General features: G+C 32.8%; 1 protein-coding gene across 1 annotated transcript; it reads left to right on the top strand.

Annotated features, from left to right (window-relative positions):
* The first annotated feature begins 15,527 nt into the window (after positions 1–15,527).
* DOC2B (Double C2-like domain-containing protein beta) lies at positions 15,528–102,162 on the top strand. The gene is made up of 13 exons (XM_051215685.1): positions 15,528–16,396; positions 44,201–44,352; positions 54,917–55,057; positions 57,026–57,547; positions 59,601–59,820; positions 66,726–66,806; positions 74,077–74,520; positions 76,859–76,938; positions 80,099–80,283; positions 88,418–88,541; positions 89,671–89,831; positions 97,357–97,438; positions 100,394–102,162. Exons 4-13 carry the CDS (start codon positions 57,422–57,424, stop codon positions 100,643–100,645), a joined length of 1,755 nt encoding a protein of 584 aa, XP_051066214.1. The 5' UTR covers positions 15,528–16,396; positions 44,201–44,352; positions 54,917–55,057; positions 57,026–57,421; the 3' UTR covers positions 100,646–102,162.
* Positions 102,163–113,257: the final 11,095 nt, after the last annotated feature.

Genomic DNA, 113,257 nt, shown 5'->3' with positions numbered 1-113,257 from the left:
CGTCTCTCCTATCCAGATATTTCCAAATGCAATCATTCTTTGAATGTCCTGTTAGGGAAAAGCTGACACCTTGTCTAGACTGATTGGTTTATGAGTGGAACGTGAAGAAGATACTTTGGTGGCAGCAATTGAGACGGAAACAGAGGTACACCGTATGTTGGAATACACAGTCGATGGTCTACCAGTTACTTTTAAAACTATCAAAGAAGCTATGGGAGATGAGAAGACATTAAGAAAAGTAAGTTCTCATTAAGTGGACGAACCTTCGTTCTCAAGGAAAACCACTACAATATTTTAGCCGGCGGGATTCTCTAATGATTGTTGATTCATGTATTTTGTTTGGTGACAGAATTGTAGTTCCAAAGACATTACGCAAAAAAGGTTTTGAAGCGACTCTACAGCGGCAATCTAGGCATCAATAAGATGAAATCGTTTTCTCGAAGCTATGCTTACAGGCATACAATGGATCAAGATATAGAAACTAGATGCCACAATTATTCGTCGTGCTTGCAAGCAGCCAAGAGTTCAATGAAATGTGAAAGGCAATAATGGAAAAAGCTTAATAGCCTTTGGGAGAGGCTAGATGAAGTTTTGCTGGCCCAGTAAGAAGAAAAGTGTTTTTGTTTATAGTAGATACACTCATAAAGTGGCCACAAATCTATGCTATAGCAAATTGCACAGCCAGTGAAACAATCAGCAAGTTATCGGTCTGGAATATGGCATCTGTTCTTGAAGTTCTAATGACAGGAACTTCAACGAACACTCATAGTCGCTGGACACCAAGTCGGAACACCTCTGGAGACCAGACATCGGGCAGCACGTAGATTCGAAGAAGTCTTATTTCTTGAAAGGGAGAAGGTGTTGAAGAGACCTAGAAAATTCCTCGAAAAAAGCTCAAAAGGGCCCTGAAAACGATGGGAAACATATCCAATGAGCATTGAGCAGAAGTATTCCAGAAACATCTAGAAAATGAGGAGTCACGTGCCACATTTCTGATTAAATGATTACCTATTCTTCTACTATGTTTAGAAGGTTTCCAGAACTTTCAAGAAGCCCAAAGTTATATGAGTTGCAGTAAATACCCTCAAGTTTCTGTACATGAACTAACCTTAAAGTTAAGCGTCCTTCCCACATTTCGCGCCTTTTCACTCGTGTTCAAGTTGCCGTGTAGATTTAAACTGGGGGTTACTAGACGACCTTAGGAAGTCGAATCAAGTGTTCAATTAGAAGATTTATCATGTCTGCCTCCTGTTCCCAGAGCATTTCATTCCTTGGTCTTGTTACGTCCTTGATCTGTCTACCTAATAACAAACAGTAGACCTTGACACGATAGGCTAACTGGTTTGACCTTGACGCTCGAAAGGTATGAGTTCGAATTGAGATTAACAGCCTTAAGCGAAGAGATGGAAACTAATCTATCACTTGATTGGTTAACAAGCGAGAGAACAAGAGAGAAGACGAGTCAGAGAATAAATATCAATGGAAAATAAAAAAGATTCATTAGAAATGACCTACTGTTCAATATTCATGTTAATATTTGTAAAATATGTAAGAAACAGTGATTTAAACGGAAAATATTTGAATGTACTTTTAGTTACATCATCTATTTGAATAAATAAATTGAAATTATATAAGTAAATCTATATGTTACATTTTTCATCAGTATAGGGGTTGTGGAGATTATCAAGTTTTTAATTGAGATCATGAACCGATTGGTGTTAGACCACCAGTAGGTTAAACGTTCACACGCGAGAGTGAAGGCCCTGTGTTGGAATTCCACGAGCGGGATCATGGATGCGCACTGCTGATGTGTTACATATTTATTTGAGATCAAGGAGATTGTGACAAAAAAGGAATGAATCTATATTTCGATTCCTATATTTTCTATACTACTCGAATGAATAGGGTGTATAATGTTGATGATACTTATTAGATTGTATTTTTTTGTCATTTTATCTCTGAATTGTTCTTGATTCAAAATGATTTATTTTATAAATCTACACTTCAGTTTCAGTTTTAGTTTGGAAAGGACAGGAGGCTTGATAGCCTGTGTTAATTCTGGCAATGATAGTCTCTTAATTGATAAGAATAGATGAAAACATTTTAATCTTTACTGTTTTCTTCTCTCCCATTATCAAGAATCAGTGTGTGTTTTTTAAAAAACAAATGTAATTGAATTGATTCTCTTTTCAATTTCCAATATAGGAACTTTCGTCTCAGTTTGACCGAATAGTTTCACAGTATTTGGGCATCGAGTTGATGTGAAACATTAAAGAGGAAGAATATATTTGTAAAATCTCTATGAATGAATTTGAAGTAAATTCAACGTTTTGGACTGATAATCTAGTTCAAACTTTTTCAAGGAAATATAATCAAACATCGAAATGATTGAATATAAATAGGTACATGGTTCTCCGGTTTACTGTATACTGAATAAGTCATCTAATCAACATTAACAATGTTTAGAGTAGCTATTTACATTAGTATGTAAGAGACATGTGATGAGAAACGAAAAGTGTTAAGATAACAGATTGTGTGTATACATAAGTAGTGTAAGAAGAAATTTCATTCAACTATATATTGTCTTTAGTCGGTGAATATTAAGAAAACATATCATTTTTATATATCATATTCATCAAAAATGTCAGAGCATACATTAAATGTAGATAAATAAACAAGATAAAAGACGAAACGGCCATCCAGTACTTCCAGGTTTTCCATGATGGTCTAGCTTCAATTGACTCATGATTTCAATCAAGAATGAAAAAGCTTGAATCAGATTGTCAATCGAAACGTTAGATTTACTTTCAATTCATTCGCTGAGATTTTAACAAATACATTCATCCTCTTTCATATTGTTCTTATAGTTAAGATGAACAATTAGTAAAAGATTCAATGTTTATTCATTTTATCTCACATTCATTATGTGAATGGTTTAGTCAATATGGTTTACATTTCAATTAATATAAATTAGAATGAAATTCTTTTGAAGTATGCGCTACAACAAACATATTAATACATATATTTCTTTGATCGATAACATATAGGGATTTTGTAAACAATGAAGACTTGGTTTCTTAATGGACTATTGTCATGGTTATGAATATTGCTAATTAGATTGCATTTATTATTATTATGATAGTGATGTTGTGTTATCGGGGCTGGAAATCAATATTTATCACTTCATAATGATTATTATTGTTTATTTAGTTTGACTAAAATTATTTTTATGTTCACTAAACCATTTATTCCTTTAAAGCATAAATTTTATCACAGATTTTTAGCTTTCAGTGGAGAATTTCTCTACAAGAAAAGATAAAGATTGAAACATCAGACAGTATACTTTTATTTACATTGTTTATTACTATTTCCATAGATTTTTATTAATGTTAACATCTTTTCTATATGTTAAATAAGTCTATAAATGCAAAGATGGATAGTGGCTAGTAGCGAATCCAGGAAGCACTTTTCGTCCTATTTGGGGCTCGTCAGCTGGATGTACCTACACCTCAGAGTTGATGTTCACTCTGAGGCTTGAACTCATTACCGTTTACTTTAAACGTCATCGAGCTATCCACTTAGCTGCTGAGTCCTGAAAGCCAATTGCTATCATCCAGCTACGTCTAGCTGATGATTCCTAAATAGGACAAAACACGCGTCCTGGATTCCACTACCAACCACTATCCATTTTTGCACATAATGCTTGTGAATTAAGGCTATATCAAGGTAATATGCAAAGTGTACATTCATGAGACTGATCATTTACAGTCGTAAACATCAATAGGAAGATTCAAGCAAACGATACTAAGTGAATTTAAGTCTATAAATGGTTTAATTAGTAAAATTATTTGTGAACATTACTATTATTATTATTGACTTTATTCAAAATTATATTCTTGGTACAATATAAAATTCTCAACACAGAGTACCTCAACGAATTTCTTTTTCTCATTTCCTTATTGATCTTAATGATAAATATTAAGTGATCACCAGTTGGATGTTAGCAATTCAGGAGTCCACATCTGAATATTCTTTTCGATATATATTGCCTGGAACCACGATGTTACTGACTGGGCTCTTTTGTAACTTGTACAGGGAAATGTCGTAAACTTTTCACAAACACACCTGAATAGATTATGAGACTAATAGGCATAATGATGTATTAAAACAAACAAGAAAATAGATAACTTACTGAAATATTCAGATGGCAAGAACAGGTAGCCGAAATATTCAAGAAGATCGCCTTGGTTAACGAAAATGATAGTAATTGGATGATTTATCGAGAGAAAAAAATCCAGTAAAATATGATTTAATACATTTTTATCATTAAAAAAATCGTTGGAAATTATAATTTAGGTCATTTTCAGAGTCGATTCTCCATAACAGAAGTTAAATTAGTTGAACATTTTTTTACATGAATGAAATTACGACATAATTTGACTCCATTATCATGTTCCTTTAAAAGGAATACTAATTGGTTAAGCTTTACTGAATTACAAGTTTGTTCTTGAGTCAACATAATGATTAAAATTGAGTTGAAATTGATATCATGAAGAGGATCAATGTTTGACCACCATTGAAAACGTGAAAGCATTGGACGGTCTTTTTGGATAAATATATAAAATTTGTGAGGGAAAGTTACAGAATATTGAAATAGTGATTAGATTTCATAGAGTTGATCAACATTAGATGATTGTGTAATGAAGTAACTGAAAACAGATTGATAGTAATAAAGATAATGAATTGAGATCACTCAGTTATGAATTAAAAAAGAATGACAATGATGTAATCAAACTTAAGAAAGAGTTGAAATAAGGAATGATGCAATAAAAAGATGTAATGTTACCAGGGAAAAGAAAGATTTGTTACCGCTTATTTTTGGATACATAGATCTGGTTTTAGATGTGTGATCACCATAGCTTCAGAAGATTGGAGTTTGATTGTTTATTAATCACCTTGAAAGACTTCAATGTACCCACTTGATTTACTATATCTAGGAGATGTATTAAGATGGTACTACTGAATGTTTTTAATCCACTTGACCTTAGACTTTTTGGAATATATTCTTTGAATCGTACGTAGGCTCTTCTTTCTGTTCCACCAATGTAATTGCTTTGGTAGATACTCTATTGGAAGTATATCGTTCATATCTAATCACCCTGGTAACTAAAATTATGTCAATATCTTTAATAACTTTGATTTTAAATGTGATAAGTTATAATCCGCCGATGAGAAACTAACGCAATAAAATGAATTCACATTATTCTACATTAAACTGTTTTAAAAAAATCACTCTAAAAAAGGTAGTCAAATGATAGTTGCTCATTTAAAACGGTTTCCAGTACTAGAGAAAAAAACGCATTAGATAGTTGTATTTATTGACATTATTCACTTCTGTTTAATTAATGAATAATAACAATTAAATGTAGAAATGAAATAGTTTATGTAAAAAATTGATACATTTAACTCCGCCTGGAGCCCCTCTAGGGCTACTGCCGGTCCAAAACCTGGATAAAGGAGGAGTGTTGTTCATGGGGTTAGTGACTTCATCCCGGTAGAAAACTAACTCGTTAAAAAAACACTAACCAGAAATTATATCTATACATTTGTATTATCGGTTATATTCTAAATACTTCTATTATGATATATACATAAATGTTTATGTAATCAATAGAAATAATAAATGGATGAACTAAAAAAACACTCAAGGGTAAGTAAATGAATTGGTAATAGAACAAAAACAAACAAACAACTGGTTTCATTTCAGCATATAAATTAACTAACAAGTTAATGAATAATTTTCACTATAGAATTATATGGACATTTATATATGATAACCTGTAGTTAATTCTCAATATTCAATAATATGTGAGTTATCATTACCATTATTAACAATGACAGTTTGTCCTTAATTCACTTGAAACAAACCGAGTTTATACATCACTTAATGTACTTCTCCCTCTCTCCCTCTCTCTCTCTCTCTCTCTATATATATATATATATATATATATATATATCAATCCATCCTTATGTATACATATCTAAGTGTGTATATATGCCTGTATAGTTACATTAAAATAAACATGAAAAATGAATTGCAGGTGAATATACAAGAATTCCTATTGAATCTCATATAGAATCATATTATTGTTTAACATTATTTTATGAATAAATAATTTCCGGGTGTATTATTTCGTTTTATTATTCCATTCAAATAGTTTCATTATTATCATTGTAATCAAAGTGTAATATTAGAATTCAAATGTTATATTGATTTTTGTTCAGTTTTATTTCCTAAGTTAGAATCTTCAATATGAACATCAAGATACTCACTTGGTATTGTTTGGCTTGTATCTTCCCGTTAAGGTTTAAGACTGCAATTGATCAGTCTGTTATTGGCATATGTGTATACTGTGCGTATGCCTCGATATTACCTTAATTCACAAGATATTTGTAAGCAATGACGGATAGTGGCTAGCAGTGGAATCCAAGAAGCCCGTTTCGTCCTATTTGGGACTCGTCAGCTGGATGTACCTGCATCTCAGAGAGTTGATATTCACTCTGGGACTCGAACCCAGTGCCATTCGCCTTAAACGCCATCACGTTATCCACTCAGCTACTGAGTCCTGATAGCCACTTCCTTGTGTAATGGTACATCCAGCTGACGAGTCCCAAATAGGACGAAACGGGCGTCCTGGATTTCACCGCTAGCCACTATCCGAACATCAAGGTAGTTCTATTGTACAAAGTCGAATCTTCAAGAATGACTACAACCAACATCAAAAAGGTACGAGTATTTATAAACAATTTTCTACGTCAGATACACAATATCCATTGACCGGATACTACCAGTAACAGTCGACTATGGGAGAGAACAAACTAACTTCCAGATAAGGAGGAAATTAGGAAAAGACGTTAGAGGTGAATAGGACACATATAGACGAAATCATCAAACTGCATCACGTGGTAAACACTAACTTGAAATCATGAAGGGAAACGGAGAATAGGAAGACCAAAGAACACACTACGTCGGAAATCGGAAGCACACGTGAAAAGGATGAATAGCAACTGGAAACAACTCGAAAGGATCGTCCAGGAAATCGTTCGAAGGAGAATACTGTTGAGTGGCCTATGCTCCTTTACGAGGGGTAACAGACGTAAATAAGTCGTTCTCTAAGCAGTTTAGTCGTGATTCTTTCGTTGCTTATCTGGGTCACTTCAGTTAGTACTAGAAGTAAGCTATACGGATTTCTCTATATATGAGTAACAGTTTGTTCCATCGATCCTTGATAAGAGGTGAATATAGTCAAGATAAATATGTAGGGAATAATAGGACTTATCCAAATAAAATTAATGGAGGCTGACTGGAAAAGCTGCCAGTCATATATTGAGAAATTTGAATAGTCAACTTTTGTCTGATATAAGTGCTAATTGAAGTTACCCAAACAGGGAATGAAAAATACACGATCAAACTGCATGTTTAAAAGAATGCAACTCCGTCGACATCATTCTCTCGAGATGTAACGTTTCCCCATCAGCAATAATAATTACTGGTTGTCATTTCAAACATACTCATTAAAGTTATCTGATATGATTAGTACAACATTATTAAGTGGTGATTACCTTAGTGATGTCAAACGTGCAAGAATCATAAAAGTTTCAGTACTAGAATGAACACAAAACACTATTTATAACAAAAGACTAACTGTTGAATATAATGAATAGATGATGCTTTCAGACATGCATTTTTCCATAAAAAACAGTTACGGGACAGCTATCATACTCATTTACGTCTTTCTGTATATATTTTTTAACGGCAAATGAGGGGGTTTATTCTAAAAGTTAACGTACTTGAATATGAAGGAAGAACAACACGGGAAACCTTATGAGAGAAATAGATACCGAGAAAAATAGATGACAGTAAAGAAAAATGAAAAAGGTACGAGAAAATTGTTTATCACTAACAGACAAAAACATTTAAGTCTTATGAATAAATATACTTTTTGTTATATCCCAATGAGTAGAAAAATAATATTTCTGACGTTTCGTGACTTAATGTAAGTCACTTCTTCAGAGTAAATAAAAAAATTAGCTTTACTCTGAAGAAGTGGCTTACGTTAAGTCACGAAATGTCAGAAATACAATTTTTCTACCCATCGGAATATAACAAAAATATATTTATTATTAACTCTCGACCGAATGCTCAATTTATTTGGAACTATCAAGTTTAACCTTGACGCTAATACCTATAAATTTTAAATCTTATGCTCTATGTAATTCTTAAATTTCTAGTAACAATATACACTAAGAATGTTGGTAATTTATTTTCCTGGTTCTTATTACCTACGATTGTTTTAACATGGAGTGTACTTCCGATTAACTCGGAACTGTTCTTTGTTTATTGATCAGTTCATCTTTCCCTATAGTGTCAGTTGAATGAACGAAACCCCTATAATTTGATTATTGTCTCCTTAAACACTGAAAATTGTGACTAGATTTATGTAAGGGTAAATAAATCCGTTAAATAAGTAGCTTTGTATTATGTCTTATGGCCTATCATAATACCAATTTCTATGACTTTGCCCATATATTAAATCAACAATGTATCATAGAACTAGCACCCTTGAGTCAACTCTGAGTCCTTATTGATCTTCTGTATTGTAGTATAGGTCAACCTGTTCAGTCCAGAATACAAATATCAACATCTGCTATATACTTGGGCGATATACAAGAAGATCAGACTGCATTACACCATAAAATGAAAAACAATAATGATACAAGATGAAGTCAGAGTTGGCTGTGAGTGTGGGATACTCTAACTGATAAATTGTGAATGAGTTAAGAATGGTAAATCATATTGCAGTAGCCAGTAAGTCAAATGAAAGCTTATAATTAAAAGAATATATATATATATATATATATATATATATATATTTGATAATTATCGAATAAGAACGTGTGTATACAGGTATAACATCCTGTAATTCTCTGGCATTAGTGTTTATCTCATCAATACTACTGGATACATCTCTGGCTGACGATGCTTGATCAAGCATTATTATTAGATCACGTTTGACATCCCGAGATGTGCATATTTCATGATAATCAGTCAGCTTTGATTGTATAAACTTCCAAAAGTTCACCAATATTCAAATATATCTTCGCATCCATTCAATCTCAACTTCTGGTTTGAACGAGTTTGAGATCCTTGTTGAAGATATTTCGAGAGGTAGCGTCGACAAACACTGCGTATCATACATTTAGGTTCACTGGAAAATTAGTATTATTGAAGTTAGTGGTTGCATGTCATAAGATAGATAACGGCTCGTAACATGCAGAGTATTACTGAAGCTTTTAATGTTTATATTACTGTGATTACTAAGCATTACGACAAACATAGATAGTCATTCAAGTTTTCTCATACAAAAGTTAATTTTCTTGTTCACTTTCCCCCATAATCTTTACCAACTATTGGATGAAAGCAATACTTATTTTAAGCTATCTTTATTCTGATTACTGCGATAATTAGTCTCATTTGACTGATATATTTTAACACTATTTTTACTGCTTCACACTACTTTACTGTACTACTAAAAAATGATTTTAAAATGCAGCACAACAATCAATTTTCATAACTGAATAGTCGTGATAGAAGTGTATCGATAAAGATCAAAACAGTATTCGATAGGCATTTTATCATAATTTTGAATTTATCAACAGAGAATATAATATTGCACTGGTTATTATGTTTAAGTGTAGCAGCAGTCTCAGCATCAGTAGGCCTCAGCATACACAAAGGGAAAAGCAAGGTCCTCAAATAAAACACGGAGAACACCAATCTAATCACACTTGATGGCGAAACTCTGTAAGATGTGGAATCCTTCACGTACCTGGGAAGCATCGTCAATGAGCAAGGAGGATCAGATGTAGACATAAAGGCGAGGATTGGCAAAGCAGGGACCGCATTCCTACAATTGAAGAACATATGGAACTCAAAACAATTGTCAACCAATATCAAAGTCAGAATCTTCAATACGAATGTCAAGACAGTTCTACTGTACGGAGCTGAAACATGGAGAACTACAACAACCACCACCAAGAAGCTACAGATATTTATAAATAGCTGTCTACGCAGGATACTCAACATCAATTGGACGGATACCATCATTAACAGCCTACTGCGAGAGAGAACAAACCAGCTTCCAGTTGAAGAGGAAACTAGGAAACGATGATGAAAATGGATAGGACATACATTGCGCAAATAATCAAACTGCGTCACGAGGCAAGACCTAACTTAGAATCCTGAAGGGAAGCAGAAAGGAGGAAAGCCAAAGAACACATTACATCGGGAAATAGAAGCGAATATGGAAAGGATGAATAACAACTGGAAAGAGCTGGAAAGAATTGCCCAGGACAAGGTTGGATGGAGAACGCTGGTGAGCGGCCTATGCCCCTCAACGAGGAGTAACAGGTGTAAGTAAGTATTATTTTTAGTTTAAACTGATTTATCATATGGTATGATACTGATTTACAGACATCACCAGACTGCATCACGATGCAAACGCTAAATTGCAATCCTGAAGAGAGAAGAACAAGAGGAAGACCAAAAAACACACTGTGCCGGGAATTGGACACAGAAATCAAAATAATGAATAGCAACTGGAAACAACTGGAAATGATTGCTCAGTACGTAGTTTGATGGAGAATGGTTGTGGGCGGCCTATTCTCCTCTGTGAGGAGTAACGGTGTAAATAAGTAATGATACCGTCTCAATACATTGTGGGTGAGTTATTGACTCGGATTAAATTTTGATTGACTTCTCAAATTATGATCACATATTAGAATATCAGGATATCTAGCTAGAAATTAATATGCAGTAATTATTTTATGAAACTCACTTGGCACATCCAGCTGACGAGCCCCAAATAGGACGAAACGGGCGTCCTGGACTCCACTGCTAGCCACTATCCATCATTATTTTATGATACGTTTAGATAGTTAAAAAAGTAATATATTTTCACATAGTAGGTTATTACTAAACTGATATGAAATACTATCCAGTTCAGTTTACGTGAATCTAAATGTTAATCGAACTGGAAATGAATCATGTCAAAATTAGTGTATTCATGAACCATTTTAATTCATTTTGAAAGTCAAATAAATCCTTATATATTTGTCATTGTATTCTTGCTTTCGTTGTCGGATTCAAGCTTCTAATACAAAGTACCATGACAATTAAGCAATCTGTTGATATAATAATATCGTTGAAGATTTCTAAACTATAACAGATCAACTGTTTCTATTGTTGTCACCGGTGTCTCATATTGATTAATCATTGGAAGTAAGGATTTTTAATAATTTAAATTTACAGTTTACTAACTGTATAAGCATTTTGTGTGATTGTTGGCTTAATTTTTTATTGTATGAAAGAACTCTAAAAATGTCAACTTAATTTATTAAGACTATCCCTTATTACTTAACTTGGGTCGTTTTTATTCTAAGTGGTTTGATGTATAACTTGTGGATACAACTGCATTACCGCTGATTTTTTAAAATTAATTATGAATTCAGTCAATGTAACTTGATGTCAGAAGGGATTTGTGGAGATTTTAGAAATTTCACAAATTGAAATCATAAGTCAGTTGAAGCTAGACCACCATGGAAAACCTGGAAGCACTGGACGGCCGTTTCGTCCTAGCATGGGACTCCTCAGCAGCGCCCACCCACGATCCCGCACCCCGCGGGATTCGAACCCAGGGCCTACTGGTTCCGCGCGCGAGCACTTAACCATTAGACCACTGAGCCGACATCCAGCGGTGTTAATGTCTAATTTCAACTGACTCATGATTTAAATCTGTGAAATTTCTAAAATCTCCACAAACCCCTTCTGATAATAATCATCTGCTCACTAGTGACTGACTTCAAGAGATACTCCTGGAGTTCTAGCGGGAAGCCGTTACCAATGGAGTTCAACCAGGTCTGTTGTGAGATATCAGCTCACTGAAGACAATGGTATACGGTGGCGCAACTTCGTGGATTGGTTGAAGTTAGACACTAACGCCGTTGGTTGACGGCTCAGTGGTCTAGTTGGTTAGGCGCCTGGTGCGAGACCGATAGGTTCTGAGCTCGAGTCTCGCGGGGTGCGGGGTCGTGGATGCGCCCTGCTGGGAGTCTCATAGTAGGACGAAACGGCCGTCCAGTGCTTCTAGGTTTTTGATGGTGGTCTAACTTCGACAGACTTATGATTGTAACTTGATGTAATTAGAATCATTATAATAGTTGAATTCATTTGTCGATCTAAGCTAGGCCACCACTGAAAACCTGGAATCATTGGACGGCTATTTCATTTTGGTTTTGTACTCTTCAGCAGTGCGCATCCACGATCCCGTGCGCGGGACTCGAACCCAGAATTTTCGGTCTGATTGAAACAATGGATTTTACAATTCATCAACCAATGTACACGATAATCAATTTTGAAAGTTAAAGGTATCTCATATCAATAATATATATTAATGCAGAAGACTGAAACATTTTAAATGTTCAAATTCATTAAAACATTTAATACATTACTAATATGAATAAAGTTGGGATGAAAACATTTTCAGAATACGATGAATTTTACTATAAATTATAAGTCAATTACCAACAAAATGTTAATAAATTGGAAATAACTCAACCAAATTAGTTTATAGCTGAAAACTGAAGGCAGCAAATTACACTAAACTCATTGTGTTCTGCAAATATTGTCGTTCTTGTTTTTGTTTTTAAATTTATGAATTTAATGTAGTGGATGAAACTGTTAGTTTGATCAGTAATTAAGAAAACATTGAGGTGTGAAAGAATTATTACACAACTTCTTTCGGTCACATTTCATCGATAGTAGTCATGCCTTAGATAAAAATAAACCATTTAACGTCATTTATGATATACTTACTCCGTTTTCCACATACAGCAGAAGTCATAGGTTTTGAGTCAATAATAAGAAATTTATAGCACATCTCGTTTCTTTGCCGGATGTGTCGTAATAAATAGTTTTAGTTATTATTACCTTTCATACTCTTAGTCTGTTTATTTTACTTCCCATCTTCCTCACAAATATGCTTTACTGTCTAAATATCTGAACACGTATTGTATACTTTTACTGATTCTTAATGAATATTATTTTAGCGTCTATTTTTCCAAATTGTTTACCTACTTTCTATCATAAACACTGATTCAAGCCTTTATTATTCTTATCACAAGTAGTACACCTGCCAACAAACTATGAATTTGTACTTTTAATTTATACTGTTCATTTATGTAATGTATTCCACTGTTGTCAGCATATTCACAACTGAGGAACATCTGGAACTTAAAGCAACTGTCAATCAACACCAAGGTCAGGATTTTCAATACAATTGTCATGACAGTTCTACTGTATGTGTCGGAAACCTGGAGAATTACGAAAGCCATCACCCAGAAAATACAGGTGTTTATTAACAGTTGTCTACGCAAAATAACTTCTGATCCGTTGCCCGGACACTAATAGCAACAACCTATTGTGGGAGAGAACAAACCAGATCCCAGCGGAGGAAGAAATCAAGAAGACTGGCTGGAAGGGGATAGGACACACATTGAGGGAAGCACCCAACTGCGTCACATTACAAGCCCTCACGTGGAATCCTGAAGGTCAAAGGAAAAGAGGAAGACCAAAGAACACTTTACGCCGGGAAATGGAAATAGGTATGAGAAAAATGAACAAGAATTGGATGGAACTAGAAGGAAAGGCCCAGGACAGAGTGGGTTGGAGAATGTTGGTCGGCGGTCTATGCTCCATTGGGAGTCACAGGCGTAAGTAAGTAGGTAAGTATTCCACTGTTGTCACTGTCTCATAAACTGCCTTGAATGGTTTAATATTTTTATATATGCCTATAAGTATTATTATATATTAAAGGCTGATAACGACTGAATTGACAACAATATTGTTCACTTATGTATTGTTTTAACTCACTAATATGGGAACTTCTGGTATATAAATCATATCAGTTTAAATTATACTATGCTTGTCTCATCAAAGCGGCTGAGAAATATGCTAATCACATGATTACAAATTGTTACTCATTAGTTATTTAATTTCACTGAAAAAAATCTGTTTGATTAGAAAGTATGAAATGGTAATTTCATAAGTACACTATCTGACTATTTGCAGAAGATATTTCGGTGAGACTGTAATTTATGGACGACCTTTGAGCAACGCTGAAGTGACATTGAGAGTGGTCACCTAGTGATTAGAATTAAATGAGGCTTATAAAGCAGTTAAAATTCTCAGTTACAGTTGATGATCAGGGTTAAGAATTAGATTTAGGGTTTTCATCACGAAGTGACACCAGCTATAATGCCAAAACTTAATTAGCCAAATGTATGGACAAATTTCGCTCCAAAATTCGTGACCCATTATCGTATATCTGATTGGTTCGTCCATAGATTCTATTCTTGCCGGTATTTCAACAATGAAAGGGATGCACATCTACTTTATAATGATATCGTGTTTTCTGAGATGAATAATTAAATTATGAAGGTTTACTTATTGGTCTGAAAAAAATCATCTGCGGTCGGATTCATTTTATTCATCTATGAATCAACCTTCTGTTTTTTTGTTCTAGCACCTACATATCATTAACATTTTTGAAAAATTCCTTCAAAAATAATTGTCTTATTTACTTAGAAATTTGTCTATATCATGTACATTAATGAACTTTACTAATGATTAATTCAACAGTATCATTCAATTTGTATTCATGAATTAGAATGAATTTTACCGGAAAAGATATTATTTCATGTTTATTTTCAGAAGGTGTTTTGTGGAGATTTTAGTCATTTCAATAGTTGAAATCATGAGTCAATTGAAGCTAGATCACCATCAAAAACCTAGAAGTACCGGACGGCCGTCTCGTCCTTGTATGGGACTTCTCAGCAGTGCGCATCCACCATCCCGCCTCTCGAGATTCGAACCCAGGACCTATTAGTCTTACAGGTGAATACAGCCTCTAGACCATTGATCCGACATCTGACAGTGTTTATGTCTAACTTCAATCAATCCACGAAATTGCGCAACAGCTCACCATTGTTTTCAGTAAGTTACTATCTGAAAAACAGACCTTGTTGAACTCTACTGGTCACGGCTTTTCACTAGGACTCTAAGAAATGCCTCTTGAAGTCAGTCACTAGTGAGCAGATGATTTATTTATTTATTTAAGATTTATCCTAAAAACAATTTGCTTATAATTAATGATCATTATTATTACATTATAAATCATAAATGGTTACATTTTAACCATATTTACAGACATATCTATCTATCTATGAAGGCAGATTCAATTGTTAGAATTGTGATCATTTTAATTGGTCAATTTGAGTAGTGAATTGCTTATGCATGTTGGTCGATAATTGACCACTAATATATGTATTCATACACAGACTCATACATATATATATATAGGCATAGAGAGCAAGACATTTATTTCTTCTACTCTCTTACCCATTTGCCTATTCACTTCCATATATATGGAATATGAAAAATCATAATACACGTGAACATAGATGTTTATATAGATATAGAAATGTGTGAATAAAAACAAATAGAAAAACAATTTTTGTTGTTGTTATGGTTGTTGTTGCTAATTTACAAATCAATTTTAATTGGATTATGAGAAATGAACTTGTAAGATAATAAGAATAATCATACTGACCAATTTCTTTTTTTATTTTTTGGGAAAAAAATCTCTCTTTCATTCTTTCTTCCTTTAGATTTTTATTGTTCTCATCTATTTTTCAATGATTATGAAATGATGTATCATGATTATATAACTGTGTATATGTAGATTACATAATCATCATAAATAACAACAACAACAACAGAAAAACAAAAAAAACAATCAAGGTTTCCAATTTTTAATATTGAAAAAAATCAGAACAAAAAAAAGAAGAACAAAATTGATAACATGAAATTTATTCAAATACATTATTAGTTACCAAGTAATTCGATTGGATATGCCAAAAAGTCAATAAACAAATAATAAAGGAGTTACATAATAATTTTTTCGCGGGGGGGTGATACTAATAAAAGTGTTTCAATATAACAATCATAAAACATTACAATATCTAGTGATTATACAAAAAAATATTGATCATATTTATATTCATGATATGACATGATATTGTTGAATAGATTTCATTGAACATTCAAAGTATCTATGATTAATTAAATAATCATGAAGTCAGAAACAAAGAAACAAACAAACAAGTGAACAAACAAACAATCACAATGTTTTAAATGTTAAAAATTTCACGGAAAAACTATTCAGATTTCATTTTCTAGCATTTTGGATAATTAATAAGTAAATACTTTTAAAAAAAGGTAAGTCATTAATGAATAGTTGTTCTCCTTTTTTTTCTTTTGAAAAAAACAACAACACTAATAATGATAACACCAGAAAGTGAGCTTTTTAATTGTATGATATTGAATATTGAATTTAATGTTGTCATGACAACTAGTACCTGGAAAATTAAGGTGTAATAATGTTAGACTGATAAAATTAAATGATTGTTTTGTTTCGATTCATTAGATCTAGTTGTTTTAATAAGAGAAATTCATTTTCAATAAAATATCCTCTTTATATAATAAATGAAAATGATTAATATATATTTTTTTCTTTTTTAAGACAAGTCAAATGATATTGTGAATTGAATCTAATGTAGAAAGGAAACATAGAACTGATTATTAAAATTTAGAACAAGAGTTTTGTCTTATTTAAGACTCTTCAGTATGTAAACATGAAATAAAATTCATCAGCTATTTACTATTCATTTTTAAATGTAAAAACAACTTTAAAACATACATCATAGTAGACAATGTTGATAAACTTTAAAATGTACATTATAGTCATTTATTGCTAATTAGAGTAGAAGTTAAACAAATGTCAATTGTAGGTATCATTACCAAGGTTTGATTTGATAATTTCGAATAAATTAGGAATTGGGTAGATTTTTATAAATAAATAAAATAATATATTCGTAGTATCCCAATGAGTTAGAAAAAACTAGACTTTCTGACGTTTCGTGACTTATCGTAAGCCACTTCTTTAGAGAATAAATAACCAAATTCTCTGAAGAAGTAGCTTACACTGAGTCACGAAACGTCAGTATATTTAATTTTTCTACTCATTGGGACATTACAAAAAATATTATTTATTTAGAATGTCAATCGTTTTCAACTTTTCTATTAATCGATACTTTATTTCAGTACATGGTGAAAGTATTATTTTACCGTTTTGTTCTTAGAAATAATTATTACTTTAAATTAATCAACCGAATCAAAATGGCTGAGAGAAATTCATCTGGTTTCAGAGTAGACTTATATTACTGAATACTTTATATTGTCTAATGTAATTTTCAGTAGTATTCAGTATAAAAGATGGTTAGAAAAAACCTAAGGCCAAGATCGGTCAAACTAAAATATAACATGAAGTTTATGAAGTCATTCTCAAGTGATTTATGGTACGTTGACAGGTGAAACCCTAATGATTTGAGGTCTTATCATAATTCTAATTACTGGTTAAATACTTTATGTAATATGATTTAGAGTCAGCCATTGTAGTAAAGATATAAGTAGTAATAATCTATCTATTAAACTTTAGCCTTTAATTTTCTTTCTTAGTTCATATTTACTGACTTTATTTCCTTTTACTGGACTATGTTCACAATGTTTATTTCTCTTGTATTATTGATGATATTCATATTTCTCCGTGTTGTACTGGTGAGTATTATGATAGTTTAGACTGATACACATTTATATCACATTCTAAATGTTTCGTAACCAACTAATTGTAAGTTTAAATTGGTTGATTGGGTATCTTGTCAATAAATCTTAAATTTCTTTATCTCTTAGAGTGTTATTACCGCAGATTTTCCTTGCTAATAATAAGTAAACGAAAATGATTTCTGTTTCTATAAGCATTGTTACCAAATACTACCTTTGAACATTATCAAGTACTTCTTGGTACTCAATTCTTTTACTCTTCAACTCGTACACACAGACGGATGGATTATAGTAAGATACAAGAGATAGTAGGAAAAGACATCAGAGGAGTATTTATTTCATCATCCATACTATAGATTCTAATTAATACCTCAATGCATTCAATTATATATTTTGTATTGGTCAGTGGTGAAATCTAAGTTAATGTGATTTGGACGAACGTCCAATTATAATTAATATTTCTCACAGATTGAACTCAGGTAAGATACTATTAGGAACTAGGAAACAATTGACAACCATTTCTTTCTGCTATGAGACACTTCAGCAGTGAGCAAACATTACCTCATAAGGTAAGTAATACTCAATACATAACCAATTTCAAATCAGATTATCCACTACAAAAGTTATTTCCAAAAAAAAGTTTTTCATAACTCCACTAATAAATCATTAAATGGATCTGTTCTGACAATCAATTCCTAATACTCATTTCCGTGATCTACTCAATTTACTAAATGTCCTATCAACAATCCATTTCATTATCATAAAATTTGTTGTTTTTTTTCCCACAAGTAATAATTTTTCTTTCGTTCTCCCAATTGAATAAAAAGAAGAATGAATAAATGAATAGATGAGAGTAATCTTTCTTTGACGATCAATATAACAAAAATCAATATTTTTATGAGATAAGAATGAATATAGCATAAGCAATAAGCGTGTGTGTGTGCGAGAGAGAGAGAGAGAGAAAGCGAGAACGAGAGAGTGAGACTTCGACAGAGTAAAAGAATAAAAAAATGATGAATGATCGAAAAAGGAACAATATTTCTTATAGTTTTAAAAAAGGAGAACAGAATAATAATAATAATAATAATAATAGTCATGGTAATAAGGTTAATAGTTTTGTCATTAAGTCATCTAGAAAAATGAATATCAAATGTAATAGATTTTGCTTACATTAAATTATTTTAAATTTTCAGAAGAGGTTTTGTGGAGATTTTAGTCATTTCAATAGTTAAAGTCATGAGTCAATTGAAGTTAGACCACCATCGAAAACCTGGAAGTACTGGATGGCCGTTTCGTCCTTGTATGGGACTTCTCAGCAGTGCGCATCTACGATCCTGCCTCTAGAGATTCGAACCCGGGACCTATCAGTTTCTCGCGCGAGTGCTTATCTATCAGACCACTGAGCCTGTCGACATCCAACTGTGTCAATGTCTAACTTCAACCAATCCACGAAATTGCGCCGCCCTCCACCATCGTCTCCAGTGAGCTGATATCTCACAAAAGACCTGGTTGAAGTTAAACGTTCACACTGTTGGATTTCGGCTCAGTGGTCGAATGGTTAAGCGCTCGTGCGCGAGACTGATAGGTCCTGGGTTCAAATCTCGCAGGGGGGCGAGATCGTAGATGCGCACTGCTGAGAAGTCCCACAATAGGACGAGACGGCTGTTCAGTGCTTCTAGGTTTTTGATGGTGGTCTAGCTTCGATTGAATCAACTATTGAAATTACTAAAATCTCCACAAAACCCCTTCTGATTATTTGCATATATTAACTAAGTTAGAAGGATTTTGAAGATGATTTTCAGAAATGAAAGAAACTTATTATATTGTCTAGAAAAAATCAAATCAACACTGACTTATTTTTATTTTTAATTCAATATGGTTTAAAATAGTAGGAATTCTTTTGAAATAAAAAAATAATTGACAAACATTACAAATGAAACTCAATGTACCGTTAATTAAAATATAGAACAATGCAGACAAGATACTATTTATTGTAGTATTAGTTACTATGTTAAGCCCACACAATGTATTCTAGCTTTTGGACAGACCAGTTTATTCATTTTTCTTGAGTCACATTTTGATCTTGTTAATTATTCACTTATCAATTTTGACTGTTCTTATATGAGTATATATGTGTACATTTCTTATACTACTCATAACATGTCTGTAACCTATTTTTATCTGGCTCTAAATATTGATTAACGCTCGATTAAATGGAGTTAACTTACATGCCTTCTCCATCGCGTGCCATTTCTCTTTGATCTCATTTCTTCGTTTTGTTCGTCGGATTGTTTGTCCAGATCAATGATTGTGCAAAATATATGTATTTGAAATTCTTTTCTCATATTTGAGTCATCTAATTCCGTTGTTCACTAATGACAATTAAGACGATATAAGACGACATGTGTACTTCAATAACATTCATACGATCAAATTGGATTCAGATCCCGAGTCACTAGATCCTTACGGTGTTTATTGTTAATGCTATACCATCGTAGTTATAATATTTTACTGTGTAGTTTGTACTGAATTAGAATACTGCTTATCTGATAAAAAGGTTACTAAAAACCAAGAGTAAACTGTCAATGTGCATTCTTCAGTTTATTCGCCCCTATAAAACATGTTTTATTGATTGCAGAAAATTTGTACTTTCTAAACACATACCTGAGAATTAAACGAATTGGTTATTTGAAAATGAATGAGAACCAGTCAGTAGTCACACTGTTAAAATTCTGGTCTACTTTGGTCATCTACCTTCATCAAGACCTTTAATCAAATTATTTACAAAATTAAACAGACTTTTTCTGAAGAAAAGTGAATAGGTAATATGTGTATTAATGAGTCTTCAGTAATTCATTGCTTTAAACCTCTTCTTTATGTTCAGTTCCTTAATTTACCATCGTTCTAAATTATTTTCTAATCTTGTGAATTGTTTTGATATGTGTTTTTCTCTCTTTTATCTTGTTTGTATTCTTATGATTTCAACCACTGGTTGATCTTAGCTAGACCACCATTGAAAGTTTGGAAGTACTAGATGAACGTTTTGTCGTAGTATGGAACTCGTTCATTGTGCACATCTATGACCCGGCACACTAGAATCGAACTCATGAATTACAGTTTAGCACGCAAATGCTTGATCATAAAACATTTGAGCCGAAATTCCAATGTATAAATATCCAACTTTAATCGGTTTATGATATTTCCATTATTTATGTCGATCTTACACATCTCTCTTCCATATATGTTTCCTTTATCTCGTTCATAAAATGTTTCCATGATTGCGTAATTTATACTTAAGAGTTGTAAATATTTTTAAACAATTTTCGATAAGCTTGTTACAGACTTAATAACTTGTTGTTTTATTATGATCTACTTTCTGTGAAATAATGAGAAATGCGTTTGAACAACGTTCGTAATTGACATTTTCGAAAAGACAATTATTTAGATAAAGCGAACTTGCATCTCAGAGTTGATGTTCACACAGGGACTCGAACCCAGTACCATTCGCTTCAAACGCCATCGCAAGTACATCCAGCTGACGAGTCCCAAATGGGACGAAACGCGCGTTTTGGATTCCACTGCTAGCCACTATCCATCATTGCTTAAAAAAATATATTCTTCCAAATATTCAGAAGTTAAGTAGCTGTAAAACGAGGATTTCGAAAACTTTGCGCTGAGAATTCTCTTCTGTACTCAAACGTATACTAGTGAATAAAATGAGTATTCCGCATATTATTTTAACTATTTAAGCACTCTAACTATTCATCTCAACTGAAGTGGGCTAAAAACAATCGTTCTGAGCAGAAAAAAATACTAGCTTACATGGTTGATAAAAGGTCATTAATACGAAAGTTTGATTAGTCGTGGTTTTGTAATGACTAGTGTTATATCTCTACTTAGCATTTACGCCTGTAGAAAAAACAACTCACAGTTGTCACAGACGTTGAATCTCTGTTACTACAGTTACTAAAGTGATAGGTTCTGTTCACTGTACTTCATCATTAAAATACGATACAGGGAATTACAATTTTCAGTGATCTAACTTTAGAAGTCTATCCTACGCTGCTTAAATAGAATTCATTTCATGGTAAGACCTAAAACGTCAAATGCTAATTACCCTTCATACATTGAAATTTAGATTAAAATGTTTTCAAACCAACAGGAATCATTTATTGATAATATAAAGTAAGAAATAATTGTTTAACGAAGAACTTGTTTTCGGCCAATTCGTTCTGAAAGTTGAGCAATCAACGAAGTACCCCTTTTTCCTAACGATAATGTTCAATAATAATAACAATTATTTACTGAACATAATAACTCAAGTGAAAAACAAAAAGAAGCATGAAAGTTGTTATTGTTAATGAGAAACTGAAAATTTAGTTATTGAGGCCTTGAATATTCATTAAGAATATCATAGAATGTTAGATAATGATTCCAGATTTCCGAATGGCTTGTGTAGTGCAATTACAAGAAACTGCTTTTTCTTCTCACAAAAGAAATGTATTCACTTAAGATTACATGATAATATCCAATTATTCAATAATTTCACGAATATAATAACAATCATACATTATTAATACGTAACTGTAACCATTAATTTCAATTCGATATATATTTTCATAGTTGAATTCATGAGTTAATCTAATCTAGACCACTATTTAAAACATAGAAACACTGGATCTTAGAACGGGATTGTGGATTCTCACTGATGGGAACGAAACGGCAGTCCAGTGCCTTCACTTCTTTCAAATGTGATCTAGCTTAGATCAACTCATGAATTCAACTTTGAAAATGTTACAATCACAACAAATCAAAATTCAATAACAATAAGGTTTTATTTGGTTAAACTCTTTTTAAAACAATTAGTACCTTTGATAAATTTTGATAATAATAATTAACATAATCCATGAATAGAATGGACTGAATTATTCCTAAAACACTTAGCTAATTCATTACTTTATGAATAGTTATGTTTGTTTTCTAATTAATGATATAATTTACATTCTTGTACAATCATCCATAACATTATTTTTACTAAGTTAGTTCCATTAGTCAATAGTAATATCATAAACAAAACTGAAGTTGATTTCTTTTTCTTAATATATGAATAAATACTGTCGTTTAAATCATTCAATAGCCGCATGTTTGATTGTACATTTCAATACTCTTGTTAAGCAATAATTTTCTATTTGTATCGTACATTCACTAGAAAGGAATGCTTAGGACAGAGTGGGTTGGAGAGTGCTGGTTGGCGGCCTATGTTCCATTGGGAGTAACAGTAAGTAATCGTAGATGCACTGGTGACTAGCATTGTTGAACAATGAATATATATATATATATATATATATATATATTGATAAGAAAGGTATGTATCATTTAAAAAGCACTTAATGTAACAAATTAGTTAAGTGGAAGCCTTTGGAAATATTGTTTAATTTATTCCAAAAATTGAAAATTGAATAACATTCAATGATCAATAAGTGTTATTTACCATAAATGTTATTTTGAAATGGAAATTCAACTAGTTTTATTTTATATGTGACTATATGTATGATAATAGATTATGTAAATAAATTGAAGGTTTTTCATATAAATTATTCTTTCATGTGATTAGTAGTGAAACTGATGGAGTTCAGCCATATCAGAAGTAGCATATATATATATATAGTGGACAGAACAACACTATGGAAGCTTCTTCGACACTACGGCGTGCCTCAGAAGATAGTCAATATCATACGGAATTCCTATGGTCGGTTAAACTGTAAAATTGTGCATGGAGGACAGTTGACAAACTCATCCGAAGTAAAGACCGGTGTCAGGCAAGGTTGCTTACTCTCACCCTTTCTCTTTCTCCTGGTGATCGAATGGATCATGAAAACGTCAACATCTGAAGGGAAGCATGGGATACAGTGGACAGCTAGGTTACAGCTTGACCATCTAAACTTTGCAGATGATCTGGTTCTTCTATCGCACACGCAACAACAAATTCAGTAGAAGACGACCAATGTAGCAGAAGCCTCAGCAGCAGTAGGTTCCAACATACACAAAGGGAAAAGCAAGGTTCTCCGATACAACAAAGCATGCACCAATCCAGTCACAATTGACGGAGAAGATTTGGAAGGTGTAAAAACCTTTACATATCTGGGCAGCATCATTGATGAACATGGTGGATCTGATGCATATGTGAAGGCGCGGATCGGAAAAGCAAGAGTAGTATATTCACAATTGAAGAATATCTGGAACCCAAAACAATTGGCAACCAACACCAAGGTCAGGATTTTCAGTACAAATGTATTGGGCAGAAACCTATAGAACTACGAAAGCCATCATCCAGAAGATACAAGTGTTTATTAACAGTTGTCTACGCAAAATACTTCTGATCCGTTGCCCGGACACTATTAGCAACAACGTACTGTGGGAGAGAACAAACCAGATCCCAGCGGAGGAAGAAATCGGGAAGAAGCGCTGAGAATAGATAGGACACACAATGAGGAAGGCATCTAACTGCGTTACAAGACAAGTCCGCACTCAGAATCCTGAAGGCCAAAGGAAAAGAGGAAGACCAAAGAACACTTTACGCCGGGAAATGGAGACAGACATGAGAAGAATGAACAACAATTGGATAGAACTGGAAAGGATGGCCCAGGACAGAGTGGGCAGGAGAATGCTGGTCGGCGGCCTATGTTCCATTGGGAGTAACAGGCGTAAGTAAGTAATATATATATATCGCTAAACGGAATAAATTTCTATATTCAAACCATTTGGATATTAATTCACTCGTTATTACAAGAAATCTCAATCTTATGAGGCTTAAACCTGGAAACGTCTTGAAACGATGTCAAAATCTACTGAGATTTGTGTATGTTTGACAAATCATGTTTAAGAAAATAACATAAATACAATGAATATTGATATTTACCGAAAAACACTTATTAAGTGAACGTGTTGTGAATATCTGTTGATGTGTTTTAGATATTTAGCAATGATAATGGACTCCTTCTAAGACATATTTGAAGAATTAAAATACTTTGTTTCATTGTACCGACTAACGTAAAATGCCAGTTGACATCTACGACAAATATTCAATTTAATAGTTGAGTTCATGAGTCAATTGGAGCTAGACCATCAACGAAAATCTAGAAGCTTCAACTGACTCATAATCTCAACTATTGAAATTACTGTCATATCTACAAAAACCCCTATCTGATTATAAATATTCAATTGTCTGTCAACCAGTAAAATAGTTTTAAAGTGTTGTAATCTTGATATACTATTAATTCATGAAACATTGGACATTCTTATGTATTATTGACATTTTAATAACTATTTGTAGCGAAAAGCTCGCTTGGCTTATGCCAACTTACGTCACCTATGGCGAAAGCGAGATATCCGTCTATCAATAAAAGGACGAGTATACTGCGCAGCAGTCCGTTCTGTTTTAATTTACGGTAGCGAAACATGGCCATTAAAAGTAGAAGACACTCGTAATCTACTAGTATTCGACCACAGATGCCTTAGAAATATTGTTGGAGTCTTCTGGGATCACTGCGTAAGTGATAGTGAGGTTAGACGCAGGGTATTAGTTATGATAGTAAATCAGTTGATGAGGTTGTAAATCTTCATCGACTAAGATGGTTGGGCCACGTGTTACGTATGCCTGAACACCGATTACCACGACGTGCAATGCTAACCGGTGCTGGAGATGGTTGGTAGAAAGTTAGGGGCGGCCAAACCAAAACGTGACATCAGTGTTTGAAGTCACTAACTTCTAGTCTTAGGCATGTTGGTAGATGCAGACTACTTGGTTGGGGTCCGTGTGACTATCGTAACCAATGGTTGGAGACTCTTGGTGACATGGCTCAAAATCGATCACAATGGCGTCGGTGTATACACTATTTGTCTTCCCTTAAACTAAGAGATTGAAATCGCTTCATATCTTTCTTTCTATGAACTAATTCTTTCTTCCTGTACTATATCCTTATATGCAATCTTTGTTTTATATATTACCACCTCTGAATTAACTACTTTTATGAATCCGGTGTCCATCTTGTTGTGTTAATGAGGTATGGCAACTTGGACCGATGCATATATGTGCCTGGTCCTACGTTGTAGAATGATATCAGATATTTGAACATTCAAAAATTCCTATTTTCCCTTATCTATTCACCTCTACGGACATGTTTTTTTTCTTCCCATTAAATGTGATTGAATGCTGGAGATTTAAATACTCATGAATTTCATGAATCCATAGTATTTTCCACGTTTATATACAAACATTATTAAAGCTTTGATTGAACATATGACATAATTTAAAAGAAGAAAAACATTGCTACCTAATAGATATTAAACTTATTTAAACAACTGTTTAGTCACGAAATCAAACATACTGCATAAATGCTTATCAGTAGTATTTATCTTTTGTTTTCATTATTTTTATCATTTCTAACATTAAAATATCAAATAAGAAAGGAATAAATAAGTACATATGAGTAGTAAATTCATTCTATTGACAAATATATCCATTTGTAAATTACAAATTTTCATAATAAACTTAGATAATCCCTTAAACAAGATAGTACCTATACATTAATCTAGTTAAGTGATTAAATGTGTATATTTTTAGTGTAGAATTGTTGAGAAGTTCTGTTGAATTGTTCATCTTTACATTGATCATAGATTTATTTTATTTTAAAACATAGATATTGGTACAAGGAGGCACCAAATACATATGCGCCACACAGATCTCATCTGATATGTGTGAGGGCTGTGATACTGCACGGGTGCCCGAGCCTTTGACCTAAAGGTCTGATCCATAGGGCAGTGGAGCATCGTAAGGAGATGCAGTCCCATGGTGCCTGGTGACCAACGATTGATTGATACGCCATTTGTTCCTTTAGGATACTGGAGCCCATGTGCACCACTGGTTTGGAATCCGGTTAAAGCGCCAGAAATTCGCTTTTCGTCCTCTCAATTTCGTAAACAACAGTAGTGGCACGAGAAGGTAGTGAGTATGACTTCCCTGGCAGAGGTTGTATACGCATGGCCATGTGAGAGCATTTCGAGAGGGAGGGCGGGCCCACCCCACTGTCGGCCATACCAGGGCATTTGGGGGCACATTGATCATAGACAAAGACTGAAACCTAAAGAAGGCCTTAACAGTTGTTTCATCTTTGTGAGGGACTTTTCAACGGTGAAGATATACGAGCTTACAAAGGGTAAAACACAAAAACTTAAAGCCATCTATCTAAAGTTTAGATAATTGAGACATTATCTTGTGATATGAGTGTCTAACTTTATTCATTTCGTCATATTGTGCAATGGTTATTCCTACGTAAATCATCTCGAGCGTTGTTAATTCCCTTTTAAAATCATACTTTGTCGTCAAGTATTCATAGTCAGAACATTTATTTAGAATAGAAGAGGTTAATCTCCCATAAACATGTCTTCTATCTTAAATTGCTATACAACCATAAATATACACTTAGGTATTCAAGTGTATGATATTTTTATGTTGCCTTTTCTTGAGTCCTAAAAAATTATCCTGAAATTTCTGTCTTCTATCTAAACACTTGGGTTTAGTTATTCTTGTTGAAGTTATCTATGTTCTAGGCGTCCTGTCTTTGTAGTCGTCTTAGATTCTACTATACTTATTTTGAATTCAACACAATACAAGTCATAAGATTGTCATACTGTACTCTTTAACTCATACTAACAAATGATGTCACGAATATATATCTACGCATCACGTAAATCATAAAGGATATCATTTAGTAGGTTATATCGAAATAGTCAACAAGAGTATATACGTTTACGGAATGACAAAGAAAAAAATTAATGCCGCCAGTTTATCGAATAAAACTTTAGTGAAGTGGTTTATTCTTACTTGATAAATGTATAAATTGAGATAGCGTTTATCAAATAATATAATGTCCCATGCAACTTGTACACAAACGGATTATTAAAAGCTTAATTTGAACTGTCTCCAAAGTGTAATCTAATCAACAGGATTCAGTAAGCATTACAATTTAAATGAACATAATATTAGTTATAACTCAACAATTAATTAGTATGAATATTTCGAACCCTCATAAGGTTGGTTGATCTGCGAACACACCAACGGTAACATCTTATACTGTACAGCTGGCTTATGCGCGTTTTAACTGTACCGGGAAATCACTTCCATAATGCATAAACATGCGCGTTACTAACAAGTGTTAAATAGGTTCATGGTGTCCAATAAATAGTTATAACTACCTTATATCTAAACATACTACGTGCGATTGCAAATCACTGAAACTACTAGGTATATTGATTAAGACTTCAATCTGCAGTAAGATTTTAAAAAAACGCCACATCAAATATTACTTAACAGTTAAGCAGTGTAAAGATCTCAGTCATACAGGAGATTAGGAATATAACGTAGTCATCATTCACTACCACTTTCGATTAAAGTGACGAAACATTTTATAGTATCTGTAGGACTCTAGATTTTCGAATTTGCTTTTAATCAGAGAAGGGTTTTGTGGATATTATAATAATTTAACTGTTGAGTTCATGAGTCAACCTCTAGATCACTGATCCGGTATCCAACGGTGTTAATGTCTAACTTCAACCAATCAACGAAATTTGAACCTAGGCCACCATGGAGAAAATGGGAGCACTGGACGGCCGTTTCGTCCTACTATGGGACTACTCAGCAGTACTCAATCGTTTAATGTTTCCAGGTTTTCCATGGTGGTCTAGCTTTGATTGACCCATGATCTCAACTATTGAAATTACTATAATATTCACAAAAACCCCTGCTAATATTAATTTATGTGTTTAGTTTTTCAATTTATTGATTTAAAGTTTAGACATTCATGAATGAGATCAAAGGTTATGAGTTAAAATTCTTGGTCACAAGGTAGTGGATGTGAACTGTTGACGAGTGAAAAGATGAAAAGATCATTCACAGTTTCTAAGTTTACATTAGTTATCTAACTTTGATTGATTGGTGATTTTAATGAATTTCAACAACAGTCGGATCATTGATATGAATAGAATTATTGGCTTTCAGAAAACAATTTGGCCTTTGCATGCATTTGCCGATTATCCTAGTTGAGTAGACTCAAACTGTGGTTTTTAGTGAGTAATATGCTAAAATAATAATAAGTGGCATTCTGAAATTCGAGGAGGAGCTGTTTTACGATAACTGTGTTAGTTTTCATTAGTGTTGAATACTTCATGATTTAGTAAGCCAATTAATGTCAAACTTCAAACATTGAAGGAGTGACACAACTTTATTACATGTTTTTGATAAAAGTATAGAATAAATTACTATGCTATTTTCTGCTTCCCATCATCTGGTGACTGAAAAAACAGATTTTCATTATGAGCAAAGATGGATAGTAGCTAGCAGTGGAGTCCAGGATGCGCGTTTCGTCCTATTTGGGACTCGTCAGCTGGATGCAACTACATCCCAGCATTGACGTTCACTCTGGGACTCGAACCCAGTACCGTTCACCTCAAACACTATCGCGTTTTTCATTTAGCTACTGAGTCCTGATAGCCACTTGCTTGTGCAATGAGGTGAAAGTTAAATTAATTTTTCGTTATTTTACTTGTATCTTCCTACTGTTATTTAGGACTGTAACTGATCAGTCTCATGTTGGCATATGTATATCCTGTGTTGATTGCCTCGATGTAGCCTTACGCCACAAGCTTTTTAAGCAAAGTACAACAACACCAATCGGATTAAGATTTTCTTTATGTTTTTATGTCAAGCATATCTGTAATTTGACTAACGTTCTTAATGAAATAACATTCATTTGATTCATTTAATGATAATCATCTTAAGAACTAATGTTTTCTCGTTGAGGATTAGATAGTGATCTTTTTCCAACTTAAGACTCCTTACCACTTAGCGTCTATAAATCTACCTACTATTCAGCTCGGTATTTTCAGATCATGAGTGTCAACAATCACCTTAGCTTCTTCAACTACCCTCTCCCATATTATATTATCCATATAGAACTTTAAGAGATTCTTCCGAAAACTGCTCAAAACGCAAAAACGCGATAATTACTAGAAAAGTACTACTTTGGTTAGTTCTTCATGAATGTTAAATGACTGTATCAATTAAATTCCCCTCAAAGAAATAATCTAATCCTTTCCGTTTTCATTATATACACAATTTGTGTTTTTTTTAAAAGTGAAAATCTATTTTTAGCTAAAAATCCATCATCCATTAAGGAATTTTTTTATTATTCCATGAGTATTTTTATCCATAGATTTATTTGTCAATTATGTCTTATTCTAATATTTTTATTCTATTTTAAGTGAATGAAACAGAATTATTTCATGGACTATGGTTCTAAGAGAATCATTTAAAAGGGTTGATTTTATGATGCTTACATTGTGTTTAACATATTTTATTTACTTACGCCTGTTGCCTCTCGTGGAGGAGCATAGGCCGCCCACCAGCACTCTCCATACAACTCTGTCTTGGGTAATCCTTTCCAGTTCTTTCCAGTTGCTATTCATTTTTTTTTTCATGTCTGCTTTCCATTCTCGGCCCTAACCTAATACATATCAATCAAATAATTATAAGTATAGATCATTAGTTCAGTGTTATGATGGTTAAGCGCATACTATAAGATCTACAGCTCCACAGTTTTCTCTGTCTCGGTTGTAGATATGAACCACTGAAACCTTGATTACTATTTGATTTTGATTGTTTGACCAGATGAAAATCAATCTGTGACTTGGATTATATTCTCGTGGTTATCTGAATTGATTAAATACAACTGATGTGTTTGTTCTTATTTTACTGTTTAAATACTCATTTGACAGTGTGTTTCAATGGGATGACATCGAATAACCAATATGACTGAAATAAAATAAGGTATACTTGGACAAATAGTTTAAACATGTCATCTTGGTTCATACTGATAGTTTAGAGACATACAAGTAATATGAATAAAATGTAGTCAACTATACGATTCAAATTATTTATTAAATAAAATACAAATTTAAAACAAACTAGTGATTGTTAAGCTGAGGTAGGTAGTAGCTAGCAGGGAAATCCAGGACACGTATTAAGTCCTGTTTGGAAATTTCCAGATAGATGTCTTGGATCCAAATGTCAGCTACCATCCAAGTCTGCTTAAAAATGTTTGTGACTTAGTGGAAATATTGAGGCAATCCTTAAAGAATCCACGTACTCGTATGCGGTCAAAGCATCAATGGGAAGATTTAAACAACCAATAAGTATAAATTAAAATGATGTTTGGTTTCATAACACTTACACAGAGAGAAAAATAATTTTCAAAACTCAATATTGCTCTTCATTCAAACGTCTTTGTTTAAGAATGTATAAAAGTAGTATTATTCAGTTTCTGTTCCTCACTAATTGATCCAGCCTCCACTATTAAGATTGATTATGAATGCTCTTAGAGGTATAAGGACGGTTATCACTTCCCAGTTGCCCACACCATGTAAGAGTTCTTCTGGAGTTACCTGAAAAGGAAACTAGGATAGAGGTGGTCTTAATGACCTGAGAGTGTGACGGCAGTGCCAAAGGGACAATTGTATGGGACCGGTCACCCACGATCATTTTGTGAGTAGTTTTTGTGTCAGCTTCGTAATTGTTGTGAAACAGAAATCCATGGGATAAGGTTAGGTGTAAATTTGTAGTGCCGATCTTTTGTAACCCCACCCTTCCTTGCGGGAAGGCAGCATCGCTGTTAGGCTGGTTATCTGAAGGAAAGATTTGAATTGACACTTGTATCTCTGTGCTAATGTGTTATGGCAACTCGAAATGATGTACGTACGTACGAAGTTCTGACTGACTGATTGCTGAAGGGAGCACCTTACTGCAGTTACACGTTTGTACAGTCAGCAGTACGACTTCGTCCCCGGATCTTAGGTTTGCTGTTTCTAGTCTTACTGCTCTTCAGTCAACTTGTCTGGCTTGGCAGAACCTTGAGAAATGATTGTTCCAGCCAGTATAGGTCGGCTGGTTCATCAAGATAGCAGTAACGGTCGGGACCACTATTAATACATATGATTCAATTTTTCATTAGAAGTAATAACTCACCAACATGAATCATTCAAATGATAGGGATTCTTAACAAAATTTTAACAAAAGTTATTAAAGAGGAAGAATCTAATTGTAAAATCTTGGCGAATGAATTTGTAGTAAATCCAACGTTTCGCTTAGCGATCTGGTCCAAGCTTTTTCAAGGAAACACTTCCTTGAAATGTTGGATTTACTACAAATTCATTTGCCAAGATTTTACAAATACATTCTTTCTCCTTAATGTATTACATCAACTTGGCGCCCAAATCATGTGAAACTATCCATCTAAATTTAGACAAAAGTTCTTATATATGTAACAACATTTCAGTTTAACAATATTATGAATCGTATGACTAAGTAAGAAGAAACAAATAATTCATATCATTTTTTGTTGTACGACAATTTTCCCAATTTACAGTTTAGGTAAATCTATACTTTAATTTACACAACTAAATTAATTTGACTTTAATTCTAGTTAATAATGGCATTATTGAATAATGTTTTAAACACATATTCATTATTAGGTATTATCTCGATTATATAATGACTTACTTACGCCTGTTGCTCCTTGTGGAGAAGCATAGGCCGTTCAACAACACTCTCCATCCAACCTTATTCTGGGCAGTTGTTTCCAGTTCTTTCCACTTACTATTCATTCTTTTCATGTCTGCTTCCAATTTCTGACGTAATATGTTCTACGGCATTCCTCTCCTCCATTTCCATTCAGGATTCCAAGTTACTACTTGTCTTGTGATATAGTTTGCAATTATATAATTAGGTTGTTTTATTGCCCGGATTTATTTACAATTATTTAATTGATTAGTTTACCTAATGTTCAGTTAGGAGTGAAATCTATATCCATATTATACATGTATTATTATTATTATTATGAAGCATATGAGTTATCCATTGTTTATTGGAATGAATGAATGAACTTAATTTTTTGAATATTACCATGAATATGTTCAACTCATAGTATTCTTTGTCTTTTTTTAATATTTTCTAATGGTAGTTTATATTAAAAGTCAATCATGCATACATTCCAATACAACCTTTCACATTTTCATGCATCATTTAATCATGAATGATCCGTTATAGTGTATTAGTTAAAGAATAAGTTTAAAGTATTGAAAAGAATAGAGAGCTCAAATGCTGAAGTTCAATTTATTGTTAAACACAAAATCATATAAAATGGTTTAATAAAATATGAATATTACATCTTCATTCAGTTGTGTTTTCTTTTTATAGACTTCAATTCTGTTATTATTGAAATATTTCACTGTATCTCTTTCATGTTCAATTCTTTTCAATCTTCTCAATATTCTACTGTTAGTCAAGTTCACTTCTGATTGATGTTACATACTACTCATCTTTGTCAATATAAGTAGCATACATCATAGTATTATTTTATATGAAGTAATCATATGCATAAAGGTTTATTTTGTTAACTTTAATTTTTTTCATCAAGACATTTAAAGTCTCAATTGAACTATTTATTTCAATGAATAGTCATGTAATGAATTACTTAATTGCTGAGTAGTCCCATACTAGGACGAACCAGCCGTCTAGTGCTTCCAGGTTTTCCTTGGTGGTCATAGCTTCAATTAACTCATGATGTTAACTATTGAAATTACTAAAATATCTACAAAGACCCCTTCTGAAATTAATAAAGTGGTTAAAGACATTTGTTTTGTTTTAGAAAATAAAACGATGATAATAAGAGACTTATAGGTTTCCGGTTATTGAAAAACAAGAAAAATTGATCGGCAATAGTAATTTTGTCATTGTTAACATGTAATCTGCTGATTTTTATTTCATGCCATTTAGCATTAACTGGGGTTTTAGTTATTTTACGTTTTTTTCTTTAATATTTTACCACTAAATTTTATGAACTTTATCAAAGAAATAACATGTAAAATATCAATATTATAGTTAATAGGATAAACTGTGAGTCATATGTTGAGAACTTCGAATACTTCACTTCTACATGAAGTTTACACTGATGATGATGATGATGATGATGATGATGATGATGATGATGATGATGATGATGATGATGATGATGATGATGATGATGATGATGATGATGATGATGATGATGATGATGATGATGATGATGATGATGATGATGATGATGATGATGATGATGATGATGATGATGATGATGATGATGATGATGATGATGATGATGATGATGATGATGATGATGATGATGATGATGATGATGATGATGATGATGATGATGATGATGATGATGATGATGATGATGATGATGATGATGATGATGATGATGATGATGATGATGCATTTACATATGTTCATTTCGTACAACCTTTTCTATATTCTCTTGGTAATCGTATTCCTTGTTATTCATTCTATAATATTTGATACTTTTGTTCAAATATTTATTCACTTAACACTGAAATAAATTAAATTATATTTAATTGGTTAGGAGAAAATGTAGATTATTTTTTCATTATTCATTTACGAAAAACACCATCATGATTCTTGTCTTGTAAATATTGATTGTTTTAAAACGTTTACTCTCAAATGAATGTTTCTCTCTACTGAGTCTTATTGAGAAGTTCATTTATTATTAAACATTTAACTTAATTTTGAATCAGCTAAAGTTGTTTTTACCTTCTAAAATCTATATTATACCATTATTGCTTTGTATGGTTGAATATTTTTTTTCAGACAATTGTTATTGAGAAATTGTTCTCATGAATAACTAAGATGTAACCAAAGATCCTATTAATTACATTGAGTTTGTGAACTTTTTTCAGAATTATATTATTACATTTCAATAATTTGCCTTCAGATTTATACTTAAACATCAAGCATAATATCATAGTAAAACTTCACATAAGCTACTCTTTAGTATACCTTATTAAAGTACTTTATTGATTTAAAATGGATAACTTCACTACTCAACTAAAACTATAATTGGTTTTTAACCTTTCTTCATACTTTAGAAATTCAAATAACTCAATATATCTACAACGGATTGATGACTATATTATTCAACTTTGAATGCTGGAACATTTTCACGGTAGAGTATATTTTTCATGACATACTTTTATTGTTCATTAAAGTATTTAAAGTTTTTAAATTGAAAAGTCTCTGTTAGTTAGATAAATCGTTTAAAGTCATGTCACTAAATGTTCCTCTATTACTGTTAGCTAGACACTATAATTTGTAAAATTAGTGTGATCCGAAATAAGAATGCATGTTCGTTTTAGCGTCTTTTTAGCGAGTTATTTTTTCGGGGTGGAGTCGCTAACACCATGCTCAACCCTCGTTCTTTATCCAGGCTTGCGACCGGCAGTAGCCCCCAGAGGGACTCTAGGTGGAGTTGGAATGCATGTTCACTCATTGTATTTAATAAAGTACTTACTAAGTAATTAAAAATAGCTAATTCAACCGTAAAATTCTAATCCAGTGACTGAATCACGACATTGTCACTACCAAACATAATGTTTCAAATCTCTATCCTTCAATATACTAAAATTATACAGTACTAATATGGATAAACCAACTATCCTATACATTCAAAACTTTATTAAAAACAAATATAATTTACTTGATTGGAATCATGAGTCAATTGAAATTAGACCATCATGGAAAACCTGGAAGCATTGGACGGCCATTTCGTCCTAGTATGGGACTCCTCAGCAGTGCGCATCCACGATCCCGCATCCCGATAGATTCAAACCCAGGACCTATCAGTCTTGCGCCAAGTGCTTAACCTAGACCACTGAGTCGGCATCCAATGGTGTTATTGTTTAACTTCAACCAATCCACCAAGTTGCGCCACCGCACACCATTGTCTTCAGTGAGTCGATATCTCACAACAGACCTGATTGAACTCCACTGATCACGGCTTCTCACTAGAACTCTAGGTGTATCTTCCGAATATCTTCCCAAATATAATTTACTCTAGATTGAGACTTTATAATAGTAAACATATTCAAATCAATTATTAACTTATCTATAGAATGAAATAAACATTGACAACTTCATTTCACATAGATTCTCATTTAATTATTAATTGTTTATATATCAAATTTCTTTTTCCTAATTATTTCAATCATCTATAACCTGTTCTCTTTTTCTTCTCTTTTATAATTTATTATTCATTAAGATTATGTAATATTTTATTGATTAATCATATGATTGAATGTTGTTTCCCATTTGACCTTCAACAATATTATTTAAGTAATTATTATTTTCGAATTATTTAAACAAAATCATAAATACATGAATTCAATTTATGAATAAATAATAAAGAAAGAAAAGAAAAACAAAATTATTGTTTATTTAAAACAATGAAGTAAGAAATCAGTATGAAATGAAGAACATAATAGAAATGATAGAACTTAGAGATAGTATATTAATGGTATCTGTAAATTTCTACAGTATCCATTATACAATATTCAATGGATGGAAGAAATGTTCTGAAATGTTATAGATCATACATTTATTAAATATATAGTATAAAGCTGGAAAATTAGTGAATTTAAAATATTAACGGTTGAAATCATGAGTCAATTGAAGCTAGGTCATCATGAAAAACCTGGAAGCACTGGATGACCATTACGTCCTATTGTGGGACTTTTCAGCAGTACGCATCCGCCGACTCAGTGGTCTAGTGGTTAAGTGATTGCGCGCGTGAATAATAAGTCCTGGGTTCGAATCTCACGGGGGGCGAGATTGTGGATGCGCACTGCTGAGGAGTCCCACAATAGAATGAAACGACCGTCTAGTGGTTCCAGGTTTTCCATGATGGCCTCCTTCACAGTGCTCATCCACGATCACGCTCGCGGGATTCGAATACAGGGATTTCTGTCTCGCGTGCGAACGCTTAATCTACTTGTTTTTGATTAAACAAAGGGGGTTTGAATTTTCGTATGGCTATGGCCATAGTATACACCCTTTTACATTTTTGTACAACACCTTAAAAGATGGGTGAAGATCACTCTTATTGACCTGTTTCAGTCATGTGTTAGGCTATACAGGAAGATGGATATTTGTCCTCTACTCTTATTGGGTCACTTGATTGTTTCTGTAACCATTCAGGTACATGTTCACAAACCCTAATTTTGAGATCACCGTTGCTCCTCCATATGTATGTGTGACCATACACACATTTAAATTATTAAACACAGTAGGATATGACGCCATCGTTTTCTTGTCTTTTAGGTTTTCGATGAAGCATGATCCTTTTGTTTCCTTGATAATGACCTTTGCTGCACAATTTTTCTGTTGATAACACATGGGCTGGTTATGTATTTTGAACAATAATAATAATAATAATAATAATAATAGAATTTGATGAGTTTCTGTCAGGATCTGTCTCACAAATCTCAACAAGCAAGTTCAACTTTGTCTTCAAGACATATGAAAATATAATAGTTTTCATTGCAATCTAGAGCAGGACTGAGTTAGACCACCACTAAAAATCTTGGAGCTTCGGATGACCATTTCTTTTGAGTATAGGACTCTTCAGCAATGTGGATTCACGACCTTGCACACGAATGCTATACCTTTAGACTGCTGAGTCGGCACCTAATGGTGTTAATGTTTAACTTCAATGATTCAACGATTTTGCACAACCATCTTACATTGTCTTTGATGGGTAACTACATCAATAAAATTCAACAAACTCCACAACCGTTTACTAACAGTAAAGTATTTCTTTCTTAGATATTTAGAAATAGCGGAAGAGTATATAAAAGAAAGAAGGAGTTGAAGTATTTTTTTCTATGTCTAAATAGCAATTACAAAGACTAGTTTCATTAAACATATAAGCATCATAATATTTCTGTTTGCCTAATTAATCAACTATTACATTATTCAGTCTTCAAACGTTTTCTTGGGAAGAAAAAAACGAAATCAAAAGAAATGTAACTGTTTTTATTCACCGACTGATTTTGTCTACAGAAATAGAATATAGCTGTCTTAATGAATTTTACAAGTGTTATAATATGCATTCACTGCTACTGCTGAAGAAGAAGCTTCAATTCTATTTGGACCACCATAAAGATATTCCGATAACATGTTATTAACGGTTCTAGAGAAAGAAAAACTATTAAGAGAGAAATTCAATTACGCACACAATTTACAATGGTAAACTTGTATAGAACGAAATGAACTATATTTGTTTTACTTCAAAGTACGGTAAAGATATAAGGAAAAACAAACATTAGATAAGTATTCTTAAATGGACAATAGAATTAATAAATAGTTATGTAATGTTGTGAATCGATTAAATGAATACATCTCAATCATCAGATGGTAATTCCACAAGCTTTGATTATTTAAAGACGTAGGGGTTAGAGTACTCTGTTGATCATATAGATTTTCAAATTGAGCATTTATTTCCAATTCTGACATTTGTGTTATAGGGACCGAGAAATTAAAACCAAGAGAGAGTGCCCTCCTTTTCATTAGCAGATAATACAATGGAAGATAGATTGGTGACATATTTATCAGGATTAACTGGGAATAAATTAACATGATTAGTAATAATATAAGATTTTTCAAGCTTTTTACCGATCCTTTCCTTTGTTTTCAAAATGACATTACTGCAAAGGTTGATGAATTTAATATGGCGGACTATAGATATTTCATTCAATACAGGCAATGCTTGAATGTGTAATTCAATGAAATTGATCAGTTTATCTTGGCAATTATCTATATGCGATTTTGACAGTCGAATGAGATTTGAAATATTCAGTTGTAATTTACTTGAACGGGAATTCTTATATAGTTGATTTGGGAATAAGTGACTCGACAAACAAGATTTATAGAAGTTCAGTTTCACGCGTTTCGATACAATTTTACATTTAAGGTTGACAAGTTCATCTAACCTTTTGGTAGTATGTGCAGGGAATCTTCCTTTACGTCCAATTTTATCAATGTGCAGAGCACCTACACATAACCTGGCTAAATGGCCAACAAAATTGTTGGACCCTATTCAAAGACATCTATGTAAGTACCCTCTGAAGGATTCTTTTGAACTTGTTGATTATTTAGGTGATATTAATATCAAGGTAAAGACAATGTGTTCATTTGATGTAAATCCCCCGTTTACAAATGTACCTTTGAAAAAAAACTATTGATATATTATGTGATAACATATCTTTAAACAATCTCCGATCACGCGTCCCTGTAAAAATTCTTAAAGATTTACTATTATTATGTACTGACAAAATTCAATTCATTCTTGCAGGTGAATACTTTCGCCAAATTGATGGAGTTGCTATGGGTAGTCCGTTAGGACCATTATTAGCAGATGTGTTCATGGCACATGTTGAAAATCTAGCTGATGACCTAATCGAAAACATGTCACTTTATAAGAAATGTTTGGACGATATCTTAGTTGTTTGTAAAAGAAATGAGGACATGTACTGCTTATTGAACAAATTTAACACTCTCCAAAACCATATCAGTCTCTCATGTGAAGAGGAGAGGAACGATCAGCTTCTCGTCCTAGATATACTTCTGAGTAGACGAGAAGATGGCTCAGTCAAACGATCCACTTTTACAAAATCAACGTGGACAGGTCAATATCTTAGTTATTATAGTTATTTCCCTGTGCAATACAAACGTGGTTTGATAAGGTGCCTATTCAATAGGCTTCATCGTATTTGTACAAATGATACCATTGATGATGATGTTAAGTTGTCAAATAAAACATTAATGGAATATGGCTATCCTTTGAAATTCATAAATAGATGGAAAGTGACCCAATAAGAGCAGAGGATAAACATCCATCATCCTCTATTGCTAAACATATATTTCAAACAGGCCATAAAACTGATCTAAACTCGGCTCTTGTGGTGTTGTATAAAAGTGTAAATGGGCGTATACTAAGGTTTATTGAAGCCTTAGCCATAGGAAATTCAAACCCCCTTTGTGTGTTCAAAAACAGTCTGTTCTTACCTTAAACCTACCCTGGTCATAATGACCAATTACCCAGAGTGATTAGGTTTCGAATTGTGCTCACATTATCATTACTCCTATTATTAACCTTATCTCCTCTTACCCCATTTCCAGTCTAGTTGACCTTTTATTTATATATATATATGCTCTTAACAAGTATATATGTGATCAGATTGTTCGAAATGTATTGAGCTAATATATCATGACATTGTTCTCATAATCTTCGTCTTCTTATTACATTATCAAAACTTATCAAAAGGACTCATTGCTTTAAAGTTCTTATCAGTCTCAAGGGGTCTCAATCTATAAAGAATTCCAAGATCGGAATCATAAAAATAGACGAAATAATACACAGATTCAAAATAACAAAAGGTGAAAACAATAATGTTACACTAAGTAGCAAAGGTGAATATAGATTAACATGTAAAAAAGTTATAGTTTCATCGAGTATTAGTAGTGGTGCCATAAATAATAATACTAACAATAAAGTGACTAATTATGACTCAAACAATAGAATTATAACAAGATTATTTCAATGCTTAAAAGCTGGTTAATAAGTAGAAACTAGTATTGTATAAAGGTGAATTTATTTATGAAGGAGTCTACGTTTAATCACTAGTCCACAGATTTCACTTCAATTTCATCTATTTCTGTCTAACCTGATAGATAGTATCATTAGCTTCTGAAAATGAAATACATATTCAATTAGAGAACAGAAGTGTGATTGGCGAAGGTGTTAGTGAAGATAAGTGTTAATCATACTTCTCCTCCATAAATAAAACTCTAGTTGAACAGATATGTATTATATGATGGTAAAAATTATGTTATATAACCATTCTAGTGTTTTACATGTTCAATCACTGATATATAATTCTAGTTATTGAAGAGGGAAGTTTGGAAGTAGTTAAACCGAAATAACATTGGCATTGATGAATAAGGTCAATGAATGTTAGTTGAAACTATTTTAAGTGTCATAAATCTTCTACTAGAAGTTCTAATGATCAGAAACTTTCGACAACATAGTTCAAAGATATTTGAAACAGTACCAATATAAACATTATGTTCCGTCTTTGAATCTTAAGTTTCTGTTATGGATGCAGAATAATATACCAATCATTATCATGTTAAGTCTAATGATGTCCTTGGACTCTAAATGGGCACTCCCTATTGACCATTGTTTATTTCACTTGTTAAATATTGTGTAAATGTTGTTTTCTATTTTTATGGTACGATGTGGTCTGTTTGGTTAGTATATAAACAGAGTATGTTTGGAATATAATGATTCATAACTCAGAGGCTGTGACTTGCGTTCTTGACTCAACTGGCTGGGCTAGATAGGGAAGCGGGGCCAATCAGAACCCTAGGCCGTCCATTACGTGCTAACCGTGTCACCGAATCGATCAATAAGACGCTGCTTATCAAAACCTGCAGACACCCGTTACAACAGTTTCTTCATTATTTGATAGAGCTTTTTCAATTCTTTGGTTTTATTATTTTAAGTATTCAATTATATTTAATACTATTAACATATCAACTTCTCTAGTTTTAATTTTTTTTTAATTTTCTCTTATCAAATTCATGCAAGTTATGATAATTTGTATTGATTTTATATTTATCGGATGATGTTATGTTATTTATAACCAACCAATCAGCTTTGTACAATGGAAGATGATCGCGCAACTTTGTGGATTGGTTGAGGTTAGACATTAACACCATTGGATGACGGCTAGTAAGTTAAGTGTTCGCGCGCGAGACTGAAGGCCCTGGGTTCGAATCCCGCGAGCGGGATCGTGGATGCGCACTTCTGAGGAGTCCCACAATAGGACGAAACGGCCGTCCAGTGCTTCCAGGTTTTCAATGGTGGCCTAACATCAATCGATTCACGATTTCAATAAAAAAATTAGCTTTGTTTCGGTTTTCTGATATCCATCTAATCATTTAATGATAATCTGTAATCAGAGAATAAGATGTTCGGACTTATATAATGAAATATTTGGATTGTAGATCATATTTGAAATCCAGTATTGTATTGAAATATATTCTCTCATTTCAATGTGTTTATTCATTTACATTAATCTTTCTTTTTTAAATATAAATAATGTAAAACAGAATTTTAACTCATAGTTTTCAATACTACTTAATAGAAATTCTTTTAAAAGTTTGTATTACATTTTTCTAAGTCAAATTTAAGGATAAGCCATTTATACATTTGTCAATTAAATATATATTTGTGTGAGGAAAGTTCACGGATGAACGAGAAGTCCTGAAAAGCTCAGAAAGAACCAAATATATTCTATCTTTAGATATAACAATTTGTAATACAATTCAACTTCAATAATGATATTCTGTCATAATAGTGATCATTGTTATATCAATGTTTATACCCATAGATTGCTAAAATCACTCAAAGTCTAACACAATAAAACCTGAATCTCACTACATGATGTAATCTATTACTTATTGTCTTAATGTACTGACATTATATCTAGATTTCGTGGATTGGTTGAAGTTAGACATTAACATTGTTGGATGCCGGATCAGTGGTCCAGAGGTTAAGCGTTCGCGAGCGAGATCGATGTTTGAGCGGTACGGACGTCTAGTGCTTTCAGGTTTTTCTTGATGGTCTAGCTTTAATTGACTCGTCAACTCACTTATTAAAATATCTAGATATGTTGACTGTGAGCTACTTTTTAAACATCTTAAATACTGGTCAGAATATTATATCGTAATAGATGATAAAATGTTATGCGCTATATAATTTAATATTTTAATAGACGGACGTTTCCATTCAAATCCAGGAATCTATCATTTTTAGCTAAAAGAGAAATGAAGGTCACCTAATGGTCTCGGCATACTCACGACACATATCTAACTAATCTTAATTGTTTAATTCGTGAATATTGAGGAAATTGAAAAATTTTATGGAAACATCTTTCGATAAACATCAGTAAACTATCCATTATAATTTATCACCCTTTGAATCTATGATAAATAAGAATGAACAGTGTTCGATATGTTAAAACGAATATCGTTAGCTACTTATTGATGAATTTCATATTGAGATGTAAAAAATCTCACAACCACATTAAATAAATCATAATCTATTTCAGAATGGAATGCATAGCAGATATAATGATTAATATACAGTAATATTGTAAGTGTTAGAATGATAGAAACTTGTGAATATATTATATTCAGAGAGGGATTTTGTGGAGATTGTAATAATTTAATGATTGAATTCGTGAGTCATTTTGCTATTAATTGTCATTTGAAGCTAGATTACCCTGGAAAAACTTGAAGCACTGGACAGTCGTTGAATCCTAGTATAGAACTCTTCAGCAGTGGACATCCACGATCCCACCTCGCGAGATTCAAACCCAGAACCTACCGGTCTTGAGCGCGAACGCTTAAACTCTAGACCACTAATCTGGCATCCAACAGTGTTTATGTCTAACTTCAACCAACCCACGAAATTACCCCACCCTCCACCATTATCTTCAATGATTTACTATCTCACAACAGACACAGTTGAACTCCAGTTGGCCTCTCACTAAAACTACAGGAAATACTTCTCGGAGATCGTCATCAGTGAGCATATGATGATTATAATCAGAGAGAGGTTTTGTGGAGATTGTAGTAATTTAATAATTGAATTAATGAATAAATTAAAGTTAGACCACCATGGAAAACATGGAAGCACTGGATGGTCTAGCTTCAATTGACTCATGAATTCAATAATTAATATAGTATATATTAACGATGTTAACTTAATACTTTATTAAAAGTTCTACAATTTTTCACTGACCCATCTAATTGATATTATTTAGTAATAATAATAACTTCATGAATACATTAGTCTGGATGAACACAATCGAATAGATCAATTCATATGTTGTTTCGTGCTTTCTATTTTCGTTTTAATTTCTCTAGTCGTAGTTAATTATCATTAATTCGATCTGGCACACGAAATGACCTTAATTACTCCGTTCATAAATCAACAGGCAGTCCATTTAAGAAATATTAAAAATTCCCGGCTGATGCATTGGATCGCTGTAATACATATACTACTGAAACAATCCTGAAGTAGTACATATATATATATATATATATATATATATACGAACTTATCAGTATGTTTTAATCAATTCATTTCTAACTGTTATGAATTGAAAGGAGAGAAAAAGAAAACAAAAAAGAAAAGAAAAAAGAGAAAAACATTTAAAACTTAAAAAAACTTTACAAATCACTGCCAACAAACATTTTGTTTAGTATGTTAAATTTTCTAAATTACAAATCATTTCCGTAATTATTTAACACCCACTTTGTTTGTTTGTTTATTTGTTTTTTTAATCATTATTATTTCCTGTTTTTCTTTTGTTATTTTTTTCCCCTAATAGAGTATAAGCTAAAATCACAAAGATACTGATAATAGAAAACAAAAAAGAAAGTAATGTAATTAAATAAAAGTGATATTCAATATTTACTTATCATTGATTACAATGGAAACATTTATTTGTCCAAGTGATAGACAATTAGCATTACGTGCAAGGTACGTTCATTATATATTTATTATTGAATTAACAAAACAACAATGAATTATTTATGAATGTTTCTGATAACTGTGATATATATATATATATCAGAAGGGGTTTGTGGATTTTTTAGAAATATAGGTCCTGGGTTCGAATTTCGCCGGGTGCGGGATGGTGGATGTGCACTGCTGAGGAGTCCTATACTAGGACGAAACAGCCGTCCAGTGCTTCCAGGTTTTCCATGGTGGTCTAGCTTCAATTGACTCATGATCTCAACTGTTTAAAAATTACGTAATATTGAATAAAACATCCATCAACCATCCTACTTGTTATCCTAAGGGTAAACAGAAAAAATAATAAATACAACTATAAATTAGAAGAAAAAAACAATCATGGATTATAATAAGTGAGAACATAATTTTGAACCACTTTTTTTCCAATTTCACAATAGTATAGTAGCATAAACCTAATTATCGCATTACATAAACCCATATAAGTAATAAAATTTATTTTGTCGATTGATTTACTGGTGGATGATTTGGCAAAAGACATGGATTATTTAATTAAGCTAATAAGGGAATTTACATGGGAAATTTGATTAATTAATAATGAATGCAGTATGCTTACAATTTATTGCTAAATCAACTGAGAGTGACCGTATATTGTCTATTTTAATTCACTTGGTATTGTTGAATTGAATCTTCCTATTTATGTTTAGTTACTGCAATTGATCAATCTCTTATTGATATATGTGCATATTGTCTCGATATTGTCTGAATTCATAAACATTATAAAACTTGGTAGATAAGTGGATAACGTCATGGAGTTTGGAGTGAAAGATATTGGGTTGGAGTCCCAGAGTGAACATCAACTCCGAAATGCAGGTACATCTAACTGACGAGTCCCAGATGGGACAAAACGCGCGTCCAGGATTCCACTGCTAACCATTATCCATCTTTTCTTATAATATCTATTTTAATTTTTATATATCTGAGTTTTATTTAATCAAAATGAATTGTTTTAACTTGTAATATGATTTTATCATTGTCCATTCGCTGTTTGAAATGGTTGTCAATTAAAGAAATGAAAATAATGTATATTGTAAAAATACTTTTTATATCGTTAGTTTGATTAGATGGAAAACTTGAAGAGGAAGTGGTTTTTCTAGTTCGTTTTATTGTCAGAGATTCATAAATATTCCTCAACAATAGTTTGTTTTTACAGCACATGATATTTCCTGAAATTGTTGTTGTTTTAAGAAGAATAAAATCAAAATGAACTATAGTTGAGTTGTAAGCAGAGTTAAGTGGTGGCTAACAGTCAATTCAAGGACGCGCATTTCATCCTATTGAACTTATCAACTGAATGTACCTAGATCCTGAAGTTAGTCTTTACTACTGAACTCAAATTCGGTACTGTTAGCTTCAAACGCTATTGTGTTATCTACATAGCTATTGAGTCTAGATTGCCTCTGATTTGTGCAATGTGCATTGGTTGTTTGAATTTTCCCGTTGATGTTTAGGATTGCAACTGACTATTCTCTTTAGGCATACATGCACTCTGTGCAGCTTGCTTCCATCTTGTTATTAAGTTTCGATGTAAACATAAACTCTCTGATGCAGATAAATCCAACTGAAGAGTCCAGAGTAGGAGGAAGCGCGTGTTCTAGTTCTCACTACTGGCCACCAACAAACTCAGCATATTATTCTTGTGAGTAAATGGTGGTATCAAAGCAATCCTCACAGGATCCACACATACCAAAAGATACTGATCAATTGTAGTCGTAAACAACAATGGTAATATTCAAACAACCAATAAAAATGAATGGTTGAGTTGGTTGAAAACAATACACATTAGTAATTGTCAAGATCTATCATAACAATTAAAGTCACTATAAGCTGAAAGATATTACTTCCCACCTTCGTAACTATAAATATAAGTTTTATAGAGTTACTACATGTTTAATAATTAGGTATATTGTTAGTAACTTTGACAGTTGCTTATTATTTCTTTCTAATTACGGTCGTCAGTTCGTATGGGGATATCGAAGTCTAACTTTATCATAGGAAGGTTAAACAACTGTAAATATTTTTTTGAATACAAAAGATGCTCTTGTTATCTTATGTTTTAATGACTTTTACTAAGTGTTATGGTCAACCTTTAATATGAATATAGAATACAACAAATAACTACATACACATTTTACCATAATTCATTGATACATTGAACTGATTGGTCACATTTATAGTTCCACCGAATTATTTTTCAGTTGTACATTTGATCACATACAGAATATTTTTGAACTGTAAGGTACATGTTCAGAATAAATGGTTTGTAACTAGCAGTAAAGCCCAGAACGGATTTTTCATTCTAATTGGAACTAAGTCGTCAAGGAAATTCACCTACATCTCACTGTTGATGTTCCCCGTGAAACTGTAACTCAGTACCAATTTTTTAAAGAATAGCTTACTGTCTATTGATCAACTCAATCCGGATTATCACAGTCTTGTTCAACGAGTATGATGTTCATATCATTATTAGTATGAGTTTAAGTCATTTGGTTGTTGATATTCAGGAATAAATTTTGATTTGTCTTTGTTCGTACATGTGTGTCTTACGTAGATAGCCTCGAGGTAGCTGTAATGTTACAAGTTATTCAGAATAACTGTATGTAATATAGATATACTGATTAATTGATAGATAATATCTGCCAAATTTCATTCCAATAAATTACAGGACATTTATACATAGTTCTGTATAAATAGATTAATCATGTTTTTAAATATTTGAAGATAGCTCTATCATAGAATATTGACAGAGAAATCATTAGAAATAGGTGAATTGTAACTTATGAAACTCTTATAGCGCTATGCACACAATACCTTACACCGGAGAAAACTAATATTTTAGTGACAACACTGTAAACTAAAAATTACGCGTCTTGACAGTCATTTTTCTAATGTTTATTATATAATAGATTGAGGACTAGGAATCACTGAACATGTGTTTTGCTTTACAGTGACACCTCTTAGCAGTGAGCGTCTACGACCCAAAACGTAATTGAACTCCAAACATTTAGGTCTCGAAGGGAGCTGTTAAACTTTAATTTGCTGAATCGTTTTATACTTCTAACTTCAGTCACCAAAAATCCCTTATACTAATAATTTGAACTCTACAAACAAAAGGGACTATCAGGTTAATTAAACGGAACCGAAATCAAGAATATTGATTCCAGTGACAGGAACAAATATTTTAAGCCAATGATTCAAAATTAAATGGACGAAATTACCAACCTAAGTCAACTTGCATTGAGTCATAGACATTAGATAAAACTCAAGTTATTGTCAGTATTTACCGAAAAGAAAAAAAGGATTGAATCAACACCAAGGTTGGACTTGATAGTTTCAAACAAATTAAGCATTGGATATAGAGTTACCATTTAAACTTATGTTAATTCAATGTCAGTTATTTGTTTACTCTGAAGAACTGCCTTACATTATGTCACAAAACGTTAGAAATACAATTGTTCTACTCATAAGGATTGAATCAACGTTACAAAGACAATTTTGTGCATTATTCTATCACTATGAAATTTCCTATTTTATAGTTATTTAATATGAGTAATTCTAAATAATAATCCCATATGATCAATAGTGTTTATGGGAATTTTATGATCAATCATAAAATTAATTACAGCAGGATGACCATGGATTAAGATGGATGGCAGCTAATCAATATAGAAAATGTCATGTATATATACATACGAATACAATGGATACAGTATGGAAGATTGTTACAATATTGAATGATTATGCTGAAAATCATTCAATATTCATCAAATATATGATGCGGAATAAGACTATTACTGTTATTATTATTATTACTAAGATGGTAAAATCGAAAAATACCCTTGTTTATCTAAAAGACTATTCCATTATATTCTTTTCCCGATATGAACCTCGTATACATGAGATATGAAAAAGAACCAAATATTTCAGAACTCATCAATATTTACTTAGGAAAAATAGTACCAATTTAGAAAATGTAGTTGGTTAGATAAATGACATTTGAAACCGATCAAATGTTTGTAAACTTTATACTTATAAATGTAATGAGTACAAGTGGTTTCAATTAATTTCAAATCTAAAGATGGAATCTCATCATTGATCATACTTATCTACAATTAAACAGTTTTGTTTTATCATTTAGAGGGTTACAGTGACTACTTTTATACTATTAATCACAATGTAAATAGAAATTGTATATTAAATAAAGTTATCCGTAGAAACTATTAAGCAAAAGAAAATAAGATATAAACAACTTTTATGAATCATTTTTTGAGCATCTAACCTGATTGCTTACTTATTGATGCCAGATATCATCATGTAGTAAGATTTGGTCAGAGAATATGCCAGTATTTTGAATATTGAACCTTTCTTAGATTTCTGGTTTATCTTTGATGTTTAGTATTTAAACACTTACATTACCATGAATTTATTATATTGATTTTGAATCTAACGGCAGTGATTACTAAACTCTTTGGGGCATAAATTTGTATAAAATACTAACAACTACTAGTAATTCATGTTCATATATTTGAAAATACCAGTATAGTGTTATGAAAATTGTTAAGTTTTTGATTGAGATCATGAATCGATCGATGTTAGACCACCATGAAAAACCTGGAAGCACTGGGTGGCTGTTTCGTCCTAGTTTGGTACTCTACAGCAGTACTCATCCACGATCCCGCCTCGCGTGATTCGGACCCAAGACCTTCAGTCTCGTGCGTGAATGCTTAATCTTTAGACTATTGAGCCGGCATTCAACAGTGTTCAATAGTTGGATTTTCTAACCATTTACATGAAATTATTATTGAGTATCGAACTGTACAATAGTAGAATAAACTGATGATTTACTATCTGATATTCAGTCGTAATACAGTCTAATATATTTGAATAGAAACTACTAAAAAACTATTTTGTCCCAGTTTTTTCTCTCTAAAATATAAAATTGAAATTAGAAATCACTCGAAATTGTTATTTAATGCAGATGTATTACTTGTTAAGCAAAGATGGGTAGTGTCTAGCTGTGGAATCCAGGACATGCATTCCATCCTATTTGGGACTCATCAGCTGGATGTACCTGCATCCCAGAGTTGATATTCATTCTGGAACTCGAACGCAGTACCGTTCGCTTCAAACGCCAACGTGCTATCCATGTACATGCAGGTACATCCTGCTGATGAGTCCCAAATAAGACGAAACTCGTATCCTGGATTCCACTGCTAGCCACTATCCATCTTTGCTTAGAAAGCTTGTGACTTAAGGCTTTATAGAGGCAATCCGCACACGATGCACATATGCTAACATGAGACTGATCAACTGCAGTTCTAAATAACAATGATAAGATATATATATATATATATATATATATATATATATATATATATATATGACTTTGTAATGTACAGAAATTCTTTCTATACCCTTTACCTAATTGATTCGGTATGTCAACAGACTGATTATAAATGAACCTAAACTTTATACACACAATTGTCGTATAACAATTAACATTGCCCCATGGGAAACCATTTTATTGGACTATTCTAGTAAAATGAAAAGTATTTGCCCCGCAATAATTAACGATTTTAATCCAATTCAGTTAGTTAGATGGAAGCAGTAGAAATGTTTTAAGTCTGAATATCTGGTTTTGTCAATGATCTCTTATTAAAATAAATGAAATGGAGAAATTCGATTGTTTAGTTTCTCTCACTAGAACAAACAGTAGAAAATCTATCTAACTCGATTAATCATTGGTGTTGCTTTTAGCTGGTGTGTCAGTTTGTTTAATTTCAACTTCAAAACATGAAATTCAGAGTGAAGACCTCTTTCCAACGAATTTATATTGATTCCAACAGTATAGATGTTGGCTCACTGACTAACCACCTGAAATGAGGACCATTATGTTATACTTTTAATGTTTAGTTTAGTTTAAACAATAAATCGAATCTTGATAAGATCTCTGTCGAGTCCAATCCTAGAAGACGTCTTCACGACCTACCTAATTCAGTCATTAGTCGATTTAAGATGTATGGAGGACAATTTCGTTGTTTACGATGAAAACATTGATTTATTTGACAGTTTTTACTCTTTCGATATCTGTCATTTATGCCTAGATTTCACATTAGATAATGAAATATATCTTGAATTCTGATTTTTCGAGGTGCTTCTGACAAGAGTAATTGATGGATTCCTTAAAAGGTTTTTTTTTACACAAAACAAACATGGGACAGCTAACTAACCAATTTCTTTAAATGGGTTCTGTTAAGCAGAAAAAGGAATCGTATACAAACTACGTTATCAAGTATGCAGGCTCTGTTGCACAGAATGCATTGAGTAGGAACTTGATTTCTTTAGAAAATCGTTGACAGCAAACAGCTATCCAAGCCGCTTCGCAGAGAAGAACATGAAAGAAAGTTGGAACAGATAATCCAGAAACTCATTTTCAAATAAAAATATTTATACGGATTTCGAAGTTAAAGATGATCAAACTTCTGATGTACATTCAAATCGATTATTGATAGCACTCAAAAGAAGGTCCTGTATGTCAGTGATATGATTAACACAAACTAGTATAAATTTTGTTTGTACACGTAAGGAACAAGTTCCTTCGTTTGATTGCCTCTATGTGAATCTTACAGTTCGTTTTCTCTTGTAAAATAGAGTACATAGGCCGTAGCCAGTGCTTTCTTTCAGCTCGGTTACAAGAAAATATTCTAATGTTGTTCTACAAAGGTGAGAGAAAGGCATTCAAGTCTATTTTTAAGCATTTAATCGATTCCAATTAGTTCGCTGATCCATATGTGGTTATTTATGGAATTCCTTCATATCTACGAAGATTTTTTCGTATTCAACAAATGTAAACAACAAAAGCTCTTATCATTCATGAAATGTAGCCTAACCTGTATGCACAGAAGAAGCACGTCTTACTATTGTCTTCATGGCAACCTCAAAAGATATTATTATGACCATTCCTACTAGTATTATTGTTTGAATGTCATTTCATTTCATTAATTTTGTATTTGAAAGTGTAACTCTCTCAACTTATTTCCCATATCTCGATGATTATTTTCACACAGATATTCATGAAATTACTTCATCTAATTTAATTCCTTTGTTACCGTTGATCATTTTAACAAAAAGTTTTAATTATCATTACTCATGTAATAACCCATTATTAATCTAATATATTGACAAGCTCTTTTTATTTGTGGACATACTATCGATTTATCATTATCATTTATAATATATAATCTAACATTATAGTCTTACTACTACTACGCCTTTCATTTTATTCATTGTTCGTCTGTCCTTCTGGAGTCAGTACTTGAAATTTTAGATGTTTATACGATAACATCACTAGATAGTAACATCGTTGATGAATGATCTTACTACTGAATTTCATGTTTTGTTTTTCCAATGTTTAAATGAGAATTATAAGTTCAAGTTAGTTAGTTTTTTTCATGATGAGTTTCATGAAGAATCAGCCAATTCATATTTTGTAACACTAACTACATACCTACGGATACAATTCAACTATGATACCTTAATAAGTGTACCATTTGAAATATCTCATCTATTCATGATACTGAGAAGTTTATCTTCAATTTTTTCTCACTTAGCTAAGTGTAATTTTCTCATGAACAACGATGTAAGTGTTTGGTGGGGCCCTTTAGTTTGTCGTCATTTAGATCGAACGATGTTTGTTGATGGGCTCTCCACTTTGATGGCCCGAGATCGAACTTCAATTTGATCGTATGAATGATCGTTGTCGAAATATATATGTCGCGTATCCTAGTATATAATCATAGACTTAAATCGCATTAGTCAATAACGGGATTAAATAATTCAAATAACGATAATGGATTTTCGAATTCGTATATTTTGTATATGAAGTGAATGAAATAGAGTGAAGTGAAACGACGCGCAGTGAAGATGGCGGGTAAGCCAACTCCTTTTAGTCAAGTGTTGATCAATACTTATAGTCACACAAAAATGAGTTACAGACATGTGATGAGTAATAGGATAATAAATGTCTACACATATATGCGATCATATGAAAACAGTCAAGATTGATAAGCGAATAATTAACAAGGTCAAAATATGACTCAAGTAGAATGAATAGATTGGCCTGTCTCCAAAAGCCAAAATAAGGTATATGGGCTTAAAATGTCAACTGATACTACAACACTAGCAATTATTCCATTTAGCTCAGAGAATTCAGCAACACAAGAAATATTCATTCAAATTGAAAATCTTCTCCATCAGTCCATAAATTCAGTAGCTAGAAAATAGAAGTGATAAATAAACTTTGATCATAACTATACTATCACTTATCATGAATAGAATACTTAGATTAATTAAATTTAGGAACTCATCAATCATAATTAGTGGAAACTATATTATGAAATGACATTTTTTACAAATTTTATAAAGAATAACTTAAACTGACTCATTTACAATTGATTGATCAGTGGTTGATGACCAATATCATGTATATCAGGTCTTTCTCGATGGGAATCGGGTTCCATCGATCAAGTAGCAATATGGCTATTAATCTAGATGAGTCAACATCGCGTGCCTTATATTAAGATTTAAAGTGGTGGTTGGAAACTCTGTTTGACCTAAGTTTTATTCTTACAGAAAATCAAAATTGAGAATATTTTCTACTTTGGTTTTTACGACTATTATAAAATTTATTTAGCAAATATTCTCAAATTCTTACAGGTTAAGCAATTTCAAAATAACGTTTTTTCAGGTTACAATATTATTTCTACTTATACACTGACATTTTCACCCTTATATCGTTACTTTTATTCATACAATGGGTTCCTCAGTTCACTTACATACAAATATACATAAATGACAATTCTATTGTTATCAGAATGGGTTTTGTGGAGATTTTTTTAGAAATTTCATAAGTTGAAGTCATGAGTCAATTGAAGCTAGACCACCATGGAAAACCTGGAAGCAATGGACGGCCGTTTCGTCCTTGTATGGGACTCCTCAGCAGTGCGCATCCACGATCCCGCACTCACGCGGGATTCGAACCCAGGACCTACTGGTTCCGCGCGCGAGAACTTGAACATTAGACCACTGGGCCGGCATCCAACGGTGTTAATGTCTAACTTCAACCAATCCACGAGGTTGCGCCACCGTACACTGTCTTCAGTGAGCTGACATCTCCAGGTTTTCCATGGTGGTCTAGCTTCAATTGACTCATGATTTCAACCTATGAAATTCTATTGTTATTATTTATTATTCTGTATGATAGATTTTTTGTATTCTTCTCGGTTCTTAATTTCATCATTTATGATCTAATATCTATGCAAGATTTAATTATACTGAAGAAGTTCAAATAAGTTCGCAGGACAAAATGTTAGAATTACTGGAATTTTAATTGTGGAGATTATTCCAAAAATAATTTTCACATCTAATTAATCATACTGTTCATCTTAGCTTCTGAATGATTAAAAAAATGCCCTAAAGCTAAAACAAAAAATAATAGAATTAAAAAGTTTTTTTTATTTTTTAAAAGTTTGTTGATTAAATCAACTAGATTTTTGAAAATCTTATAGTTACACATATTGTCTAATTATCAGTATAGGGTTGTTGAGGTTATAAAGTTTTTGCCTGAGATCATGAATCGATTGACGTTAGACTACCATTGAAAACCTAGAAGTACTGGACGGCCGTTTCGTCCTATTGTGGGGCTCCTCAGTAGTACGCATCAATGATCCCGCTCATGGGAATCGAACCAAGAGCTTCCAGTCTCGTGCGCGAATGCTTATCCTCTAGACCACTGAACCGGCCGGTATCCAATGGTGTTAGTGTCTAACTTCAACCAATCCACGAAATCGCGCGACTATCTTCCATTAACACCGTTGCATACCGGCTCAGTGGTCTAGAAGTCAAGCGTTCGCGCGCGAAACTGAAAGCTCTTGGTTCGATTCCCACGATCGGGATCATTGATGCGCACTACTGAGCAGCCCCACAATAGGACGAAATGGCCGTCCAGCACTTCTAAGTATTCAATGGTAGTTTAACATCATTCGGTTCATAATCTCAATATCGTCTAATTAACTTGAACTAATCAGAGTAATACTACTTAAATGCTTATTGAAAACTCAAACTATATTCAACTATATTATTGACGATATAATTTGTTGGAAATAAAATAAACCGGAAAATAAAATTACAACATGAAATATTATTATGTAAGTAATCATTTATAATTCAGAATCAGTTGAATTTCGTATACACATTTCTATATTTTGATATTTTAAAATTCTGGCATAGTAACTAAATTATAACAGCTTGATATTAAACCAGAAATTTTATATTCTCATGAGTACGAAAGGATGTGTAATTCAGAAGTGATAATGAAACAGTTATTTAATAGTTTTAACTTGGTAATATTTCTTATGATGACGGTTACCTTATTTTGAACACAATCTTTCAACTATATATATGATAACAAAAGTAACTATGTAAATAATATATATTTCTATAAATCTCATAGACTTGGAACAGGTTGGTCTTCTAGAGCTCAATCAGCACAACGTCGTCGAGCTCAACCATTAACAACAGATGAAGAAGAACAAATTTTACGTGTTCTACGACGTAATGAATTATTAGCTGAAAATGAAAAAGCTAGAGTTGAGTAAGTATTTTTATGTTAATTCACGTGGTACGTAATACTACAAAAATACTTGTTAAATATCAATACTGGGGTTCAATGTGATATCATCAAATAAACTGAGTATTGAATGGATAGTTTATAATAGTAAACTATAATAAAAGACTTAATAATCCTGTAGAACAACTGTGAGTGATGATATCAATGCAAGTATAGTAAAAACCAAAGCGGCTTATGTCAATGTGGGCCATCTTTGGCGCCTTCGGGATGTTAGTCTGGCTGTAAAAGGTCGGATCTACAACGCGTCGGTGAGAGCAGTTTTGCTCTACGCTTGTGAAACCTGGTCTCTCCGAGTTGAGGACGTTAGAAGACTCTCTGTGTTCGATCATCGCTGTCTTCGAGGGATTGCTGACATCCAGTGGCAACACCATGTCAGTAATGCAGAGGTTCGGCATCGTGTGTTCGGTCACAGAGACGATAATGCAATCGATGTCACCATCTTGAAACACCGACTTCGGTGGCTTGGACATGTTCTACGAATGTCGTCCCAGAGAATTCCACGTCGTGCATTATTTGCCGACTCTGGGACTGGTTGGAAGAAGCGGAGAGGTGGTCAGTGCATGACATGGTGTCGTGGTGTGAAAGAAAGCTGCAAAGGACTGGCTTCTGTCGGTCCTTCACGACTCCCTGGTTGGGGTCCGAGAGATGATGCTACACAGTGGCTAGAGACGTTATCAGACATGGCTCAGAATAGAAGTCAATGGCGATCCTGCTGTAACCTTCTTTTACTTTCTTCATAAAAAGTGGTTGTTACTTCCTTAACTGAAAGATTTTTTCCGATTGTACCTTTCCGTTTCCCCAATTATTACTATTATTATTATTATTACACTACCTTACACTAATCTGTTCGTTATTTTTTTTTCTCTCTTCGAATTCCCATTGTTTTGTGTGGCGTATATATATTTGGTGCCCTCTTGTACCAATATTTATGTGTTCAAATAAATAAATAAATAAGAACAACTGTGCATGCTATTTTTAACAACGATCAAATCGATATTGAACATTTAAATAAATCTAATGGGTATTTCAACCATAAATAAGGTGATTGGCTGAAGCTTTCCATATATTTCTCAACCTCATTGAGCTCAATAAAAGAGAAGGCATGACCATCCATCCATCTTCGTTCATTTATCTTAATAACAATATCTAAATAATTAAATGTTCAGTCCGTTAACAGGCAAAAATTCAATTCTACTCTTTTATACTAAGAATTTAACATTTTTTTTACATCCACTAGCATACAAACAGATGAATACAAATATGTCTCATACAGCACTGTTTTGACCGAAGCGTCATGACATTTCAACTGGTGTAAAGTCATCCATCAGTATCGACGTTCAGTATGTATTCAATTTCAAGCATTTTCTTATATATTTTCATTTATTTGGGGGGTTAGTGCAACCAATAAATGTAATTTCCACTGAAGAGTTTATTTCTAGCTCCAACTTCTAAAATATTTGTGTTTTCATCCAGGACGTCAAGATGTAATTCAATGACGTATTTGTAGCAGATAGATTTAGACAAATGCTTAAAACGAAATCTTTAGTGCAATTTACGCTCTTATGTGAGATATCCAATCATCAAATGAACGGAAGTGTATGGATAGGGATGGATAACGTCACACTTTACATACTTAGAACTCTTTTGCATCCTTCCAATTTAAATAAATTTATTCGATTATTTATTTATTCTCCGAAGAAGTGACCTACATTAACAACCACCTAATGAGGAATAAAATACACAGCGATATTCATTTATGAATCTCTATCGCCACACTTCAAGTTTGATTAGTAGAACTAGTTCACCTATACGTATCCAACAATATTCCCATTTGGAGATGTAGGAGAAATTCTAATTTTCATTTGTTTTATCTTCTGATAAACTCTCTCAAAGATTGTTTCATATTCATCTCATCATGTTTTCTATTTTCAGAGCAATGCTCCAGAAACTTGATCGTTTAAAACAAACAGCTGATTCTAGAAAAAATGAAGAATGTGCATTATGTCATAAAGAATTTGGTCATCTAAGTAATTTACCAATAGTTTGTGTAGAATGTGGTCGTTATGTATGTACAACATGTTGTGTAGAATTAGTTATTCCACCATTATATCGACAGCCAATCACAAAACGTAATTCATTGCTTAATTTTCAATGGATGTCAAATACATATGGAAGTGGAAATTTATTAAATATATCAAAACATCAAACATATTTTACAATGGATCAAACTCGACAAAATGGAAATACAACTTTAAATAACTCAAATAATTTAAAAGATTAACAAATGATACAAGCAAACCACGATTTTTAAATCGTCGAAGTAGTTTAATGGGTACATTGAACTCAGCTGCATTACATAGTCAACAATTATTTGAAAAGGTTAAAGTTAAAGCGAATTCACGTCAAAGAGATAATCATTCATTTGTTTGTAAAATATGTTATGAAGCAAGAGAAGTAAATTTAATTTATTACTCGTTTAAAAGTTTATACATCAATTATCAGTATAGGATTGTGGAGATTATTAAGTTTTTGATCGAGATCATGAACTGATTGATGTTAGATCACTATGGAAAACCTGGAAGTACTGGACGACCGTTCCGTTCTATTGCGGGACTCTTCAGCAGTGCACATCGACGATCCCGCTCGTGGGATTCGAACCCGTGGCCTTCAGTCTCGTGCGCCAACGCTTAACCACTAAACCACTGAGTCGGTTAAGCCTTCCTGCGCGAGACTGAAGACCCTGGGCTCGGATCCCACGAGCGGGATCGTCGATGTGCACTGCTGAGGAGTCCCGCAATAGAACGGAACGGTCGTCCAGTACTTCCAGGTTTTCCATAGTGGTCTAACATCAATCAGTTCGTGATCTCAATCAAAAACATATACATCAATTGTTGAATATTTTCATGTAAAAATATTGTATCTAACGTATGGATTTTTATATGTTTGAAATTTTACAAACAAACCCCATTGAAAACGAAAGAAATATTTACTGTATCGTATTCCCGATGTCACGGTCTATACACCGAGCAGTGAAAATCGATTATAATATTACGCATTTCTTATACAATTAAACAAGATAATAACCTTAACTATTGAGAAACCATTCAATCAATTGGTAGACTCTTTGGAAAATCGAACATTTTCATTAGACCAATTGTAGACATAATAGTGAAACAATTCGATTTATTGTAGAAAAACAATGAAGATGAATCAGCGAATGACTATTAAAAGAAGGACTTTAATATAGGCTGTATTGTATAATGAGTCTAGATAACCTAGAAAAAACTGTAATTTAAAACTAAGCAGTGTCTTTCAGATTGATTTAGGTCCGAGAAAAATGTTTTTCACAGAAAATAGGCCATTTTTTCAATGAAATATCTATTTTAGATAAATGATTTGTGCCAGTTCTTTCATCTTAGACAGTATTTATTAACAACTGTATACTGAATCAGATTTAGAAATGTCAAGTCAAAAACTATGGTACTTCCCACCGATTATCTAGTCCAGTAAAACCTAATTGTTTAAAGTTCATAACGAAAACTATCTTCAGAGTGAACTAGTCTCTATAACTCACCTACGAAAATAATAAACGACTGTTTTTCTCAGTAACTAACGCTGATATAAATTTCCAACATTCTAGTGAGAATTAAACCATATTGAGAATTCTATAAGTAAATACTGATGACATTAGATAATCATAAATTCATCTCATAGACTGAATACTTCAGTAACACAGTACATATTTATTGTTTGCTCATATGGTACTTCTACTTATGTTATCATACAAATACGTAACAAGAAACAGTAATAATTTATATTCTGAAAATAATAATTACATAATTCACGCCAGTTTACAGGCATGATCAATTTGATATAAATAGTAATATTAGATGTACAGAACAAACATGTGATAGAAGAAAGTCTTAAGTATACTAGTTCAGTAATTGTTTATGTAGTACATGTATTACAGTGATTCAATGCATCAGCCGGGAATTTTTAATATTTCTTAAATGGACTGCCTATTGATTTATGAACGGAGTAATTAAGGTCAATTTGCGTGCCAGATCGAATTAATGATAATTATCTACAACTAGAGAAATTAAAACGAAAACACAGAGCACGGAAAAACAAAGCAGTAATTACCAAAATATGTCAATCAGGTCTACCTAAATGCGTGTGTCATGTGACTCGGTGATATACTGTTGATGTTATTCAAATTAGTTAAACTTGCTAGGGACGGTGTTAACATAAAGTGACAGCAAGTAGGTGGTTTTACTCAGGGAATGCACTAATAAAAATGGCTAAACATTCAAAGTTCCTATAATACTACTTGTGGAATGAGATACACTTACAGGTGCCAGACTATTCAATGCATTTTCAGTGGAGCAGTATGCATCGATGCAGTGAATAAATAAATATACCTTTTATGAAAACGGTTTATTATATCAAATTTAATTATTGATTATCATTATTATTTCATTAAATGACGAAATATATTTCTTTTAAGATTTGGAAACGTTCTGGTGCATGGTTTTATAAAAGTCTTCCACGTAGTCGAATGACAAGTTGTCCATCTAGTCCATCATCAACACCTGCTAATAATAATTGTCAAATATTTAATGATATAACAGATCTTGTGAAACCACTACAAATTAATACAAATAACGAAAGTCATATTGAACATACTGATAATGAATCAGAACAATGGATACAATTAAAACCTAACCGTAAGTTTTTATTATTATGCAATAAAGTATATTCTCTAGTTAATTTTAGGTGAAATATAAGACAGAACTTAATATATAATCGATGAAGATGTAGTGTCGGTTACTATATTAAGCCCATGTAACTTATTCTGACTTCTGAATAGGCCCATTCAATCATTCTTGTTGAGTCACATTTTGACCTTGTTAATTATTCACTTATTATTCTTGACTGTTTTTATGTGAGCGTATATGTGCACACTTCTTATCCTACTCATCACATGTCTGTAACTTTTGTGTGACTATAAGTATTGATCAACTCTTGGTTAAATCGAGTTGGTTCACACGCCTTTTCCATTGCTCGTCATTTTGCTTCGCTCTCTTATCTTCACATCCATCGCTTCGTCTCTCTGATTATCCATCCAAATCAATGAGTGTACAAAATATACGTATTCATATATCCATTCTCGTATTTGACCTATTTAATTCCGTTATTCACTAACACGGATTAAGTCGATATTTATACATGTGGATATCCAGGATGTATATTTTGATAACACTCATTCATACAAATTAATGACAGTCATATATAGGGCCACTAAAAAGAACTTACATGTAATGACTTAACACCAACGCCTGTAGATAAATCCCTGCTTTTCTTTTTCTTGTTATTATTAGTAATGTCACATATAAGATATTCCTTACCCATCATACAATATATTCAACAACTTATTAGAGTTTTATCTATCTTCTTTATTAGTGCAGTTTATCCCATCGTATACCTGTTTCTTAGGTACCTTATATAACTCTAAAATACAATAGTATTTTGTTTATTCGAACGTAACTTTATACCAAGCAATTAGCGTATAGTAAACAATATTATATTGTCAGATCCTTTTGTGCTGATAATATTCTAACAAGGAAGTTTGATAAATAGTCATTAGATTAAATGAGTAAATATCGTTTTAATGTACATCGGGTTGAGATAATCAGCATGCCATAAAATTGATCCACAAAATACGGTCACCACTAATGATTAGACATAATGGTGATGATTGATACTCGCTGAGTGATTAGCGTAACGATTTTTCTTCCTATGGTAGGTTAGTCATCACCTTAAAGTTGGTTAATAAAAAACTAATCACATATCGCACTCGATCTTTTGTGATAATATCACCGAAACGAACCTCGGAAATAATTCAGAAAACTTTGTTAGAAAAATCTGTATTTATATTCCTTTTGTAATACACTGAAAACGGTTCATTAAGATTAAGTAATCTCCTATATCCAACAATCTCATTGACTAAAGAGTTATTTTCAAATAATAAAGTGAATTGACTATCTGAGAATAGTCCACATTATTGAGCTTAATACTTGCGTAAAAATGTTTCGTAATAACCTTAGTGGTTTTCATCCATGAATTAGTTATACGTATTTTCCATATTCATTAACTCATTTAATTTCGATGTACTGACAGTGTGGTATAACCAATTTCATTTAGATAGTCAGGTCATTTTTGTCTTTTAATACCAAATGGTACATGCTGATGACTTACTCATTTACGCCTGTAACCCTTCGTGGAGGAGCATAGGCCGACCACCAGCATTCTCCATCCAACCCTGTCTTGGACAATCCTTTCCAGTTCTTTCCAGTTACTATTCACTCTTTTCATATCCGCTTCTAATTCCCATCGAAGTATGTTCTTCGACCTTCCTCTTTTCCGTTTCCCTTAAAGATTCCAAGTTAGTGATTGCCTCGTGATGCAGTTTGGTGATTTCTATATCTTGCGTAGACAATTGTTTATAAATACTTTTACCTTTTTGATGATAGTTATCGTAATATTTAATAATCAATCGTCTATATCAATAAAAAATATGTACAATACAAAAAGAACAATTGAATGTTGAATGATTCTGACCGACATATATTAGATCGAAAGCACTTGATGGAAATGGGCTCTACATAGCGGATTGTGTATATTGTCTGTTAATTATTTTAAAGGCTTATGAGATTTCTGCGTTGTATACACTATCTTTTAAACGTTTAGTAATCGCACCTGTGAGTATTTTACTTCTCTTCAGATACGACTCAGGTGAATTCGTTCCGCAAATCCTAAATACGCTATTCTATAGTTCCTCTTATTTCCTTGCTTCCACAAGCACATGTGAATTCGTAAATACTTTCAAGTGTGATATCAGTACGGTAATGATCCACTTTGACTGATTTGAGATATATCTGGTGTTATACACAGAAAATAGCTGAGCTGCAGGATAGCTTCTCTTTAAGTCTGCTTTAATCCTTTTATCGATCCTGCCTGATATCTCTTCATCTGTGAATGTAAGCCGGATGAAGACGAATTTTCTATTAACAGTTGTTTGTCTGATACTTTCCACATTCATTTTTCCGTGCTTCATGATAAATTTCCTTTATTTGATAGAGTTTCGTTCTCTGAGCTGGATGGTTAAGTAATGAAGCTTTTATTGTTCTTCTGAACAACATCATGAGCACGAATTCCAGGTAGAAGTGCAATGTTCAAATTTCTCATCATATGACTCATAGCTTGTCTTGTCGATCTCGATCTTGATTGGTTATTGTTGATCATGAACCTGTCATTGTCCACCTCCTTGTTTTGATTGTGTTTCCCTTTGATTTGATTTTGGTAGTACATTTGTCCATGATTTTTCTGATTGGTTGGTAGATTAGATAGATTTGGATGTGCTTGTTATTTAACCTGAGTGCTAAGCTTCTAAAAATTCTCTGATAATTTTACTATTACCTCTGTCCACGATTTCAACATTTTTCCACTTGAAAGCGAGTCCAAAGTTGTCCACATGCATTGATATAAGCGAAGATATATCATGGAGTTTGACCGCTAATTGATGTTCATACAGGGAAAGATGAAGTGGGTGTCTACTTTGTTTGTTATGGTGTTTTCTTAATTAGAACAGTTTATTCTGTAGATGATGTTCTGTTTTTCTTCTTTTCCCATTTTGTCCTTTGGCTTGCATTGGATTATTTGAAGTAATATTGCTACTTCGTGAGCTACACCTATTCCAAATGACTTCAGTAATCTCGTTGCAATTTCTTTCATATATGGTAGTATGATCTGTTTGTTGGTTTCTATATTTCATTTCATTTCTGCCGATGAGATGGGTTGATATTTCTTTATGAAATTGCGCGGGTAACCGTCTTTTTTAAGGATAGTCATCAGTTTTTTTTCATTTTTTCGAACTGTGTGGTGCAGTCTGTTTGCATCACCTTGTCTAAAGTTTCTGAGCACTCGATTTTGTGAGTTCTTGGGTTGTTGCTGCCGAAGTTGAAAATTCGATCTCTGGGGGTCGTCTTTCGGTATACTTGAGTCTCTGTTTTTTTCCTGAATGTGGCCTTCGCGGTTGCTCCATAATTCTTAAGTTTTCAGGTCTAAGTAGTAGGATTAATCATTATGTTCACATTCTATGGTGAATTTGATATTAACATGTGCTTCCGTAAACCAGTAAGGTAATTGAGAAGCATGATTTATATTGCTAAACACAAACACAGTGTCAAAGGTCAATTATCTTTGTGTTACCTTTTCCTCTGATCTCTCTTGGTCTTCTCATGTTTTACTGTTATCGAAGGAGGTTTTCCGTCTGTCTTACTACATAAAGAGACTACATGCTTTTGGGATCACTCGTCATTTACTTTAACAATTTGTCAACTTATACATATTGCCTATTATTCTTTACTGTTTTCCATTATTCTTTCCCGGGCTTTCGAAAAAAGATTTTGCTGTACTTCGGAGAGTGTTGAAGGCAGTTGGCAAGGTGTGCAGTGAATTTTTCGAGGTCATAATTAATATGGTTGTGGATAGACATCTCAAGTCATGCGAACTCCTGGCATGTGTTATTTTATCAGATACTAACCATCCTCTTCACTCATATCTTTCTCCTTGTATATCTTCTGGTAAAACGAGACGTAAGTACATTAAAATCCATGCACGCAAGCAAAAGTGTAAAAGTTTTATAATACCTTACCTAGCAAATATACTCTGTGACGAACAGGTTGTTAGAGTTAACCTAGTCAATAACCTGCATTCTTAACATGTCTCTAATTTGAAAACTTGTACAGTTTCAGGATTTTTTTTCAACTTTTTCCTTTCTCTTTTTTGTTGTTGTTACTTTGTTTTTTTGTAACAGAAACTTGTTGGAATACCTTGTGTTGGGAACTCTATATTGTACCAAAATATAATATTGAATAAAGCCATTAATACTAATAATAATAAATTCAGTTACATTTTTAAATAGACTGACAAAACTGCATGGTAGATCATAACGTTCATAACACCTAACTACTTGCAGGGATTTTCTTAACCTCAGTGACTCACACTAATACTTTCTCTTCTTACAACATTTCTGTCAAAAATTATGTTACTAAAGATGGTAAATGTTTTGATATCAGTAACAGGGTAAAATGGGCTACATGTAAACAATCTAGACTTTAAGATTTCTAAATTTTATATATAACTTTGGTGAAGGTAAAGATTATGAATTGTATTGTGAAATTTTATGCGAATTCGTATTTGTACAATATAACATTAATCATGTATAAGAATAATATTGAGGATCCTTGAGACATTTCCATAATCTAATTATCATTATATTCTATTAGCCATGTAGTAATGTGTGAATATGTTTTATAAATAATTAAGCTATTGAATTTTGGGTGGTTAATGGCACCAGGTAAGAAACTGTACTTGACCTGGGTTTTAAATTGATTGGTATTCGTTAGCAAATAGTATTTGAAATCTGGAGAGAATTCCTGTTGGTTGTGTAATTCAAACCCGTGCTACCCAGCTTACATTTTAAAACCTCGATTGTGGGAAAGATTTGTAGCTCAGGTAGATGGTTTTGATGAAGTTTTGTTCTCTGAGTTGGATGGTTTTGTCGTGGAGCTTTCATCAGGTAAAAGTTTGTCCTGATGATATCGTTCACAAGTGTTACGACTGGTCGTCACTAATTGTTATGGCAGAATCGCTTATCACTTATACTTGAAAAACGAGGAACTACTCCTATTTCTACGACGCGAAAATAAAAACACAAAGACTGGTACAAACTACGACGACGACCCTAGTGGAAAATGCACTCGTTTGATTGATTATACACCCATTTTGATTATTAATTAGAATGTAATCACATGTGTGACAAATACACAGAGTTATAGCAAATAACTTGCTACCATGCTAAGCATACTAAGCTGAGCATAGTTCATGTTAATTTGTTACAAGAATTTCGTATACTGAATAAACACCAGACTCAAACAAATTAATGTTATATCTAATAAAATATCAAACTGGAAAACAAACAAATAATGTGGTGTGTGCTACTGATGTCGACAGATATATGCAGTATGTATCATCAATCGAAAGTGAAGTATATAGAGACATAAATTTAGGGAGATCGAAGAAAAAAGAACAAAAACAAAGAATGATTGATGTGGAAATGAAGGAACAGTGAAGTCTGAGACAATTGAATGACATGAAGTATTTTCTGTATAATTCTCAGATTTTACTAAGATATTCTATAATTTTGTATTAAAATACATTCGATTGTCCCCACCTGTGTTCTTGTTCACTACTTTATTACACTGATTAACTATCACAATCGATTAAACATAGGGAAGTGATGTTGAGCAAAAATTACAATGAGTAAAAGATTGTTATTTTTGCTTTTTAATCCCGTCATATCAAGAAGAACGATAAAAGCTTCACGACCAAACCATTCAGCTCAGAGATTAAACTCCACCAAAACCTCGATATTAGTCAGTTACCTGGTGAAATTTTTTTATTGAGAGATATCATAATGAATAGCTAATCTATAACTTAAAAACGTTATTGAACAAATTGAATAATGACAAACTGTTTCAACTATTTAAGCATTGAAAAAGCAAAGGTAAGAGAACCAGCTTTAAACAACATTTCAATCTATTCTTACCATGATAATCTGACGGCTCAAATTCGAAAGGATTTATTTATTTCAGTGGTTGAGATCACTAGTCAGTTGAAGCTAGACCAGCATGGAAAACCTGGAAGCACTGAACGACCGTTTCGTCCTATTATGGGGCTCTTCAGCAGCGCACATCCCCGATCCCGCCTCGCGAGATTCGAACTCAGGACCTATCACTTTCGTACGCGAACACTTAACCTCTAGACCACTGATCCAGCACTCGATGGTGCTAATCTAACTTCAACTAATCCACGAAAGTGCGCCACCGCACAACATTGTCTTCAGAGAGCTGATATCTCACAACAGACCTGACTGAACTCCACTGGTTGAAGTTAGAACAAAGTTTTTAATTTAAAATAAAAACTGTTACAGTTTTTGAGATGGTGGAGAAGATTTGTAGCTCAGGTGGATGATTTTGGTGGGGTTTTGTTCTCTGAGCGATGATGTCGTTCAGAAGAACGACGAAAGCTCCACGACCAAACCATCCAGCTCAGAGAACAAAACTCCACCAAAAACTGTTACAGTTTTGCTGGACTTATAAGATACATCAGAAAGATATAGTCATGATTTATTGACAAAAAATATATTTTGTCAATTTATTATTTTTCTAGTCGAGATCATGAGTTAATTAAAGCTAGACCACCATGAAAAACCAGGAAGCACTAGACGACCGTTTCATCCTATTGTGGGACCAATAGGTCCTGGGTTCAAATCTTGCGAGGCGGGATCGTGAATGAGCACTTCTGAGGAGTCCTGCAATAAAACGAAACGGCCGTATAGAGCTTCAAGGCTTTTCATGGTGGTCTAGATTCAATTAACTCATGATCTCATCCATTAAAATTACTATGATATCCACAAATCTCCTGATTTATTTATTATTTAAAATAAGAAATAATTTAAAAATTAAATTAAATTTATTTTTATAACAATTTATGGTTTATTTTTAAGGACGACCTTCTAAACCTGAAGGATCAGAAGCTGATAGCTCATCTTTACCGAGTACAAGTAAAGATACACCACAAAACGAAGGTAAGTTATAGTTTCTATCATACATTTAAATATCGTTACTGATGACGATTTTATCGAATTGTTAAAGTGAGAAGTTTAATTCATCTTGTAAATTGTTTACGTTTGATACATTTTTTCCAAAAGTTTATGACATCAGTGCAAATCTTTGTGTATGTAAAGAATTTTCTTCTTCGTGGCCGGAGTATAACTGCAGCTCCCTTGAAGCTAGTCTTTGTTGTCCAACCCGCGTCCAATGTTTTCCACTGATTCCAAGCAGCTCCAGGTTGTATCTTTTCATTTCTGCAGCAATTTGGATGACTCTCCATATTGTACGAGCATTCCATTCGCCTAAATTAATGGTTTTCAGCCTCGTGACTTCCGAAGGAACTTGGCTTTCACCATGAGGCATCATAACTCTTTTAAATCAAGACCTTCTAACTCCCAGGGTAGAGTTTAAATGGTTTGAGTCATTTTTTTTCTGGTTAGCGTTTTTATAGTGAGTTAGTTTTTTACGGGATGTGGTCGCTAACCCAAGAGGAAATGAAATGAAGTTATTAGTCTTAAGATAAAAATAACATATAGGTAAATGAAATAAATTATATCATACACTGATTGCTAAGCTTTTAAATCAATATTATCTAACGAGTACTTATATTTAATGATTTCACCAATCTTAAGAAGAAATATAATGACACTATAGTAGCTTAGCTTTGATAAGCATTATTATATAGATCCTGATGGTGTTTAGATTCAGAAGGCAATAAGAAGCGGCGACTACAGTTTATTAGCGGATAGTACAGATAACAAAGTTACAAACACATCTAGAGAATTTGGAGAAAAGAAAGGTTGATGTGTGTGTGCGAGCGATTACAGTGGCGAATTTGCAGTTAAATCAAATCAAGGCGCAGCTAGACAGAGCAAAGGCAGTTATTAAGATTTGAGCACATGTATACATGAAAAAGAGAATAATTTTCCGGCCGATATTTGAGCGATTAACATTTAAGCTAGAAAAGGATATATGTGTAGGCTGTTACTTATGATCAAGCATACACGATTATACAGATATGATAGTGATCATAATAATACAAAGAAAGAGATGAATTGTTATTGTACGAATAACATTGTCTGTTGAATAAGTTAATAAAAAAGCTTAACAAAATCTAATTATAATCACAATTAATCGTAGGAGTGTTGCTATAACATCATTAGGAATATATATTGTTACCGGTCTCTAAACCTATTAGTGGAAGAGAATATACTTCGTTTGAACAACAATAAATATTTGAATACATCATAGAAATCACATATATAGTTATTTAGTCAAATAGTCATAAATACATTTAGACGTAACACAGATAAGCATCATTTCAAAGTATCACCCTTTATGTCATCATTCTCAGTCGTGTTTATCAATTGCAATCAGTAGGGAAGCAAATAGTTTTGGTTCACCTATTTGTAAAAAAACACCACTACAAGACCAATTGATAGATGTGGCTGAATTTCATCTTTGGACCAAGGAATACAGCTAATTTCCACAGTTGTATGATAAGCTTTTGTTTTAAAACTTGTTTGATGCTAAATATTCGAATCCAGGCTAATTGGTTATTACTCGACAATTACAGGAGCTAAGATTACAAAAACCAGATTAATCGAACCGATACCTTTGATTGTTATCAACAGAATTCCATTGCGTTTTTCATGAAATTTAACAATTAGTAGTCGAGATTAGGTAGATAGTATAGTATTCAGAGCCTTAATTCATGTCTCAGAAGACGTGGTATTCTATGTACTCTTCAGAGAATTCTGATACAGTTATACAACCAGCTCTTATTAAAAACTGATTGAAATTCACTGGTTATCAAGTTACATTGATTGCCTATTAGTTAAATCTACCTGATATGTATTTGTGGTCACTTAATTTGATCCTACATAAAAGTTTAGAAATATTCCAGCTGGATTTAATCATCGTATAGTCCGAAAAATAGTAGGTCGTAACAATAAAACATCTTTTGGTGTACTTCATAATATACTTAATTGAATATTGTTGTCAAGGGTAATGTACAATTAAATTAGATTTTATATAAAATATGAATAAGTCTCCTACTGTTAATAATTTTATACGTTAAGCATAATTAAAATCTTCATTAGAACATTTAAATGGAAAGGTCCTTTATGTGTCAATTATTTCATTCATTCTTCAAAGTTGAATATTGAAATAATCATGTAAATTATGCAAATTAATTAAGTGATTCATCACATTCTTCGGTAAATAAAACTTACTTACTAAATGATAATGTAATAAACGAGAACTCAGGTGAGAAGACCAATTAACTATTCGGTGCCCGATCAATACAATGGTTTAGCAAAATGTGAAAATCATACATCAAGCACATCATTTACATACCTTTGAATTGTCATTTACAAACTTCATGGTTACTTCATTTCTGTTGTTATCTTGATTGTTTTCACAATTTCATTTCTCTCTTCTTTTCATTTCAAACTTCTTAACCTTCTGCTCGTAGACATTCGATTTCTGATTGTTGTTATATACTACTTATATCTGCAAACATCAGTAGCATACATCGCAATAATAATAACAGTTGTCATCTACGGTTACTCTTTATGTATTTCATATGGACGCATAGTGATTACTATTCCAGTGAATTGTGTAAATAATCTTCTTTAATTATAGTGTTAAATACAATTTTTTTATATTTCAGCATGTAAAAATAATGGTTGGATCAGTCATTTGATGACTAATTTAGATAAATATTGTCATTTCATTTTATTTGTGTGTGAGTTGTGATACTGTCCGGGTGCCCAAACCAAAGCGGGTGGTTTTCTTAGGGGGCCACACCCCGAGCCTTTGACCTAAAGGTCTGATCCACGAGGCAGTGGCGCATCGTAAAGAGATGCAGTCCCATGGTAGCCGGTGATCGACGATTGGTTCATACACCATTTGTTCCTTCAAGATACTGGAACCTATGTGCACCATTGGTTTGGATTCAGGGGTTCCCAACTGCCCTAGGTGGACTCACCGTGTCCACCGGCCAGGTTAAAGTGCCGGGCGTTCGCTTTTCGTCCTCTCAATTTCGTAAACAACAGTAGTGCCAAGAGAAGGCAGTGAGTAGGACTTCGCTGGCAGAGGTTGTATACGTGTGGCCATGTGAGAGCATTTCTAAAGGGAGGACGAGCCCTCTCTACTCTCGACCGTACCAGGGCACATAATAGTAGAAATCTGAGAGAATGTTTCTTGTTATTCGAAAGAACAGTTTGATAGAAATCAGGCATTGAGTATTTAGCAAAACGTATTTTTTTAAATAATCTCGAAGTTTGAAATTTAAATTATTCTAATGTTCCTTCCAATAAACTGGTCTAGACTTCTACAAGGTAATGATTAAAATCAAAATTATCAAAGAATACATAATGCTTAGAAAACAAATCTACAGTAAGAGCTTCTCCGGTCAGATTTAAAAGTCATTAATCTTTGAAGTAAAGATCTACATCTCATCATATTTATTAGGCTCACAAGGATAGATTTTTAATTTTCTGATTTGAAATGCAATATAAAATGATTAGATAAACTTCTGGAAATCTCTTCTAGAGTTCTAGTGGTATAATTTTGAGGGAAGAAACGAACGCCTTTGATAAATTAGTCAATGATCTATGTATCATCTGTAGCATAAAATTTATCAACTTTATCCAAGGTTTGTAATGTATAATTTTCATTTAGCCCACTAAATGATGCTTTGTGATGAAACCTGATTTCGAATTTTGGTTCTTAGCCAAATTTTCATAGCTTGAAAATTGATCCATTCTTGTAATTGTTTCTCAACAATTCATATTCATAATGGGAAACTAGTTGACTCAAAATTTTCTAAATCACTAGTATATCCCCACATTATCAAAAAACTACTGTGTAACATAACTATTTCCAATCTAGTATTATATAGTTTGACAGTATTTACTATCATCATCGTCTGTTAAATCTTGACTATCATAGAACTACGTTTAAACGTTAAAAATCCACCCTCTAATGGGGAATATACGACTTTTAGGATTACCTCATATTCCATACAGATGTCAAAAATAAAAAAATTAAAAAAAAGTTTTTATCGCAACATTCGATGACTTTGAGTCTTATAACAAGGCAAAATAAAGGCGATGACAACCAATCAATTGACAGTAAATGTTATTGTAGAAATATGAATTAGGAAAATGTCATCGAGATTATCCTTTCAAAGCAAGCACTAACATGTAATAACAAAATAACTAGATAATCTGAACTATTCTTATCATTAACACCATGTGGATTTTGACTGAACAAATACACTGAAAAAAAACTATAGAGAAAGGTAAGCACTTCAGTAAACAATAGTATTAAACTTACAAGTTTAAAGCTGTCTGTGAGTAGAGGTTGTTTAACTATAATAAAGCGGGTAATTGATGAAGATTACAAACAATTCAGTTAAATTAAGACACTCTGTATGATCGATTTGTTTATTCATAGATAATGAACAAATTAATTTATCCTAAGTATTGTCTTCAGAAACGAAGCTATCAGACATGACGACTATAAACACATAAACAAAATATGCACCTTTAAATGATGACCTAATGGTTTAGAGGTTAAAGATTCTCGAGCAAAACCGAAAAGTTTGGGTTCAATTGCTGGATGTAAGTTCGTTATTGTTCATTTCTAGAAAGTTCAGTTCTGGGACCAAACAATCGTCCAGTGCTTCCAAGTTTTCAATGGTAGTCTAAGATCACTTAGCAATTAAACTCCAAATGAAATCAACATACAATTTAGAAATAAGTTTCTGTTACAGTGAAAAAGTGTTTACACTAGTATGTGCCACAAAATAATAGGATGAAAGTAATTGCAAATGCTTTGTTACTGACTGTTATATCCTAGTGAATATTAAATTATAGGTAACTCCTGCTAAATATTTACGGGCAAATATTATACATATATTCTTATTGTATAACTATTGTGGAACTTGATTATGTATATTCATGTTCCTCTTATTATAAGCTTTATTTTGGCCTATAGTCTATTATTATACAATTTACTCCTCTTAAGTTATACGCACTTTATCAATTACTGTCTCTCACAATCACAGCCACTTTCTTGCCAGATCTTGTACTTACTTACTTACTTACTTACTTACACCTGTTACTCCTAATAGAGCATAGGCCGCCGACCAGCATTCTCCTGCCCACTCTGTCCTGGGCCTTCCTTTCTGGTTCTATCCAATTGTTGTTCATTCTTCTCATGTCTGTCTCCATTTCTCAGAGTAATGTGTTCCTTGGTCTTCCTCTCCTCCTTCGGCCTTGAGGATTCCAAGTGCGGACTTGTCTTGTAACGCAGTTAGATGCCTTCCTCATTGTGTGTCCTATCCACTTCCAGCGCTTCTTCCTGATTTCTTCCTCCGCTGGGATCTGGTTTGTTCTTTCCCACAGTACGTTGTTGCTAATAGTGTCCGGGCAACGGATCAGAAGTATTTTGCGTAGACAACTGTTAATAAACACTTGTATCTTTGGGTTGATGGCTTCTGTAGTCCTCCAAGTTTCCACCCCATACAGTAGAACTTTCTTGACATTTGTGTTGAAAATTCTGACTTTGGTGTTGTTTGAGATTTAGAGTTCCAGATGTTTTCCAGTTGTAGGTATGCTACCCTTGCTTTGCTGATCCGCGCCTTCACATCTGCATCAGATATACCGTGTTCATCAATCATGCTGCCTAGATATGTAAAGGTTTTTACATCTTCCAAATCTTCTCCATCAAGTTTGATTCGATTGATGCATGCTGTGTTGTATCGGAGAATCTTGCTTTTCCCTTTGTGTATGTTGAGACCTACTACTTCTCAGGCTGCTGTTACACTGGTCTCCTTCTCCTGCATTTATTGTTGCGTGTGCGATAGAAGAACCAGATCGGCTAGATCTTGTACAAATGTTATTTCCTATTTTATGTTGTGGTGTGATCTGTTTTATTTGTATATAAACTCACTATGTTTGAAATACATGATTCATATCGCAGAGGCTAAGATTGGTGTTCTGGACTCAACAGGCAGGGCTAGGCAAGAAAAAGGACCAATAAGGATGTTAGGCTGCTCATATCGGTCAATACGTCATTGGTTTGGCACAGTGAGAAGATTTTATGAATCATATTCTGATTGGTGAATAGGTCACGTAATATTTAACGTACATCAAAAGTCACAACACTGACAACGGAGAATATTGTGTTAACTTCACTGTCATTATGTAACACTGTCTTTACTTTTCAAATCAAATCAAATCGTTTAAAAAGATAAATTTCAAAAAGTGGTGCTAAATTAACAACTTCACAAATATATTTCATCAGATACCCATTAAAAAGTGCTACTTTTACAACCGGAAGTAGTAATTAATATTTTAATTCCTTGATAAGTCACATGGGCAAACTGAAATATTTCATATAAGATGAAATAATAAATCCATATAAATTGACTTATTTAATGGTTGAAGACAATGGACAAGAAGCATAGGCATAGGTTTTGTGCTAGTCGGGACTTGTCAATAAGATATACCTGTAAACTTGAGGAAACTGGTGTTTCCTGTGACATTACAACTAGTGTTACCCAGCTTCACAGTATAAGATGTTATCACTGAGCTATTCAGTTTGCAATTAACCTCCCGTAGGATTATGAGATTAACCACTAACATGAAACCAAGTTCTGAAGTTTCTTGTTGACTAACTCCATCCATCTAAAGTCTCAACATAGTGTATTTCACTTAGGTTACCCACAACGTAATTTGTAGCTTTCTAGAAGTAACGAGAGAACCAGATACATGAAAATGGTTACTACCCAATCACTAATCAGTTGTAAATACAAAGTGACTATAACTAGTTTTTATATAATTTATTCTAGTTATAAGTTTTGATAAGACATATATTGATGAATGCTGTTGAAAGTGTACTGTCAGATTAATCAACTTTGAGAACAAAACTAGTGAGTTTTGGCATAGAGTTTAAGAATCAGTCAGTTGTTAGAACATTTATGTAGGTGGTTTTATTCCTTATATTTATCTATCTTGGTTTTATAAACAGACAGAAAGTCTCAGAGTTGCTTAAAATTTAGTTATTCAGTCCACCTTAATGTTACAAAAACACGTTCGATCATATGAAAATTCATAAATATTCAACATATCTTGTCATTAAGTTTTGTCCTTAATTTAAATGTACTCGAACACATTTTATTGTAAAATACTGAATGTTGCTGAATGAAAATGATGTTTTTTCTTACCATAGTTACGTCAAGTACGAAAACACGTGGAATATCTAAGGGATTTCCGAAATCTCCGGAACATTCTTCATATACTCCACCGGATCAAAGTACTGTTGATGTACCCAAATCAAACTCACCAACATATACGAATGTGCCTGCAACTACGAATAGTCAAGATATAACTCATATCTCGCCGGCCTCATGTCTTTTATCCGATTCACTAAATACTAGTTCATTATGGAGACCACAGTCACCTGTTTCAGCACAATCATTTCATCCGTCATTTGTATCTAACAAAAGTGTTAATCATTCGACAGCCTCTGCATTAGCTTCTTCATTTACAAATGCCAATTCTACACAGAAAGTTGCAAGTTTAACAGGTGAAAAAGAACCATCCAATCTTCTTTCACCATCATCGGGTGCCACGTCTACAGTACGACGTTCAACTGTATCTTCAAGTGAAGAAGGTAATTTTATAATCATACTTTTTCTATGTTTTGAAGAAGAAAATGTCTCATTTTATGTAAAACCATTTACAGAGGTAACATTCAACTAAAATATATTTTAACAAGTTACATCAACTTGTAATGCTAAAGTAAGTCCGAGGTAAATGGAGAAAATTCAGATGCCACAAGCGTCTATTAACTTCGAACGAATATTAATAAATTTACGTTGATTAGATGATGTATGTTTTTAGCTTATTAAATTAATTACGTAATAAAATTAGTGTGAAAAACGATGGTTGATATTTGAAATATTCAAGCGTTTAGACGTTCTTTCTATCAAAATCTGAAACATTTCGTGCATACGTCTTTAATGATTTCTAATTGTAATAATACTACTGACTAGACTTTAAACTTCGAAGATGTCTATATTGAAGTTCTACGTTGTTGCTAACTGACTAACTAGCCCCTAAATGCCCTGGTATGGCCGAGAGTAGGGTGGGCCCGCCCTCCCTCTCAAAATGCTCTCACAAGGTAACGCATATACAACCTCTGCCAGGGAAGTCATACTCACTGCCTTCTCGTGGCACTACTGTTGTTTACGAAAATGAGAGGACGAAAAGCGAATGCCCGGCGCTTGAACCGGATCCCAAACCAATGGTGCACATGGGTTCCAGTATCCTGAAGGAACAAATGGCGTATAAACCAATCGTTGGTCACCGGCTACTATGGGAGTGCATCTCCCCACGATGCTCCACTGCCTTGTGGATCAGACCTTTAGGTCAAAGGCTCGGGGTGTGGTCCCCTAAGAAAACCACCTGCTTTGGTTTGGGCACCCGGACAGTATCACAGCCCACACACACAAATATGGTGTGGCGCATATATATACTTGGTGCCCTCTTGTACCAATATTTATGTGTTGAAATAAAATTTTAAAAAAAGCTTCTACTTCACATACATCATATATATCTATAGAAATAGAAAAGAAAATGATTACTTTACTCTCTCAGCAATGACAGGATTTGAATGAAGATTGAAATCTATAAATACATAATCCAAGTATGATAATAATGTAAATAATAATATTTACTGAACAAACTAAACTAGTCGGTCAAGTTGAATTAAAAACGTATCGTTGACCCTATTTCAAAGCTTTTCATCAGGTATATAAATTTACGAGTAAATAAATGATTTATGAGTGTTTTTATCTTCCCATTGATATTAAATACTGCAATTGGTCAGTCTCTTTTTGAGATGTGTGCATTCTTAGTAGATTTCCAAGATCTTGCCATGAATTCACAAGTTTTTCATAAAGTGATTGATTTCAAAACAAGATACAAACACTTACACACTAAATTCATTCACGTTACACAAGAAATGACTAACTGGATCTAATAGTTCAGTGAGCAACACTTTAGGGCTTTGAATAGAAAAGTATACAGTTTGATTTCCAGTGTAAACATCAACACTAAGATCTAGGTACATCTAAATGACAAGTCCAAATAAGACGAAACACAAGTCCTGGATTCTACTACTAGACACTATTCAACTTTACTGAAATAAATGATTAACATACTTTAGTAAATGAAATTAATATAAAAGTTTGTAATGAGATAAGAAAGAAATCAGAAGAGTAACATTTCACAATGTAGTTCATTTGGATGTTTATTTATTTGTGGAGATTGATCCAAGTCAAGTAAGAAAGAATAATTCATAAGCAAAAATGATAATGATAAGAATAAGTGTTTTTGTGAGTTTAATAATCAGATAGTCGGTGAATTTTCTATTAACTCAAGTATATAATGCTTTAATTCATAACATTACCAGTCATTAAAAGTTTAAGCTACGCATAACTGATAAGCAACTAACGATAGAATAATAAATATAATTTATCGCCCATTAAGTCGTGACTAATGTCATGTTTGTCTAGTCCTTTATTATTGGTCGAATTCTATCGATCAACTTGTAATTTGTCCATTAGTCCAAATGATTTGACATTACATGCACTGTGTTCAGATGTTAGGCAGTTGGAGATAGTTGGTAGGACATCATGGATTTATTTTTTATGCTATTCGACACTCATTAATAAGGTGTATCCGTAACCTTGAGCAAACTGACATTCCCTCTAGGATTTCAATAGTCTAGGATGTTACTGTTCAACTATAAATGCCTTTTATCTCCTAAATCATTGTTCATAACTATTAATGCAACCAAAAGCATAAAGAAGTGTAACTTTTAAAAACATATAGTGAATAGGTCGCACATAAATATAGTGAAATTCTCATATAGAATTGAGTAACTATTTTTTCCCGTCAAAACTAATAACGTTTTTTTTATCTTTATCTCATTCAATCACCATTAGCTCCATTCGGTGTGCTCTACTTTACATTATATCATGATACATTGAATAAACAACTCCATGTAGCTATTCACAAAGCTAAAGTAGGTTGTTTTTTATAGATTAAATTTCATATATATTTTATAATTATGTATATTGTATGTCGTTAGTTGAATTTTCTTCACAAAAGCTATTGCGAATTACATGAGAAGACAGATAGTTTTACAGTATATGGATTCAGTTAAACACGAAATTATATTTTCTAAAGAATCACATACATTGAAATGACACAACATCTTCAATGAAACCTTTATGTATAAAGCTATTATTTCTCATCTGACGGGCAACTGGATGATGAAGACGTGGACATCTGAGGGAAAACACGAAATACAATGAACAGCTCAGGACCAATTAGACGATTTGGACTTCGCAGATGACCTAGCCCTCCTATCCCATACACAAGAAAAATACAGATGAAGACAACCAGTGTAGCTGCAGCCTCTGCATCAATAAGCCTTAACATACACAAGGGGAAAACCAAGGTCCTTAAATACAACACGGCGAACATCAAACCAATCACACTTGATGGTGAAACTCTGGAAGATGTGGAATCCTTCACGTACCTGGGAAGCATCATCATTCAGTTATAAATTGATTCAATAATTATTATTTACAGGATTTTACCAACTGAGTAATTATTATAGGACACAAAATCCAAGCCAAATAGTCAAGGTAAAGAAAAATGGATTGATAATCAAATAAGTAATTACAACTGAAAATACATTGAAAGCCAATGGATAGACTTCACTTCAAGTTATTTAATAAAACGAAAGTACATTGGATTTCAATGAATGAAAATGATCTTGGATCATTATATGAAATTAAGATTGATTTTTTAGGGGACGAGTGATACACAGTATACATATTGTCCGACAATCTGGTTCAAGCCTATTCAAGGAAATAATCAAAATACAATCGTCAGTATTGGGTTTTGTGAAGATTGCAAAGTGTTCACAAACCACCACTGAATACCTAGGAGTATTGGATGTACACTACTGAGGAGTCCAGTGCTTCCAGTGTTTTAATGGTGGTTTTGATTTAAAATCTATGAAAGTTAGTCATCAAAAATAGATATGTTCGAGTAATATCCTGTTCTGTTCAGTTATATTCAAATGTGGATTTTATTAACTGTAAGGATTTGAGTCATTTGATGATAAATATGTCCAAGATATGCTATAAAAAGTTGTGTGTATGGCTTTTAATCATCATGGAACGAGAATCTTGTTCAAGTAAATGAGGCATGGCAACTTAGACCGATGCACATATGTGCCTGGTTCTACTTTGTAGCTGACTGACTGACGTTTGAAATTAAAAAATAAGTTATATCACTAACGAGTTTTATAGAAATTGTAAAATTTTCATAGTTTAAATTACGGACTAATTTCATTTGGACAGTCATTAGAAACCAGAAAGCACTGAACATTTGTACAATACCAACGATCTTAGAATCGATATAACACGATGAGATCATAGATACAAGTTGCTTAGTCTCATACTAAGGCAGAACAGCTATCCAATACTTCATTTGTGATCTAAACTATAAAAAAATGGCAATTAGTATATTCGTACACATTTTCTGAAATTGTTTTCATGGGTGGAGCTACATTAATATGCTTTCTATAACTAGTTCTGACTATTAATGATTGGGGAACTGGTAGTGAATTTGCATGTAATCCCATAAGGGAAACAAAACAAGATGTGTTGATTAAAAAATAAAAGAAACGGAGTGAGAAACAGCGAAATTCCGTCTACAAAATTAAATATTGTAATTTTAATGACGTATCCGTAGTGAAAACACACTGAATGTAACGATGCTTAAACATGAACAGTGCTTAAAACATAGTCCCAAAATCTCAGAAGACCACACGGAATTGCAGAATACATCATCAATACTATTATACTAATTTAAAACAGGAAACACAACAAATTTTAGATAATAAATAAGAACTTTCGTCTAAATTTAAACGAATAGTTTCACAATATTTGGGCGCCGAGTTCATTTTAGATAAATTGGAAAAGGCTCATTGTCCAATAAATAAAATCTAACCAGAGAAGCCCTACACAGTTAGTTATATAATATACCTTTTTTGGCCAATGTGATTTTACATTGGTTTTCAGGATAACCAGACACCATCCAGACTTTCACGTGATAACCCGATCAGTACAGCTCAATCTCGTTTAACAGTAGATCCAGACACCACACAGGCTTAAAATTTGTAGCCCAAATAGTACGGCTTAATCCCGTTTCCAGGAGAACCAGACACCATTCAGGCTTAAACTTTATAACCCGAGCAGAACAACTCAACCCCGCTTCATAGGAGAACCAGACACCATGTAGGCTTTAACGCTACAATCTGAATAGTACATCTCAATCCTGTGGCGCAACCACATAGGTACTAGTCACTTTGGTGGATCAGAGAAGCATTACAAATATGGACAAATAATGTCAACAGACAGGTTAATGTGTCATTAGATTTAATTTTGGAGTTATTAACTATTAAATAATTATAGTTGTATCAAATAACTATTTCTTACTCATCATCATCATCATCACAAACAACAACAACAACATACATTCGACTGTTTAGGTAGCTATTACAATTTGTTTTTCTAATACATCTGTCTAAAATTTCCAACATGTAATCAGACAATTTTAACCTTATTTTTCACACAATAGATACTTTAGTAAAAACTCATTGTATTTTTAATAACATTGAAGTTTAGAATAATCTAGTCATAGGCTTAGGTCATATAAAATTACCAAAGTAAGTTATAGATAATATATGCATGAGAATATATCATTGCATGCAAAAATTTCGATATGTTACGTAATAGATAATTAATGTACACATTAATAAAGTCAAATTTCAATGGTTAAGATCATGAGTCAGTTGAAGCTATGGAAACCCTAGAAGCACTAGACGGCCGTTTCGTCCTATTGTGGGACTCCTCAGCAGTGCGCATCCATGACCTTGCTTCTCTGCGAGATTCGAATTATTATGTGAATATAATTCAATCGTTGTTTATTGGAAAAGAAAGAGTTTTTGACTTCATTGATATGTGATAATTGTAATTCGTTTATTGAAGAAGCTTGTAAAAGATTGTCTAGTAAAACGTTGTAACTATATTAATTTCATTTGTCCAAATCATAATAAATATATAATCTATATCAATTCTATTCCATTTTGATTTATATTATTTTAGAATTTAATTGCAATGGATGCAAATGGTTTATCTGATCCTTATGTTGTATGTCAATTATTACCAACAAGTCATAATAGTACAACACCACGTACATCAACACGACCACAATGTTTAAATCCAGTTTGGAATGAAGCATTAACTTTTGAACCATTTGATGGAAAAAATATTCAATTAAAAACATTAAGGTGGGATTGTATGTGTGTGTGTGTACTTTTCTTTAATCAGTATAGGGTTGTGGAGATTTTAGTGAGTTTTTGATTGAGTTCATGAATAGATTGATGTTAGACCACCATTGAAAACTTAGAAGCATTGGATAGTTGTTTCATTTTATTGTTTCCGTTACATAGATTATAACAGGCATTTATTTATAGTTTTTAAGTAAACATTATTAATACTCAAGAACTGTATAGTATTTACTGTTCAGTTAGGAACATATTCACTTGTATATTCATTATTAGATAGTTATAAGAAGTACTGTATTTAGATTACATGATCTTTAACTATTATCAATATGGTGTATCTTAAATATTTAAGAAAACTATTTATATCTTTAAGGGTTTATATTAACATTAATCACTGCTACTTAAGAGTATCAATTGATTAAACCAATTGGAAAACTAATTATCATACGTAGCTCTTAAAAAAACCTTCCCTATTCAGAATAAATTAGTTTTAGTTGAAAATTCACATTAATTATCATTATTGCTCTCAATGGATTTTATTGAACCATTACTATATATTTAAAGTTTGATTACTACTACGACTACTACTACGACTACTACTACTACTACTACTACTACTACTACGACTACTACTAATACTACTACTGCGAGTACAACTGATACTACTACTATTCCTGCTACAACAACTACTACTACTATTATTATTATTACTACTACTACTCCTGCTACTACTACTACTACTACTACTACTACTACTACTGCTAAATATTAAACCAACTTCTATCCGGTCTACTCGATAATATCTTGATAGAATAGCTTCAACACTAAAAATATAATCAAATAACTTGTTTTTTTAAAGACCCATCAACTACGATGTATTCAAAGAACGTGTACAAAACAATCTGTGTCTTTTACAATAAACTATTTAAGTAGTATTAACATACTGTAGATTAAACAGAATTTTCGTTGATAAATTACTAACTCTTTAAGATTTAAAAATACAAACATAACCATCAAATAAAGTTATTTATCATTTGACTATAAATAATTGTTGTCATATATTACATCCAGATTAAACATTGTAATTCGTAGCTCCTTAAACTATAATTAAGCAACTATTAGGCAGCCTCTGATATTCTCTAATTCACTTGTTCATATCAATCCATGATGAAAATTACTTAGAAATTCATCATGACTCCAAAAAAAAGAATACAATTGGATATCTCTCTTGTTCAAATAATAACACAGACTGTTAGTATACATCAATCGGAACATTCAAGTAAACAATACCGACTAAATTTAAAATTCACCCCATTGCACAAACTAGTGGCTATGAACGCTCAATAGCTAAGTGGATGACGCGATGGTGTTTGAAGTGAACGGTACTGAGTTTAAGTCCCAGCGTAAACATCAGCTCTGAAATACAGGTACACCCAGGTGACGAGTCCCAACTGGGATGAAACGCGCGTTCTGAATCCCACTGCTAACCACTATCCATCTTTGCTTACAATCCTTGTGAATTAAGGCAATATCAAGGCAATCCACACAGGGTGTTCATACGCCAGTAAGAGACTGATCAGTTGCAGTTCTAAACATCAAACAGACAATATCAAATGAACTTTTAGTATACAGTTAGTGAGTATGAAATAATCGGTCAATAGTGTTTCTTGTTAACATTTATTTCTCCACCATATCACCAATTTTGGTGCATGCTACTGATATCAACAGATATAAGTAGCATGTATCATCCATCAAAAGTGAAATACCTGGAAGCAGAAGGTTAAGAAAATCAAAGAAAAGAAAACGACAACAAACGATAATTGATGTGGAAATGAAAGAACAATGAAGTCTGTGATAATTGATTGATATTTTACAAATGAATTATTTATTGTAAAGTTCTCAGATTTTACTCTAATATATTCTATAATTTTGTATTCACACACATTTGATTGTCCCTATTTATGTTCCCATTCATTATACAATGATTTTTTATTATCTATATTCAGTAAATAATCTCTCAGTTACCATATTAAAACTTGATATTTGTTTCTATGTTATGTAACTAATCAACAAATAATTTATATTTTCTATATACAGTAAAACAAAATTGATTATTAATCTCATATTCATTCATTTTTGTTTATTGTTTTATTAAACTATTCAATTAATCTTTTATCTTCAGAAGGGGTTTTGTGGAGATTTTAGAAATTTCAATAGTTGAAATCATGAGCTAGAACACCATGGAGACCTGGACGCAATTTTATGGATTGGTTGAAATTAGACATTAACACAATTAGATGCCGGTCGACTCATTGGTCTGGAGGTTAAGCATTCGCACGCGAGATTGATAGGTCCTGAGTTCGAATGTCGCTGGAAGCAGGATCGTGGATGTGCACTGCTGAGGAGTCCCATACTAGGACGAAACAGCTGTCCAGTGCTTCTAGGTTTTCCATGGTGATCTAGCTTTAATCTTTCATTTATTTAAAGAAAAAAAGAGGTTGACAGATAATTCCCATTTAAACATTAAAATTAAAACACGAAGTTCATCGAAGGGAACTCTTTTCAACGAATTTATTATCAAGCTGTACAATCACATATATATATATATGAAAATTCTTTGTTAAAGTTCTAATTCCGTGAGGAAATATGAACATGAATAACCAAGATGACGTAATAGAAAGATTATGATACCAGGTTATGTAATACGAGTAATAACAATAGATTTAGTGATTATAATAAGATGATTAAAATGTTTTTGTTATAATCATTAAAGGTCATAGAGGTATAAAAAATAAATGAGGTGATATAATGAGCATTTACGAATAAAATAATTAGAATATAAGACATAAGTAAAGGGGGGGAATGCAGTAATAATAATAATAATAATAATTATTATTATTATTATTATTATTATTATTATTATTATTGGATAATCAAAATAATTAAGGCCAAGGTAACGATAACGATAAGACGTATTTCTTTTGTACGCATAGTTCTGGTTTAAGCTCCTGGATGGTAAGAGCTTCGGCTATTTTTAAAAGTTGGATGCGAAGTAATCTGGGTAGATTTGAACGAATCATATAAACAACTTTAAAATCAAATTGTGGATCTGTAGAATGGTTATAGTCGATTAGGTGTTCAAGTATAGAACTCCTAACTGCTTTCGTTTCACCCTTATAGAACCAATCTGGGATATAGGTGTCATTACCAAGGTTTGATTTGATAATTTCGAATAAATTGAGCATTGGGTTGATTGTTATTTTTATTATTATTTTTATTTATAACAATCTGGGATATGTTCCCGTATCCGAATTGAAAGCAAGCGCTGGCTACGGCCAATGTACTAAACAATTATTCTAAAAAAATAATATCACTTTAATTAGATTAAAAGTTTTCTGAAAACAACTAATCATTATATTCAAAGTATCATAAATGAATTTACTTATTATAAAATAAAGAATAAATGATTGATTTTGTTACATATTACTAATTTAACCTCATTTCTACAATTCAATAAATCCGCTTATTTTATTTATTTATTTGTTTGTTTGTTTGTTTAAGGTCAATCATTAAAGCAACAGAATTGAATACGGATGTTTCTAGAAAATGAATGTTACTCTCTACGCCTTTTTTTTAAAAAAAATAAAAATCTATAATCAAAGGATTCCATACTTTTCCTCATTTAAATAAAAATTACTGTCTTTTATTGAATAAAGATTAAATTGTTTTAAGGTAGTAGGCTAAAAGTATTATGATTGTGTATTCTGTGTAAATAGTGACCGATTATTATTTTATTTTAAATTAAGAACAAGCTTTAAGTGCATTTTTGTTACACATAAAATACCTTAAACTAAGTGTTAAACTGTCATTGTTGAAAAAAAAGTGGTATTACCTCAAGGTTGTTTTTTGTTTTTTGATGAAACATGGTTAACAATGGAATTGAGTACGTAGTTTTTATTCTTTTTTGGGGTTACACTGTTAGTCATGTTCTATCTTTGATATTAAAACTTGTGTTCTCAAAGACTATATCGACGTAATCCATATAGGAAACATATATGTCAACCAATGGTGCACATGTGCTCCAGTATCCTGTGGGAACAAATGGAGTATGAACCAATTTTCGGTCACCGGCTATCATGGGACTGCATCTACTTTCGATGCTCCAATGTCTTGTGGATCAGACCTTCATGTCGAAGGCTTAGGCTGTGGACCCCTAGGTAAACCACCTGCTTCGGTTTGGGCACCCTGGCAGTATTCCAGCCCTCACACATATCAAATGAGATTTGTGTGGCGTATATGTATTCGGTGCCTCCTTGTACCAATATCTATCTGTTAAAATAAATAAAATAAACAAATATGTCAACCAAGAGTCATAATACTAAACAAAAATATGACATAAGTTCTTAAATAATTTTCAGTTTTACAAAAATAGCAAAATTGTAACTTTAAACGATGAAATTTTTTCACGGCTTGGACTAAATTATAAACTGTCCCTGAAAATAAAACATCGCTCACTGTATGTTATAACTTATTTACTCATGTCTGTTACTCCTCATGGAGGAGCATAGACCGACCATCAGCATTCTCTATCCAACCCTGTCCTGGACAATCCTTTCCACTTGCTTCCAGTTGCTAATCATTCTTTTCATGTCTGCTTCCCATTCCCGACGTAGTGCGTTATTCGTCCTTCCTCTTTTCCATTTCCTCTTAGGACTCCGGGTTAGCGCTTACCTCGTGATGCAGTTTGGTGATTTCCGTAATGTATGTCCTATTCACCTGCAAAGTTTTCTAATTTCCTCTTCAGCTGCAATCTGGTTTGTTCTCTCACACAGTGGGCTGCTGCCGATGGTATGCAGCCAACGTTTATTAAGTATTTTACGTAGGTAACTGTTTATAAATACTTGCACTTTTTTGATGATGTTTACGGTAGTTTCAGCTCCGTACAGTAGAACCGTATTGATGTTCGTATTGAAGATTCTGAATTTGATGTTGGCTTACAGATAGTTACTTTGAGGTCCATTTGTTCTTCAATTGTAGGAATGCTGTTCTTGCTTTGTCAATCCTTGCCTTTAGGTCTGCATCCGATCCTCGTTATTCATCGATGATGCTGACCAAGTACGTGAAAGTTTGAATGTCATCCAGAGTTTCTCCATCAAGTGTGATTGGACTGGTGTTCTCCATGTTGTATCTGTATCTATATCAGGTCTACTGATGCAGAGGCTGCAGCTACACTGGTTATCTTCATCTGAATTTGCTCGGGTGTATGGGATAGAAGGTCCATGTCATTTACGAAGTCCAAATCGTCTAGTTGATTCTAAGCCGTCAATTTTATTCCGTGCTTCTTCTCAGATCTGTAACAGTTAATCTAAGATTCATCAAGGAAAGTATAATCTTTTTTATACACAACTTTGTATATCATTCACTGACACACTGATACGTTTCTTAAGAGTAAGCTTCTTACATTACATTACACAATATTAAATTTTTAGTGAATGAGAACAAAAATAGGGACAATCAAATGTGTTTGAATACAAAATTATAGAATATATTAGAGTAAAATCTGAGAACTTTACAATAAATAATTCATTTGTAAAATATCAATCAATTATCACAGACTTCATTGTTCTTTCATTTCCACATCAATTATCGTTTGTTGTCGTTTTCTTTTCTTTGATTTTCTTAACCTTCTGCTTCCAGGTATTTCACTTTTGATGGATGATACATGCTACTTATATCTGTCGACATCAGTAGCATCCCCCACAATTAATTATCAATTATATGACAACACTATTTATTAAACTTAGAATCTATAAATATAGTTGACTATAGAACCATCAGAACTGTACTAATATGGCCTAAATTCTTTGACTCTATTCTCTTGTATCATAATTATACTTACTACTAAACGGTAATAAGCTAAATCATTATGTGTGAAAATTATATTTGACATAATCTCAGCGATTGAAATTTAAAATAATTCCAACGTGTCATCCAGCTAACTTGTCTGGACTTGATTATTACCCTGAAGAACTTCTTTATATTTGGCACTCTATTTCTGTCAAACTATTCGTTCTAATCTTGACGAATATTCGTATAAGGTAATAAGCTAACCCTCAAAATTTATAAATCATAATTGGCATTTCTTTTTTCACTCTATTTACAAACAGTCGTAATGAAACTGATTTGGAACTAATGAAAAAATTAATAGGATTTCTTATTTCCCAATCATTATTAATGTCAATATAGATTTCTAAAATGAACAAAACTTGACTAAGAAATATGTATATTATCAGAATGGGTTTTGTGGAGATTTTTAGAAATTTCACTGGTTGAAATCATGAGTCAATTGAAGCGAGACACTCATTCTGAAAGTAATAATCACCTGCTCACTAGTGACTGACTTCAGGAGACAATCCTGGAGTTCTAGTGAGACGTCGTTACCAGGTCTGTTGTGAGATGGGAACTCACTGAAGACAATGGCATACGGTGGCGCAACTTCGTGGATTGGTTGAAGTTAGACATTAACACCGTTGGATGCCGGCCGACTCAGTGGTCTAGTTGGTTAAGTGCCTAGAGCGAGACTGATAGGTCCTGGGTTCAAATCTCGCGGGGGGAGGGATCGTGGATGCTCACTGCTGAGGAGTTTCATACTAGAACGAAACGGCCGTCCAGTGCTTCCAGGTTTTCCATGGTGGTCTAGCTTCAATTGACTCATGATTTCAATCAGTGAAATATCTATAATTAACATATGGCTTATTAACTGACTCTAGTCAATTATTTATTCGAAAGAATAGACTGATGAATACTGACTAAATAAACGTTTATTTCTTTTAGAAGTGATAATCTAATTGTGAGACATTGTGAGACCTCAATACATAGAAGATTCTTATATGTGAATATAAAGGATAAATGTCAACCAATCTATTCATAAAACAATGTACATATATACATATATATAATCTGAAAAATTTATCATTGACTGTTATGAACCATTATCATCAATAAATCATGCATTTACTTTTTTTCAATCTGTCATATATTGCATGTATCCATTTCTTTTTTTGTTGTTGGTTAGATAAGATAATTCTTATTAGTAATTGATATATACTAAACGATTTTCGAAATTGGAATGAATTAGATCGTTGCATTTGTCCTAGTTTTAGACTTTTCATATGGTTTTACACACCTACCTAATTAAGCCTGTTACTTCTCATGGAGGAGCATAGGCCGCCCACCAGCACTCTCTATCTAACCCTGTCATGGGAAATCCTTTCCAGTTCATTCCAGTTGTTATTCATCCTTTTCATATCTGCTTCTATTTCCCTACGTAATGTGTTATCTGGACTTTCTATTTTCCGCTTCCCTATACTTATTGTCTATTAAAGAACCAAAAACAGTGAAAAAAATTCATAACAACTAAACACTTTTGAACGATTGAAGCAAAATTCTATGGTTCACATTTTCAAATTTTGTTAATTTTATATCTTGAAAGGTTGTTCTCTTGATATACTGTTTATAACTGAGCACTAGAACACCAAAACACTTCCAAATCACAATAAGAAGACAGAAGACTAATGAAAGGAATATTATTCCAAACAGTGTCAATTATAGTACAAAATTGTCAGGTATTTATAGTTTCTAGTAAGAACGAAAAAATCATTACAGTCCACCCATCCGCATACAGGGGGTTATTGACGTTATCCAATCAGGAAGCTACACTTAGAAATTCTAGAATATTCTACCAAATGGTGATTGGATCGAATATCTTCAGCTCCTTCTGAGCCTCCTATGGCTTCCTCGAGTTCACCCGTGGTCCGCCGTCACAGTTAAATTGTAATGTACTACAATTCTATGAGTTCTTACATAATTTCAAACTTGAGGAATTATGGACTCATGACAAAAACTGTATTTAAATTTTACAATTCTTTATACAAAATATATATACAAATAATTTTTAATAACTGATATAAAGCCTCTAGTGAAAATTATTCTCTCATATAGAGCATTAACTCATTAAATGAACAGAAAAATGCCCTGAAACGCTAAACGTTACACTTTTATTAAACATTGAATAAGGATGATTAACCTCATACAAAAATATTTTATTATTATAATGAAATCTTATTTTATAATTTAGATTAGCTGTACTTGATGAAGATTTGTATGGTTCTGACTGGCTTGGAGAATATCGATTACAATTATCTCAATTGATTCCTAATCGTTTAACCGATTTCTCAGTTCCACTTGGCCCACATAAACCGGTAGTTTTATTGTTTTTATTGTATATAATAGTTTTACCAAAAGAATGTAGTGAATTTATTACTTCTTACAAGCTTCAACTTGTATTTACTTCATTAATATTGTACTTTGTATTACTTACTTACTTACGCCTGTTACTACCAATGAAGTATCCGCCGCCAACCAGCATTCTTCAACTCACTCTGATACTCTGTATCATTTTGTCAAAAATAAATTATTAGAAAGTACTGACACTCCATGAGTCAAGATCAGAAAGAAGCTATTCGATTCCAAACATCTATCACGTAACACATTCACATAGAGTAGATGTAAACTTCTCAATAGTATTTGATAAAAACCAGCTATATCTGGTATTTAAAAAAACTATGATTGTTACATATTACGCTTTACCAACTGTTTACAATTTGATTCTGATTAGAAATATGATGCTTTAAGATATTTAGTTGTTAAATATAGAAATGATATAGCACATACGATTGTGTAAGCTACAAATCAACTATGAAACTGAACCTAATCATTGACTAGTGACCATAGATTTGGCCATTGCTTCGGGGGTAGTTAAAATTACAAATCGTTACATACCAACTAATACTCAGCATATCAATCAGATTTATTGAGGTGAAGTAACAATTTTCAATCTACATAAAACAAAAGAAGTGATGCCAGAAGATGTTTAGAGATAATTAGTTAGAAACTCTTAGTTTTACATACTTAAATGGGATTTCATAGTGTCGTTTATAATACGAAATGGAAGCAAACTCTGGATTTGAACCATTAATTAACATGTTACTGAACAGTTTCTAGAATCATCAAAAATCAGGTATCATTTAAAACACCCGTGTCTTCTAGGTTTGACATCTCTCCACATTGTATCCTTACTACTTTACACCATGGATCAGTTTCAAAACCTTTAAGTTCCAAAGATAACACAAAGAATTTTTTATCGATGATTTTTTGATGTAGCGCGATCTATAAACTAATCTCATCAATAAGTAGACATTTTTATTTTCGATTTCTTTCTCTATTTACGTGTTTCAAGACATTTTTCGCTTAAATATTAAATAAACTAATTTATGTAATTTATTACAATAAATCAACTTAATGATAATAAAGTTTTATCTTATTTACTAGATACAACGTGGTGAATTTGATTTAGCGTGCCCAACACGTGGTAAAATACAACTAGGTCTTGGCTATTTAGAAGATCGTAAACAATTATATGTTGAAGTAATTCGTTGCGCTAATTTAGCTCCAATGGATCTTAATGGATTCTCTGATCCTTTTGTCAAACTGTAAGCTGTTGCTTTTATTAACTTGATATAAATTCTATTATAAATAATGGTATACTAATTGATTACTAAATTTTGATAAATATCACATTGTTACCAACCTAGTATTGATCAAATATCATTGAATAAAGTTTAAATTTCGATTACCGAATTAAGTGACTGAACTGTATTTACTACTCGGTAGTTAAAAAAGTTTACTAGAAACCCTTGAACATTAGCCACTACTTAATGGTTAGTTAGTAGTAACGTGCTAATTCGACAGGAAATCAATCAGTAAAACACTATACATTTATTCGGTTGACGAGTTGTAAATAGGACGTAATGCGCATTCTGGATTCCATTGCTGGCCACCATTGTCTGTGTATATGAATTTAGGATTGTTTGTAAAATAAAATAGAATCGTTAATGTTGAAATGACCAACACACAATGATAACTTAAATGAGCTTATACGTGAAATGAAACTGTGAGTTTATTGATCAGAACAGATATGAGTAACAAAGTGACAAAGAAATAATGATTTAATTACAAATCAGATTAAATGTGGATGACCACACAGTGCACGCATTCGGTAAAAGAGAATAATGCAGTGGGTTGAGTACTAAATAAATTGTCCTCAAGTTAAGAAGATTGATTGTTATCTTGCAACGAAATTAATCTTATTCAGATATTATTCCCATTGTTATTTTTATCTACATTTCTTTGTATTATTATTATTATTATTATTATTATTATTACAATCATCATTGACTTATGAGAATATAAAAGTACTGAGCTTGTAAGCACACTATTCAAATTAGGTAATTCTAAAATTAAGATTATCAGTGACTTACTGGCCCAGAGGTTGACTAAAATAAGAGAAGGGGTTGAACATATTTCCTAAGCACACACTTCTCTGATTTTTGAATCCGAATGACTATTACTTTTGCCATTTGTAAAAAGTTGAGTTTGACTGACTTTGATATAAAATTACTAACCTAATGAATCATTGTAAATGATTGACTTAAACTGACACTATGATTATTTTGAAATAAATGAGCCATTGTTAGCTGAATATTATCTTCTTCGATCTTAACGTAAGGTAATGAGAGTTTTAATCTTAAAGAAGGTTCCACATTTCACGAGATTGCACAAGCATGATGATTGAGTTGAAATTAAGATTAGGAGCTTTTTTTCGAATTTCTCCAGTTGAGGATAGTATTTAAATTCTTCGATGTTTTGAAATTTATCAGAATGGGGTTTTATGGAGATTGTAGTAATTTAATAGTTGAATTTATCAGGCAATTAAAGCTAGTTCACCATGAAGAACCTGAAAGGACGTTTCGTCCTCGTATAGGATTCTTCAGAAATGAACACCCACGATCGCGCTAGCGGGATTCGAAATTTATTGACTTACACGACAGAAATGAATGAATAATTCATGTGAATGAAAGAAAACCTTTTGAATGTATCTTTGTTACATCTTTCGTTAACTTTGGAAATTAATCAGACTGTTTAAAGGAGTTCTTATAATTGAGGAATATTTATTAATGAGAAAACCTTTTTATTCATTAGTTATGAGAAAATAGTATGTGGAATATTGTGTCCTAGAAGACGATAATCAGCTTTATGACATTCGAAGTAATTCATGTTGCAATATTGGTCAGTCACTAGTTGAAACTTTTAATTATTATTAGTTATGTTTTGTGTTTTAAGTCTTGGTACTTTCTCGTGAGTTTAAGAACCTCAAAACCTGTTTTTGATAGAAGGATACAGAAAGATTATATATAAATTCAATTCCACGTTTATATTAATGAGTAGTGAAATTCTAATAAAACAACTCTACGAAATGGCTATCTTATTTTTCGAAACCTATCATATAATAAAAAAAATGATTCATCTCCAGAATACAACACTGACTTGTGGATTGTCATTAGCTTCAATCATAGCTCTAAAAAATTAGTATTAATCGAGGCTTTTCAGATTTTCATGGATATCATTTAGTGAATTTAAATTCATATCTAAACTCAGAAATACATTGGATATTATGAACATCATTGAATGTCAGAGATTAGTGACGACCTCATTTCAGACTGGTTGACTCTACTGGTTACAACTTCTGGCAATTGGACCCTAGTTTTTATCCTAGTGATTCTAATTTTGTTGTGTCTTTAATCCCGGCTAGTTATCACGTGATTTATTCTCCAATCGAAATACGACTTATTCAATCTTAGTACTGTGTTAAATCAATGACGTCCGAGTGGTATGAGTAGCCTACAATCTTTATTGGTCCTTTGTTCGCCTAGCCCGTCCACTTGAATCTAGAACGCCAATAATAGCTCCCACTATACGAATCCTTTATTTCAAACATACTCTGTTTATGTGCCAGCCAAACAGACCGCACCATACAATAAAATAAGAAATAATATTTATACGAGTTCAAGCTCAAAAGTGGCTGTGAAAGTGGAGGTTGGTGGTAATTAATAAGCTGAGTATAATTTAAAAATAATAAATCGTATCATAATAATAATCTATGGGTCAAAATGAAGCTTATAATAAGAGGAATATAGATAATATACTCACTGAACAGTTATACTTCGACGCCCAACTAAAGGTCGTGAAAAACAGACTAGAGAAGATCAGGCTGGTTTTCGACCTGGACGTGGTTGTATAGATCAGATATTCACACTACGTCAGGTTCTAGAACACAGACACACATTCAAACGCCCCACAATCGTAGTATTTCTCGACCTTAAGGCAGTATTCGACTCTGTTGATCGTAAGGTTCTATGTCAGTGTTTGTTATTGAAAGGACTACCAAAAAAGTAAATTAACCTTATAAGGGCTCTCTACTCGAACACAACTGGTCGAGTGAGAGCTTATGGAGAACTGTCATCAGAATTGATTACCTCAAGTGGTGTTCCTCAAGGTTGTCCACTCTATCCATTCTTGTTTAACTTTGTCGTAGACGTGCTTTTAGAGATAACACTTCCCTCACCTAAATTTCCAGGGCTTGAACTTTTACCGGGAGATTCACATGTTGACTTAGAATATGCCGATGAAATAGTTCTATTTGGTGAAGACGCTAACAAAATGCAGAGTCTTCTGACCATTCTAAGCAACAATGCATGCATGTTCGGCATGCAATTCTCCCCATGGAAATGCAAAATTTTGCTTCAGGAATGGGTTGCATCGATACCCGAACTAATGATAGGGAGTGTAGTAGATGAGCGTATCGACCGCTTCACCTATCTTGGAAGTCTCGTCAACCCTTGTGGTCTGGTGTGTGACGAAATCTCAGCACGGATACAGAAGGCTCGACTAGCTTGCTTTTGCCAACTTGCGTCATTTATGGCGTAGGCGAGATATCCGTCTATCAACCAAAGAACGGGTTTACTGCGCAGCAGTTCGTCCCGTCCTACTTTATGGTAGTGAAACATGGCCGGTAAGAGTAGAGGATATTCGTAGGTTACTAGTATTCGATCATAGGTGTCTTCGAAACATAGCTCGTATATCCTGGTACCATCGAGTAAACAACGCAGTTGTTAGGAAACGGGTACTAGGTAAGGATGGCAAATCAATTGATGAAGTAGTGGAACTTCATCAGTGGAGATGGCTGGGACACGTGTTACGTATGCCCAACCACCGACTGCATCGACGTGCTGTGTTCAGTGGTATAGGAGTAGGTTGGAAGAAAGCTAGGGGCGGCCAGATCAAAGCATGGCACAAGTCCATGAAGTCACTGACAAGTGGACTGAGTCATGCTGGTACGTGTAGACTACCTGGTTGGGGACCGCAAGATGATAGGAACCGATGGTTAGAGACCCTGAATGACATGGCTCAAAATCGTTTGCAATGGAGCAGATGCATACACTCTTTGTGTTCTCCCAAATTTTGATCTCCTTGTCTCGTTTTTTTTTCTTCTCAAATTTATTTCACTGTATTATACTCTTTAAGTAACATCTCCAAACACTGATCTTTCCGATTACTGCTTATACTCTTACTACCTCTACCACTACGGGATTTGAATCGAAAACTGCATCTCTGTGCTAATGTGGTGTGTGGTGATCTCGAATCCGTACAAATATGTGTATGTACACTACTGACAAATCTCACATTACAATAATACAGTCGTTCATCATTTTATTTTTCCTGTTTTACAATAGTTCTTTATATAACTTCATTCGTTGATATGATATCTTCTAAATAGATCTTTTTCTTTTTAAATATCTAACTTATGAAGATTTTTTCAACTGATATTCTGTATAGAATAGTTTATATAACAGTTGATTTACTAATACAATAAAGGTATAAATTTAAATGACACCAATATATAAGTTCAATTATATTCCTCCCTTAAAAGGTTTTCTTTACTTGTTTTCTTTCTTCGTAAGTTGCATGCAAATGACTTTTTAGCGTATACATCCATCATATATTTCCTTTCATTTATATATATATATTTAATCTATATCTATAATATGCATAGAAATTGAATGTTTCACTTAAAACTTTCTAAATTGAACATTGAATTCATCAAATAAAATTGACCTACAATTTACGTAACAAATCAAAATATGATTTTTCAAAAATATAAATAAATAAAAATGAATTCATTTCTATTGTTGGCGCTTCATTTAAAACATTTTTTTATTTTTCTTTCTTATTTTTAAAAAAAAATAAACATAAACATAATGAAACTAAATCTTAATTCTGAACATTAACAAAGAAAAAGAAAAAAAGAGAAAGAGAAAGAGAGAAACTAAGCGATAGAGAGAGAGAGTAATAAAGACAGGATAAATCCATTTTTCATTAAAATAAAAAAAGAAAGAAAAGAAAAGAAAAATATTTTATCATAAAATATTATTTATTTAAGGATGAATTTATTTAAAAAACTAAAAAACAACAAACAAAAAACAAAAAAAATAAATTCCTAATAATACAAATCAATAAATAAAAGAAAATGTAAAGGTTAGCGGAGTATTCTTTATTGATTTTAAGATTCTAAGAAGAAAAAAAAGAAGAAGAAGAAAAAGGAAATCTAACAATTTATAGAGGAAATTAGGTTTATGACCTAATTTATTTTTCTCTATTTTTTTTGTTCAAAATAATAAAAAAAACTAAAAAAAATGTAATTAAAACTAACGATATAATTTTTTTATTATGTAATGTAAGCTTACAATTGACTTCTTTCTAGATAGATATATTATTAGCCTAGTTTATTATTAATTGAATATAATAATAATAATATAAGTATTAATAATAATACAACTGTTGAATACATAATGTTTACTTTTTCTTTTTTTTCTCTTTTTTTCTTAAAAAAAATAAACAATGAATGATAGAGTTAAGTAAACAATACAGAATGATTATCATAGATACTTATCTTAAATAATTAACTGATGACTTTTCTTTTATGTTTTTCATTTACTTTAAAATAACGTGTTTCTAAGAAATAATAAATATATAGGGAGATTTCGTATATTATAAAATGAGTACATAGATGGTCACGAAATATGTACTCATTTAGTCACATAGGGAAAGGGAGAGGGACAAACAGCTAAAAGCTAGAAAGTTTGTGAAAATTCAAGAGATCCCTTTTATAGAAATATCTTTTATATCAAAATATCTTCTAAGAAGTCCAATATCAGAAAATTCTATGTTTCTATATGCTAAATTTTAGCAGGATTATCAGTTTAGCTTAGTATCTCTTATTTTATATGATTGATACAAGTCCGCAGTAAACCCAAAACTTAGTTTTTATGTTTGTTGACAATTAACAGAAATGGGTGTCATAACTTACTTCCTTATTTACACCTGTTAACCTTTTTGGAGGAGCATACGCTGACTATCAGAATTCTCTACCCTGTCCTGAACAATCCTTTTCAGTTCTTTCCAATAGCTATTCCTTCTTTTCATGTCTGCTTCCAATTCCCGACACAGTATATTCCTTGGTCTTCCTTCCTTCCGTTTCCCTTTAATATTAAGAGTTAGCAATTGCTTCGTAACGCAATTTGATTTCCTCAATATGTTTCCAAAAACTTTCAAAATATTTTTCTAATTTCCTCTTCAGCCAGAAGCTAGTTCGTTCTCTCCAACTGAGTATTTTGAATAGACAACTGTTTGTAAATACCCGTACAATTTTGATGATGTTTTTGGTAGTTCTCCAAGTTTCAGCTCCATACAGTAGGATTGTCTTGACAGTCCCATTGAAGATTCTGACATTGATATCGGTTGACAGTTGTTTTGAGTTCCATATATTCTTCGATTGTAGGGATAATACTCTTGCTTTGAGAGTGTCAGAAACGTTGAGATAACTAATATTTCCTGTCAAGTACAAACCCACGTCACACAGCCTCCTAGTTTGAGATATTATTACAAAGCTATTCAAACCATGACTGACCTCTTACAGGGTTGAGATATTTACATTGGTTGTTTATTAACTAGTGTTAAATATCACTTCTGTTTATAAAATCGTCAAAAATAATACAACTAAAAAATGAATAGAGGAATGGATGTCTCGCTTTCTGTCAGAAATATTTGTCATACTTACTATCCGGCTCAATTTATGACTTAATTCATATTTTATACATTTCGTAGATAGTAGTTTAATATATTTACATGCAACCAGTCAAATAAACATTTCATAAAGTCTGTCTTGGTTGTATTATTAAGTTACTGTACAATAAAGATACTAACTTCTAGTTTATGTCAGCAATATGAATATGTTGTAGAGACACAATTATACAATGTGAAACGGCATTTTAGCAGCATTTATTAACAGATACTAGTAGATACTAAAATGTATGTAACAAATTATTTGAATATTATCAGAAGAGAGTTTTGTAGAGATTTTAGTAATTAAATAGTTAAATTCATGAGTCAATTGAAGATAAACGACCATGAAAAACTTAGGAGCACTGGACAGCAGTTTCATCCTAGTATGAAACTCCTCAGCAGTGCGCATCAACGATCTCTCTCCGTGGGACTTGAACCTGGGACCTATCAGTCCTGCGTGCAAATGCTTAACCTCTAGACCACTGAGTCGGCCGACATCCAACGGTGTTAATGTCTAACTGCTGAAGAGTCCCATATCAGAACGAAAATGTCATCCAGTGCTTCCAGGTTCTCCATGATCGTCTGGCTTCAATTGACTCATGAATTCAATTATTTGAATATATATAAATAACTTTTAAACTGCTAATATATCTGTATTCCAAACTCATACTAAACGACAAAGAGTGTCTTTAGTTAGGTAATCACTGGAAACCAAGATTTATTACCTAGTTGATTCATTTCAATTTGGGACTACTCAGCAGTGGGGATTTACTGTTTTGACAGTGATTGAATTCATCACCTTCAGCTCTTTCAAGAAGTGATTAACTTTGATTACCTAATACTTCTAATTCCATACATTTAGCACTGAATATTTTATTAAGTTTTCGTTGTGCATTTATTAAATTAAAAAGAAATCAGTGATTGTATTATACACACTATTTGAGATTTTATTATATATTTATGTTATATATGTATTTGTATTTTCCATAAACATAGATACCTTCGACCAGATAAAACTAAGAAAACAAAACAAAAAACTCAAGTCAAAAAAGCTACTCTATTTCCAGAATTTCATGAAGTAAGTTATCAAAATAAGTCATTTCCTGATTGAATATTAATTATAAATATTTTCAGAAATTGGTGACTGTTTAATCTTGGATGTTTAGTCGTGGATGTGCGCTGCTGAGGAGTCCCGCAATATGTCGAAACGGTTGTCTAGTGCTTCCAGGTTTTTCATAATGGTCTAGCTTCAATCAACTCATGATCTCAACTATTAAAATTACTGTAATATCTACACAAAAATACCCCTTCTGATATTAATCTTGTCTAAATCAATAATAATGGTTGGAAGCAAAATTATAGAGTTGAGAGTCAATTATATCTTTTCAGTAATATCAAAATATCTTACAGTAAAATGAAATCTTTGCTATTCATTAGTTTTCATATGTTTTGATAGAGAAATGAGAAGACGGTGTTGATCTGAAAAATGTGATGTATTTGTGCTATACATTTTGAACAATCTGGTCATACATATACTTGCTAAGGTATATTATATGAAAATTAATAAAAGTCAATTAAATGTAAATTCACGTAAACAAAGAAATAAAGGAGAAAAAAGATTGACATCATATAGAAAGAATGGGAAATTGTCACAGTGCCCTAGATCATAAAATGGCTTAAGGATTACCAGAGTAAATTCAAGGTTACGACAACTTGTTTTTGTATACATGAGGAAGGTTTAAATTTACGAATAGCCAAAGCTCTAAATATGGGAATTCGTCTTTGAAAATTCCTATACAACGTTTTAAAAGCTGTATCGATGTCAATTCTGTGTTTTGCTATCGATGAACATGAGTTTCTACTCCCCACGTTGATCAGAACATTTGACATTAATTGGTTTTGAAGCCATCTAAGCACATGTTCCATAACCCTTGATTGTTTGGTTCGAAATGTATAGCGTAAATATATCATATTTTTCAGATCAACTATGTCTTCTCATTGCTCTATCGAAGTTTATAAAAGGAACTAATTGCTTAATTCTCTAATACTAAAACCCTAGTTTAGGGCCTCTAAATATGTATATACATACATATAATTTCAAAATTATCATTATAATTTATATACTGTAATAAGTTATACCTTAATCTATCATCGCATGTTACCATGTCAACGATTTAACCCAAAAACACAATAAGGATTAATTTTCACTTAATCTTATTATTTTCTTCTTTTCAATCTATTTATCTGTAACAAAATATTGAAAAGAAAAATGATATCTATGAACAATGAAAATTAGGAGAAATTGACAAAGGTGATCATGAACCAATAAATATTAGTTGATAAACTACAGAAAACCAGGAAGCAGTAAAGATTAGAGTCGACTGAAGAAACTATCTGAATAAAAGATTGTTTACAGATGTCAGTAGTAGGATATAAACTCACATTTTGTGAAGTTTGGCACTCATCAGTGAGATATATTTGAAATATTGATGGGAACGATGCTGTACATCAGATGTGAATCTGTATAATTCAATTTGAATATATCAGCTTGACAGGACTTCATCTTACGGCTTGAATAGATCAGGGGTACCATCTTTTTACCATGAAACTGAATATCATTTATTTCAGGACTAATCATTTCTTGCTTCTGCGTGTCAACTAGTATAAAATCGAAAGTGTCCTGGCAACTAACATACGACAATTTTACATCTAAACATATTGTTTGTGATGTTAAATCATTCAGAAAGAACTTGATCGCGATTAAGGACTAAAAACTATATTAATTACTAATCAATCATCAGTCAGCATATAACTATCATGTCACTAAAATCTTTGAATTCACAATTCATGACTTTTCACTGAATTGCTTTAGAATATCCATCTAAAAATCTGTCATCAGTATCTTTAGTTGGATTGTTAGTAAAGGTTTTTTGTGCATTTATCATTTATCGAAGAGAATGTATGGTAACATCTAAGTTCAATTTTATCCTATCATTCACTTTGTCACCTGTAACAAAACATTTAGAGCAGGAAGAGTTAGAGAAATTGAAACTTTGTAGAAATTGTCAATTATATTATTACTTCCTTTTCTTTTTCTCTCCCTGATTATCTACTGACCAATGTCGTTATGTATATTTTTTCCTTCTATAACGTACCTAATTAAACATTTCATTAATCAGTTGATGAAATTTTCCGGGGTATCAGTTTTCCCTTAGCGTATTACTCAGGGCGTTTAGCTCTTCTTCAACCATATCAGTAGTATTTAATAACCAAGAGTTTTGATCAGGTTTCTTTTGTACAACCGAGTTACAAAGATAAAGAAATGTGTGTACTGTCCTATCCACGTACTTTTCTTGTTTAAATTTTTTCTTATTGACCCATCACCTTATGTAGGCCCGTTATTTAATCGTCGTTTAGATCGGATGATGTTTGTTAACGGGCTCTCCACTTTGGCGGCCCGTGGATCTGACTCCAATTAGATCGTAATGAATGTTTGTTATCTCCTATCCTCGTATATAATCATCGACTTAAATCACGTTAGTCAATAACGGATTTAGATAAGTCAAATAACAAGAATGGACTTTTGAATACATATATTTTGTATATAAAGTGAATGGAATAGAATGAAGCAAAACGACGCTCAGTGGAGATGGCTGGTAAGTCAACTCCCCATTTAACTAAGCGTTAATCAATGTTTATAGTTACACAAAAGTAAGTTACAGACATGTGATGAGTAATGAGATAAGAAATGTACACACGCTTACGCGCTCATATAAAAACAGTGAAGATTGATAAGCAGCTAATTAACAAGGTCAGAATGTGACTCAAATAGGATGAATAGAATGGGCTGTCCGAATGCTAGAATAAGGTATATTAGCTTAACATAGTAACCGACACTACAAGCTCTTTTTGTCAATAGGACTTGAATCTTGAAAAGTTGATTGATTTTTTCATAGCATCTATAAAATAATCTATATAATTTTAACGATTTTTAAATAAAAAAAACATTCCTTTATTTATCATTGAAATTTAGACATTTTTCTATGATTTAAATGCATCTGAAGCTGGTAGTCGAACACTTGAAATAACTGTATGGGATTTTGATCATGGTCCAAGTAATGATTTTATTGGTGGTTTAACATTAGGTGCTGGTGCTAAAGCTGAAAGACGTGAATTATGGTTAGCTGTATTTAGACCACCATATCGTCGTATTGAAGCATGGTTTCAATTATCGAATAGAACTGAAAATGGTAATCAATTTACAACACCAGGTGTTTGTGATTAAATTTTTTTTTTATTTCTAAATTATAATATTCATTATTTCATTAAAAATTTACCTCTTATTTCCTTTATTGTTGTTAGCTTACAGCTTAAATCTGTGTAAATTATGTGTGATTTAAATAAAAAAAAGATTTCCACTATTATTACTATTATTATTACTATTACTATCATTATTACTATTATTATTATTATTATTATTGTTTAAACAAACTATGAAGAATGCATTAACACTTTGAATCCGCAATCATTTTTGTTTGTTTGTCTTTCATTTCATTTTATGTTTATTGTATAAATAAATAAATAAAATCATATTGATCAATCTAGTTGACATGTATATTTATTGTGTTTGTGTAAGTTCCCTATGTGTAAATTTTAAATATATTTTTTCTTTATGTTTCCATGTTTGTGTTTATGTATGTACGTGTGTGTGTGTGTGTGTATGTATGTGTGTCGGGGGGGATATGATTGGTTATCTCGAATTCAATCATTCAAATATTATATGTTCAATGTTTGTCTATCATATATATTGTACACTTGATTATTAATTCTGTTATATTTCACCTAGTGTTGTTGTTGTTGTTCTCGTTCTTGTTATTTGCTTCTTTTTTTTAAAAATTCATACTTATTACATTTGCTTCTTTCAATTTGTTTTGAATGAATCTTTTTTTCACCTTGAATGAAAAAAAATCATCATTATTTATTGTTTTAATAAGAGACAACTATTATATTGACATAAATAAAATGATATAGAAAATATATCCATATTTCTTTTTCCTTTTTTCTTCTTCATTGATTTGTTTTTTTGTTTTGTTTTTTTTCTATTGTTGTTGTTTATTTATTCAAAGTGTGAAATGTATAAACAACAATTCAGATGAACAAATTGATTCATTGAATTAATTAATTAATACCTTTATATCCTGCTAATTAATTTTCTAAAAGAAGAAAATTTATTTTTTGCTTGTTTATTTACACAACATTTTATTATTATTATTATTATTACTGTTATTATTATATAAAATGTTTATTTGATTTTACAGAATGTTTATTCGTTTATTTGGTTCTCTTTTTTTTTAAAAAAATGGGGGGGGACAAAATGTTATCTATCATTTTCAGATCTATTTTTTCCTCTTTCTATTGGTGTATTTTTTTCTCCACATACAATATATAAAAAAAAAACAATTTTTTTCTGTGAATTGTTTACTTTTTAAAGTTTATAAAACGAGGAATAGTTGGTCGTTGTTGTTTCTGTTGTTGTTGTGGAAGAGCTCATGTTAAGTGTCTTGATCCTGTGTATGTTTGCGCGTGTATTTATGTAGGAATGTATGTGTGTATGTGCATATATTCTTATGTAAGTGTACATTTTCGATCTTGATTTTATCTATTTAATTATCATAAGGAATATATATGTACTGTGAAAAATATTGTTATTGTTATTCAAATGTTGATTATCAAGTTTAAATTTATGTAATATTGAACAATTGAACAGATTTAATAAAACAATAACACTGAGCAAATGTTTAAGATGATTTTTTTTCATTAATTTTTTTCTATTCTAATATGGAAACAGTGAGATTAGAATTTATGGACGAATCAATCACGTTTAAGATAACAGGTCTTGGATTTTGGCACGAAATTCACTCATCCATTTGGCTAAATAGAGTTTTGGCATTAGAGCTGATGTCAGTTCGTGATGAAAAACCTAAATCTAATTCCTAACATTAACCATCAATTATACGTTATAATTCTAATTACTCACACTAGTTTATAACGTTAATTTAGTCCTACTTATTAGGTGGACACTCACAAGGTCACTTTAGCGTCGCTCAAATGTCATCCATAAATTATAGTCTCACTATGGAAACGAGTTGAATCGAGTAGGGTAATTAGAAATTGAGATTTAGGTTTCATGTCCAACATTTATGTTTTGTGAATTATGTGTTGAAAAATGAGACGAAGTGATAATCAATCAAAGTAAAATATTGTTATTTTAATATGATATGTGTGAAATACCGTGATTACGTCATGTTGATTCTATTGACGAAATGCTTTAGAATAAAGTTCTTAATTTAAAATAAAAACTGTTACAGTTTTCCTGGACTTATGAGATACTTAAGGAAGATATAGTCATGATTTATTGACAAAACTATTTTTTGTCAGTCCAATATTTTTTCTAGTTGAGATCATGATTTAATTGAAGCTAGACCACCATGAAAAACCTGGAAGCACTGGACGACCGTTTCATCCCATTGTGCGACCAATAGGTCCTGGGTTCAAATCTTGCGAGGCGGGATCTAGAATGAGCACTGCTGATGAGTCCCATAATAGGAGGAAACAGCCGTCTAGTGCTTCCAGCTTTTCTATGGTGGTCTGGCTTCAATTAACTCATGATCTCAACTAATAAAATTACTATAATATCCACAAAACCCCTTCTGATATTAATATTTTTCATACAACAAGTCAAGTCTCAAATGGTTTCTACATAATTAAAATCCTAATTTTTATTAGTCTAATCAAAACTTAACCCTGTACTTAATAATGGCTAGTAATAGCTAAAAGTGACGACAGGATATATAAACTAAGGGAAACGATATCCGTTTAGAGACCATACAATAAAAAACAATAAAGTTTGACGATATTACACATTTAATGATTAAATATTAATATATTTTAAACAATCCTACATATTAGAATCAGTGCATGGTAACTATAATGAATAACAATCATGCTTGATCATAAATTATCTGAAGTGAAAAACGATGAACAAAAAAAAAGGATACTGAGTTTAGTCTATTGATAAGTCTAAAATGTACATTTCTTAGAAATTTCAATTTACAATGTAACAAATATTTCCTCTTCTCTATTCTGTTCAAGTGATTCACCATTATTCTTAGTTCTACGACAAAAGTTTTATCAAAACTATAAATTTATCATAGAATTAATTTAACCTTCTGACATTTAATGTTTTTTTTTATGCAAATAGTTTATCCAATAAACGATAACTAATAGTCTGTTTAAAGAATAACGTTGAGGCTTACCTTATGAACAACCTTTGAGAGACACGAAAGTGACCATGGGATTACTCTCTTACTTACCAGGGTCAAAAGAGCGTTAAATATAAATTAATAAGAAGAATTAAAATTAGGATTTAGAGTTAGAATTTATGGTTATTAGTCATCATGAACTGACATCAGCTTTAAACCCCCGAAAATGCTATTTAACTATATGGATTAATGAATTTAAGGCTCAAATCCAAGACTTGATATCCTTAATTTAATTGGTTCATCCATAAATTATAATCTCATTGGAATCAGTGGTTAGTCGTAGAATCCATGATGCATGTTTTATCTTTGTTAACACTAATAAATTTGACATTCTCGGAATTTCAGAGTTGATATACCATGTATTCATTTCTTTAAATGTTCAGAATGCAGCATAAATGGGAATTCTAGTTCACAATGCTAGATACTGATAAAGAATATGCCCAAGTTCTAAATGTGAGTAATACAAAAGTACATGTTCAAGAAGCAAGTATGGAAATAGAAACTGATCGAATTCATTTTTGAATGTCGATAAAATAATGAATATAAACCTTTATAACTGATTATATCTTCGGGTTAAGTTTGTTTCGAATTAAGATAGCATCTCCTACTATTTTTCGCTCTCTTCATTTGCAAACACTGGAATCGAATTACGCTGACTTTTTCTCAAAATGTGACAAATTTAACTACAGCTTATCTACTGAATACAGGATTTATGGAGATGATTCAATTTGGAATTAAAAATTTCCAAGAGCTGAAATTAGTCACTATTCAATAGTAAACAAATAATATCACAGTCTAGAAAATATAGACTACTGAATTTCAACTCAATAGCTTAAAGATATTTTGCTTTATGTAAACTTTTACGTGCACGACTTGGATCCCACTTGGAATTGTGGATAGTCATTGTTAAGTAATCTGAAACTAAGACTTAACAACTATCTAGGAGTATTGGGTTTTCAAGAGTTACCCAGCTGATGTCAGTCTGTGATTTTATAAAAAACTTGACGATTATTGATTAGAATAAATAAATTATACGGGATGCCGCTTACTGTTTTTTTCGTATAAGTCATATAATGAGTAAATATTTCTAATTTTTTGTAGTACCACTAAGAAATGACCGTATTCATACCCAAAACGGATTGCGTTTACACCTACACAATGTTCGTCTAACATTTACTAACAAAGAAATATTCATATTTCATTGTGTTTTCAATTAAATATCTTGTGGTGGTCGGTATTCGATATAACCCTTAAACTTCGTAAACAGTGCGTCCTGATAACCGTTACTAGATAATGTCTCAACGGTGTATTAATCAGAAGGTGAATACGAAGTGTAGATTAAGTTTATTAATGCACAACACACAGATAACCAGAATTACAAATACTTTAGGCAAGCATGAAAAAGTATTGCGAAAAAGCAAGCAGACAAGCAAGTGAACAAGCGAGTCGAATGAATGAGTCGGGAGTAAACGAACATAGGGAACTGAATAAGTCATCGAATCAATTAAGCGACTAATAGTAAGGCTAGCAGAATGAATATACGGCTCTATCCGTTAAATAAGTTAACAAAAGGGATTAACCATACTAAATGTAAACAAACCCAACTGCACGTGATCTGCTATGATCTATAAAAGTAATAGTGTTAATTAGATCATACATATTGGCATGAATAACAGAATCTTGTACTCAATGTGACGAATAATTATGTTGTTATGCTGAATAAATTAAATTAATTATAGTAGTCCCTTAATCAATGACCAAACGATTGGAACCTTAACATTCTTACTATATTACCAATGTTTCTGATTAGAATGCAAATTAAACTGTATGGGTGGTTTTAAATTTTATATTTATGTTAAGACAGTCTGAAATGACCAGTAGCTGTATGTTCCAAATCAATGATCATCCAGTATATGTAATTCTTGAATTATTCAATCGTAAAAGAAGCGGTTTATTTGCTGAATAGATTATTATTATTGTTATCATTGCCAATATTATTGTTATTAATTTTAGTAATATAAAAAAGCAAACAATGCAAAGTGATTAATCTCTTTTTGATATATCTCTCATATGTTTATTCTGACTAAACAAATACAATATTTACTTATTAAGATAAAGAGACTGTACTGATTATTCATGTTGAATGTAATTTTCATTATGAAGTAATATTAACTAGAGAAACATTTAAAATCAAGAAGAACTGGATAGCTAATTTATTTAGACTTAAAACTCCTCCGCACTGTGCTTTCATGATTCTGCACGGGATAAAACTGAAGATCATCAAGTTTCCTTAAATGGTGTGTTATTTTTTAATGGTTGTCAGTGTTCTAACGTTAAATCATGTGTATTTAACAGAAGAAATATTGATTCAAATAAAGTTTTAACGGCATAAAATTAATAATACTTTTCATTAGTTCTCCTATCTTAATAACTATACTGGCTATTTGCCAATCAAATATGAAGATTGACATAGACCCACTGAGTTGGACATGGCCAATAAAATTCGACTATATTAAGGGTGAAGTAAGTATGATTGGACGGCGTTCTAACAAAATCACAAAATGACCAACTACTGGATTTCAACCTTGAGAGTAAAGAGCATGCGTTTGTAGTGACCTACTTTTATCAAGAGAACGCGATTGGTTTAATGGAAACAATCATTATTATAACCAATTTTACCAGTGATTGTTTTACTGTGCTCGTTTGTCTAACTGTACTAAAGACAGCCATCACTCCTCCATTATTATTCCGTTGACTGTGACCTTGTACGCTCGCAAGTCCGCCCATTGATTCCGCTTGTATTTCCTTTGGCACGATCTCAGTATTCGTTCGATACCACGAGATCGCCAACGAATAAATCTGGTTACAACCTTCATCTGCCTTCTGATTCTCTGGTACGCGTTCAACTTGTAGTGGTGTTCATAGTCTACCTCGACTCGACTCCACGCTACACGTTCTTCATGGTACTTTCAATAATCTAGGTTCAATTCTATATAAAATAATGGGTAGACACTGCTGTGTAGTCTTGAACTATGGCAAAATAGCTAACCAAATCGCTTTGCCTTTGAGCGGATATTCGACTAATATCATTTCACGCTGTGAGACATACTTTAAACTGAACAGTTTTATCGGATGTATTGTCTTGATGTAATTTAATAAAGAATGCAAATTTGAGTTACTATTAGTTGTTCTTTAAATCTTTACTGCAGAAGAGTTTTATCGCAAGGCTTTACACAAAAAATGAGTTTGATATTCACTCTGTTGCTTTTTACTTTCAAAATAAAATGCAGTCTCGCTTATAAACCATAATTTTACTGAACTTTAACGTATTACAAAATTTTCCTCGAAGTACTAAATTAGATAGATTCACTACTATTGACGTAATTTTTGTGCAAGTACTGTGACTCGGAGCAAATGTATTAAATCCCGTGCTGTATATTTCTGTTGCTCTTGGATCCGCATTAGGTTTAAAAGTCTCCATCAATATATGCGTTTGACCCATCTATTATAGGAGCGTTCTCGGCAGAGAAATAAAAGTCCTATATGGCGACTTAAAACATGAAAATAAAAATCCTGGACAAGCCCGATGATATCTGTCCACAGAGGAATGAGATCTTGCATTCCTTATATAGGTGACATATTTGCACTGCTTAGCATGAAATTTTTCATGATCAATTAAAAAAGTTAGTGAGTAATTAAGTCAGAAGTTACAATACAGCATAACATGAATCAGTTGATATATATATATACTTTATCTAAACGCTATGTTCGTGCAAATAAATTCACTTGCACCATACTTTGGACGATACTGATGTATATGGTATCGTATATAATGACAGAAATAAGTTCACAGAAAACTCTGGGATCCTCGAATATAAAAGCGTTACAGACAAAAGCGTTACTAAACACTGGATATCCGTGACATCTTTATTTTGAGCAGTTTCTAAGCAACTTCCAGAAACGAACAAGGATGAATCATGAATACTATAACTGGAATATAAAATCTAAGCAGTGAGCTCGTTTTTCAAATATCTAATGTATGAGGAAGGGTGGGCCTTGTGGCTGGAGTCCCAAATGGTAAGACGTTTTTCTGATCATTTACTTGGGAATAATGTGAGACACCGTCATGCAGCTGCAGTTTAGAAGATCTAAGAACATCTTGAATCCTGAACGGCGAGTTGAACTTTAATACGTTTGACTTATGACTTCTACGACAGACTGTCCAAGATAACACTATCAAAGTGTTCAAAGTCCAAAGTCAAGGAATTTGTATCTACAGTTTTCCCAAACTTGAAATTTCGCTTTGCTTGACTGATGATGTGTTCGTTTCTTGGAATCTAGATTTAGGTGACAAAAGTGAGATTCGATAACTCAGTGATATGATTTTCGTTATGTTCCTTAGGAAGCTGAAGTGTAAAAATATCAGTTAATAATAGTGGAAAAAGAATAAAACTGAAACTCAGAGTAATCAACTTCAGTGCGGTTTCTTCGTTGACTTCGCAGCAGGTGTAACGGCTAAACATCAATTATTTAGTCCGGATTCAAAAACGATCCTAAAGTACAGGTTCATTAGGCCGAACCAAACTTATGAGATCTCTTAGACAAGGTACGAAGCTTCTTCCAGTTTTTCATAATCAGCGATTATATCAAAACAAACTTGGTGCGCAGGTTATGTGGGACTATATCACGGTAACAACTTACTTACTTACTTACTTACTTACTTACTTACTTACTTACTTACTTACGCCTGCTACTCCCAATGGAGCATAGGCCGCCGACCAGCATTCTTCAACCCACTCTGTCCTGGGCCTTCTTTTCTAGTTCCATCCAATTCTTGTTCATTTTTCTCATGTCTATCTCCATTTCTCAGCGTAATGTGTTCCTTGGTCTTCCTCTTTTCCTTTGACCTTGAGGATTCCATGTGAGGGCTTGTTTTGTGACGCAGTTGGGTGCTTTCCTCAATGTGTGTCCTATCCACTTCCAGCGCTTCTTCCTCCGCTGGGATCTGGTTTGTTCTCTCCCACAGTACGTTGTTGCTAATAGTGTCCGGCCAACGGATCAGAAGTATTTTGCGTAGACAACTGTTAATAAACACCTGTATTTTCTGGATGATGGCTTTCGTAGTTCTCCAGGTTTCTGCCCCATACAGTAGAACTGTCTTGACATTTGTATTGAAAATCCTGACCTTGGTGTTGGTTGACAGTTGCTTTGAATTCCAGATGTTCCTCAGTTGTAAATATGCTGCTCTTGCTTTGCCGATCCGCGCCTTCACATCTGCATCAGATCCACCCTGTTCATCAATGATGCTGCCTAAATACGTAAAGGTTTTTACATCTTCCAAATCGTCTCCGTCAATTTTGATTGGATTGGTGCATTCTGTGTTGTATCAGAGAATCTTGCTTTTCCCTTTGTGTGTGTTGAGACTTACTGCTGCTGAGGCTGCTGCCACACTGTTCGTCTTCTCCTGCATCTGTTTTTGCGTTTGGGATAGAAGGGCCAGATCATCTGCGAAGTCCAGATCGTCCAACTGCATCCTAGATGTCCATTGTATCCCGTGCTTCCCTTCAGATGTTGACGTCTTCATGATCCAGTCGATCACCAGGAGAAAGAGAAAGGGTGAGAGTAAGCAACCTTGCCTAACACCGGTCTTCACTTCGAACGACTTTGTCAACTGTCCTCCATGCACGATGTGGCAGTGTAATCCATCATATGAACTCTGTATGATATTGACTATCTTCGGAGGCACGCCGTAGTGTCGAAGAAGTTTCCATAGTGTTATTCTGTCCACGCTATCAAATGCCTTTTCGTAGTCAATGAAGTTGATGTAGAGTGATGAATTCCATTCAATTGATTGTTCCACAATGATCCGTAGAGTTGCGATTTGGTCTGTACACGATCTATCCTCACGGAATCCTGCCTGTTGGTCACGAAGTTGGGCGTCTACGCAGTCCTTCATCCTGTTTAACAATACCCTGTTGAAGACTTTTCCCAGTATTGAGAGAAGAGTGATGCCCCTGTAGTTATCACACTTGCTGAGATCGCATTTCTTTGGTATCTTCATCAGGAGTCCTTCTTTCTAGTCTGTTGGTACTTGTTCCTCATCCCAAATCTTATTGAAGAGAATGTGGAGTATCCTTGCAGTTACCCCTACGTCTGCTTTTAGTGCCTCTACTGGAGTGTTGTCTGGTCCTGCTGCTTTGCCACTCTTGATTTGTCTGATGGCCATGCTGGTCTCTTCAATTGTTGGTGGGTCAACATTGATTGGGAGGTCCGTGGGTGCTGCTTCGATGTTGGGTGGGTTCAGTGGAGCTGGTCGATTCAAGAGTTCTTTGAAGTGTTCTACCCACCTGTTTTGTTGCTCTTCAATGTTGACGGTAGCAAAGTATATCAAAATAATTCAAAATGGCTAAACAATTCCGTTCTTTCAATCCGAGGTCGAAATTTGCTTTGGTACATAACATCTTTTTGAAAGTCGATAAGAACACTTCCAACAAGGTGCGCTGATTACATGTCTAGAACTTCCAGGGAGGCTGAGTTGGTAATTTTTTAAAGTTCAAGTGCCATTTTAGTTGCATTATAGCTATCTGAATCTTTTCTTATGTTTTAACGTCATTAGTACTCATGGATTCCGTTGACGCGTGCCGCAAAATGAATAATTCTGTAAGTTTTCAGCCTTAATCTGACCTCATTATTTTTATTGAACACACTTTAGCTGAAGGCTCTCGACGACGCTTACGCACACCTGTGTACATCGTACTACGCATCCCCTGCAACTACTATCCAGCTAAAACCAAATGCTTCTCAAAACGTCGACAATCTTTTCGAATATATTTTCGGACTAATTCATTTGTGACCTTTGATTTAAATGGGTTGGCACCATTCGATCATACAGAGGTTATGGACAGAGGTTTTATCAAACCCTGAATATCCGTGGCATCCTTAGGAGCACTATATACCGTATGGTGATCTAATATGTATGTGTGATCTAACTCCTTCAGCCGGGAGTTAGTCCAGAGAAATTAATCAGGTCAGCATAAAGATCAAAGACTTTCAGAACTATTTGTTTCGGGAATTTATTTGCCGCAACACATGCCTTTGTGTCAAAAGAACAAGCATAGAAAGTATCCAGGATCCACCAGACGGATGTCTCCCAGGCATGTCAGAATGCCTAAACAACCGCATATTAAACGGCTATGACAACTTATAAAGAATGGCTTTGCCGGATTATGCATCATTTCAGCTACTTAGGCTTTTCAATAACTAATGTGATAAAAATTTATGACTCAATTGATCCCAGACAGCTGATCGAGTTGATGCTACCTTTAGAAAGCTAAAAGGTGTCTTACATCTATAAAAATGCAATGGAAGTTATTTTTCACCTACCAAGAGTCTCTATTCACTGAAAAAAGTAAGATACCGTTTGAAAGGCCTACAAAGTTGTTATTGTGTAACAATCATAATTTTCCAATTTAGGGGAAAATCTCGCCGATTTCGGTGAAGTCCTAATGTGAGTCTTTAGGGGGATATTTTCTTGCAACTCAAGCTAAGAACAATTTGCTTATCAACTACAAGTTTTAGGAAATTAGGACGATTAAGCTCTTTTTATTAGTTCCTGAAAGGTAGGATTTATACTTCGTATATCCAGACGTCTATTCAGGATTACTCCGTTAAGAGATAATAACATCTCTGTTCTGAGGTTATTATTCCGTTTACTTCATACATCTGTTGGAACCAGCGACTCTCCGGAGGGATAATTTAAAGAGGATCATCGATACCCTTTGAGAATTTTTCGAGGAAACCCGACAACTAGCTGTTTTCCTTAGTCCTGTGTAAATTTCAAACAGACGGACGGATTATTCTGGTATGCCTACCATTGCGATAACGCTTTCAAAGTTTTAAAATTTGAGCCAACTATATGTCCATTTAGTACTACTTGGTTCGAGGTGAATAGTTGCGAAAAATTAGCTTGTAGGAGTTAATTGATCTTTATAGTAAGGTAGATTTTATGACATATCGTTTGTTTTCCCCAACATCTCTTCAGGTCTAACAGCAGCTTTATATAGCTATGCCGTACTACTTGCACTTTTAAGGATAGAAGCATACACAGTTGACTACTTTTAAAAAATGTGACATAATCGTTGCATGTAATTCCCAATCATGTTTTAACAATCAAAAAAAGATAATTATACAAAATCGGCTTAGTTGTTTTTTCACCCTCGTTTCAGCGCTACAAAATGGTTTCACGTCCTGGGTAGCATCCAATAAGTTTAGTTCAGCTATTCACATTCATTAATCCTCAGAGCCGTAGAACTACTGAAATCAGCAGCTAATGCGTTAATGGACATTCGTTTGATTAGTTGCATTAAGATTGTCGAACGAGAACTAGAAAGACAAACAGTTGATACTCAAAAAATGAGCAAATAAATGAACATAAGGAGGTTTTATAGTAAGATACAACATAACGGGTAGGAATAAAACAGGAGATATTTCGAAGTATGTTGTGTGTCAGACAAATGAGTGTGAATATCGAACCGATATTCTACATGAGTATAGTCCGTGAATACTACTTACTTACAGCTTCTCACAGGGACCACAACATTTTCAACTGAAAGTTAATCATTTAACATCAGATAGTTAAGTATCCATAGTCTACCACTGTATCTTGTTTCCCAGATACTTGAAAATTTTAATGTTACCAGTTTTATTTTTATTGAACCATCCTCTCCACTTCTAAGATCTCGAGATAATTTTAGTATCATCTAGATCTGCCACTCCCTGTATACACTCTCTCGTGCGGGGAGCAGATATATCCCTTCTGTCAGGTATCAAGTATCATCTTGCTATAAATATCTAGTAATTTCATTGTTTTTCCATCACATTAGCATCCAACTCTCAGTTTAGGAGTGATATTCATCTGGTGTCTGCATCGTATAGTTGGTGAACAGAATGTGCGTAGAGTCGGACTCTGTTTATTATTGTAGCTCATTAAGATTATATGTTTTTTGAATGGATAGTAAATAGTACCCTATTTATTCGGGCTAATAATACCATTTAACTTCCCCGATCAAGGCAGAATTCTGAAGTTTTTCGATGTAAGTTTTGGATCTGTAAAATGTAAGGCAATTCAGTGCAGATCCTTATTAACAAAGTTTAAGAGGAACTGGAGTATATGACTTCATAATTGTCTCACTAGTAATTCTGTATTAGTATTATCGGGTTCGTAATCGGTGAATGGTGAAGAATTATAGAATTCCGGTTTGCCACTTACAGTCTTGAGTTCATAAACGGCTGTACATATAATGCAACGGTTCTCCCTATTCTATGGTGACTGTAAAACGTAATAATACACTCAACCTGTGCCCAAACCTGAAGACTTTTTAATTTTGATTCTCTATATAAGCTGTTGAAAATACATCAGTTTGAAAATATTCCTATATGAAACGTTTTACGATGTAGTGGCTGTCATTAGAAACCAAGTAAGATGAAGTATAGTTTTAAGGAAATCAGTTCGGGGACCCAAATTCAAGCCTTATGAAGAGTGCCACCAATCACAGAACCTTTACCCATTAGAGTAT

The sequence above is a fragment of the Schistosoma haematobium genome, chromosome 4 (genome assembly GCF_000699445.3).
Source record: "Schistosoma haematobium chromosome 4, whole genome shotgun sequence".
NCBI classification, from domain to species: Eukaryota; Metazoa; Platyhelminthes; class Trematoda; order Strigeidida; family Schistosomatidae; genus Schistosoma; species Schistosoma haematobium.
The sequence above is the reverse complement of the archived record's forward strand: the minus strand, read 5'-3'. Positions and strand labels throughout refer to the sequence as shown.

Bases quoted from the DNA above. Each gene is read 5' to 3' on its own strand.
- DOC2B (XM_051215685.1), top strand. From the start codon at position 57,422: ATGGGTACATTGAACTCAGCTGCATTACATAGTCAACAATTATTTGAA. The intron at 66,807-74,076 runs GTAAGTTATAGT...TTCTTACCATAG, and splicing joins AGATACACCACAAAACGAAG to TTACGTCAAGTACGAAAACA. The intron at 74,521-76,858 runs GTAATTTTATAA...AATCACCATTAG, and splicing joins TGTATCTTCAAGTGAAGAAG to CTCCATTCGGTGTGCTCTAC.